General features: G+C 42.9%; 3 protein-coding genes, 1 long non-coding RNA gene and 1 other non-coding gene across 9 annotated transcripts in view; 4 read left to right on the top strand and 1 right to left on the bottom strand.

Annotated features, from left to right (window-relative positions):
• LOC132541395 (uncharacterized) overlaps positions 1-2,770 on the bottom strand; it is a 23,921-nt gene extending 21,151 nt beyond the window's left edge. For both annotated transcript variants that reach the window (XR_009552594.1, XR_009552595.1), the window contains exons 1-2: positions 2,707-2,770; positions 1,518-1,640 (exon numbers count right to left, since the gene is read on the bottom strand). This is a non-coding gene — a long non-coding RNA (uncharacterized LOC132541395). The remainder of the gene's footprint in view (positions 1-1,517; positions 1,641-2,706) is intronic.
• Positions 1-12,028, top strand: part of CSF1 (colony stimulating factor 1) — a 21,845-nt gene extending 9,817 nt beyond the window's left edge. Inside the window, exons 5-9 of one of the 3 annotated variants that reach the window (XM_007529350.3) lie at positions 2,731-2,878; positions 4,030-5,039; positions 5,487-5,539; positions 6,274-6,332; positions 10,037-12,028. In XM_007529350.3, the coding sequence (XP_007529412.1) occupies positions 2,731-2,878; positions 4,030-5,039; positions 5,487-5,539; positions 6,274-6,319 (1,257 nt within the window). In that variant the 3' untranslated portion in view covers positions 6,320-6,332; positions 10,037-12,028. Of the gene's footprint in view, positions 1-2,730; positions 2,879-4,029; positions 5,040-5,486; positions 5,540-6,273; positions 6,333-7,188; positions 8,553-10,036 lie in introns of those variants that run through there. The other 2 variants (XM_007529352.3, XM_060201925.1) reach the window with 2 other exon arrangements.
• A 59,103-nt stretch (positions 12,029-71,131) lies between these two features.
• AHCYL1 (adenosylhomocysteinase like 1) lies at positions 71,132-121,999 on the top strand. Of its 2 annotated transcripts, XM_007529354.3 has the most exons (17): positions 71,137-71,565; positions 104,966-105,077; positions 107,673-107,816; positions 108,770-108,870; positions 109,443-109,545; positions 110,904-110,998; positions 111,565-111,671; positions 112,493-112,609; positions 112,871-112,934; positions 114,126-114,214; positions 114,569-114,639; positions 115,684-115,778; positions 115,867-115,965; positions 116,327-116,395; positions 116,808-116,886; positions 119,385-119,505; positions 120,004-121,999. In XM_007529354.3, the coding sequence occupies exons 1-17, from the start codon at positions 71,446-71,448 to the stop codon at positions 120,008-120,010; spliced, it is 1,593 nt and encodes a 530-aa protein (XP_007529416.1). In that variant the 5' UTR covers positions 71,137-71,445; the 3' UTR covers positions 120,011-121,999. The 2 variants fall into 2 exon arrangements, with proteins under 2 accessions (XP_060057906.1, XP_007529416.1); XM_060201923.1 differs by lacking the exon at positions 107,673-107,816 and having other exon boundaries at positions 71,132-71,565.
• Positions 112,993-113,096, top strand: LOC132541562 (U6 spliceosomal RNA). The gene has a single exon (XR_009552707.1). It is a non-coding gene; the product is annotated as a U6 spliceosomal RNA (small nuclear RNA).
• Positions 122,000-141,053: 19,054 nt separating the features above from the next.
• STRIP1 (striatin interacting protein 1) overlaps positions 141,054-144,179 on the top strand; it is a 27,685-nt gene continuing 24,559 nt past the window's right edge. The window contains exons 1-2 of the mRNA XM_007529355.3: positions 141,054-141,264; positions 144,022-144,091. Coding sequence (XP_007529417.1) covers positions 141,085-141,264; positions 144,022-144,091 — 250 coding nt within the window. The 5' untranslated portion in view covers positions 141,054-141,084. The remainder of the gene's footprint in view (positions 141,265-144,021; positions 144,092-144,179) is intronic.

The following is a 144,179-nucleotide window of genomic DNA, read 5'->3' as shown; positions in this document are numbered from 1 at the left end:
ACTCCCTCTCTATCTCTTCCTCTCTCGTAATATATATAAATCTAGAGGATAGTTGAGGAGCAGAGAAGATAGCCTAATTGTCATGTGGACAAACTTTCATGCCTGAGACTTCAAAGTTCCAGGTGCAGTCCTTTTCATCACTATAAGTCAGAACTGGTCAGTGCTCTGGTACATTTACCATATATATATGGTAACAAGGCAAGGAAATCTTCTGAATAAGGGAATACTCATTTGTGGTCCAAAGATGAGTAGGATGGAGCAATAAGGCTGTGAGAATATTCCAGAACAAGGAATACCGTGCACAAAGCACTAGGTGAAATGGAGCATACGTACATTTCAGGGACCCAAAAACTGGTCCTGTGACCAACACATGCCTGTGAAGAGGAAAGAAGAAAGGGACCAGATCATGGTTGGGGACATAAAAGATGTGGAGGCAATGTCTAGGTGATTGAGAGAAAGCTGTCCTATAGCTACTGCATCAGCAAGCCCTGTTGGTTCTTTTTTCATACCTGTCAGAACACGTTTCCTGCATTACCCTAACTCAAGCCCCCAGTACCTCTGCTCTGCACCAGAGCACCCCCCCCCCAGCCTCACTTCTGCTCTCTGCATCCCACTTTCCACACAGCAGTTAGAACGGACACAGAAAGAAAGAAGTAGAAGAGGGAATGTGAGCTGAAGGGGGGACACAGTGCATTAAATCTGTGATTTTTCCAAGGTTAAAGTTCTTAAAAATCACTTGGGGTACTTGTTTAAGGTGAAGGTCCCCACAAGTATCCCCTTAAAGAGTCAAATTTACTGAGTCTGATTCAGCATGGGTGCAGGGGGAGGAGTGAGGAGCAGACTCAAGCAGAAAGGATCCAGGCCATTTTGAAAGCCTCCTGGGAAGACAACAGGGGAGTTAGCACTTAGAGCTCCAGAGGAGGAAGGCACAGCCACTGTGGAGAGAGGTGCCATCAGGGCCGCCCCATCTCACATCACACTAGGGTAGCCTCCAACTGGGGAGTTTTCCTGTGTTCTCTATGAGGTGAGGGGTGAGACAGACCTGGATTTCTCAAGAAAGGCAATAGCAAGTCAGCTGACCTCTTTTTTGAGGACAGTTCTGGGGCGGGGAGGCTGGCACGGACTGTTGTTTTGACTTTTCCCCAGGACTGGATGAGCCCAGACCCAATGGCTCATGGGGCCCAGCAACACCAAGCAGGGTGGGAGCCCAGCCCAGGTTTGCACATTCACACGTTCATGCTTTCATCTATCTGATCTGCACAGGGCACAGGCAGAGGTCCTGCAGGGATGCCAGAAGGAGTTGATAATCCCATAAAGCCCACAGCTGTGCCCTGTGAGCCCAGTTTGATAAGAACTTGGTTGTTGATAGTCACTGCCCAATGGGCTATAGATAGAGCCACAGTGGTGTGAGAAAGGCCAGGTGGGCCTGGGACTGAGCCCCCCCAAATTCCAGTGTTTTGGAAGTCACTGGAAGGTTAGGGAGATAGCACAGTGGTTTATGTAACAGGATTTCATACCTGTAGTTGTGAAGTCCTTGGTTCTAACCCCAGCAGAAGTGAGCAGTGCTCTGGTTAATGATGATGATGATGATGACAATGACGGTGATGATGGTGTTGGTGATGTCAGTGGGAGGAGGGGAGCTGGGTAAGGAGACAGAAAAGGAACTAATCAAGAGGTGTAGAGAAAAGCAGAGTGTGTAGAACTTTTCTGAACTTTGTTGGGTGTGGGGGCCTGGGTCCTATGAACAGAAGGGAGAACAGCAGCTCAAAAGATAAGACTAATGAGGGGTGGAGGAGGGGAGGAATAGCTTACTAAGTAGGACGTCTGCCTTGCCTTCAGTGTGGCCCAGATTTGAACCCCCAACACCACATAATAAGTGCTTCAGTGGCACTCCCTATATCTCTCCCTATCTGTTTCTCTATATATGTCTGTCTGTGTATGTGAATGTACACACACACACACACACACACACACACACACACACAAAACATACATGGGTAAAAAAAAAAAGTCAGCCCCAGGATGGTGAAATCACACATGCAAGACCTCACTTCCAAGGCTCAGGTGACACCAAAAAAATACAGCCTTGCTTCTTTCAAACACAGCTATGCCTGAGAAGCTTCCATGTTCCTGTTACCTGCTCTAGCCCATGCTCCATGGCACACAGCATGGTGATCTAGAACTCGATTCTTGAGCCGACAAGAGAACTTACTTGTATAATGCACCTGCTTTGCTATGCATATGACCCAGGCTCAAGACTGGCCCCTACCACACTGGAGAAATATTCAGTACTGTTTCTTTTTCTATTTCCACCTGAAAAAGTTGGCCAGAAGCTATAAAACCCTAGCAGCAACTAAAGCAACAACAACCAAAAAAAAAAAAAAAAAAACAGCTAGAGTCTTAGCATTTTATCATCCACCTCCCAACAGCCCTTTAGATTTTCTCTTTGCCGACCTTTCTCAGTTGCATCTCTTGCCTCAATCCTCTTCTGTAGCAGTGCTGAGACTCTAGGCTTTTTAAATCTTTTAACATTTCAGCTTCTGCCCTTACTCAGGACCTTGGTACATCTGTTCCTGCAGCTTGGAGAGTTCTCTCCAACACTGCCACTTCTCCTGATTAACTCTTGTCCCTCTGGTAGTCAGGCTTTTAGGGGGAATTCCCTCAGGACAAACACACTGGGGATCTGGGGTCAGGACTCACACTCACCCAGGGGCCTTGCTCTCTTTCCAGGCCTGCGTCCGAACTTTCAATGAGACACCCCTCCAGCTCCTGGAAAAGATCAAGAATGTTTTTAACCAAACAAAGACTCTCCTTAAAAAGGACTGGAATATTTTCAGCAAGAACTGCAATGACAGCTTTGCTAAGTGCTCCAGCCAAGGTAAGAAACTGAGGTGCCAGCCAGGAGGGGAAGAGGAGGGCAGAGGGGAGGGAGTGGGCATATGTGAAGGAGAACAGGAGTTGAGAGGTGAAAAGTGAGGCTTCAGGCCTCACCCTAGGAGGCAGCCTGGCCACTGCTTGTGCTCCTTGTGTGTAGACGTGCTTTCTTGTACATAGGTGGCTTTGTGTCCCAAGCACATGTCTTTCGGGACATGTGTGTGCATGCACACCTATGTATCTCTGCATGTTAAGACATCAAAAAGGACCATGCTAGTGGCCATGGGATCACAGTTGGAAAGCCCCCCCACCAGAGAGCCCCAGAGTATGGATACATGAAGGTCTCATGGGGGGAGCAGAACAGGGGGGTCCTTGCCCAAAAGCCCAGCTGCGATTCGCCAGACACCCTGACTTCACAAGTCCCCAGGATGCCTGTGTGTCCCCTTCAAGAGATAAAACTGGATTTGAAGTCTGAGCATCATCTGAACACTCTCAGTATCTGTCCAGCTGCTCACGTGTGCGCTCCTTGTGTCCTGGTCTCTTCAGCCTGTGCCACACACACCCTTCTACATTCACCTTTGCCACCAGAGCTGGAGGCTTGGGCTGTGGCCTGCCCATGGCCAAGTGTAGCTATGCTGCCTCAGTCCTGAGGCCTCGAGCCTATACCCACATGTGGTTGTGGTTATGCCCTACTGGCTGTGCATGAGCCCCCCTCACTATTTTATGGCTGATATGGTATTTGAGGGAAGCTAGCAAGGGTGCCTTGTGTTAGTGCTAGAGGCCGCAGCTCTGTCTTCTGGTCTTTCTGTTGCTCATTGCTGGCTTAAACAGTGAGGACCCTGCTATTGGCTGCTCTTTGATCTTCCCTGACCCTAGTCTTTGCATCTTACCCTCCCTCCCACTTTGCTTTCTGCCCATGAGTCGTGTCTGTACCTTTCATGTCTAAATCTGTGTCATAGCATACGTACCTGTCTTGTCCTTTCCTGGCCTTGGGGCTGAACCAGGGGAATAGGGGACCCCCAGATCCATATCCCCCTCTCACTCCTTGCCCCTCCCCCACCCTACTATGGGAAAGCTGTGCTAAAGGCTGGTGACTCTATCTCCTTCCCATCTCTCTCTCTCTCTCTTCTTCCCCTCTCTCTGTGGTTCTTTCAGATGTGGTGACCAAGCCTGATTGCAACTGCCTGTACCCCAAAGCCACCCCTAGCGGTGACCTGGCCTCTGTCTCCCCTCAGCAGACCATTGCCCCTTCCAAGGCCCAAGTGGCTGGCTTGACCTGGTCTGGCTCTGAGGGGGTAGAGGACAGCTCCCTCTTGCCTGACAAGCAGCCCCTTCACAGAGTGGATGCAGGCAGTGCCAAGCAGCGACCCCCCAGAAGCACCTGCCAGAGCTTTGAGACGCTGGAACCCTCAGGGGTCAAAGGCAGCCCCACTGGAGCCGTGCTTCCACCTCAGCTTTCTGCCACCGAGGCCCCCACTCCTGGGATGGAGGACGCTCTTATCTCGGAGCTGACTACTAACTGGGCCCCAGAAGAGGCCTCCGGAGAGGCCAGTGAGGGCTCAGTGCTTGTAGGTGCAGAGCTGTCCTTCTCCAGGATGAGAGAAGGCAGCACCCAGGCAGAGGGCGCCAGCGCTGGGGCCCCTTCAGCATCACCTACACTCCTGGAAGCAGCCATGGGTTCATGGCCAGTGGACAGAACAGGCACCTCCTTGCCCATGGATGGCCCTTCGAGACCCTCTGGCCAGGCCTGGCGTCACATACCCAGGAAGAAAGGCCGCGCCTCTGCTTCACTCGGGGACCCCCAGGATTCTTCCCGGATCCCGGCACTGTACCTCCCAGGCCTCAGCAGTCCCTCCACCCTCTCTGCCCAACCAGGCCTCCCCAAAGGCCATTCTTGGGGCAACATGCTGCCCTTGAGGGAGCTGGAGGGCAAGAGGAGCACCAGGGACAGAAGGAGCTCCCCAGATCTGGAAGGAGGACAAGCAAGTGAGGGGGCAGCCAGGCCTCCCACCCGCTTTAACATGGTTCCTTTGACTGACACAGGCCATAACAGCCAGCGCTCCAACCCCCAGCTCCCTGGATTTGTTTTCCACCTGCTGGTGCCCAGCATCATCTTGGTCCTGCTGGCCGTCGGCGGCCTCCTCTTCTACCGGTGGAAGCAGCGGGTGAGAAAGGCTTCGGGAGGGAAAGGAAGTGACACAGCCTCAGGGACTGTAGGGAGAGTGGGGCTGGGCTGTGGTTCTGCAGGAACCATGAGAGGCTGGTAGAAATGGAGTGGGATGCAGGGAGGGTTTATTCAGAAAGGGGGTGGTGGCAGATCTCTGGCTATCAGGTCAGGAGGAAAGGAAGGAGCAGATGAGAATATTTTTGAACCCACAGCAGGATGAGAACCCATATGGGAGGAGAATCAGGGACTTGGGTGTGGGGATTAGACCCACCCTGTCCAGGAAGGTGGGGGTGGAGAGGCAACTGACTCAGGCATGTCCAGCTCTTTGACTTGGTTGATCCCCATTTCTGAGTAGCTGGGGGAGACTTGTAATTCTCTCTCAGACTCCCTGGGCAACCCCTCAACCCTCCCACTCTCTAGTGATCCTGATTTTTCCTGTCCTCAGAGCCATCGAAAGCCTCAGACAGTGGATTCCCCCATGGAGCAGCCTGAGGGCAGGTGAGAGTTGGGTGATAAGGATGCGGTAGGCAGTGGGGGTCTGTCTGGGGGTCTTTTTCTTCATTGTAATTGAGGCAGAGTTCTACCACTTGACCAGAGAACAGGGAGATCAGAATGGGATGGGAGTGAGGTAGGCAAAGAAGAAGAATGTTTCTTTTTCTTTTCTCCTGCTTGCTTGCTTGTTTGCTTGCTTCCTAATGCCCTGACACTGCTCAGCTCTGGCTTATGGTAGTACAGGGAACTGAACATGCAACCTTGGAGCTTCTAGCACAAAAAGTCTTTCACATGATGACTGTACTATCTCCCTGGCCAGAAGAACATTTCTTTCCTAAGTGCCTAGGATTTTTCCTGATTTCCTCATAGTGTTAGACACTTCAGGCCTATTGCCTGGGAGATGGCACAGTGGTTAGAGTGCTGAATATTTAAATATGAGATCCCAAGTTCAACCCCCAGCATTGAATGTGACAGAATGATGCTCTTATTCTCTCTCCTTCTACCATAGATAAATAAATAGATTGATAAATAAGTCATAAAAAGAAACAAGAGAAAAGAAGGCAGGCAGAAAGAAAAGAAAAGAAGAAAGGAAGGAAATTGAGAAAGGAAGGAATTAAGTTATGGGCCTTCTTAATGAATGGTTTAGAGCACATGTTGTGAGGACTTGGAGAAAGCTTGGAGGCTCCCTTGGTTCCCTACCCCTGCTAAAGTCTTACGCCAACCCTGTGCTTTGCCCACAGCCCACTGACCCAAGATGAAGACAGACAGGTGGAGCTGCCAGTCTAGAGGGCATGCTAAGGTAAGCCTCTGATTTGGATCGCTCTCCACCCTTTCAAGTTAGCTACACCCATTTCCAGTTACCTGGACTTGTTGACAGTACCACCAACCACCCCGAGGCCCATAGACCTGGCTCCCTCCCCTCTCTCCTCACCCTTCCCCATCCCTCACCAGGATCTGCAAGCCCATTCCATTTTGAGTCCCAGGATCTCCTCCCTGCCCTCCTTTCCTTTCACCCCAGGTGGTCATGCATGATTATCCCTGATCTGGGTTGTTATTTTCACACTGGGCTTCTGGTTTTGCTGCCACCACCCAAAACAGAAGATCTCAGATCCTCTTGCATCACTCTGCACCATCCTGGGGAATTTCAGTAACTTGTGTCTCCTGTCACTTCAAATCCAGCACCCTCACTGTGCCCTCCCAGCTGCCTGCATCGCCCATCTCTCACCAGATTCCCCTTTGCTTGCACTACTTGGGTCTTCCCTATGGCCAAGATCATTCCTACCCACTTGCCTACCTCCCAACTCACAGATTCCTGGCACCATAGAACCTTAGTCTTGAAAGGTGGCTTAGAGACCCTTAGCCTAAGCATCCCTTCCCATGGGGGTGTCACACTGCTGATGGGTAGTCAGCTAGCTTCCAGTCACATGCACTTAGCCTAGGCCAAATCCCTGCCCTACCCAATAGCTCTGTGAGGAACCATTCCCCAGGCAGGGCAGAACTGGCTTCCATACCCAGCCCCACGTGCACCTGCCTTCCCACCATTCTAATGGGAGCCCTCGGCTATTTAACATCAGTTATCCACATCCCTGTTAAGAGTTCTCTCAGCTAAGTATGACCACGTCCCTCAAACCTTCCTTATATGATATGGTTTTCAGACCCCTCACCATCCTGGTCGCCCACCTTTGGACACTCGTTTGTCACTGTCCCTCTGAACATGTGGCGCCCAGCCCTGGACACAGTGCTCCAGATGTTGTCTGACCAGCTCAGAGTACAGTGGGACTGTCACCTTCCTTATCTGGACAGTATTCTTCTATTCATTCATAAAGATCACAATGGCATTAGTCTTTTTTAAAAAAAAATCATGCTATTCATCATAAGACTGTCATATGTTGAGCTTGTGGATTTAATTTTTTTTTTAATGAAAATGCAGGAGTTAATGAAGTCACCTTGTTCAAGCCAGCATGGTGGTTTCTGTCCATCACCCAAACCTACTACAATTGTGTTAGGTGTTAATCCTGTCCCTGTGGCCCTGCCGAGGGTCTCCTGCACATCATGAGTGCTTCCTATTGTCCTCATCCCGTGTTATTGATAAAGATGTCACCTTGTTACACCTTACTTGGCTCCTCCATTTTAGGAGGCCTGTGCCTCCATCCCCTACCACAATCTCACAGAAAGCCTTCCAGATTGTTCCTATTGTCCCAATTGCCCCCCTTGAGTTCATACTGTTCTGCTTTTTTTTTTGTATTCAGTTAATACTATATCAATATGCACTTATTTGGATGTTGTTTGTATGCATTTAAATTTTTATTTTGTGTGTATATATACATTCTGTAGCCCCTAAGAAGACTGTAAGCTCCTTGTGAGCAGGGACTGTGTCTTCCACCCTCCCTTCCCCTTATTTCTTTTACTCTCCTGGGCTCTAATACAGAGAGGGCTTCTCCACACTAGCCAAGAACAGTAGATGTTGACTGACTTGCTTCAGGACTGACTGGTCAACTGACCCTGGCCAACTGCCTAAGGGATTTGAGCAGGTTTTTGACTTAACAGTTGGCCATCTAACTAAGGGACTGTCTGGCTGGTTGGCCAGTTGTCCAGGTGACTGACTGAGTAGTCTACAAGCTAGGGTGTTGCCTCCCTGGCTCTGGTTGATTACCTAGGTAGTCAACTGGCTGAGTAACTGGTTGACTGCTTGCCTGATGTGCAGAGCAGCTGGCCTGGTAGCTGGTGCCAGCCTTTCCAGTTTCCAGTCACACCCTGTTGTGCTAGGATAAAGGGCTGATAGGGCCACAGTCTCTGGATGCCAGCCCATTCCCATGCTTCAGTGGGGGAACAAGGGGACCCATAAACTGAGCGGGAGCTATACTTATGCCAAATATAAGCAAGTGTCTTGGGGCCTTTCCATGTGCAGAGTGCCAGGTCCAGGACACTCTTAGACAGATAGGGAACCTGGTAAATGTTCCAAACCAGATCTAGAAAAAGTGAGAAGTCAAGTACCTGAAACCCTGAGGCCAGAGTCTGCCTTATCCCTAAGGTGGGTGGACCCGTGATGTGAGAGTGACCCAGAACTCCCAACCTCCCCAGCACTGGTTAGCAGAAGCTGGACCAAAGAACCTGGAAATTTTGTGTCTCAGTGTTGCATGACCCTCTGAGTGTCACCACCCTCCCCCACTGGTCTTGGCCTTATGCACCATCTCCTCTGACTCCTGCTCCCCTTTCCTGTTTTCCCAACCTCTCAGATACTCCCCCAGCCTCTCAGGTCCTCCCCAGCTCTCTTCTCCCTCCTAGAGGGGGCATCTAGCATGGAGTCCACATTCAGACCCCCACTTGGAAGAGAAAACCTGACCCTAGGTAATCTCTGAGCCTCAAGGTGATTCAGACTGACTCCTGCTCTGATGAGAAGGGACAGGAGGGAAACAGATGGAGAGGCTGAGGGAAGAACCTATAGGGAAAGAAAAAAGAAAAAAACTCAACACCAGCCTCTTCACTCTGGGAACCAAGAAATGGGAACAGTGGGCTGGAGCTGGTCTGCTTGGTTGTGCTTCGCTCCAGGGCCCTCAGAGGACCTGTGGCCCAGTTGGACTGAGCATGGCTTCTGGCCAGCTAAGGGTCCCCTCCCTCTGGGGCCTGAGAATAGGCTGGCAGCCAAAAGCCATGATCCTGTCTTCCCTCCTCGCCCATCATGGCTTTGCCAGTGGGGCCTGTGGATGGCCAGAGAGGGAAGCTCCTCACACAGGGTCCAAAGTCAGCATGCTGGAGGGAGTCCAGGGGATTTCTGCTCTGGGAACAAAGCGTTCCAAGGGTGCTGGGCAGGGGGACAAAGGTGGGGGTGGGGTGGGGAGTGCTCAGAGCCCTGACTCCCATGGATGAGGAAGAAAGAGCAGTCCCCTGGCTCATTTGGAAGGAGCTGAGTGTACCAGAAGGCAGAGTGGAGGCTGTCTTGTCCCGGAACTGCCTCTCAGCTTGCCTTGGTGACTTCAAGTCTCCCTCTTCGGTGGCCTCTGCTTCACTGCCCCTAAGTTCATGTGTGGTGACCCTATGTGGTGTGGAGGTGGGAGTGAAAAAGTCCTCTTTTGTGCTAGAGTCAGCAAGACTCATTTTGGGGGCTCAGCAGATAAGACCAGGAACACATCTGACCAAAGGAGGGGTCTGAAGACACTTAAGTGCCCTCTTTCTGATCCTTTTGCTTGAGCAATCGCCCACCTTCCCCCTGGGCCTGCTCAGATCTCCCTCAAGCTCCATCCTTCCCCAAAAGGAGGTAGTGGGTGAGGCCAGTCTGGCCAGTGGCTTGGGCAACTGCCAGAGAAAGCTGCCTGGACCCTTGTGGTATCTGGGGTGGCAGGGATGGAGAGGGAGTGATGAGGATGGGGGTGGTGGTGGTGATCTGCCTGCAGTACTGCCACCGACAGCCCACAGGAAGGTTTCATGCCCCCACACCTGCCCCCAGCCACCCCACCTACCCTCACTCCCGCAGGCCTGACCCACCTTTCTTTCTCTCTTCTATAGCTGGATGCACAGGACAGTCTCTCTGTGGCAGAAGACATCGTGGGGGTGTCCACCACCACCCTTCCCTGGCTGATCTCCTGGGAATGTGGCCAGCCCACCATCAGGACTCAACAGCACGGCCGGACTGGGATCCCTCTGCCCTCAAGCCTCAAACTCTGGACTTACAGAAGGCTGGAGGAGGCCCCCCCCTTTGCTACTGATGTTTATCGTGAGCCCTGGAGGCTCTCAAGTGCTTGAGGGAGGCTGGCAAGTCAAGCCAAGGACCTTCTGCTCCTTTGCCTCTCTGGAGCTGCGTTCTGTTCCCCTAAACCTTCCAGACCCACCCCAGGACTTGGGACCTGGAGGTCCGTGGACTGTGGGAGAGCAGGAAGGACACCAAGGAACAAAAAAGCCCTTGCACTCAGAGGACCTGCCTGGTGCCAAGGAATCCGAGCACCAACGAGCAGGGACTTGTCTCTGGAGAGAGAAGCAGGGCGGGATGGCGCTGGCTGCTTTTCCCGTAAAGTACAGCCCAGTGAGATGGCCTCTGGGCCTTTTATTCTTAACCTTCAGCCCAGAAGGGTCCCTACTCAGCAGTGCTCTCTGCTGACCACCTGGTGGAGAGGGGAGGCCAGGCCTGGCCTCTGGACTTGCCCGACCTGGCCTGTGATGCCAAGAGGATGCCCATGCTCTAGCCTCAGCCCCCCGCCTTCCCTCCAGCCCTGTCAGAGCTCCTCGTGGAGGCTGTGCGGAGGCTCCCCTCATGAAGGAAGCCAGCCATTGCACTGTGAATACTGAACCTGCCTGCTGAACATTTGGGGAGCCCACATCCTCCCAGCGCCCCCTGCCTCTCCCCAGCTTCCCACACTGAGAGCCCCAGCCAGCCCTGCCTGCAGCCAAGGTCAACTGAGGAAGCCTCTAAGCCTTGACCTTCTGCCAACCTGGCAGTGACTCTAGGGGTGGACAGTGGATGGGAAGACCGGTGGAGTCACCAGCCAGAGCTGGGCTCTCGGCTGCATGGTGTGGTTCAGCCAGATTTCTGCATCTTGCACTTTGACATTCCCAGGAGGTAAGGGACTCGTGGAAGGAAGGATGGGACAGGCAGCAAGGGAGGGTGAAGATGAGCTTCACCAGAAAGTGGGTCTTTCACATCTGTGGTGTGCCCTTGAGGTTGGGGGAGGCACCTGTACCCCTGGTCCCCACCTCCTTCCCATTCAGGGCCTCTGGCCCACACAGAGCTGCAGGGTTGCTGCCAGTGGTACCTGAGCTGTCCCTCTCCAGAGCCCCATGGCAAAGCAGGAGCTCTGTCTTCTCAACCTGCCCCCTACTCCAGGGGGCAGTAGTGCCTCCAGCTGTCATCCAGTTCCCACCCTGGGTGGAAGAGGTACCAGGAGAGGACAAGCATCTGTTCCCAGGCCTGCCTTAAGGGCCTCAACTTCCTGGGCCAGTCCATAACTACCAGGAGGGCAGGGTACCAACCATCCTTGGTCCCTTTGTGCTGCTGTGTCCCTTTTCTCCTGTTGCCCCAGAACCCCCACTAAGAGGTCCTACTCTATTTTCCTGCCCTTGAAAGTGAGCTCCACCAGCCCCTCTGTCTCCTGAGAGCCTGCTGCCAGGCTCCTAGCCAGAGGCTCTCCTGAACTAAGAAATGCGCAGAGACAAGAGGAAGGAAAGGAAAAAAGGCATTACCTCCCCGTACCCACCCCTAAACATATTGTATTTTTAAAGTCAAGAATGCAAACCCTACCCGTTGCAAATGCTCTGTGTGAGCACTGCGTGACATGGGAGTGGCGGGAGCTCCCAGGGTCCAATCTGAGTGCTTCCCCCCAGCTCCCCAAACAGGAATCCCTTCTTTTCTCTGAGAAAGCCGAGAAGGAACATTGACTCACACACTGTGAGATTTTGTTTTTATACTTGGAAGTGATGAATTATTTTATATAAAGTCATTTAAATATCTATTTAAAAATAGGAAGCTGCTTATATATTTAATAATAAAAGAAGTGCACAAGCTGCCATGTGTGAGTCGTGGGAAGAGTTACTTTCAGGGTGTGGGTGGCAAAAATGGAGAGGAGGGCAGCCACCACTGGGTGAGTCTCTGGTCAGAAAGCTTTTTCTGAGATCCACAGGGAAGAAGAGTTCTCTGCAAAGTTCAGTCTTGTTCTCCAAGACTGCTGTATTATTGCTGTCCCAAACACAAAACACATCCGTGGGCATATCTGGTTAATGGGAAAACAGCCAGAGTCGCCAAACCTCAGGCCTGGCCCCCAGCCCTAGGCCTGCTCAGCCTGCTCAGCCTGCCCAGCCTGGGAAAATTGCTGGTTGGGCTCTGTCCAAGCCCCCTCACTCCCCCCCCCCCAAGTCTGCAAGAACCCTTCTCCTTGACCACTGAGCACTCAAGTCCAGAGCAGCAGGAACTGGCCAGTGCCTCCCCCATGTCTCCACAGGACAACAGGCCAGGCTAAGAGACCAGTGAGCCTTCAGGCTCTGCAAAGTCCTGGCCTTCCTGCTGGGTGTGGAGAGGAGACCAAAGTACTCAGCCTTCCACAGGGCCCAGGGGAAGAGAAGAGTAATTGAAGGTCCTAGACAGCGTGCACGCGCACACACACCACACACACACACACACACACACAAACACACACACAAACACACACACACACACACACACACACACACACACACACGGCAAAGTTCTCGGCCCTGGCTCACCTGAGAATTACTTGGGTTGTTTAAAAGAAAAAGAAAAATTGCTGCTGCCCATGCCCTACCCTAGGTCAATAGACTCAGAATCTCAGGGGCCAGGTTCAGTCAGCAGGCATCCAAAATCATAAATCATTTCAGGTGATTTAAATGTAATCCAACATCCTGGGAGGTGGCACATTGACTAGAGCACAAGATTTGCTAGCATGAGATCCAGAGTTAATTCCTGGCACACAAATGCCAGTGACATTTTGGTTCTTTCTTTATCACTAATAAATATGATATATCTTTAAAAAAAAAAAAAAAAGGAAAAAAATGATCCAGAGTGAGAAGCACATAATGCTAGTAGGTGGCCCTGATGTACTGGATATTTAAATTTAGATTAATGTTAATGAGAGAAAAGCAAATGCTCAGCTCTTCCTTTGCACTAGATATATTGCAAATGTTTAACAGCCACATAGGTTAGTTACAATGTCGATGAAACTGAAATAGGACATTTACGTCTTTGCACAGATTATGCTGCATAGGGCTGCCCAAAAGGTGGGTCTCTGGACTTGGGGCCAGGGTGGGTACCAAGCAAACTTGCTCAAGAACCAAGTCCCCCAGTATCTAGGTATCTGTTGCAGTGTGGTTAGCCCCCACTACCACTTCACCCCTCAATATTTCTGTTAAATGAGTTCTTCCTTTTCTAGCAAAAGCTCCTCTGTTGTTTTCGCCGGGTTATGTTGTTTTCGCCGGGCTGGCTTCATGTGCGGGTAACAGACGACCAGGGACTCATGGCTGGGTTGTATGCAGTATCTCTTTATTCATGCAGGACGCAGCACAATCTAAGACGAGCTAAGCTAAACTCAAGGTAAAGTACTCTAAAACTCACAATGCTGTCTTTATATATATTTGCCAAGTAGGGTGGAAACAGGATGTGACATAGAGAGGGTGGAGAGAAAAGTGACTGGTGACAATCAGAGTGTGACAAGGAGAGGATCAGGGTGTGACAAGGAGAGGGGGTGGAGCAAAAACATATCATGAAACAGTGGGGATTGAACCAATGCCCTGAAGGGAGGGTAGGACTTGTTAACAGTGGTTATGTAAATAGAATAGTGTTAAGCAGGGGGGATTTAAACCAAATGAAACAGAAGGGGTCTCATGCATACCAACACTCCTCAGACAATATTGTTTAAGAAATGTATTCATATTCTTTCAAAGCTCAAATTAAAAGTCACTTCCTCTGAATTCTTAAATGGAAAGAGCTTATGATTCAGGCAGGGGTAGATAGCATAATGGTTATGTAAAGAGACTCTCGTTCCTGAGGCTCCAAAGTCTCAGGTTCAATCCCCGCACCACCATAAACCAGAGCTGAACAATGCTCTGGAAAAAAGAAAAAAAAAGACCTTATGATTCAGCAATGCCACTCTTAGAAAGTTATTCAAAGGACATGAAAACACTAATTCAAAGGGAGATATGCACCCTTCTGTGCATAGCTGCATTATTCACAACAGCCAAAGAGTGGAAGTAGCCTAAACACCCATGAACAGATGACTAGCTAAAGATGTTATGGGATATGTTCTCAGTGGAGTTGGCAATTAAAAAAGATAATATTGTGGGAGGCGGGCTGTAGCACAGCAGGTTAAGCACAGGTGGCACAAAGCGATAGGACCAGGTGAGAACCCCAGTTCCAGCCCCCAGCTCCCCACATGCAGGGGAGTCAATTCACAAATGGTGGAGCAGGTCTGCAGGTGTCTAGCTTTCTCTCCCCCTCTCTGTCTTCCCCTCTTATCTCCATTTCTTTCCATCCTATCCAACAACGACGACATCAATAATGACCACAACAATAAAACAGCAAGGACAACAAAAGGGAATAAATAAATTTTTTTTAAAAAAGATAATATTGTGTCCTTCAGGACAAAATGGATGGAATTGAAGGTGGTTATGCTTAGTGAAGCAAGTATGGAAGTGAAAAACAACTACAGGATGGTTTCACCTATATGTGAAATATAGAGAAAGTAGACATATGAACTTGGAAAAAGAAAAATAGCCAGGGGCCGGACAGTAGCTCCCTGGGTTAAGAGCACATGGTGAAGTGCAAAGACCAGTGTAAGGATCCAGGTTCGAGCCCCCAGTTCCCCACCTGCAGTGAGGGTGAAGCAGGTCTACAGGTGTTTATCTTTCTCTCCCCCTCTCTGTCTTCCCCTCCTCTCTCCCTTTCTCTCTGTCCTATCTAACAACAATGACATCAATAACAACAACAACAATAACTACAGCAACAAAAAAAGGGCAACAAAAGGGAAAATAAATAAATATAAAAAATAAAAAACATTAGTAATAATTTTAAAAACTTTTTAAGTCACCTCCTCTGAGAAGCTTGTACACTGAGGTACACCTAAACTTTGTTCTTTCCTTCTCTGGGCCTCCACAGACTAAGAACTTCTTCATTTATCTACTGAGTGTGAACAGTGGTTGAGACTATGCTGTGTCCCTCCTTAAATGCAATTGGGAGTATCTGACTCCCAACAGAGACTCAATACATGTGTTGAAGGATTCATACTGGACTGATAAGACGGTTCACCCAAGAAAGCACCTTAAAAAATTATTATATTTGTTTATTGGATAGAGACAGCCAGAAATCAAGAGCAAATGGGGGAGATAGGGAGGAAGAGAGACAGAGAGACATCTGCAACACTACTTCATCTCACAAAGCTTTCCCGCTGCAGATGGGGACCAGAGGCTCGAACTTGGGCCCTTGTGTGTTGTAACATGTACACTCAACCAGATGTGCCAACACCCTGCCCCAAGAAAGCACCTGTTTTATCATGCATGTGACTGGGGTCTGAACTCCCATGTCTCAGCACATTGTGGGAAGCTCAGTGGTATGACTCTCTTCTTAGCTGGGGGGGGGGGGGGGGGGGGAATCAGTCCAGAGAGGTAAGTCCTAATGCAGACAAAAAAGTGTAAGCAAGGTTGGGGTCAGATGGTGGTGCACTTGATTAAACACACACATTACCATGCATGAGGACCCAGGTTCAAGTTCCCAGTACCCTCACCTGCAGGGGGAAGCCTCATGAGTGGGGATACAGTGTTACCATTTTTCTCTGTCTCTCTTGCTCTCTATCTCCCTCTTGCCTCTCAATTTCCCTCTGTCTTATCAAATATTAGAAAAATAAAATTAAATAAAGCAAAAACGTAAACAAGGTTAATATTTAATGTCTGAACTGAGGCATAGTATTGACCGGACTCAGTGGGTGGCTTTCTTGCTATTAACCAACAGACTGTATATCATTGTGCAGGAGCCAGAACTTCGCATGTACATGATTTCTCTGTCCCTGGTGATTTCTTCATTCAGATAATAGATCACAACACCAGAGATTCTCCTGGTTCCATAGAACTATCATAGAGTGCCAAGGTTCATACCAAGGTTGCATGCTTGGCAAGGTACACATTCTACTCAGTAAGCTATCTCTCTAGCCCTGAAATATCTATCTAATAACTATATTTCTTTTTTAAAATATTTATTCATTTATTTATTCTCTTTTGTTGCCATTAGTGTTTTTTTATTGTTGTAGTCATTGTTAGGACCGAGAGAAATGGAGAGAGGAAGGGAAGACAGAGAGGGGGAGAGAAAGACACCTGCAGACCTGCTTCACCACCTGTGAAGCACCTCCCCTGCAGGTGGAGAGGTGGGGGCTCGAACCAGGATCCTTACGCCAGTCCTTGCGCTTTGCATCACCTGCACTTAACCCACTGCAATACCACCCGTCTCCCCTAATAACTATATTTCATTAGCCAAGCAGAGGAAAGAGATCCATCAGAAGGGGGGCCCTGGCTTCCGGTGGTGATTGAACTAAGTTGACACCTTCGTTGATCTTAAGTAAGCCATGAATGAAATGTCTACAAGAAGCCTTTAAAGCAAGAAACAGCAAACAGCAGACAACAAAACTCCTACCCCTGCTCTGCCTTTCCAGAGACACCCTCCTCCAATGCCCCAGCAGGTATCCAGAAAGGCCAGGGAACCTCACCAGTCTTTGCTGGGCTTCAGGTACTATGAGAGTATCCTACCTGTATAATAGCTTTCATTTCAGATGCTCAGAGAAAGGATGCAGGTCACTAACTTACATGTTTTACTACCAACCTATGTGGACTTTGGGTAGGTTCCTAACCTCTCAGAGCCCCAGACTAGATAACACAGAAGTTGCAAAAGACTAGTATGTAGAAATACAACCTAAGGGGACAGGAAGTGGTGAACTTACTAGACACAAAATTACCATGTACAAGGACCTGCACTCAAGTCCCCTGTCCCACCTACAGGGGAGAAGCTTCACAAGCAAGGAAGCAGGTCTACAGATGTCTCTCTGTCTCTCTCCCCTCTTTTCAACTTCTCTCTTGTTTCTATCAACAAAATAAAGGGAAAACATGCCCCCCTGGGATTAGTAGAACCATTATGCGGGCACTGACCCCCCAGTGATAACCCTAGTAACAATAAATAAATAAATAATTGCAGGTCTACCTTGTTCAAATGAGGGGATGAATCCAAAAGCATTTTGTGGACTCCAAAGGGTCACCTTTCAATGAAGTGTGTCCTGGTACTGGCCCTGCCAATGGGTCCCATGATGACCAGGAAGCACAGCTCCCTTGTAGGCTGGTACTGGGGCCCTGGCAGGTTGTCATGGCAATCCCTGGCTGTTCTCAGTGGAAAGTGACAGAACAGGTGCTGACTACTGGGTTATGGGTGATTCAGATACCTGGAAGCTCTTGCAAAGATTTCTGGCTAGAGCAAGTGGGCAGACAGGACACGGAGCAGATCGAGACAGTGTCAGAGACTCAAGCTTTGAGGATACAAGCAGGAGGGGCTGCCAAACCCCAAACCACTATCCGGCCAGAGACAGGAAAGTGAATCAGAAGCAACCAGTGAGAAGCCTGAGGTTAGCCTCTCATAGACTATAGACTGTGGCTAGGAAGGTTGGTAGGGGTGCTGGAATTTAGTCAGGAGCTGGGTAGACATCAGGAGACCCCTAGAAGAGGCACTAAAATCATTATGGAGTGGGCAGTCCTGGCCCAAAAGAGCTGCTGGGCAGCCATGGGGAGCCAGTCCACATCTTTCTGGGAGCATCTCTGCACACCCCCTCCCACCACCACCTTCCCCAAATAAAAGCCCCTTCAGCCAGAGCACCACTTTAGTCCTCTGACTTCCTACTCCAGTTTCTGGGAATTGGGAATGACCAGGCCTCACTGCCTCAATACTAGGACTGCTGAGAGATCAAGGTGGACCACGCCAGCCTGGAAAGTCCCAGAGTAAAGATTAAACCACAGAGGCTCAGGCCCCAGGCCCTGCAGAGACTGTGGCTGCCTGGTTTGGGACCACAGGACAACACCCAGGTTGACCTTGTATAGAGTCCTTGTTGACCTAGCTCCAGGACTGGGGCCATTCCTGGAAGAGGTCCCAGAAAGGACCCCACACTGCAAGCAGATGCTTCCAACCAGAGGTTCCAGCCCTATTTTGAGTCCTGCCCCCTACCCCAGTGCTCTCCCAGTCAGTCTTTTAGTGCTTATCTGCCGAAGGCTCACCCCCATTCACATATCCTTTCGATGCCTACAGTCAGGCCCTGAGTGCACAATGGCATCTAAGAGCCAGAGCAGGATGCAGGTACAGGGCACAAAGCACAACTAGAGTGGGAAGACAGAGCATGTTGAATGTTGGCACCAGTACAGTGGGAAGACAGATCATGTGAATATTGGCACCAGTATAGCTAGCCAGGATGTAGGACTGTGAAGGCCCTCCCGAGGGTCAAGGCAGAGGTAGCTATAGATGTGTCACAAGCAGTGCCACCATCCAATCCTCTCTCTTATCCAGTGTTGCCAAAGGACTGACCAGCTCTTGGGGGCTGTAGAGAGCTCATCTGGTAGAGAGTTCTCTTACCATACTCAAGACCCTGGAATAGAGCCTGGCAGCATATGGGAGCACCACAGACAATACTAGAGAAAGTTCCATGGATGGTGGAGTGGTGCTATGATGTCTCTCCTGCAATCTATCTGTCTGTATATCTATCTATCTATCTATCTATCTATCTATCTATCTCTCTATCTATCTATCCCCCTATGACTGTCTGTCCCTCTTTTTCTAAAGTTAATAATGAAAAACCCTGATCAGGGAGGTCCCTCAGCTGTGGGATCTCACATGCATGAGACCCTGGTTCAATCTCCTGTGGCCCCTAATACTGCTCCTCCCCACTGGAAAAAAAAAGGAAGGAAGAAAGAGAGAAAGGGAAGGAAGGAAGGAAGGAGGGAGGGAGGAAGAAAAAAATATTTCAAATGACTAGTATTCTGGATGTGTGAGGCAATCTGTTAAAATGTAATTTTATGTCTGGGGAAATAGCTCAACAGAGATATGATGCTTGGATGCCTGGGCTCCTGGTACAACAGGTACCAGAGTTGTGCTCTGACTTCTCTCTCTCTCTATTTCTGCCACATATAAAATAAAATAAAATAAAAACTTTTTTATTATCTTTTTTTACTTGTTAATTTGATAGAGACAGCCAGAAATCAAAAGGGAAGGGGTGAGAGAGAGATAGAGAGAGAGATACCTGCAACAATGCTTCACCACTCACAAAGCTTTGCCCCTGCAGGTGTGGGCTGAGAACTTGGATCTGGGTCCTTGTGCATTATAGCATGTGTACTCAACCAGGTACACCACCACCTCAATAAAAACTTTTAAATGCAATCTCATTCCATCCTACAACTACCCTATGAGGTAGGGGCTAGTATCTTCTTTCATAGATATAGGAAGGAAGAAAGGATCAGTCCCACTGCCTTCTGCCTTCCTCCAAATTCAGCCTTACATCAGTCATGAGGTAGGGTCCTTCCAGCAGCAAGGACCACTGGGGACAAACACAGGAGCAGAGCACTTAGCCCTGTGGTGAATGTGCCTGGAGGTCCTTCCACTGGGAAGCCTGGCCAGACTACAAGGGTGACCTGGTTTGGAGGAAAAAGTGTGAATTCCTCTTCTGATTCCAGTCTTCTCCCTCCTGAGTTAGATTCACCCAGATCAGTTGAGTTAATTGGTTTTTAGATCAGTAGGCACTGGAGTAGAAGAAAAAAGACTAACTCTTGGGCTAACAGAGGCCTTTCTCCAGTTCTAACATTAGAATCTTTCTGGAACCAATTTCCTCCAAAGTTCAGGAGCCACTTGAACTCTGTTAAAGAGAGGGGTTTCTGTTTCTTTATTCATAAGCATGGTGGTGATGTTCTGATATATATACCATTAGACATGAATGCCACTCAAAGAGGCTGTGACACCCACACCACAACCCAACTTTAGTGCACCTTTCCCATATTTGGGAGCTACTCTCTTCCCTGATCCAGATTTCTGGTCCTTTTTCCAGCCATGACATCATCTCCCTAGACAATAACTTGGATCCACCTGCATATCAGATTTCAGGCTCAGGAGAAAAAAAAAAAAAAGGAAAAGAAAAGAAAAAAAAACACACTAGCATAGCCACAGGCCCTTTGGAATATAACTAAAATATTCCTACTAGTTATCTACAAAATGAAGGACACCCCCTCCCAACTCTTCATCTGCACTATTCCAGCCTTTAGGTTTATGATTAGTCAACAATTTGTTTGGCATTATATGTTAACTCTCTTTTCAGCCACCAGGTTCCAGATGCTAGCATGACGCTACCAGACTTCCCTGGACAGACAACCCCACCAATGTGTCCTGGAGCTCTGATTGCCCAGAACCCCACCCCACTAGGGAAAAAGAGAGGCAGATGGGAGTATGGATCTACCTGTCAACACCAATGTTCAGCCAGAAAACAATTACAGAAGCCAGACCTTCCACCTTCTGCATCCCACGATGACCTTGGGTCCATACTCCCAAAGGGTTAAAGAATAGGAAAGCTATCAGGGGAGGGGATGGGATACAGAGTTCTGGTGGTGGGAACTGTGTGGAGTTGTACTCCTCTTATCCTATGGTTTTGTCAGTGTTTCCTTTTTATAAATAAAATTTTAAAAAGAAGGAGAAAAAGAAAAAGAAATAAAGAGGGAGAAAGAGAAGAAAATAAAAATAAAGGAAAAAAAAAGAAAAAAAGGAGTGGTCCAGGAGGTGACACATTAAACTCTTTTTTTAAAAAAAATTATTTATTTATTTATTTATTTATTTACTTACAGTAGACTCTTAAGTATGAGGTCCTAAGTTCAGTCCCCAGCAGCACATGTACCAGAGTGATGTCTGGTTCTTTCTCTCTCTCCTATCTTTCTCATTAATAAGTAAATAAAAATCTTAAAAAAAAGAAAAGAAGGAAGGATGGATGGATGGATGGAAGGGGCCAGGTGGTGATGCACCTAATTGGGTGCACGTTACAATGCACAGGAACTCTGGTTCAAGCCCCTGGTCCCACCTGCAGAGGGAAAGTTTTGCGAGTAGTGAAGCAGTGTTGCAGGTGTCTCTCTGTCTTTCTCCTCTCTATAAACCTCTTCCCCCCTCAATTTCTGGCTATCTCTATTCAATAGATAAATAAAGATAATAAAATTATAAAAGAAAGAACAAAAGAGAGAAAGAAAGGAAGGAAGAAAGGAAGAATGAGTGGGCCACTGGGAGAAGTGGAGTCACTGTACAGGCATCAAGTACCAGTGATAACCCTGGTGGCAACAAAAAAAAGATAAAAATATCGCTTTTGAGATTTCCGGAGGCAGGGCTATGGAGCAGCAGCAGCTGTGTTTCTCTCCTATACCGGGTTAACTAGGAATACCAAAGTCCATCTGAGACTGCAACAAGACAGGACTAGAACTACTTCAGGAACCCACCAAATCACCAGAGAGTGCAAACACATGTGGTTCATGGACAGAGAGAAGCTTAGGGAGAGATTAAGTGGTTGGTAACAGTCCGGCAGTTTGCCAGTTGAGACACCACCTTCAGTCTGTTTCACCAACAAAAAGAAGGCTGAAGGGAAGAGAAGACTCCCCTAAGACTCACCAAATGCAACTGTGAGTCTCCTTTGCTACTGTCCTCAGAATCTGGAACAGCAGCAGTGGGGCGGGGGGGGGGGGGGGGGGGGAGGGAAGACTGTGTTGACACCAGGGGATGGAGAACTACCTAGGAAACTCAGGAGATCTCTACCCTGGTGGCCTAGTGGTGGGGGCTGTGAGAGACTCTTTGCATAACCACTGGATTATCTCTGCCCCACCCTGCTTTAATCTCTTGGTCAAGAGTCAGTGATTAAGCTAAGAAGCCTACTTATAGTTTAAAAGCCCTCAGGCTTCCATAGCCTGCAAGGAAGAAAGAGAACAAAAGAGGCTTTTAAGCCACTGAGCTCCAACTCAGGGATTAAAATAATAATGAAACAACTGTCAATTTCCACAACTGTGAACCCTTTAAAAATATCACTCTTATTTCTTTTTTAAGATAAAGACAAAGAAGGCAGAGAGAGAATGAAAGAGACCACAGCACTGTTTCCTTCAGTGAGATGAGATATGGCTAGAACCGGGGTCATGTTTGTGGCAAAGTAGCATACTGTCCTAGTGAGTGATTTCACCAGCTGAAAGAACACTCTTAATTATGTAGTTTGGTAATAACTCCTGACAATTTTGTTGTACTTTCTTCCAGTATTCTAATAGTATATTTGCATTTTTATATAATTAATATCCTAATGTAAACTAGTTCCTCTCATCCAAGGTTTACTTCCTCTAGTTTTAAGTAACTGGGGTCAGCAGAGGTTCCAAAATACTGTAATACAATATGATATTATAATAGAAACCATATTCACATAACTTTCATTACAGCATATTGTTATCATTGTTTCATTTTGTTATTAACTATTGTTATCAATTCCTTACTATGCCCAGTTAATAAACTAAATTTTATCATCAGTGTACATGCACATATAGTACAGGACTCAGTGCTGTCTATCCATGGTTACAGGCATCCACTAAGGGCCTTGGAATGTTATCTTTTTTTCTTCCTTCTCTTCTTCCTTTCTTTCTTTCTCTCTCTCTTTCTTTTTTTACTTATTTCTTTGTTTTTGCCAGTCTGGGGCCTCACCCATACATTACTTCACTGCTCTAGTCAGCTTTATTTTAATTTAGATAGAGACCTCAGGAGACAGGCAAACAGAGAAGGGGAGACTCACAACACCAGCTCTTCCTCTGGTGCCATAGCACCTCCCACATGGTGTCAGAGCTCAAGTGTGAGCTGTGCACGCAGCAAGCAGGCTCTCTCTGACCCAATGGTACAGTTTTATATCAATTTCTGCTTATTATTGCCATGAACCTTTTCCAATGTCATAACCATTTTTGTGGATATTCAATTATCCTTTTATCTTTTATGTTTTCCTGGCATGACAAATCCACAATTGTTTACTGAACTGGCACTTCCACTGTACCTCCCAGGGACTCAATAGCAGTCAAAGGCATGTGACTGTCATAATGCTTCTATCCATGAGAAGAAGAGGTCAAGGTCAGGGAGGCTAGAGGAGACAGGATGGGTGATCTGACTATGGTGACATTGGACAGTCACTGAATTTCTCTATGGAAAATACCACCATGCAATATTTGTTTGCTTTGGTTCTTTTTTTTTTTTTTTTGCAGGGGATGGGGCATACAATAATATCTGGGAAACTGTTGTTTGTTTGTCAAAATATTTGCACTTGTAGAAATTGCAGGGTGAGATATTTGATATCTGCACTGTTCTCAAAGTGACAGAGTAAAGACTACCCTTGGGATAAGGGACTTGGAGAAGGAAGAGAGATAAAGAAAAAGAAAAGAGAGAGAGAAGAAGAAGAAGAAGAAGAAGAAGAAGAAGAAGAAGAAGAAGAAGAAGAAGAAGAAGAAGAAGAAGAAGAGGAAGAGGAAGAGGAAGAGGAAGAGGAAGAGGAAGAGGAAGAGGAAGAAGAAGAGATCCATGCAGTCTGGGAGGTTGTACATTAGCTAGAGCATTGGATCTACGAGTATGAAGTCTCATGTTCAATCCCTGGCATCAGACGTACCAGAATGATGCTATGGCATATATATTATATATCAAATATACATGATATATATATGATAGAGGGCTGAACAGTGGAGCACTAGGTAGAGCTCACACTCTATCATGTTTAAAGATCCAAGTTTAAACCCTATGTCAAACTTCACAAGCAGTGGAACAGTGCAGGTGTCTCTCTCCCCTTGTTTCTCTATATCTCTATCATAAAAGAAAACAACATGGCCACCAAGACAGCTGAAGTCATGGACACTGAACCTCAGTGATAATCCTGGTGGCAAAAAATAAAAATAAATGAGTAAGAGAGAGAGCGAGAGGTACTAGCTAATGACCATGGAAGAATGCATCAAGGAAAAGATTTGAAATGGACTTCTAATTAATTTTAAATATTACAGTATTCTTTTAAAAATCATAAGCCTTTTCTAGGGGTGTGAATCCACCTGCCTATGCCCATGTTCAGTGGAGAAGCAATTACAGAAGTCAGAACTTGCACTTTCTGCACCCTATAAGGTCCATATTCCCAGAGTAATAAAGAATATGTAAACTTCTAGAGGGGAGGTGATACATAACGCTGATGGTGGAAATTGTATGGAATTGTACCCTTTTTATCCCACAATCTTGTCCACCATTATTAAATCACTAATAAAAAATCATAAGCTTTTGATTCTAATAGCTCAAATCTAGAGGCAGGAGAACCCTGTCTGATATATGCTGTCACTTCATTCAAAAGCACTTCATTCACATGGATGCCCACACAACAGGGCTGACGTAGCAGTCAATTTATTTCTGTGGAGCTGAAAGGAACAATAAGAATACAACTTCTAGATCAATTGCTCCCTTCTTTATTTTTAACCAGGAACAAAACCCCAAGCTGAAACTTGTTCCAGCTCAAGAATTCTCCACCAATTTTGCAGTACTATGTCATCTGATATGGGAGTATCTGCAGAGGTCCAAACAGAACATACTTAAACTGCTCTTGAATTTTTGGCTCACAACACTGACACATCTCTTCCAGAAACTATTCTCCTCATCCTTCACATGGTTTGACAATGAATAAGTTTCTCATTTTAAAAAAATCTTCTTTTTCCTTGAGAAATAGTTTTTAAAGACTAATGAAGACCAGCCTCTATGTCTTAAAAGGGGGGGGAGGCTTGGAGAACAGCATAATGATTATGCAATAGACATTCATGCCTGAGACTGTTGAGGTCCCACGTTCAATTCCCAGCATCACTATAAGCCAGAGTTGAGCAGTTCTTTGATATTTCTCCCCCCCCCTTTCTCTCAAATAAAGTGTTTTTGAAGTATTAATTTTTAAGGGGTCGGGCAGTGGTGCTCTGGGTTAAGCTCACATAGTACAAAGCACAAGAACCAGTGCAAGGATGCCAGTTCAGTTCAAGCCCCCAGCTCCCCACCTGCAGAGGGGTCACTTCATAAGATGCAGGTGTCTATCTTTCTTTTCCCCTCCCTATTTTCCCCTCCCCTCTTAATTTCTCTCTGTTCTATCCAATAAAATGGGGGGTGTCTGCCAGGAGCAGTGGATTTGTGATGCCAGCACCAAGCCCCAGGGATAACCCTGAAGACAAAACATATAGATACGTGTATGTGTCTGTGTGTGTGTGTGTATGTGTGTGTGTGTGTGTGTGTGTGTGTGTGTGTGTGTTTGTGTGTAGACATATATTTTATGAGAGAGACAGAATGTGAGGAGAAATCAGAGGACTGCTTAGCACTAGCTGATAACATGATAACATGCCAGGGATCAAACCTGAGACCTCAGGCATGCAAATCCTTTGCTCTAAAGCTAAGCTATCTCACTGATCTATAGCTGAGTCTATTGTTGAGATGAAACAGATAATAAGATGAACCCTAGTGGCAGTCACATTTGTATATTCTACTCTGGGCACCTTAACAAGTAGGCTGAAGTTTATTTAAAATGAAGGCAATAAAGGAGCTGGGAGGTAGTAGAACACACATGTTACCATGCATGAGGACCTGGGTTCAAGCCTCTGCTCCCCACCAGAGGGGAGCTTCACAAATGGTGAAGCAGTGTTACAGGTATTTTTATTTCTCTCTCTCCCACCCTTTCCTCTAGCTCAGCCTTCCCTCTCAATTTCTACCTGTTTCTATTAAAAAAAAAAAAATGAAGGCAGGAAAACCAAGACAAAGATGTAGATAAAGAAAGGGCTTGGGTCAAGTAGGTATATCAAAGGAGAATACCTGGGACTGCAATAAGACAGGATTAAAACTACTTTGGGAACCAATCAAATCATCAGAGCATCCAGAGACCACAACTCTGTCCAGACCTCCAACGCTATCCAGTTGAGAAACTTCTCTAAAGAACAAGGAATATCAAAGATCATCTGAGACTGCACCAAGACAAGACTGGGACTACTTTGGGAACCCACCAAGTCACTAGTGAGTGAAAACACATGTGGCTTGTGGATGGAGAGGATCCTAAGGAGAGATTCCTGGGGCTAAAGCCTGTATCTACTCCTGAGCAGCTGGTAACAGTCTGGCAGTTTGCCAGTTGAGGATCCACCTCCAGTGTGTTTTACCAACAAAAAGACTGCTGAAAGGAGGAGAGGAGCCCCCTAAGACTAGCCAAATGCAACTGTGAGTCTCCACTTCTACTGCCCTCAGAGGCTGGAGCAGCAGGGGGAGGCCCTGTGCTGACCTTGAAGGGCAGAGAACTGACCAGGAAACTCAGGAGAAGATCTCTACCCCAGTGGTCTAGCGGTGGAACTGTATAGTGGGAGCCTTTCCACATTGTTCTCCTGATGAGAAAATGGTGAATAATTGCCTCAGAGCCTACAGACTATAAATAAGACTTGTTTAGAAACTCACAGGGCCCAACAGTGCTGCCCAGCTTGGCTCTGGCTGCCAGCAGAGAAGCTGAATTTAGCCCAGAGCTTTGGATCCTTGTAGTGTGGGAGTCTCTTTGCATAACCACTATGCTATCTCTCCCCCATCATGCTTTATCTCTTGGTCAGGAGTGAGTGATAAAGCTAAAAAATCTATTTATAGGTAAAAAGCCCTCAGCCCACCATAGCCTACATTACAGGAAAATAACAAGAGACTTTAATAGCCACTGTGCTTCAACTCAGAGATTGAGGTAACATTGAAACAACTATTAATTTCCACAACTGTGAACTCTTTAATTACCTTACTCAGACAGAAGTCAATCCAGGCAAGAGTGATCAGTGGACTGAAAAGTACTGAGAGAAGGACCTCATAACACACTATATACAATGGTTAAACCAAGAAGAAACATTGAAGAAATTAACCAGGACAAAAGTCTAGCTAAAAGCCCCCCAAAGATAGAAGCACATAAGAATGAGATCAACATCCAAATGCTAGTTGAGGAATTAGTCATAGGAGTGAGGAAGGTGTTTGAAAGAATTGTCCTCAGAAATGCAGAAACAACAAATGAGACTCTGAAAGAAAGCACTATCTCTAGATAATTAGAGAATTGAAAGCTAAAATAGCTGAATTAAGAGCACAACTAGCTGAACAAACTAATACAGTATCAGAACAGAGTAACAAAATAGCTGAGCTACAGGAAACAGCAGAGGGGAAAAAGAAAAGAATAAATGAGGCATAAAATAGAATTAGCACGATTGATGATGAATTAGAGAAAACTAAGAAAGAAGTAAGAGATCTCAAAAAGAGATTAAAAGATACTGAAAACAACAACAGAGACATATGGGATGACTTAAAAATAAGTAATGTACACATTATAGACCTACCAGAAGAAGAAAGAAAGGGAAGGAAGAAAGCATTCTATAGGACATAGTAGCTGAGAACTTCCCTAGTATAGATAGCATAAAAGATATAAAGGTTCAAGAAGCCCAGAGGGACCCAAACATAATTAACCCAGACTTCAAGACACATCATCTTTAGAATGAAAAGGAATGTACACCTATGTTCACAGCAGCACAATTCATAATAGCTAAAACCTGAGAGGAACCCAGGTGTCCAACAATAGATGAGTGAATGAGAAAGCTGTGGTATATATACACAGTGGAATACTATGCAGCTATTAAGAACAATGAACCCACCTTATCTGACCCATCTTGGATGGAGCTAGAAGGAATTATGTTAAGTGAGCTAAGTCAGAAAGATAAAGATGAGTATGTGATGATCCCACTCATCAACAGAAGTTGAGAAAGAAGAACAGAAGGGGGAACTAAAAGCAGGACTTGATTAAATCAAGAGTAGGGCACCAAAGTAAAAACCCTGTGGTGAGGGGGAGGGTGGACATTTGGCTTCCCGGGGCAGTGGGGGAGGGAGGCAGGGGTGGGTGGGTGGGATGGGACACAGTCTTCTGGTGGTGTGAATAGTGTTTATGTACACTATTAAACTGTAGTCATATAAACCACTATATATTTAATGTGAGAGGGGAAAAATTGATTGTATGTCTCAAACTTTTTAAAACATAGACTGAGTCTTCTTAATACATAGGCTGAGTCTTTGATATGTTGACTCTATCAAAAGTCTAGACCAGGGAGAACAGAAGCAGCCAGTGGCACAGCTATATACAAGATGCTGGGTATTATACAGCAAACCCTAACAAAGGGACTTTTCAAAGTTAACCCAATTACCAAATAATGTGATGATAACAATAACTATCCATTGTCTTCTTGAATCCTAAGACAGCAGGAACGTCACATTTCCACTGTAGAGCCTATATTTCCCCCAGTCCTGGAACCTTAGAGTGGAGCCCACTTTCCTGCATGCCAATCTCAATTCATATCAAATAATATTGCATCCACTGATTGCAACCTAATCAACACAATAGTGCCACCCCAGCATGCTTCACTTCAGACTGTGTCCAGAGACTTCAGGTGTGGAACGACAACCCTTCAGCTTCATCACTAGGGTGAGACCTTTCCTTTCATAGTATTCTCTAATTCCATTCCAGGTGGTCTACTCCCCAATAAAGTCCCCAAACCTAGATATAAACCAGGTTCCCTGAGGTAGAACATATGTTCACATGTGTCCATAAACCAGGGAAAATATATATACCTTAAAGCAGAAGTACACAAGAGTCTGCAGTGACCTCTACCCCCCGCAACACTTCATCTGCACTATTCCAGCCTTTAGGTCCATGATTGTTCAACAATTTGTTTGGCTTTGTATGTTAACTCTCTTTTCAGCCACCAGGTTCTAGATGCCAGCATGATGCTGACCAGACATCCCTGGACTGATGACCCCACCAATGTGTCCTGCAGCCCTGCTTCCCCAGAGACCCACCCTACTAGGGAAAGAGGGAGGCAGACTGGGAGTATGGATCAACCAGTCAATGTCCATGTTCAGCGGGGAAGCAACTACAGAAGCCAGACCTTCCACCTTCTGCAACCCACAATGACCCTGGGTCCATACTCCCAGAGGGATAGAGAATGGGAAACCTATCAGGGGATATGGAGATGGAGTGGTGGGAATTGTGTGGAGTTGTACCCCTCCTATCCTATGGTTTTGTTAATATCTCCCTCCTTAAATAAGAAAAAAAATTAAAAAGAATGAAAAGGAATAAGGATAAAGAATGGATCCTGAAGGCTGCAAGAGAAAAAAACAAGAGTCACTTACGAAGGAAAACCCATAAGATTAGCAGCAGATTTCTCCACACAAACATTACAGACAAAAAGAGAATGGCAAGATATATTTATCGAGCTTTCAACGAGAAAGGTTTTCAACCAAAACTACTGTATCCTGCTAGACTGTCATTCAGACTAGACGGAGGCATAAAAACCTTCTCAGACAAGCAACAGTTGAAAGAATCAACTATCACCAAGCCTGCCCTGAAAGAAGTTTTGAAAGGTTTATAAACAATCAGATCACCATAAGCATGCCATATACCAGAACACTCTAAAAATCTACAATAATGGCATTAAAATATCTTCAATCTATAATATTATTAAATGTCAATGGCCTGAATTCACCTATTAAAAGGCACAGAGTAGGAAGATGAATCAAAAAACACAACACAACCATATGCTGTCTGCAGGAATCCCACCTAACTCAGCAAGACAAACACAGACTCAAAGTAAAAGGATGGAAAACTACCATACAAGCCAATGGACCACAAAAAAAGGGGGGTCAGGGACAGCTATGCTCATAACTGATATGATAGACCTTAAAATAAATAAACTTTTAAAATATTGGGATGAACATTACTTAGTGATCAGAGGATCAGTCAATCAAGAGGAGTTAATGATTATCAACATCTATGTACCCAAGGAGAGGCCATCTAAATACATCAAACATCTACTGAAAGAACCACAACAATATATTAATAGCAATACAGTAATAGTAGGGGACTTAAATACCCCACTCTCTCAACTTGACAGATCATCCAAGCAGAAAATCAATAAACAAATGAGGGAGCTAAATGAAGAGATAGATAAACTAGAACTATTGGACATTTTCAGAGTAAAAAGGGTGATTTCACTGTTTTCAGCACATCTTGGATGGAGCTTGAAGAAATCATGTTAAGTGAAATAAGTCAAAAACAGAAGAATGAATATGAGATGATCTCATTCACAGGCAGAAGTTAAAAAACAAGATCAGAAGAGAAAACACTAAGCAGAACTTGGACTGGAGTTGGTGTATTGCACCAAAGTAAAAGACTCAGGGGTTGGTAATGGGGGGAGATTTCAGGTCCTGGAATAAGATGGCAGAGGACCTAGTGAAGAATTGTATTGTTGTGTGGAAAAATGATAAATGTTATGCATGTACAAACTATTATATTTATTGTCAACTGTAAAACATTAATCCCCCAATAAAGGAGAAAAAGGGCTTATCTGGAAAGATGAATTCAACCCTATAATGTAACTCAGAGATTACAAAATAATTTGTTATGAAACATGTAATAACTTATGATGAAGCTGATCTTCTTAATTTCACACAGAAAAAAAGTAGACCCAATGAGGTAAAGTAATTGATCCCATATAATGTCAGTTCAGAAATATTAAGCTGAGTTTTCCCCTTCAGGACTATAAACTCTGTGAGGATGAGAACTTCACATTTTGGATCTTCAGATCCCCATCACATTGTATATACAACCTAGCTCAAAGCAATTATCAATAAATGTGAGTTGGATGAATGTCTCTGATCTTGGACAGCTCCTTCACCTCTCTACACCTCAAAACACTAAGGAAGATGGCTTTGGCACTTCTGCCCAGCTTGAGAGAGCAAATGGCAACACTATCTGAATTCCCTTTGACACCTGCCTGCACTGCGTGTCAACAGGGCTTGCATTCTGTTCTGTGCCCCTTGACACTTGTATTTCTTCCCAATTGCTGCCATACCAAATTATCACAAACACAGTTACAACAGGAATGCATTTTGTTATAGTTCTGGGGGTCATTAGCCAGAAACCAGTTTCACAGGGTTAAAGTCAAGTGCAGAGAAGGAATGTTTCTTCCTGGAGGTTCTAGAAAAGAATCTCTTTCCTTATCTTTTCCTTGTCAACTGCATTCTCTCTGTGGTGGGTCTCCTCCCTTAGTTTCTCAGTGCCTCACTGCCAACTCTACTCCTGCAGCATATCACTCTCTACTCTTCTGCAGCCAAATCTCCCTCTTTGTCTCTCTTTTTTTAAAAAAAATTTTTTTAAATTAATTTATTTATTCCCTTTTGTTGCCCTTGTTATTTATTGTTGTTGTTATTGATGTCATCGTTGTTGGATAGGACAGAGAGAAATGGAGAGAGGAGGGGAAGACACAGAGGGGGAGAGAAAGACAGACACCTGCAGACCTGCTTCACTGCCTGTGAAGTGACTCCCCTGCAGGTGGGGAGCCAGGGGCTCGAACCAGGATCCTCCCGCCAGTCCTTGTGCTTTGTGCCACCTGCGCTTAACCCGCTGCGCTACCACCCGACTCCCTCTTTGTCTCTCTTATAAGGACATTTGTGATGTTATTTAGAACCCACCTAGTAACACTCATAGTGATGAAGTACTAAATTTCTTCAGGAATCACTATTCAGTCTACCACAATTATCATTACACTTAAAGTTAACCTTCAATTGTGTATTTTCCCATCACTATAGTACACTGTAAACAATCTGAGAGCAAGAACTGTATGTTATTTATCACTATATTTTCAGCTCCTAGAGCAGTCCCTTAATAAATAAGTTACATGAACAAAAAGCGCAGATCAGAAACTTATACATTCATATAATTATTTATTAGTTAAATAATTAGGCTTATTCAGAGACTAGCTCAGAAGCAATTTAATGAATTGTTTCAGCCCTAAGGTCTAACACAATATAACATTCCAAAGAAATCTAAACTTAACTTCAAAAAAAATCTTAAGTGATGAGTCAGTCTTTAGCAAAATACTCTTGGGGACATAGAGGAGAAGGTCACACAGCACACTGAATGGCAAAGCTTCTTTAAAAGGCTCCAGAAACATTTCTTCCTCTGTCAGAGGCCCCTCACTCAGTCTCTTCACTTGTCTGTCCATCCATCACCCCCACCCCCCAGCAGCCAAAAGCATAATTGTTTCCAGGCCGAGTGGAGAGCATCAGGATTTGATTTTGACACTCCTTCTCAACCAATGAATGGGCAGACTGTCACGGGGCTGGGAGTGGAGAAGCACTTCCTAAATTCTTGGGTGTGTTTATGGATCCAGCTGCCAAACAATGGAGTCTGCAAAGCATCCTTGCTCTAGGTCCCAGTGCTCTCATTTGGACGATGTTTATGACCACCCTCCTTTGCAAGAAGTAATACAAGGGGGGATGCCTTCAGCTGGAACCTGAGGCTTCCTAGGACCACTGGGAGTGGGGGGTCAGGGGGACAGTCCCTCTGACTTTGAGATTCAGGGGCCTCCTAGTCATTCTAACATCTCCAATGGGAACACCTAGAAGTCCATCTCTCTTTCTTCTCACAAAATAATGCCATCAGCACACACACACACACACACACACACACAGAGTCTGGAGAAAATCTCACTTGGTTCTGTATCTCTCTGTTATAAGTTCCTATAGCCTGATTTCATCCAGCCCTTTCTGATTCTCCAAGCTGTGTGCCTAAGAATGTTGCTGTGTGACAAGACACTAGAAACAAGCATTCCATGGTAGGGGTTGTCCTGCTTTGTCACAATTAGACTCTAGCTCGCATGGGGACTCAACAAATCATTCATTCATTCATTCATACATTCACTTACTCATTCATGCCTCCAGTCCTCAGCAGCATATCTAATGGGATACTAACACCTGTCCCCACCAAGTGACCAACAAACTTTTCTGGATTCAACATCTCCCCACACCAATTTCCTCCCGTTGCTGCTGGCTCTGCACCAGGGCTGGGAGCAGGCTCCAGAAATCCAGTCTCCCTCTGGTCCCCCCACTCCCACCCCCACCACCATTAGCTGGCAGGCCCAAGTCTTCTTCCCCACAGCTACTCCCTGTGTTTAAGGGTTCTGTTTTCCTTGCCCCTTCACCTCTCATCCATGTTAGTTTAAGTTAGAACTATAGCAGGACTCCTGTTTCTACCCTAATTGCCCTCCCGCCATTTCTTCCACACTCACTACCAGAGAGAATGATTGTTACCTCACATTTTTTCCCAGAGGGAAACTGAGCCACAGTGAGCTCAGATAGCTAACTTAAGGTCACTCAGCTGCTCAGTTGTGGGGTCAGGAATTAAACCCCAGCTACCCAGCACAATGAGGCAAACATCTCATTTTTCCAATCACCCGGACTGTAAACTAGACAAAGCAATTGCCCTCTCTGTGCCACTCTGTTCTGCCTAGGATGTATAGACCTCCTTTCTCTTACACAGAAGGTTCTCAGTACACACAACATTCCTTGCCCTCAGACCCCTACTCTGGTATTTTCCCATACCGAGATTTGCAGTTCCAGTAATATCTAAGAGCAGCACCTCAGTCTGGCCCAAGTCTGCCAATGAGGTTCTAGTGTCTGGGTGCCTGTGGCATGGTTTATTGCCTCTTGCTGAGTGGATTCTCACCCTCTGGACTCAGAGTTCAGTCCTGTCTGTCAGCCATCATTCTTCACTTACTGCACTGTAGGACAAGTTACTTTCTGAGGCCAGTGTAACAGCACCCAAGAGGTTAAGCTAAATCCTAAATTTCAGCCTCCACCCTAATGGGGGAAGCCCTTAAAGCTTTAAGTCTAACAAGCTGGAAAAATCCTGTGTAAAATTATTCTTTTTCTAGTTGAATCAGTCCTAGATGATGCATTGTTTCAAAAACCAGGATTCTGACCCTAAAGGAGATTATGACTTGGTTACAGAAAGATCACCTTTCAAGTTTACCATCTCTCAGGGTGGCTCTGTGATATTGACATTCACATTCCCTTGTGTCAAAATAACGGGAAAAAAAAGTCCCCACATTGTCACTTTTTAATAGTCTAATGTGTTACTATAATAAAGTTTGCTTGGAAATTCCTCTCTTACTTGGCACTTGGGTTACTTCCAACTTTTTTTTTATTTTGCACAATATAAAACAAATTTATTTTAGTTGGCTTACATTTTGATTTATTTGTTTCCTTGTAGATAAGTTTTATACAGTGGAATAAATAATATCCCAGAAGATATGAATATTTTATAGTTTTTGGCATAGCATATCCTTTGATTATTTGTTTGATTATACAAACTCAGATTGACACAGACAACACAGAAGTATCTATTACTTTTGTTTTAAAATATTTATTTATTCCTTTTTGTTGCCCTTGTTGCTTTTATTGTTGTAGTTACTATTGTTGTCGTCATTGTTGGATAGGACAGAGAGAAATGGAGAGAGGAGGGGAAGACACAGAGAGGGAGAGAAAGACAGACACCTGCAGACCTGCTTCACCGCCTGTGAAGCGACACCCCTGCAGGTGGGGAGCCAGGGGCTCGAACCGGGATCGTTATGCCGGTCCTTGTGCTTTGTGCCACCTGCGCTTAACCCACTGCGCTACCGCCCGACTCCCTACTTTTTTTTTTTTTTTATAACAGCACTGCTGAGCTCTGGTTTATGATAGTTCTAGGACTTAAACCTGGGACATTTGGTTCTTCAGGCATTAAAGGCTTTTTTGCAGGAATCAAGTGTTGGCACACCCAGGAGAGGGCACATATTACTATGTGAAAATACCCAGGTTCAAGTCCCTTGTCTCAACCTACAGGGGGAAGCTTCACAAGTGGAGAAGCAGTGCTACTGGTATCTCTTCTCTCTCCCCACTATCTCCCTTATCCTTGTCTCTATCATAAAAAAGAAAGAAAAAATGTCTCTGGGAGCAGTGGAATTGTTGTGCAGACACTGAATTCCAGTGATAACACTGGTGAGAGAGAAATTTTTTGCATAACCATTATGCTTTTCTATTTTGATTACATTTCTAATAGCTATATTTATATGTATTTTTATTTCTATGATAGTTTATGCATATCTGCTGCAACTTTTAGAAATCTTTATAGTTTCATATTTCTCTATATTGTTCTTAATAATGTTATTTTTTAATTTATACAACAGTTAGGCACTTATGACTACTTGAAACATGAGATAGCTGTGATTTTTCCCTATCTTAAAAAACACTAGTAGGAGGTGGGAAGATAGCATAATAATTTTGTAAACAGACTCTCATACATGAGACTCTCAGGTCCCAAGTACAATCCCCCACACAACCAATAAGCAATAGCTAAGTAATGTTCTGGTAAAACAACAAAACTAATGTAGGTTGCCTATAAATCATCTCAGATTTAGTCAGCATGATGGGGTATACTATTCCATGTATATGAAAGAGAGAGAAATTAGAGGAAAAGGGGAAATAGAGAGGGGAACAGAATGCAGGGGTAGATAGCATAATGGTTATGCAGAGACTCACTTGTCTGAGGCTCTGAAGTCCCAGGTTCAATCCCCAGCACCACCATAAGCCAGAGCTGAGTAGCGCTCTGGTGAAAAAAGAAAAAAGAAAAAAGAAAAAAAAAAAGGAAACAGAAAGGGAAATACCTGTAGCACTGTTTCACCACTTGCAAAGCTTTCCCCCTGCAGGTGGAGATCAGAAGCTTGAACCCAAGTCCTACACATTGTAACAAGTGCTCTCAGCTGGATGTGCCACCACCTGGTCCCAGGGTGTACTGTACTATTCAAAAGTAAGGCACTTCTTTTTTGCTATCCCACCCCAACAACTAATAATGATGAAATCTGTCTTTGTGGTTGCATTTTTGTCTTTGTCATAAATAAAGTAGAAAATAGGGTATCAATGGGGCCAGGTGGTGGCGCACCTGGTTGAGGACATGCATTACAATGGGCAAGGACCCAGGTTCAAGTCCCTGGTCCCCACCTGCAGGGGGAAAGCTTTGCAACTGGTGAAGTAGTGTTGCAGGTGTCTCTTTGCCTTTCTCCCTATCACCCCCTACCCTCTTGATTTCTGACTGTTTCTATCAAATAAAATAAAGATAATTAAACTTTAAAAAAAAAAAAAGAAAGTAGGGCATCTGTGATACAAGAATTTCTGGCTTATTGTATTCATTTAAGAAGTACTTATTGAACACCTCCCCATGCATTCCCTATTGTTTCAGGTGCTAAGGATACAGCTGTGAAAAAAGCAAACACCCCTGCTTTCATGAAGTTCACATTCTGGTGCAGGAGAAGGGGTAGGGAAACAAGTGACAGGTGGATAAACAAGGAAGAAGAGGAAGAGTAAAATTTTTCATGGGGAACTTAAGGATTTCTCACAGGAAAGATGATGTTTGTGCAAATGTGGAAGAAGGGAGGAAACATGCATTCAAATGTCTGGAGGAACGAAGCTTTCAGTAAAAAAAAAAAAAAAAAAAGAGCAGCTGCTATAAAGGAATGTCACATTCCCTTAGGGGGAAGGTTTCTAATATTCTGTTTATTCTGTGAAAAGAGGCTATAGGATAGGCAAACCAGAGTGGGACCAGGTGTTCTAGGCAGAGGCTTTGACAAGGGAAGAGGTAAGAGGCCATGGTGGCTTCTGTCAAGGCTGTAGAGATGAGGATGTAAGAAATAGTCAGTTCTAGATCTATTTTTGACCTCTTACATGTGGGGAATGAGAGAAAGCAGGTCAAGGATGACTCCACACATTGTGGCTAGACTATTAGAAGGGGGTCTTGCCACTTACTAACGCAGAGCAGACTGTAGGAGGAATGAGTTGGAAATGATCCCAATTTAAGCTTAAGATTCTATTCCAAAAGAAAAAGTTCTACAGATTTTTTTTTTGTCCTCTATATGGACTTATAAGTTGGATAAACATATTTTTCATAATATATTTTAAATCCTGTGAGAGAATCCTAGTTTCCCCCCCCATTACTCTCTAAAATCAATATCAATTATTCAGTTTCTATAATTGCTTTGTAAGATCTAAACTAGTATTGCAATAAATTTATCAACTGTGAAAACTTTGTCACTTTTACTAAGTTGTTGTTTTTGTTTTATTTGTTGTTTTTTGTTTGGTTTTGTTTTTGTTTCAGTAAAGATCTGATGTATCTCCCCATTTGTCCACATCCTCCTTTGCTTTTCCTATTATAGCTTAATAATTTTCTTGGAATAAATCTTGCAACTCCAAAAAAATCCCCAAGTAACTTTATTTTTGGTCTGTGGTTCTAAATGGAATCTTTCTTTTTTAGTTTATGCTTGTATTAATATGCAGCTACATTTCCCTCACAGCTAGAAATGGAGCTGTTCTGTGTGGGTTTCTCCTGGCTTCATGAATTCTTTGCTGAATTCATTTTGTATTTTTTAGTCATTTGGGGATTGCTTTTCTTGGAACTTTCAGGTATGTAATCATGTCAGCTACAAAAAGTAATATTTTTAATCCCTGTATTTATACTTCCTTCCCAAATATCTATTATCAGTATTTCCAGTGTCATGCTGAAAATAATCATGCTGGTGAATTTGCTGTCCCAGCTTTCGAGGTGAAAAATGTTCACTTTGCTCCAGGAAGTGTGACCCTGTGTCTTCAGATTAAGTACACAATTGTCTTGTCTAAGAATAAACTCCACATCTCACATAAAAGCTTTAATAACAAATAAAGATTAAACTTTACTAGCTTTTCGACAATTGTGAAAATATGGTTATGTGCCTACAGTTGCTTTTGGTTTCCATTTGTGATTCAATTTTCTCTCTTTCTCAAATGGAAATTAACCAGTTAGTGAGGAATCCAAAGGAAATTCCATTTTGATTTTTCTACCAGATCTTTACATGTCTTTTTTATTACATTAATTAGGGCCTCAAATTTAAGAAACGTTAGGGAGTTTTTTTTAATGTATGTTATTACTCTCCAGTATTTGTGACTAAAATCTACTTTATTTGGCATAATGCTTTTTACATATGCAAGAGAGAACTTAGGTTGTGATCATAACTTTAGACTTTTTAGAAATAAAAGTCTTGGGGCACAAGGACCCAGGTTCAAGACCCTGGTCCCTGTTGGCAGGGGGGAAGGCTTTGCAAGTGGTGAAGCTGTGCTGCAGGTGTCTCTTTGTCTTTCTTCCTCTATGTCCCCCTTCTCTCAATTTCTGACTGTCTCTATCCAATACAGTTAATTTAAAAAATAAAAAATAAATAAAAGTCTTTTGGCTTGTAATTACTTTTATTGGTAATAAATGGTCCTGTCTCTATTTTATTTTATTTTATTTTATTTTTATTTACAAAATGGAACACTGACAAGACCATGGGGTAAGAGGGACATAATTCCACCATCAGAACTCCATATCCCATCCCCACCCTGAAAGCTTTCCTATTCTTTAATCTTCTGGGAGTAAGGACCCAGGATCATTATGGGGTGCAGAAGGCAGAAGATCTGGCTTCTGTAATTGCTTCCCTGCTGAACATGGGTATTGACAAGTCGATCCACACTCCCGGTCCTGTTTTTTCTATGACCCAGACTTTAGACATATTTTCTCGTCATAGAGAAATTGAACTCCTTCCTGTAATGCTACACACTTAAATGATTATTCATCACCCCTCATAGCTGCATTTTATTTTGTTATTTTATTTATTTATTTACCAGAGTACTGTTTATACAGGTACTATACTTATGGTACTATACAGTGTTGAACCTGGGACCTCAGAACATCAGAACCTCAGCATGAGACTCCTTTTGCATAACCATTATGCTATCTCCCCCACTATTTATTTATTTTTCACGTGTGTGTTTTCTTTTCTTTTTTTTTAATTTTTGCTCCCTTCATGGTTGTCTCTGGGGCTTGGTGCCTGTACTATGAATCCACTGCTCTTGGAGGCTGCTTTTTCCCTTTTGTTGCCCTGGTTGTTTATCATCTTTATTATTATTATTGTCGCTATTGCTGTCATTGGCTAGGACAGAGAGAAATTGAGAAAGGAGGGAAGAAAGAGAGGGGGGAGAAAGATAGACACCTGCAGACCTGTTTCACCACCTGTGAAGTAACACCCCTGCAGATGGGGAGCTGAGAGCTTGAACTGGAATCATTACACTGGTTCTTGCATTTTGCCTCACGTACACTGAACCCGCTGCACTACCACCCGGCCCCCTACTTGTGTGTTTTCTTTAATTTGTCTCTATAGAGCAACAGACATCAACACTTGTGGTACTATTTACACTATCTGGAATTCTACTTGAGGTTTTGGGTTTTTAGGTAGGATTTGATAGGTATATGAAAGTAGGCTTCTTGCAATTTCATCTATAAGAGATCTAGGGGGAGTTGGGCGGTAGTGCAGCGGGTTAAGCGCAGGTGGCACTAAGCACAAGGATCCTGGTTCCAGCCCCCGGCTCCCCACCTGCAGGGGAGTCACTTCACAGGCGGTGAAGCAGGTCTGCAGGTGTCTGTCTTTCTCTACCCCTCTCTGTCTTCCCCTCCTCTCTCCATTTCTCTCTGTCCTATCCAACAACAATGACATCAATAATAACAACAAGGGTAACAAAAGGAATAAATAAATAAATAAATTTTTTTAAAATTTAAAAAAAAAATTAAAATAAAAAAAAGAGTTAAGATCAAAAAAAAAAAAAAGAAGAAGAAGAAAAGAAATCTAGGAAGAGGGGGCTGGGCTGCGGCCACCAGGTTAATCGCACATAGTACAAGTGTAAGGACCTGGACAAGAATCCTGATCCGAGGCTCCAACTCCCTACCTGCAGGGGAGTCACTTCACAAGCAGTGAAACAGGTCTGCAGGTGTCTTTCTCTCTCCCTCACTATTTCCTCTTCCCCTCTCAATTTCTCTGTCTTATCCAAAAAAATTGAAAAAATGTCCACAGCAAACAGTGGACTCATAGTGCAGGCACCAAGCTCCAACAGTAACCTTAGAGGCATTGTAAAGAAGAAGGAGGAGGAGGAGAAGGAGAAGAAGAAAGAAGGAAATCCTCATTTTGCAGACTTTGAGGTTCACTGAGTTACACAACTTGTCACTCTTTCACATCTACGATGTGTTAGGATCATCATGTACACTTTATATAATATCATATTACTTACTAGTTGACACTATTTTGATTCATTAGCCTTGCCTTTCAGTAGGTTGAGAATAAGCTGTTCATCATCACCTTTGGCAGTTTAGAGTGGAATCTAGATACAAACCATACATAAATAATTATATGAATATAGTTATATAGATAATCAGTCCTTTCCTATCTTAGAATAAGCTTCTAATAGTATATTTTAAAATATCTCTTTGTCCTATAGGTTTTTAATATGTAATCCCCACAACTTTTAGAAATCCTTATTATGACCAAATTTCTCTCTTTTTTTTTTCAATAGTTAGATATCTCTGATGACCACTTCAAACATGAGATTGCTATTACTTCTCCCTATTTAAAAATACTAGAGGATTACTTTATCATGGGTGGTTTTCTGCTTTGCAGACTTCTTTGCCCCTGGCTGTTTTCCCCTCTGTTGGGTTTTGTTGATAAGTAATACCCAGACTCTCCTTTGGTCTTGGAGAAGCAAAGATAAATGCAGTCCTTCCCACTTGCTCATGACCAAGGAGATTCAGCTCCAGTGTTCCCCTCCCCAAAGCTGAGAAATATCTCCATGGCTATGTTTCTGTGGATGTAGCTTGGGAATCCCTGGCCCCTGACACAGCTGAGAAATTAACTGCTAAAGAAAAACTAAAATGAAAAAGAAATTAACTGCTGACAGAATAGATTCCTGGGACTCACCTCAGACTTACTGAGTGAAACAATCAAGTCCCCAGAATTTTAGTCTAAGTGCTCCACCAATCACCCCAATCTTTGCAAGCTCAAATTTAAGAACTGATACCCAAGTTTGACATGAGCACACATAAGATGGCACCCAATGAGTCATGTCCTTGTGTGACCCTTTCTCCTTGAATGTGGCCAGAAATCTGTGCCCAGCATCTTTTTATTTCCTTATAATTCCTTTTGTTGTTATTGTTGTTGATTGACTTTTTCCACATTTTTATTAGTGATTTAGCAATGGTTTATAAGACTGTAAGATTACAGGATATAGCTCCACCCATCACCAAAGTTCTGTACCCCACCTTCCCACCCCCTTAGTTTGCCCCCATAGTTCAAATAAAGTCTTAGAAACAGCTTGGTTATTCTTTTTTCCCTTTATTTCTTTTTTTTGTAAATTCATACATTTCAATTCTTATATGCCACATATAAGCAAAGCCATCCAGTAGTGGTCTTTTATCTCCTTTCTTCCTTTACTAAGTATAATCACCTTCAGTTCCTTTCATTTTGTCCCGAAGGACACAATAGCTTTTTGTGTGTGTACCTTACATCTGACCATTAGAAAATGACGAAGGTGATCATGCCTATAATGACATTTCATATTATGTTATAAAACACTGTGATTGCAACATGGGAGGAGGTACAATGGGTAAATTGCTCAAATTACAAGCATGAGGAGCTGAGTTTGATCCCCAGCATCACATGTGCCAGAGTGACATTCAGGCCCTCTTTTTTTTTAAATTTTTTTATTTATAAAAGGAAACATTGACAAAGCCATAGGATAAGAGAGGTACAGCTTTGCACAATTCCCACTACCAGAACTCTGTATCCCATCCCATCCCCTGATAGCTTTCCCATTCTCTATTGCTCTGGGAGTATGGACCCAAGGTCATTGAGGGATGCAGAAGGTTGAAGGTCTGGCTTCTGTAATTGCTTCCCTGCTGAACATGGGCATTGACAGGTCAATCCATACTCCCAGCCTGTCTCTCTCTTTCCCTAATGGGGAAGGGCTCTGGGGAGGGGGAGTTCCAGGACACATTGGTGGGGTTGTCAGTCCAGGGAAGTCTGGTCGGCATCATGCTAGCATCTGGAACCTGGTGGTTGACAAGAGAGTTAACATACAAAGCCAAACAAATTGTTGACCAATCATGGACCTAAGGGTTGGAATAGTGCAGAAGTGTTGGGGGGTCCTCCATTTTGTAGATAGCTAATAGGCATGTTTTAGTTAAATTCCAAAGGGCCTGTGGCTATACTAGTTTTGTTTTTTTTGTTTTTTTTTCCTTTTTCTTTTGCTCCTGAGCCTAAAATCTGATATTCCAGTGAATCTGGGGAGATGATATCTCCTCTCTTCTTCCCTTCTCTTCTCTTCCCTTCCTTGCCCTCTCCTTCTCCTTTCCTCTTCTCTCTCTATCTCATTAATAAATAAGTAAGCCCTTATTTAAAAAGACTATGGTTACATTTATGCTGTGAAAGGACTGGAGTCAGCTGATCTTAAAGAAGGAAACTGCCAAGCTGTGAGGGTCTGGGAGAGAGCCACATACCAGGAAACGTGGGTGACCTTTGGATGCTGAGAGATGGCTTGAGATGACAGCCAACAAGGAAAAGGGACCTCAGACCAACAATCACAGGAACTAAATTCTGCCAAAATCTGCACAAGCTGGAAGCAAAATCTGAGCTTCATCAAGAAAGGCCACCCTGTCTGAGAACGTGACTATAATATTTAAGCACGAGAGTAGAAGATCTGGCAAATTCACACCTGGACTCCAGATCCAGAGATATTCAATGTTCTAAGTTGTAAAAAGGTCTGGGAGTCGGGCAGCACAGTGGGTTAAGTGCACATGGAGCAAAGCCTAAGGAGCGGCATAAGGATCCTGGTTCTAGCACCCCGCTCCCCACCTGCAGGGGGGTCTTCACCAGGCAGTGAAGCAGGTCTGCAGGTGTCTTTCTCTCCCCTCTCTGTTTTCTCCTCCTCTCTCCATTTCTCTCTGTCCTATCCAACAATGATGACATCAATAACAACAATAATAATAACTACAACAATAAAAAAACAAGGGCAACAAAAAAAGGGGAATAAATAAATTTTTAAAAAGATAATAGTCTGTTTCACAGCATTCTAAAGCTAATACACCTCCTCCCTTTTCAAAAATTCAAGATAGATTTTGTTTTTGTTTTAACCTGGGACCTTGGAGCCACAGAAATGAGAGTCTGTTTGCATAACCATGATGCTATCTCCCCCACCCTAAGATAGTTTTCTTATGTAGATGTAGGAGGATGGGGGAGACTATAAACAAATATTTTATTTTGTTCTTTCCATTTTATTTGATAAGACAGAGAGAAATTGAGAGTGGAAAGGAGATCGAGAGGAGAGAAAGACCACTACAGACCTGCTTCACAACTTGTGAAGTGTCCTCCCTGCACGCGGGGAGTTGGGGCTTGAACCCAGGTCATTGCACATGGTAATGTGTGTGCATAACCAAGTGTGTCATCACCTGTTCCCTTACTTTTAATCTTAAATGTATCATTTAAAATAGCCACTATACATTATATACTTGCTACACAATTTAAAAGACCAACAAAGTTAAGCTCTGCAAGAATGTAAAGCAATTAAAATTCTTGCACATTGCCTGATAAAAATGGGAAACAGTCCAATTGGTTTAGAAAAAAATGGTATTTCTTTTAAAAAAATTTTTTTTAATTTATTACCATGAGAGAGAAAGATAGTGAGTGAGTGCCAGAGCACCACTCTGGCACATATGATGTGAGGGGTAAAATCCAAAGCTCTAGACACTGAACCATTCCCCAGGCCACAAAACTGCATTTTTTCCTGTTATTGGGAACCAGGGGCTTGAACCCACGTCCTTGCACACTGCAATGTGTGCTTAACCAGTGAACCACCACCTGCCTCACCTAAAAAGCTTCCTTCCTGCTGCTTAAACCCAGGTACAGCATTTCTTTAGAAATTAGTACACCATTTATGTTATCATAACCCCAATATTATTCTAATGACATTGAGTTATTTGTCCTCTAGGTTTCTTGAGGGTACAGGCTACATGGAGACTGCCTGTGCTTAATCCCAGGGCTTAGTCTAAAGCCGGAAACACAATGATTGTTTTAAGTGTGTTTCTAGGGTAACTGTTATAAACAAAGAGCAGAACTATCAAATCAATCAAATTTTTGAATCAATCAAATCATCTCTTTTGAAAGATTTTGTCGACACCATCAGGGCTCCCTCTAGCCCCACTGGGACACTAGAGCCCCTCCCATGTGCCCTTTTATTTAATCTCCGACTTCCCACATTTGTCCATTTAGGTGTCTGTCTCCCCAAGAGAATGCAAGTTTCTCTGTTTTCCTCCTTTCTTTTTTTTTTTCAGATACAGAGACAAAGACATAGACAGAGGGGTGAGACAGCAAAACAATGAAGTTTCCTTCACTGCTACTATAACTCCTATGTGGTGCTGGGGCTCAAACCTGAGTATCTTTTGTGCATGTGCATGTGTAGGTAGGCACCCTACCCAGTGAGCCATCACTCTGACTCCAAGAACATAAATGACTTAAAAACAGGAAATATCTCAATCAATTTTATATCTCTAGTAGTTAGTAGACATTCAATGGATATTTTCAAATGAATAAGTGAATTTATTAATTGCCACTCTAGAGGCAGACTATTAGGGGGGGGGAAAGTCTGAAAGCTGTTAGCCAGTGTCTCTGGTCTGCTTGTCCAGAAAAGAGAAAATTTATTTTCCCTGAGGAGAAAATATGGTTGAGTAGAAAGAGCAACTGTTTCAGGGAGAGACCTGATTCCAGCTCCACCACTTGCTTTGATCAAGCCATTTATCTTCTCTGAACTTCAGCTTCCTGCACTGTAAACTGGGAATAATTAGGATTGGAGTTTTGAAAGTTACACCATAGGGCATGACATATAATAAAATAGGCCTCCCATATTGTTTATTTTGGTGCTGTTATGATGGTGATAATAGTGTGCTACTATTATCATTAAAAGGTATAAGGAAAATACAAGGGAAACTGTCTGAGCTGATTTAAGTGACTTTGGAAGATACAGTTTGGGTATAGAATGAACTGGAGAGGAAACTCCAGTAGTTGCTATAGTGACACAAACCATAAAAATATTGAGCACCTGCTACCGGGCACTCCTCAAGTGCTGGATTAATTTCATCAGCTCCTTACAATACACCTTAGCATCAGTGATAGCACTCCAGCTGTCAAAATGGGGAAACTGGAACCCAAGGAACTTCCCTGAGTTTCAAGTTCACTGTAAGCGGTTGAGCCAAACCCACCTGATTTTAACATTTGTACTTTAGGATTAACTTTAATCCTAGTCTGAATCACCCAAGATCTAAGAATATTCTGGAGTTGGGGGAAAACTTAGGTAAGAGATATATCAAGAACCTAGGTATTGAGTTAAGTTGGACTAAGGTCTCCAACGAAGTTGTAAGGCCACATATGCCACATATGCCCTTCTTATTTTTCATCAGCCCACACTTACTGCTTTCTTGTCATTGAAGATGCACTATCACAAACAAAAGGAAAGAAAGAAAGAAAGAGAGAAAGAAAGAGAGGAAGAAAGAAAGAGAGAAAGAAAGAGAGAGAGAGAGAAAGGAAGGAAGGAAGGAAGGGAGGAAGGAAGGAAGGAAGGAAGGAAGGAAGGAAGGAAGGAAGGAAGGAAGGGGAACAAAAAAAGCAGAGTTTGTGCTAGACCAAATGAACTATACTGGGTGTGAGGAGTTGGTCCTTGGAAAGAAGTTCATCTGTACCCATCCCTTCAACAGCAGACAGTTGCCAGTGCTTTTAGGAATACTGCCTTTTAGGAGGCCATCCTGCACCTGCTTTTCACATGACTAGAGCATTTCATGGGTTTGCACTTCCCTAGATGTTTGCCTTCGGATACCATACATTCTCAAAACACACAGGACACAGAGACTCACCCCAGGCAAGGCAGTGACATAGCTCCATCTGACTACAGCCTCTTTGACCACTTTTCTTCTTCACAGACTCATCCTGGTAAAAGACTTCTTTTTCTGCATCACAACATTTAGAGCCTGGGTCTAAATTCCCAAGTTATGTTTGCCACTGATAGACCAGCCTTTTTTCTCCACCAACTGGGATGATCTTCTGTGTGCACTGACTCCTGCAGTCCCAGCAAGTTGCTGAATGCTTCAGGGTAACTCAGTAACCATGCCCTGAACTGAGAGGTTAATTAAACAAAAAGAGTTTAGTAATAATATATTTTGGCATCAGTATTATGTGGCAACAATATTGGGGAGGCATGGAGGACTGAGGGGGTTTGTGACTTCTTTAAAGTCTCTCAGCTTGTCTCACCCACAGAACATCCTGTGGAAAATAAACATAGCCTGTGCTGCATGTCTCCCCCAGAGGAAGAGTAAATGGCTCAGAGAATTGGCCTTTCTGGGAGTTTCTCCAAAGGACACCAGCTATTTACTTAGCAAATATTTACTGAGCTAAAGGGGAAGAGAGATAGGTATTACAGGGAGGGAGAAAAATCTGAACAAAGCTAAAGCAAAGAGAAAAGCAGGGGAAGGGGTGGAATAGAATAAATAGTGAAACTCAGGTGATGATGTCTTGAGAAGTCTAAGAAAACCAATCAGAAAGTACTTTGAATGATTGACAAAGGAGTTTAGGCTTATTTAGACAGGCAAGAGGGGGGCAACAAAAGATTTTGAGCAAAAAGAAAAGTGAATATAACCAAAATAGTTCATTAGAATAGTTGATTTGAGAGTGTCCGGGTGGCGCAGCAGGTTAAGTGCACATGCCATGAAGCACAAGGACCTGCACAAGGATCCCAGTTCCAGCCCCCAGAACCCCACCTGCGGGGGGTCAATTCACAAGCAGTGAAGCAGGTCTGCAGGTGTCTATCTTTCTCTCTCCATCTCTAGGTCTTCCCCTCCTCTCTCAATTTCTTTCTGTCCTATACAATAACAACAACAAGGACAACGAAAATGGAAAAAATGGCCTCCAGGAACAGTGGATTCATAGTACATGCACTGAGGCCCAGTAATAACCCTGGAGGCAAAAAAAAAAAAAAAAAAGAATAGTTGATCTGAGAACAGTGCTTAAATGGCCTACCATGAAAAAAAAAATCCATATGTAAAACAGCCACCAGTGATTGAGTACTTACTATCTACGCACTGAGTATCATGAGGATAAATTTATTAGTTTTTCTTTCTTTTTCTTTCTTTTTATTTTTTAATTTAATTTTTTTATTTATAAAAAGGAAACATTGACTAAACCATAGGATAAGAGGGGTACAACTCAACACAATTCCCACCAACAGAACTCTGTATCCCATCCCCTCCCCTGATAGCTTTCTTATTCTTTAACCCTCTGGGAATATGGACCCAAAGTCATAGACGGTTGCAGAAGGTTGAAGGTTTGGCTTCTGTAATTGCTTCTCTGCTGAACATGGGCATTGACAGGTCGATCCATACTTCCAGCCTGTATTTCACTTTCCCTAGTGGGGAAGAGCTCTGGGGAAGCGGAGCTCCAGGACACATTAGTGGGGTTGTCTGTCCAGGGAAGTCTGGTCGGCATCATGCTAGCATCTGGAACCTGATGGCTGAAAAGAGAGTTAACATACAAAGCCAAACAAATTGTTGATCAATCATGGACCTAAAGGCTGGAATAGTGCAGATGAAGGGTTGGGGGGGGGAGTGTCTCCATTTTGTAGATAGCTAGTAGGCATACTTTAGTTATATTCCAAAGGGCCTGTGGCTATACTAGTATTTTTGGTTTTGGGGGGTTTTTTTGCTTTTCTTTTTTCCCCTGAGCCTGAAATCTGATATGCAGGTGAATCCTAATTATTGTCTGGGGAGATGATGTCATGGCTGGCAGAAGGACCAGAAAGCTGGATCAGGGAAGAGAGTAGCTCCCAAATATGGGAAAAAAGTATAAATATTGTAAACTCCATCGATTTGATTTGGTCTGGGGCCTATATTCAGCTTAGGAGCCTATATGTCCTCTGCATCCCTTAGATCTGAGCTCACATTCTGTGGTCATAAGAAGGAACATTCGAAGCTGCCCCAATATCAGGACCCATCTTCCTCAGGTGTAGCATAGAGTATGTTGTCCAGCCTCCCTTCGGAGGTTGGAACATTCTCTACTGTTGTTGATCCAAGTTGAGAGCAAGGTCCTATGGGGGCTCACAAAAGGGTCTATTGTTTTGTTCCTGATAGAGATGACTGGTAACAATGGAGAGAGGGATTTATTCGAGGTCTAGGCCCATCATGTCTGTTTGGAGATCTCAGGACTCCCCGAATAGGACCCCAGCTGATGCAGTGGCCTGATAGTGACTAAAGAGTCATCGTTAAAGTATGTCAATCTCTTGCCCTTATTCAACTTTTTGCAGTCCTTGCTTTGATAAGGTTAGCTTTGGAGTGAGTGAGAGAACTGTAATAGGAAGTAGGTGAGGAGGGTATCTAAGTCTAAGTAGACACTATTTCGTTATGAACTTTATACTGACTCACTACAGACTATTGTATATTTTTACTTTCAGGTATATATTTTGCCCTAATTTATGGATACATGTGGACATATGCTCTATCTTACGGGACCTGGTCTATATCTAGGTTTTGGGACTTTGTTAGGAAGTGAACCATCTGGCATGGAATTAGAGAATACCATGAAAGGAAAGGTCTCACCCGAGTAATGAGGGTGAAGGGTTGACATCCCATGCCTGACATCTCTGGACACAGTCTGAAGTGAAGCATGCTGAGATGGTACTCATTGTGTTGATTAGGTTGGGATCAGCGGATGGAATATCATTTAGTATGAATTGAAAGAAGCATGCAGGAAAGTAAGCCCCACCCTAGAGGTTCCAGGACTGGGGGAAATATAGGCTCTAAAGAGGAAGTGGGAGGATTCTGCTGTCTTAGGGTTTAAGAAGACAATAGATAGTTATTACTATAATCACATTATTTGGCAATTGGGTTAACTTTGAAATATCCCTTTTTAGGATTTGCTGTATCATACACAACATCACCATAATATATATCCTTTGACATTATTTGCATATAGCTGTGCCTATATGCCTATAGTTGCTTCTGTTCTCCCTGGTCTAAGCTTTTAAGAGAGTCAACATATCAAAGACTCAGCCTATGTATTAAAAAAGATTCAGTCTGTGCTTTAAAAAGTTTGAGACATTCAATCAAATTTCTCCTCTCATTTTAATTAAATAGTGACTTCTATGACTACAAGTTGATAGGAGTGTACATAAACACCATTCCCACCACCAAAAGACTGTGTCCCATCCCCCCTCCACCCCCCACCGTCCGTGAAGCTGAACATCCACCCTCACCCTCAGCCCAGGGTTTTTACTTTGGTGCCCTACTCCTAGTTTTTGTGTCTTTTCTTTTTTAAAAATACATTTCTCAGCTCTGGCTTATGGTGGTGTGAGAGACTGAATCTAAAACTTTGGGGCCTAAGGCATTAGTCTCTTTGCATAACCATTTACTATCTACCCCCACCATTAAGCTGTCTAGCCCTGCCCTAAGGACACATTTATATACATTATCTCACACAAGAAAACTGATAATGCAATTAGACTCTCTGCTTGGGACATGATGTTCTCCAGTCCTGGTCCTCACCCGGTGAGTTGAATATTAGTGTTATTTCAGTTTTATAGACACTGCCTGGAGTTCAGAGGTATGAAGCTTACCATACCCAAGATCAAATACTCATAAATGACAGAGCCAAAATTGAACTCCGTGACTGACTCTTAAAGGAAAAGCAGGTGTAAAAGTACTGATGAGTGGTGATAAACTGGAGGAGGGAAGGAAAGGAGAAAAAAAGTGTGTCTCTAGGATGAAGGCTTCATGATAGATACGGCATGGCTGACTACGAAACTGATAAACCATTAGAGAGAGAGTGAGATGGGGTGGAGGGAGAGGAAACAGTGACCCCCAAGATGATTTGAAGCATGGGCGATGAATAACACAAGGTGACACTACAATGAAAATCAAAGCCTTACGAGGCAAAGGATATTACAGAGATTCAAAATATACTGAATTTAAATGTTTAAATAGTATAGCCAGTTTAGTTTTCTTCAGATTTTTATTTGTTAGTGTGGAGTGATGACTTGCACATTCTACCAGACATCAAAATCCAACTTTATGTTAATTAAAAATAATTGCAATCCTTTAGAAAAAGTCACCTTATTGTTTACACTTTGTTCTTCACAATTGCTTCTTTTTTAATTACTTCTTAAATTGTAGTGTGATAGGGCCAGGTGGTGGTGTATCCAGCCAAGCCACACAAGTTACCATGTGTAAGGAGTGGGGTTCAAGCCCCTGGACCCCACCTCCGGGACAGGAAGCTTCATAACTGATAAATCTGTGCTGCAGGTATCTCTCTTTTATATATTTTATTTTATTTTATTTTATTTTATTTCTTCCAGGTTTATCGCTGGGGCTCAGTGCCTGCACTACTAATCCACTATTCCTGGAGGCCATTTTTTCCAGTTTGTTGCCCTTGTTGTTATTGTTGCTATGTTATTGTGATTGCTGTTGTTGTTGTTGGATAAAACAGAGAGGAATCAGGTGCGATGTGCAAGGACCGGCTTAAGGATCCCTGTTCTAGACCTCAGCTTCCCACCTGCAGGGGAGTAGCTTCACAGGCTGTGAAGCAGGTCTGCAGGTGTCTTTCTCTCCCCCTCTCTGTCTTCCCCTCCTCTCTCCATTTCTCTCTATCCTATCCAACAACAATGACATCAATAACAACAACAATAAAACAACAAGGGCAACAAAAGGGAATAAATAAATAAAATTAAAAATAATTTGAAATTTTTTTAAAAAAAAACAGAGAGAAATCAAGAGAGGAGAGGGAGAGAGTGAGGGGGAGAGAAAGATAGAAACCTGCAGACCTGCTTAACTGCTTGCGGGTGGGGGGGAACAAAAACAAACCTGCAGGTGGGGAGCCAGGGTCTCAAACCAGGATCCTTACACTGGTCCTTGTACTTCACACCATGTGCACTTAACCTACTGCGCTACCACCCAGCCCCCTATATTTTATTTTTATTTTTATGAAAGAGATACAGAAAAACACGGAGAGAAAGACCAGACAGACCACTGTTCAGCTCTGGCTATGGTGGCGCTGGGATTGAACCTAGAACATTGCAGTCTCAGACATGAGACCTTTTTGGATAACCACTATGCTGTCTCCCCAGCCCAGTGTCTCTCATTTTTGTCTCCTATATCTTCTCTCCTATCTCAGTTTTCCTCTGTCTCTATCCAATAAATAAATTTTTTTTAATTTTAGTGTCATAAAATACCACACCAAATGCTTCCGAGTAACTCAGTAACTATGTCCTGAACTGAAAGATTAAATGAACAAGAAGAGGCATTGTTGATCTCTTAGCCAGTTACTTTAGTTTTTTATTTTTAATTAACATAAAAGTTTCTCTTTGGTAGAATGTGAAAGTCATCACTCCACACTAACAAGTAAAAATATGAAGGAAAAAAATTTAAAAATAAAATAAAAATTAAAACTCAACAACTCTTAGATCCATCAGACAAACTGGAGATAGAAGCAGGCAGACATAGAGTCACAACTGTAAGAGGAGAATCCCATGAGCCAAAACAACTGTGGAGCCAGGACTGGGATAGGAAAAACTTGACTGTAATGGACAAATTACTGGACTGTCAGTGCTGACAGCTCTCAGAGAAAAAAAAAAAAAAAAACTCCAGGAGGATAAGCCTGTGAGGAATTCTTAACTTTTGTGGATTTCAATTCCTGAGATGTTATGATATTCTCTTAGAGAATACCAGAAGAGGGGGAGCAAAATCTCCCTCATGCTTCCATCGGGGAAATGTGGAAAGTGACTATTTAAACATATGACATAGTATTTATTTTATTTTATTTTATTTTATTTTATTTTATTTTACCAGAGTACTGTTCAGCTAGCTCTGACTTGGTGGGGCTGGGAGTGAGGGTGGGAAAGACTGAACTTGAGACCTTGGAGTCTCAAGCATGAAAGTCTTTTGCATAGCCACAATACTTGCTCACTGCTCTATTCTGTTCTTTTTTTTTTTTTTTAAGGTATTTTTTTTATTTGATAGGACTGAGAGAAATTGATAGGGAAGAGGTGATAGGGAGAAAGAGAGGGAAACACCTACACCACTGCTTCACCACTTATGAAGCTTCCTACCCTACCAAGGTGGGGAGGACTGAGGGATTGAACATGGGTCTTTGTGCATGGTAATGTGTGTGCTCAACCAGTTGTACCACCTCCCAGCAGCTATTCTTTTTTAAAATTTATTTATTTATTTATTATTGGATAGAGACAGAGAGAAATTGAGAGGGGAAGGGGAGATCAAGAGGGAGAGAGATAGACACACCTGCAACCCAGCTTCACCACTTGTGAAGCTTTCCTCCTGCAGGTAGGGACCAGAGGCTTGAACCTACATCCTTGTACACTATTAATATGTGTGCTTAAACAGGTGCTCCACCACCTAGCCCCTTTTTCTATTCTTCTTAACAAGATCTGCTCTCCAAATTTGAGTGTGGCCATATTGTTAGAAGAAGTTTCAGTGCTGTAGTGTTTTCCTCTTTCACTCTGTGTCTCTGTCTCTTAACTCTTTTTTCAGCCACCAGGTTGCAGACACTATCATGTGTGATATATAATGCCAACCTGACTTCCCAGAGCAGACAACCCCACCAATGTGTCCTGGAGCCCCCACCTCCCCAGATCCCTACTTCACTAGAGAAAGAGAGAGATGGGCTGGGAGTATAGATCCACCTGCCAACGCCCATGTTCAGCGGGGAAGCAATTACAGAAGCCAAACCTTCCACCTTCTGCACCCAATAATGACCATGGGTCCATGTTCCCAGAGGGTTAAAGAATAAGAAAGCTTTCAAGGGAGGGGATTGGATACGGAGTTCAGGTGGTGGGAATTGTGTAGAGTTGTACCTCTCTTATCCTATGGTCTTCTCAATACTTCCATTTTATAAATAAATTAATAAAAACATATATTTATTTATATAAATATATTTATGAGAAGTGGAGAATATAAGTATATTTATGAGAAGTGGAGAAGATAAAGAACCAAAGTGTCACTCTAGAACAAGTAATGCTGGGAGTCAGGCAGTGGCTCAGTGACGCAGAGGGTTGAGCGCACTTAGCACGGAGCGCAAGGACCAGCGTAAGGATACCGGTTCGAGCCCCATCTCCCCACATGCAGGGGAGTCGCTTCACATACCCCTTTCCCATATTAGGGATCTACTCTCTTCCCTGATCCAGCTTTCTGGTCTTTTTCCAGCCATGACATCATCTCCCCAGACAATAACTTGGACCCACCTGCATATCAGATTTCAAGCTCAGGACAAAAAAAAAAAAGCTACAGGCCCTTTGAAATGTAACTAAATTATGCCTACTAGCTAATTGGAGGACCCCCCCAACACTTCATCTGCACTATTCCAGCCTTTAGGTCCATGATTGTTCAACAATTTGGCCTTGTATGTTAACTCTCTTTTCAGCCACCAGGTTCCAGATGCTAGCATGATGCCGACCAGACTTCCCTGGACAGACAACTCCACCAATGTTTCTTGGAGCTTGCTGGGAAATTGTGCAGATACAGTCACATCTGCCATGTTGTCCCCTCGGGCTATTGCTAGTTCCAGCGAGAGTTGGGACAGACATTCCGCCATGTTGTGCCCTCAGGGCATTGTCCCCCCCCCCCCTCCTACCCTGGACTGCTGTGGTTACTCCTCCCCCTTTCCATTCTTGCTAGACCTACTCCCATAAAAGCCCTTCTTCTTCCGTGCCTCATTCTCTTGCCGGCTTCACTTTGGTGTTTAGATGCAGGAAAGGTTACTGCGTGAGGCGGCCATTTTTGCTACCTCCACGTGGCCCAAGGTGCCAGCCCAAATAAAGATTTGTGTTCCCTCTCTGTTCCGGATCTCCTCTCTCTCTTCTCCGCGGCGAAGCACGACAGGAGCTCTGCTTCCCCAGAGCCCTTCCCCACTAGGGAAAGAGAGAGACAGGCTGGGAATATGGATCGACCTGTCAACACCCATGTTCAGCAGGGAAGCAATTACAGAAGCCAGACCTTCCACCTTCTGTATCCCACAATGATCTTGGGTCCATGCTCCCAGAGGGTTAAAGAATAGGAAAGCTTTCAGTGGAAGGGATGGTATACGGAGGTCTGGTGGTGGGAACTGTTTGAAGCTGTACCCCTTATCCTATGGTTTGTCAATGTTTCCTTTTTATAAATAAAAAATTAGAAGAAAAAAAAAAACAGATCCACTGGAGGAGGAATAAGTAAAGATAAAATAAAAACCTTATTCTTATTCTTAATGAATCTTATTCTTAATGTTTTTATTCTTAATGAATCTCCTAGCAGTGTAATTTATATAGTGTAATTTGAAAATACATATAGATTGGATGCTGTAAGTGTATATTTCACATTTGAGGCCAACTATTAAAAATACAAATATAATTGATATACTAAGAAGGGAATAAAATGAAATAATAAAATACTCGGTTAAGGAGCCAGGCAGTGACACACCCAGTTGAGCACACACATTACTATGCACAAGGACCTGGGTTCAACCACCTGTTCCCTGTCTGTATCTCTCCCTCTCTTTCTCCCCTTTCCGCTTTTAATATCTCTGTGTCTTATAAAATAAATAAATAAAATCTAAAAATAGTAAGCAAAAATTTTAAATTTACATTACAAAACTAAAGATGTCAGCGGTATAGTTTCACATCTACAAATGTGTAACTCATTGCACCTCCCCAGAGTGTCTGTGTACCCCCTTCCGTCTGACAAACCATCATAGTTTTCTTTTTTAATTTTTTAAAATATCTTTATTTATTGAATATACACAGCCAGAAACCAAGAGGGTGATAGAGAGGGAGAGAAACAGAGGGACACCTGCAGCACTGCTTCACTACTGGCAAAGCTTTCCCCCTGCAAGTAGGGACCGGAAGCTCAAACTCAGGTCCTCGCGCATTGTAATACATGCACTCAACCAGGTACGCCACCACCCAGCCCCACCGTCATAGTTTTCTTAAAGTTTAAGAGGCAGTTTGATTACTAGGTTTTTTGTTTATATTTAATTATCTATATCCCACATGTCGATGAGACCACCTGGTGGTTGCCTTTTATCTCTTACTTTACTTAGCATGATCACTTCAGTTCTATTACTCTTGCCCCAAATTATAGAGTATCAACTTATTATTGCAAAGTAGTATTCCATTAGATAGATATATATCCCACAACTTAACCAGCAACAATGATTTTTTTCATGTTTTCTTCTAAAATATTTGTAGTTAAGCTTCACATTTAAATTCACTTAAATCCATTGAGTTAATTTTTATATAAGGTTTGAGGTTTGTTTTCCTGTATATAGATACCCAACCATTACACCATGATTTTGATTTTAGAAGATAAAAACTATGTTTTCTGCAGTTAATTTCCTTTCTCCTTTGTAAAATATCAGTTGACCACATTTGTGTGTCTATTTATAGAGTCTCTATTCTGTTTCACCAGTTTCTGAGGTTCTCCCCTGTTTAATACCATACTATTTTGATTACTATAGCTTTGTAGCAAATCCTAAAATTATACTGTACAATTTCTCCAACTCTGCTCTTTCTCGAGATTGTTTTAGCTAGTCTAATTCCTTTATCTTTCTATATAAATTTTAGGATATTCTCCTAGTCCTTTTGGAAATTTGGCTAGAATTGAGTTTTACAATTTGAAAAGAACTAAATCTATACTCTATGAAGTCTTCTAGTCACAGAATATGGTATATTTCCCTATTAAGTTAGGTCCTTTCTTCCATCAGTGTTTCATAGTTCTCATCACATAGATCCTGTTTGTCTTAGGAAAATTATATCTAAATATTTCTCTATGTTTAGCTCTCATAGATGGTAGTTTTATTTTATTTTGGTTACAAATTTTGATTGCTAATACACGTAAATATAATTGATTTATGTTTGTTCACATTACATTTTGCAAGCTTGCTATAGTCATGTACTGAGTTCTGGGTGATTTTGTATGTGTATGTGCATTCTTTGTACTTATCTGTAAGAACAGTTTTAGTTCTTCCTTTCTAATCTATATGCCCTTTGTTTATTTTTTTAAAATCACTAATGAATATTTAATTTTGTCAAATGCTTTTTATGCATCAACTGTTATAATCATGTTACCTTTTCTTTAAATGGTACATGTGGAAAATACAGGAGTTGATTTTCTTTCTTTCTTTTTTTTAATGTTTATTTATTCCCTTTTGTTGCCCTGTTGTTTTATTGTTGTAGTTATTCTTGTTGTCATCATTGTTGGATAGGACAGAGAGAAATGGAGAGAGGAGGGGAAGACAGAGAAAGGAGAGAAAGGTACACACCTGCAGACCTCCTTCACTGCCTGTGAAGCGACTCCCTGCAGCTGGGGAGCCAGGGGCTTGATCGGGTCCTTATACCAATCCTTGCGCTTTGCGCTGGATGCGCTTAATCTGCTGTGCTGTTGCCCGACTCCCGCTTCCTTTCTTTATTTCTCTCTCTCCCTCTCTTTCTTTCTAGAGAGGAAGAGAGAGAGACAGAGACAGACAGAAAGAACTTTGGCATATGGTAATGTCAGAGATAAAATTTGGAACCCCTTGCTTGAGAATCCTGCACTTTTTCTACTGCGCCACCTCCCGAGTCACTGTGGGTTGATTCTCAAATATTGAATAAGGCTTGCATTCTCTGGATAAGCAGTGCCTCACACAGAGTATGGTGTACGCTTCATTTTTATTATGCTGTAGGGTTTTGTTTTCTAATATTCTACTGAAGATTTTTCATTTCGGAGTTCATGAGAGATAACTTGTAATTTTCTTGTGATGTATTTTTATGGAGTTCTATATAATTATAACCTATTGATGCTTTATTTTTTAAAAGACTGAGCCATAAGAATCGACATGGATTCTGCAGACATCCCACTGAGAATATCTCTTGGATTCTGAGTTAGCACCATTTACTGGGTTGTGAATTAAATGCTATTTCTTTTATGTTTTGCTCCTGATTTCAAAATACAGATGGTAGTCATGTTGGTTGTAACTGCAATTCTGTAATCTCACTCTCTTCTTGTCAATTATTAAAACGGATCTTCTCTGCTGGCACAATAATAATATTTCCCTGCAGTGTGGCACTGTCAACCTGAACTTTTTTTTTCTCCTACTTTGCAGCAACACTGGGAATGGAACAAATCCTACCAACCATGTGAGCCAGGGCTTCTATGCAGCTCAGAACAATGTAGATTAGGAGTGGAGGGGTAGGAAATGATGTTAAGGCATTTATCTTTATCTTTCCTTCTCTTCCAGAAAGGTGTGAATTGTGAGGATAACCCCATACCTCTGGATATGCAAGCATTTGGCTGTATTGATGGTCCCTCTGAGCCTTGTGTCATCTGAGCCCTGTCATGCAGGTAAAGGCCAATTTAGGTGATCAGTGCATCAGAAGATATGGGGGGGCAGGTTGTGGTGCACCTGGTTGAGCGCACATGTGACAATGAACAAGGACCCAAGTTTGAGCCCCCAGTCCCCGCCTGCAGGGGAAAAGCTTTGCAAGTGGTGAAGCAGCGTTGCAGGTGTCTCTCTCTGTCTCTCCCTCTCTATCTCCTCCTTCTCTCTTGATATCTGGCTGTCTATATCTAATAAATAAATAAAGATAAAAAATTAAAAATAAAGAAGACATAGGGGAACTTTGTCCCCAGGCAGTACTTCTCTAAGGGATGGGAGGAAGATCTGAGAAGTCAACTATTTTCTGTGCCCTGTTTCATTTGTAAAAATGGCATTTTTTTCTGAATATTAAATTTATAGAGTCTTATAGTCTTAATGTGATGAGATGTCTATGGAAGAGAATGGGAAATTAAACAATAACCACATTAAAATAACCAATGTGCATGGTGCTTTGGACATTCCTAGCACAGTTTGTATCTTTACATGCATAACTTCTCCCTTGTGACAAAGCTTCCGTAAGGCAGGTTCCATTATTATCTCTCAATTTCCTAGGAAACTGCTTCAGGGTTGCAATATAATATGGATAGTTCTGCTTCTGCAAAAAAAAAAAAAAAAAGGAAAAAAAATAAAATCATATATGGTGGCCTGGTGGTGATGTTCCCATTTGAGTGCACACATTATGGTACTCAAGGACCTGGGCTTGAGCCCCGGGTTTCCCCCTGCAGGCGAGAAGCTTCGTAAGTGGTAAAGAAATATTGCATGCAATGTTCTCTCTTTCTCTCTCTCTCCCCCCTCTAACTCCATCCACTTCCCCTCTCGATTTCTCTCTGTCCCTATCCAAAACAGATAAAATGAATAAATAAAATATTTTGGGGCCTGTGTGGTGGTGTACCCAGTTGAGTGCACATATTGCCATGTGTAAGGACCTGGATTTGAGTCCCTGCTCCCCACCTGCTGGGGAGAAGCTTCATGAGGGATGAAGTAGGTGTGCAGGTTTCTATCTTTTTCTCTCCCTTTCTATCTCCATTACCCTTAATTTCTCTCTGTCCTATAAAATAAAAATAGAAGGAAAAATGGCCTCCTGGAGCAGTGGATTCATAGTGCCAGTACTGAGGCCCAGCAATAACTTATGTCACTATATATATATTTACTGCCTTTTTATTTTATTTATTTATTATTTCATAGAGACAGAGAGCAACTGAGAGAGGAGGGGGAGATAGAGAGGGAAAGAAACAGAAAGTCACCTGCAGCACAGCTTCACCTCTCGTGAAACTTTTCCCTCTACCAGGCAGGTGGGGATCAAAGGCTTGAACTTGGGTCCTTGCACACTGTAGTGTGTGTGCTTAACCAGGTGCACCACTGCCTGGCCCCATATATGTATTTTTAAATAGCACATATAAGAATGCAAAAAGTTTTGTGTGAGGTAGGGTTTCCCACTCCGATAATAGTGTGAAAGTGTATAGGAAAAGAGGGTTTTTCACTTCTGTTACATAGACATGTTTACTTACCATACTGGTTCACACAGCAGTGCTATTCTGAAAGATGCTCCTTCTGGTGAGCACTAGTATCATAACCGTTTTCCCCCACATCATTAACCATTTTCCACCTTGTTGCTCAATACTGCCTGTGCCATATTTGAGGTGCCCCCTGCTGGACTCTTTTTTTCTTTTTTCTATTGAAAGTAGAATGACTGAACACTTACTGGACATTTATTGAACAGTTGAACATTTATTGTGGCAGAATGATCTGAGTGAGAAGCCAGCCATATGTTGTTTCTTAGCTATGGGCTCTTCAGCAAAGAATGTGAAGTATTTTACCCACATCCTGCCAGGAGGGCAGTGGGGCATCCAGTTATGGAGGCCAGAGAGGACAAGGGCTGGGTTTCCCTGGGTAAGTGGGGGTTGGGGGAGCCTTATATGCAGGGCAGTGACTGATAGCACCTGAAAAGAGGTACACAAGTGACAGCAGCTGAGATTCAACTGGAACACAAACACACAGACTTCAGGATAGCAAAACTTGCTATGGGGTGACTGTACGGAGGTGGTGAAAGAAAGAGCACTAAGTGGCCATCTGCTGGCAGAAGCCACCGTGAGTAAGCATCCCGCCAGCCTGCAGTTCTCACAAACAGGAAAGATGAGCATTCAACATGGAGTGTAAGAAGCAGCCCAAACTGTGACCATCTCCACTGTGGAAGGACAAACAGTCCTGGTTCAACGGGGCCCTTGGTTTCCTAGTTAGGGGATTTTTGTTTTGCTTTGGCTTGGGTTTTTGTTGTTGTTTGTTTGTTCATCTTGTTTGTTGATTTGTTTTGTTCCACTTTGCTTTGCAAAATCCAGTGAGCCAAGCGAAGTGTCAGTAATGATATTAAACTTCTCAACTGTGAATGGGGCTTGGGTCCAAATGTAAAATGACTGAAAATAAAGAATACTGGCATTTCTTTGCCAACATAGAGTGTCCCAGTCCTCATATACAACACCATAACGAACATTCCTGTGGCTGGATCTTTGTGTCACCCCTGATCACTAATTGTTCCTTTCAGTTGTCATCGAGGCCCCCTAATGAGTGGCAGAGTGTTGTCAGAGTATTGAAAGAGACTCCTTGGACAAAGGGGATAGGAATCTGGCTTAGCATTAATGTTCTTTAGAACTCAAAGCTAGTGCCTTCATCTCCAGTTGCTTTTGTGAAGCTCTAGGAAACAAGAGAATTTGTTTTCTTTTCCCTTATCCTTTCTTTTACTTTCTCTTTGTTTCTTTTTTTTTTTCTTTTTCTCTTTTCTTCTCTTTTTTTCTACTTGGGAGCCCTTGGCCAACAAGTTGTCTAGACAAACTCATTAGTGAATTAAATGCCATAACCATGAAAATCAGCGCAGTTCAGGATTCTCCTAGGTGCTCCAGTCAAACCAGATCGCAGAACACAGTTCAGAAACACACTCTAAGTTTCACACCACCAGAACTGTGTTCCTGCTGTTCCCTCCTTCTAGAAAAATGTCCCTCACTTTTTTGTTTTGTTTTAATGTACTTAATTTGTTCTTGTCACCAGGGTTATTTCTGGGGCTTAGTCCCTGCAGTATGAATCCACTATTCCCAGTGGCCATTATTTCCCTTTGTGTGTTTGTTTCTTTTCTTTTCTTTTGCCTCAAGGGTTATCACTGTTTCTCAGTGCCTGCACTACAAATCCTCTGCTCCTGGAGGCCATTTTTCCCATTTTGTTGCCATTGTTGTGGTTGTTATTGTTGTTATAGCTATTGTTGTTGTTGGATAGGACAGAGAGAAATCAAGATGGGGGGAGACAGAAAGTAGGAAAGAAAGATAGACACCTGCAGACCTGCTTCACCACTTGTGAAGTGACCCCACTGCAGGTGGGGAGCTGGGGGATCGAACTGGGATCCTTATGACGGTCCTTTTGTTTTTGTGCCACCTGCACTTAACCCGCTGTGCTACCACACAGCCACGTTTGTTTATTTTCTTGCTTGCTTACTTATTCATTTTGATGGAGACAGAGAAATTGAGAGGGAAGGGGGGATAGAGAAGAGAAAGAGAGAAAGACACCTGCAGCATTGCTTCACCATAGTGAAAGTGAGGACCAGAGCGTTGAACCTGGGTCATTGCACATGTGTGTTCTAAGGAGTGTGCCACTGCCTGGTCCCAAGATTAATTTATTAATGAGAGAGAGAGAAAAAGAGAGAGAGAACCAGAGAATCATTCCAATACAAGAGGTGCTAGGGATCAAACTCGGGACCTTATGCATCTAAGTCCAGTGTTTTGCTTACTGTACCACCTCCTGGGCCATCATTTCTCCCTTTCTTTAAGTCTTAACTAAAGTGACCTTCCTCCACAAGGTAGCTCCTAACCTTCCTCAAGCAGTCATCTTTCTTTTGCCCACAAGCTTCTTATGTATTCAGAATGCATTTGGTAAGCTCCCTGAAGGCAGCTGCTGAACTTCTTTTTTCTCTGCACCTCCCTCCCCCACAGGCCTCAGATCAGGATTCTGCAAGTCATGGCACAGTCTAATGTTTTGTAGAACTAAAACTGGGAGCTTGGCTTAGTCTAAGATGGTGTTTCAGGCTATTTCAGGCCTTGACATGGGTGGAGTAAAGAGGGGAATGCTGGGGCTGAGAGATAAAAGCCCTGAGTGGGAATGCCGCTGGGGCTGAACTGACTGGAAGGGCCTCTCTGTACACATCTACCCCCCTAACACCCCACCCCCCAGTAAGAAAGCACTATGTACTTGGGACGGTATTTCATCAGACCCTTGGGCCCTTTAGGACCCTCACTCCACCCTTTCTTCCCTGGGTCCCTAGAAAGAGGGAAACACTCAAGCAGGACTGAAGGAAGTGGTCAGAGGAGCAGTGGGGTAGAGCATGTTGCTCCCACTTGCTCCTGGTCTGAAATGTTGTGCTGACCCCTTGTCTAGGCTCTGTCTGGAGTATGGAAGTGACATGAGCTCATGCGAGAGTTTGAGGAGCTCTTTCCTCAGTGCTGCAGAATGGGACAAATGCAAAACGGGTGGAAACAGCAGAAATTAACCCTTTTCCTGGGGAAGAGACCAGGTTCCTTCATGGTCAGGCGGGACTGTCAACTCCCCTGCCCCACAAATAGTTGCTCAGACAGCAGCCTGCATGACTTGTAGAGGGAGGCCTTAGAGATGAGGACAAACAGACATAAGGGACAGCTGGGGGAGTCACAGGGAGGATCAAGAGGGTGAAACGGTTAATGGTTTGTTGAAAAACAGGGAGAGTCCTCCTCCAGAGGCCCAGCTGGCTGCAAAGTCAGAATCAGAGGCTCCAGGGGTGATGCAATGGGGGCCCGCCCTGTGCACCAGAGAGGGTGAGGAAGGCAGGCTCCCACCCAGTGGCTGCCTCTCTCTCCTCCAGCTCCAGAAAGCCAGCCCCAGGGAAGGGCCCAGGGGGAAGAGAGGGCAAGGACTCCAGAGTCTGGGACAAAGTTCCTGTCTGTCCCACTCCCTCGAAGCCCACTGCCTTTCCAGTTCAGGTAAATGCTCTGTAGACCCTTAGTGGGCCATCTAGTCAACCTGGCCAACCTCAGCTCTTCTAGTTCTAGAGCCACCTCTGATCTCTTGGGCCTGGTGGCAGGCAGAGGGTATAAGGACAGGCAGGCCATGCCTAGTCATGGCAAAGTGGAACCTCCACCTCCACGGCCTGCTCCACATCATCTTGAAAGCTGTTGTCTGCCAGAAGACAGTATTCCAGTAATTTCTGAAAAACTCAGGGCAACTCCAAGTGTGGGTAAATTTATCTGAAAGCTGGAGAAAGAGCACTGTCCTCTTCTCCCATGTGCTCCCTCCTTTGCCCTGGGCTCTGGCATTGTCTCAGGGCAAGAGAGAATGTGCCATTGGCTTCTGAGGACTTTGTTGGATAGAGTACAAGGAGAGAGGGAAAGAAATGGGCCCTTGGGACTCGGGCAGTAGCACAGAGGATTAAGCACAGGTGGCGCAAAGCTCAAGGACCCACTAGAGTTGCTTCACAAGTGGTGAAGCAGGTCTGCAAGTGCCTATCTTTCTCTCCCCCTCTCTGTGTTTCCCTCCTCTCTCCATTTCTCTCTGTCCTATCCAACAACGATGACATCAATAACAACAATAATAACTACAACAATAAAAAACAACAAGGGCAATAAAAGGGAATAAATAAGTAAATATGAAAGAAAGGAAGGAAGGAGGGAAAAAAAGAAAGAAATGGGCCCTCTCTGAGAAAGTATTGGGGGATCTTGATTTTGGGACAAAGTCTGCAACTGACTCTAAGTCCCATCAAGACAGGAATGGCACTGAACATAGTTCCTGACATAGAGTTCAGGCTCAGTAAATAACCAACCAGCAGACCTGCACAGAGGCTGAAGTCCAAAGTCAGTTTCACAGTTCTGCTTTTTTGGTAAACTTCTCAATGTGCAGGCACTCACGCAAACTAACACACTCTCACTCTCTCTCTCTTTCTCTCTTTCTTTCTCTCTCTCTGTCTCTCTCTCTCTCACACACACACACACACACACACACACACAGAGACACACATACACTCTCTCTCTCACACACACACACAGAGACATATTCTCTCTTTCAATATGCACACACACACAAGCAATAAAAAAAAAAAAAAGTACGTGAAGTAGCACAGAGATTCATCTGAGGAGAATCCTCAAACATTGTTTACAATTGCCAGCTGCCTCCCCCTTCACTTTAATGAGCTACAACTTTGAGAGTGGAGGAATGCTGCACCAGGGTCTTTGAGCCAATCCAGAGGGGGGGGGGGAAGCACTTGAGGAAGTTTTGAGGGGCTGCTGGACTACTGGTAGCAAGACCCTGATGCCAGTTGGGACCAGGGAAATGGTAGCAATACTTGGCTGTGGCAATTCCAGACCTCCTTCATAAGGAAGTACAATCCTAGTATAAACAAGTGCTTAATTGTAGTACTGACAACCCTTTCCTGAAGCAAGCAGGTTTCTGCTTATTCCTGTCATTCTGAGAAGAGGGCCACAAAGAGAATTCCAAATCCTTAACAAAAAAAAAAAAATTCTTCCTCCCTCCATATTTGGAGCCTGAGCCCACATTTCAGTGACTTGTATTTGCACAATACTTGCAACTTGTTCAAAGCTCTTTTGTAATTCTAATCACACTGGCTGGGACCTACAGCAGCCCAGATGGAGAATCATCATTCTGCTGTGCAGGAGAAAACAGAGACCTGAGAAGGTCCAGAACACCAGCAGCCAAATTGGTAGCAGGCTCTTGACTTCAGACCACCTTTGTTCCCAGATTCCTGGCTTGATCTACCCCTACAAACACACACACATACACACATACACACACACGCACACACACACACACACACACACACACACACACACACACACACACACACTTCCCATGACCCAGTCATCAGGAGTTCCACACACCAGACCTCACATCCCAGCAGGAAGGTGCCTCCCCACCCTTGCTCACAGACAAGACAATTGTCCCCATTGCTTACACTTTTGCTCCTTCTTTCTGACAGGACATGGTGCTGTGACCCAACCAGGTCTGCTTTGCTTGAAAGCCATTGCCACCCTGATTCCTATACAGACACACATTCTGTGTAATGTGCTAAATGGGAAGCAACTCAAATGTCTGATAACAGAAAAAAAGGGTTAAGCAAATGTGTATGTTAATATGAAGCCCTTGAGAAACACTGGCAAAGACAAGTTTGTAAACCATCTGTGTGTGTGGTGACAAGTTCTTGAAAAGTTGTAATCACAGTTGGAGTGGGCAGTGGTGCACCCAATAGAGTGGCATGTTACAGTATGCAAGGACCCAGGTTCAAGCTCCGGGTGCCCACCTGTAAGGGGAAGCTTCGTAAGTGGTAAGGTAGTGCTGCAGATCTGCCTCTCTCTTTCTCCTATCTCCTTTCTTTCTGTCTCTGTCTCTGTCTCTCTCTCTCTCTCTCACACACACACACACACACCTTCCATCTCAATTTCTCTTTGTCTCTACCCTAAAGAAAATTTTTAAATATTTTTTAAAATTGCAGTCATAGTAGAACACAAAATGCCAGAGGTGAAGAATGACAATGGATTGTAGACAGCTGAAATAACAGTGGAAATAAGGAGCTTCAGGGCCAGGCAGTGGCACACCTAGTTAAGTGAACATATTACAGTGTGCAAGGAACAAGGTTCAAGTCCCTGGTCCCCACCAGCAATGAGAAAGTTTCACAAGTGGTGAAGCATGGCTTCAGGTGTCTCTGTCTCTCTCTCTCTCTTCCTTTTATCTCCCTCTTAATTGCTGTCTCTACCCAATAATAAAAATTAATTAATTAAAACTATTTTTAAAAGAAAGAAGGAGCTTCTGCAAAGAGTAACACCTAAAATGAACTTGAAAAGAGGTAAAGCGGTATTTATCTTCACAGATTTTTCTTGAATATATAGATAATGATCAAAATAATAACAAATAGGACAATAAATAATAAATGTGATTACAATAGGGGGAGGGACCAGAGGAGTCTTTCTCTGCCCTGGAAGACTGTTCATCTTCTTATATGGAGTCTAGTTGCCTATAGAAAGGGGAAAGTGCTTTATGCTACACCTGAGGAAGATGGGTCCTGATATTGGGGCAGCTTGGAATGTTCCTACTCATGACCACAGAATGTGAGCTCAGATCTATAGGGATGCAGAGGTCACATAGGCTCCTAAGTTGAATATGGGCCCCAGATCACATCAAATCGATGGGGTTTATAGTCAACAATATTTATACCCTTTTCCCATATTAGGAAGCTGCTCTCTTCCCTGATCCGGCTTTCTGATCCTTTTCCAGCCATGACATCATCTCCCCAGACAATAACTTGGATATACCTACATATCAGATTTTAGGCTCAGGGGGAAAAAAAAAACTAGTATAGCCACAGGCCCTTTGGAATATAACTAAAATATGCCTACTAGCTATCTGCAAAATGTAGTATCCCCCAACCCTGCATCTGCACTATTCCAGCCTTTAAGTTCATGATTGATCAACAATTTGTTTGGCCTTATATGTTAACTCTCTTTTCAGCCACCAGGCTCCAGATGCCAGAATGATGCCGATCAGACTTTCCTGGACAGACAATCCCACCAATGTATCCTGGAGCTCTGCTTCCCCAGAACCCTTCCCCACTAGGGAAAAAGAGAGACAGGTTGGGAGTATGGATCGACCTGTCAACACCCATGTTCAGCAGGGAAGTAATTACAGAAGCCAGACCTTCCACCTTCTGCATCCCACAATGACCTTGGGTCCATACTCCCAGAGGGTTAAAGAACAGGAAAGCTATCAGGGGAGGGGAGGAGATACAGAGTTCTGTTGGTGGGAACTGTGTGGAGTTGAACCCCTCTTATCCTATGGTTTAGTCAATGTTTCCTTTTTATAAATAAATAAATAAATAGAAAGAAAGAAAGAAAGAAAGAAAGAAAGAAAGAAAGAAAGAAAGAAAGAAAGAAAGAAAGGAAGAAAGAGAAAGAGGAAAGTGATCCATGAGGTGGTATAGTAGCTCAAGACTCTCAGGCACAATATTGTGAGTTCGATTCATGGTATTGCATGTGCCAGAGTGATATTCTTGCTTCTCTCTCTCTCTCTCTCTCTTTCTCTCTTTCTCTCTCTCTCTCCCTTCTCTTTCTTTTTTATTTTGCTACCAGGGTTATTGCTGGGGCTTGGTGCCAGCAGGACAAATGCACATTTTTTTTTAAAGATTACTTTGTTTATATATTTATTAGTGAGAAAGCAAGGGAAAGAGAGGGTGGAAGAAAGAGGAAGAGAAAGACTCTGGTACATGTGGTTAAATTCAGGGACTGAACTCAGGACCTCATGCTTGCACATAGATCACTCTATCTGCTCTGCTACCTTCCAGGCCATGATTAAACTGACTTCTTGTAGTATTAGCCCCTCTACCCCTGCTTCTGCTCCTATGTCCACCATTCCAGTGGATGCCACCACCAGCCACCCACAGCTCCACAGGCTCTGCAGGACCTGGCTTTGGCTTCAGCTCTCATTCCTCTCTGATGTGTACCTGTGCCCTACCCACACTGAAACAGTCACAGTTGCTGTCAACACCAGTTGCCGTCAACACACCAAGATGTTTCATCACCTTGCCTTCCCATGCTAGTCCTTCAGCCTGGAATACAGTCTCTGCTGAGGCTGTTCATCTGCCCAGAGTCCACTCAAAGAGTTCTAAGAAGCCTTTCCTGCTCACCCACCCCCACCCCATCTCTATCTCTCAGCCCTTCATAGCCCCCAGGTGAAGGTCAGTATTTCACTTGTCACTGCAGTTCATACATCTAGCATTACTACTGACACATCTTCAACCTCCAGTACATATTTTATGAATTAAAAGAGTGATGGATGTGGATGATACATTTAGAAGTGGGTGGAAGAGTGGGATTGCTCAACTAGACTAAGCCTGTGTGTGCTATCCACTACATTTCTGGTGGCAGAATCTTCAATTATCATCTATTGTAAAGTTCCTGCTTTCTAGAGCTGGTACCCCCTGGTGTCTAAACCTTTGGGGAGTTCCCTGCCACACCTAAGAGATGCACCTGTCCTTGGTATCCCACTGCCCTCAAACCCTGGCCTGTGAGGGGATGGGAGTAGAGGGGTGGCCAGACCACAAGCCAGGGTTTGAAGGCAACAGGATACCAAGGACAGGTGTAGGGGGTTAGGGGAGAGAATCTTCTCATCTGTTAATTGTGCTGATAAGGAGGCAGAGCCCAGCTCAGAGGCCCTATCAAGCGGGGGAAGGGGAGCTAGATGTAGATCAGTTGAGAGGCATTCCCCTAAGCTAGGCCACCTAGGAGTGGTGGAAACTGTCTGGTTTTCATGGACATCATGTCACCACACCATCTGGCCAGGTGAGCTCCTTGGTCTCCAGTCCTCACACAGCGGGTAGGCAATAGCTACCACGTACTCTGCAGCAGGCTGGATGCCAGAAATGCCTTTGAACACATGTGGAAGAGCTGCATAGTCCTGCTACCTTCCCATCAGGGCAGGGAGGGAACTCTGTTTCTCCTGGTGTCCCAGTAAGCATCCCAACTCCCCAAAGTTAGCCTACTCAGCTGCTCCTTGAACCTGGCAATCAGGCAAGTGGAACTGGGCCTATAGGCCTCCTTCTTGACTCAAGCTGCTAAAGCCACCACTTTCTTTAGGCTGGTTCCAGTCATCACCGTCCTTAGCTGCATTCCCAGTCAATTCTGCTGACCTACTAATGTGGGAATCTGTCATTTTGTTTCAGGTAGAGTAAAAGAAAGATTGGACCTCAGTCTCCAGAAATCTGAATACTAACACTCATAGCAGAATGAAGGACTGAGAGACAAAGCTTTCATTTTAGAGTTCCAATTGATAGTCTATACAATGTTCTAATACAGTGTTACTGCAATTAAAGTTAAAAATCAAAAGGCGGGAGTTGGATGGTAGCGCAGCAGGTTAAGTGCAGGTGGTGCAAAGCACAAGGACTGGCGTAAGGATCCTGGTTCCAGCCCCTGGCTCCCCACCTGCAGAGGAGTCGTTTCACAGGTGGTGAAGCAGGTCTGCAGGTGTCTATCTTTCTCTCCCCCTCTGTCTTTCCCTCCTCTCTCCATTTCTCTCTGTCCTATCCAGAAACAATGACATCAACAACTATAATAACTACAACAATAAAATAACAAGGGTAACAAAATGGAATAAATAAATATTTTTTTAAAAATTTTAAAAATCAAAGGGCAAAAAAAAATCAATAGGTAGTAAAGTGCATACACTACATTGCATAAGGACCAGGGTTCAAGTCCCAATCCCCACCTGCAAGGAGGAAGCTTCATAAGTGGTAAATCAGTGCTGCAGTTCTCTCTCTTTCTCTCTCACTCTCTGTCTCCTTTTTCCTATCAATTTATACCTCTATAAAGAAAAAGGAGGGGGGATCTGGGCAGTAGCACATCAGGTTAAGCGCACATAGTACAAAGTGCAAGGACCAGCTCCCCACCTGCAGGGGCTTTGCTTCACAAGTGGTGAGGCAGGTCTGAAGGTGTTTATCTTTTTCTCCCCCTCTCTATCTTCCCTTCCCCTCTCAACTTCTCTCTTTCCTATCCAAAAAAAAAAAAAAATTGAAAAAATAGCCACAGGAGCAGAGGATTCATAGTGTAAGCACTGAGCCCCAGCCATAACCCTAGAGGCAAAAGAGAGGGAGGGAGAGAGAGAGAGAGAGGCAAAGAGAGAGAAAGGGCTGCCAGAAACAGTAGATTCATCATGCAGGCACCAAACTTCAGCAATAACCCTGGTGGTAATAAAAAAAAAAAAAAAGAATAAATGTTAGGAAAATAAATCAAATTGGAAGACAGACACACCTATGCTTCTGCTCCCACCCCCTTTAAATAAGCTACCCTAAACCCCATGCTGTCTTATTCAAGGAATGTGTTTTTACCTCTGTTCCAGCTGCCTCTGGCTCTGCCCTTTGAGCAAGCTTCTCTGACCCCTGGACTCTGATAACACTTTGGACAAACCCTCAGGAGGAAAACTACTTCAGGCCATAAGTCCAAAGAGAAATAGGTGGGAAGGTGTGGCTCCTAACACTAGCAGAGAGATGTGGTGTAAGTTGCCAACCTGGCACCCGTATGCATAAATCTGCTATTTTGGATCCCCTACTCTCTATCCTTTCTGCTACTGGACCACCCAAGGAGAACAGAGTCAGGGGAACAGGGGTTGAAAGAGTGGGCAGATAAAGAGTTTAAATAGTTAAAGGCCAGCATCTACAGCTTCGTCCAGGCATTTGCCTGACACACTTCAAACACTGGGCCTCATGGGACTACATAGCTGGAACATAGGCTTCTGACCAAGTCTTCTGGGGCCCCGTAGTCAAAGTATGTCACACTCTCCCTGAGCTTGAGCACAAACCAGTGGGAGAAATGCCATTTCCAACAACTCCTTTCTTAAAAGAGTTAACTGTTGGAAACCTGACGAGTTTCTGGCTCCAAAGGGGCAGTTTTGGTGGGGAATTCAGGTAAAGGACACTGGACAGATATGAATTACTCAGCACTACAGTGCTGAGTCTGGCTTCCCAGAGTCCATGCAAGAGGAAAGGGCAAGGCGAGAGAAGGGAAGGAAGTAACAGAAGGAAGCTAGATTAGTTGACAATGCGCTAGGGAGCTTTGTGGAGTGATCTGGCCACTGAGAAACCCTGGGTGATGAGAAAGCCAAAATAACTTGGAGAGAACATTTCAGAAATGTGATTTTAAATTGTTTTCTGGATGATGTCATCTCTCCCCTGTGGCCCAAAAACCTTCATTAAAAGTTCTGCTACATGTTACAGCATTCTTTTTGAGGTTGTTTTGGAATAGGGGTGGGGGTTAAAAGAAGGTGCTGCATTCCATATTTGAATTGACATCAGGAACAACAAGAAAAACAGCTACAAGACCAGAATCATGAATAAAACTTCAAATGAAACAGAAAACTAGCAACCAGAGATAATCATGACAATCTACTCCCCACTCCCCCTACCACTTGAGACCCTAGTAATTCTCTGAAATCCTGAGAGGGGCACTGAACTTTCGAAGGAACAAAGGAGTTCCAGCCAATGTCACTTGAATTTCAAAGGGCAAGCCTTATCAGCTGACACTAGGTTACAAACAGATTTTAACTTTTCCAGCTGCACTAAACTTCACTGACACTAGAATGCTACTAAAAGATACCTTCCTTATCCAGAGTCTTAGTATAGGGGCAGCCAGCAAAAAGCCTGTGAGTGAATGAGTGGTTTATGCCCTGGGAATTGGCAGAGTCCAGAGCTGGGGATTGGGATAGGGGGATAGCAAAAAAAAAAAAAAAAAGTCATTTTTCAGGCCACTCCATCCTGCTCTTTACACTCCTGACTCATTAGCCAGTCCCAAAGGCCAGATAGCACAAAATCTATGGCTTTAGAGTTCTGAAAATAGGCAAAGCCCAGTGGATTTGGTGGAGGCGGAGGTCACGCAGGGTCTTGCTGAAACCACAGTGCTGCGTCTGCTCTGCCCACCCTGCTGGTGCCAGAGCAGCAAACTGCCCCTTGGGAAGAGGGTGGCTTCTCTGGGCCACAGGGCCTGGGGCGGGGACAGCCAGCCAGGGGCTGTCTCGGGCCAGATGTTTCCTAGAATTGGCTGTAGGGCGCCCAAGAATCCCCCCTATGCCTTTCTGGGGCCTCGCTGACCAGAGGCCTGGCTGGACTCTCTTGAACCTCCAGTGACACGAGGCATCTTTTCAGGAAACGGGCACCGCTCACAGGGCTAATAGCGCCACCTGGTGCTGTAAAGGGCCGCTTTTCAGTGCCCTCTGAGTCTCATCCGCGAGTCGACCAGAGGAAGCGGTACGGCGTGGTGACGTCATGACAAAGCGCCCTTTCTCCCCGCCTCTTTCCTTTCGCTCGGAGCTGCCAGTACTTGACGTGGCGTCGCCGCCCTCTACCCTGACTCTGCGTGCGTGTGTGCGTGCGTCGGAGGTGGTGGCGCGGGCCGGTGCGAGCTCCGCTAAACTGGTTCTGCTGTCGTGGTCGCCGCCGTAGCTGGCCGGCTGCCTGTGACTGCTGAGTGGACCAGGAGCCAGCCGAGCACCTCAGCTCCCGGAGTGGCCGGGCGCGGGGCCTGTCGTGGGGCGCGCGATCGCGAGCCGGAGGGCGCCGCGGCGGACGAGCGAGCGGGCCGGCGCCCGTGTGGGCAGGAGGCGGGGGCGGCGGGTGAGCCGCGGGCCGGGCCGGCCGGGGGATGTCGATGCCTGACGCGATGCCGCTGCCCGGTGTCGGGGAGGAGCGGAAGCAGGCCAAGGAGATCGAGGACGGCGAGAAGTACTCCTTCATGGCCACGGTCACCAAGGCTCCTAAGAAGGTGCGGGGGCTCCGGGTGGAGGCGTGGGGGCCCCGGACGGGGTCTCGAGGACGCGGCACGAGCGAGCCCGGGACTGGCGGTCCGAGGTGCCCGGGAGCGATCGGGCGGCGTGCGGGCTGCGTGGGAGCCGCCCCGGGCCGCCAGGGCCGCCCCTGGCCTCACTTTCCTTTGTCCCTCGGTCCTCCGCCTCCGGGTATCTTTTCGAAACCCGGCTGGGCCCGGCCTTAAACCTGCCGGCTGAGTTTTCCTGGAAGAAGGGAGGGGGAGAAACAGATCTGTTGACCCCGTGAGCACCCCAAGAGGAGGGGCGTTGTGTACAGAAAATCCCCCCACGAGGTGAGCGAGTAAATCTGGCAGCGCTTTGGGCAGATCTTGGTGAGCTGTACGTTAATCCCACAACTGCGAGTTGGCTTGGAGGCTGGAGGAAAATGTAGGTGGAAGCAACGAGGGCAGCCTGCGATTGAACAGGAAACTGTTTTCCCTTTTCACGGACGTCCAGTTGCTTCAACCTCTGTAAGAAACTATCATTTAGAATTTGGTGGCGGCAGACACTGCCATGGATACTGGCTGATTGCAGTCCTGCCAACAGATCACTTTAGGTATCTCTTGAGAAAACGAACTGGGGTGGGTTGGAGGGGTGGGTGGCAAGCAGCGATTGCTCATTCTTTGCTGCACTTAGGAGGCAGAACAAGTTTCAGTCTATTGTGCTGTGGGTTGAGCACAAAGGACAGCCTTCTAATTCTCTTGTAGGAGATTAGATGGTAACCTTTAGAAGTTGTCTAACCAGCTCTTGAGTGGTGGAATCGGGGTCCCTAATGGTTTCTGAGCGTTTGCTGCCAACCATTTCTTGACTTTCTACATACTTGGCACCCAGTTCACAGTGAACAATCCCTTCATAGAGGTGACCTTTCTGATACCGGTGAAAATCTGGATAAATACCTCCCTCCCGTTTTAAGAGTCTTTTCCAAGACTGTCCTTACTTGCTGTGTTTGATGGGGTACAGTGTTTGTATAAGCAGAGCAAGGAAATAGTTTCAGTCATTGAGGTTCCTACATCCAAACTTGTTATGGTGTCATAATAGAAAGATGTTGCTGTTTTTTTTTTAATGGAAATTAATCAGCCACTCTAGAAATCTAATGCAGGATTGAAAAAGATAGGTTGCCATTGTGTATTGTTCAACACATTATGTATGTGTTCAAAATAGTGGTTTTCACATCAAATTAAGATCTGGTAAAAAAATTAAAAAAGGTCTTACCAACAGAATGCCTTGGAAGATGTTGGAGAAGCTCCCTATTTTTTTTCTTTTTTTAATATTTTATTTTTGAGAGAGATGGAGAGAAAAAAACACCAGAGCACTGCTCAGTTCTGGCTTATGTTAGTGCGGGGGGATTGAACCTGGGACTTCAGAGCCTCAGACATGGGAGTCTCTTTGCATAACCATTATGCTTTTACCCCCACTAAGATCCCTTTTTATAAAGAGTCTGATTAACTTTGTTTACTGCTCTCAAGTTCAACTGACAGCTTGGCTGGAGCAGTAACCCTTTGTAATATACACTATCTGGCAGCACATCTACAGCCCTTACAAGCAGAATTCCTAAGGGTGGTACCCATGATGAGACAGTGGAAAGAATAGAAATGCCCTGGTGCCTAATGCTTTCAGCGCTTCGTCTTTCCATTAGCCTATCTTTTACCCAGTTGCTTCAGGAATTGCCCTTTTTTTTTTTTTTTTTAAGTGCAACTTTTGGTAAATAAGGCAGTTTTATTGCAGATTGTAAGCTCCATAAAGGCAGGAACTCCTGTTCACTGTTGTGGTCACTGTGCTTAACTTTATTCCTCCCATACAGTACATACTCAAATATTAACTGCCCACTTGCATAACTGGTTGTTGAGATTCGTTATGACTGCCTACAAGGGATAAATAGCTCTTTTCCTCCTTTCTTCCCGGGAGGAATATTGCTAATGTGTATTATTGTCAGGCCAAGTGCTAATGATTTTAGAGACTCATATTCCATTAACTGAAAGAAGCAGTCTCTGCCAGGCATGTGGGAAGACCCTGTTGTAAATTTCCATTTGCAAATGTACCCCCGTGCTTCTTATTGTTAGCATTTACACAACACTTTCTATTAGGTGCCTCATGATGACTAATTATCCTTCCCCCAGTCATGATAAAAGGCATTTATTTAGTTAATGAGCTGGGAGGACTAGTCAAGGTCACACAGCAAGTCCTAAGTGATCCTTTTTTCCTCCAGAATTTAAGCTGAATTGGACATTATGACTTAGGTCACTTTTGTACCTCTGCCATGTGTTATATGTATGGGGAAAGTAAAAGGGGGGGAAGTGTACCTTGGTGTGTACGGAATGTGTGAGAAAAAGGCCTCTCCAGATGGTGTCCTTCACCTTAATAATTCCATCATGGCTCTAAACCAAGTAATCTTAGGCTCGTTCCAAGTCTTGAAGTCCCTCAGGAAATGATGTTTCTGGTGCCAGTCAGAAACTATAGGTTACTTCAGGGTGACCTTGATGGCCCTTAGATCAGATTGCAGGGTAACTGGTGAAATTGTATTTACATTCATTGGACAGAAGTGGATGTCCATCCAGCATAAGCTTAAGATACCTAGATTCTTAAACTGTAAGCATTGCCTTCTCAGTTTCATATGCCCCAGAGTCTACCACAGTGCTGTTGTAAGTAATCAGCCTTGTTGGTTTGATTCAAAGCTTTATCTGGTTATCTAAGACAATTAAACAGGTAACACCTTTGGCAAGTATGCTACTATGTCTATTTCTTCATCTGCCAAATAATAAGTGTTTTTTGTTTGGAAAGGGGTGTGATGGGCACACATCTGGAACTAAGATAGTAAAAGTGATCTTTAAATAGAAGCCTACTCGGCTTTGTAGACTAGTCTTACACTGATAGTACTACTCTTAGCACCACTTCTTTTTTTTTTTTTGCCTCCAGGGTTATCACTGGGGCTCAGTGCCTGCACTACGAATCCACTGCTCCTGAAAGCCATTTTTCCCCATTTGGTTGCACTTTTGTAGTTGTTATTGTTGTCATAGCTATTGTTGTTGGATAGGACAGAGAGGAATCAAGAGAGATGGGGAAGACAGAGAGGAGGAGAGAATGATAGACACCTGCAGACCTGCTTCACCGCTTGTGAAGCAACTCCCCTGCAAGTGGTCAAACTGAGGGCTCAAACCCAGATTTATACCCCAGCCCTTGCGCTTTGTGCCATGTGCTCTTAACCGCTGCGCTACTGCCCAGCTCCCTTAGCACCAGCTGTTTTTAGTGAGCATTTGAGGTGACTTCTGATACAGGACTCATGCACCATAAATGGGAAGTCAAAGTACAGAAAGCGGAAAAAATATATATATTAGTTCTGAGAATGAAGACAGTTGATGAAGTGGATTATCAAATACGGCTTTAAGCTTCATAGTAGCCAGAGGATAAAGAGAACCATTACATTCTCATTAGCAGACAACCTAAATAGTACATACCAGTTCCTCAAGAAGACAAATTTTGCTGACATCAAGTTCCAGAGGAAGTTTTGTGGGACAGCATTGATAGCTTTATTACAATTCATGTGGTAAGGCTGGTTCACAGTTGTTACTAGTGATTTCTGATAGTATTATCAGGAAAGTCTGAGTGAGGAAAGGAGTCCTCCTTGAGTTGTAAGAGTAGTGCTCATTGTGCCACAACTCAAGAGGACCCTTGTTTAGTGTTGGCATTTATCCGGTGAACCAAGTAAATAAGCCAGCTAGTTACCCAAAATCTCTGAGTATTTATCTCTTTTTCTGCTACTTGTGCAGCATAGGTAATAGTTGTCCTTGAGCCTTTAGAAATTGACATTGTGTCAAGTTGACTTGTTTTTCAAAGACTAAATGCCTTTCTGCATTTACAATCTGCAATACAAACTCTCCTTTTGTTAACAACAGTTGTGCTTAAAAAAAGTAAAGGCGGGATCAGGCGGTAGCGCCCATGGTTAAGCACACATGGTGTGAAATGCAAGGACTGAGGTAGGATCCCGGTTCTAGCCCCTGGCTCCTCGCCTGCAGGGGAGTCACTTCACAAGTGGTGAAGCAGGTCTGCAGTTATCTTTCTCTTCCCCCCTTCTGTCTTCCCCTCCTCTCTTGATTTCTCTCTGTCCTATCAAACAACAAGGACAGCCATAACAACAACAGACAATAAAATTGAGGGCAATAAAAGGCTTGGAAGATTCAGCTTGTTCATGAAATCTCCGAGGATAAATGTTTTTCTGGAAGACCTAACAGAACTTTCATGATGCTCTACACTTCGTAACATTTGGTGGGATTCTCCTGCAGAATACGTTAGGCATTTTACCTAGGATCTGTGCAGTCAGACCTTTATAAGCAGCACAGTAGATATGTTCTTATAACATATAAGAACCAATTGCTTATAGGATAATCTTTTTTTTTTTTTGCCTCCAGGATTATTGCTGGGGCTCAGTGCATGTACTACGAATCCACTGCTCCCAGAGGCTATTTTTTCCCTTTTGTTGCCCTTGTTTATCGTTGTTATTATTATTGCTGTCATTGTTGGATAGGACAGAGAGAAATGAAGAGAGGAGGGGAAGAGAGACACCTACAGACCTGCTTCACTGCTTGTGAAGCAACCCCCCTGCAGGTGGGGGGCTGGGGCTCAAACTGGGATCCCTGCTCCGGTCCTTGCCCTTCACACCATGTGCGCTTAACCCACTGTGCTACTGCCCGACCCCGTATACAATATTTTTTACTTGTAAATACGCCATACATAGCACTGGAACTTAGGAAGCATATAAAGTAGAACTGCACTGAGTACTGCTTGGATGATAACCTGATAGGCATTTTCCCCTTATCAGGTTATCTTATAACTAGTTCTTTGAGTCATTTTATAGAATTTACAAGAGTACTTGGATTCACTGAGGAGAGCTTTGTTAGGTTGACTTTCTCTATCTTTGTGTAGACATATAAAGATCCTGTCTTAAAATTTCTCCATAGCAATTTATTGTCTTGGGAGTCGGGTGATTAAGCACATGTGGCGCAAAGTACAAGGACTGGCATAAGGGTCCCCGTTCAAGCCCCGGCTCCCCATCTACAGGGGCGTCGTTTCACAGGCGGTGAAGCAGGTCTGCAGGTGTCTATCTTTCTCTCCCCCTCTCTCTTCCCCTTCTCTCTCCATTTCTCTCTGTCCTGTGTAACAACGACACATCAATAACAACAACAATAACTACAGCAACAATTAAAAAAACTGGCAACTAAAGGGTAAATAAATATAAAAAAATTAATTTATTGTCTTTTTTTCTTATGTGACTTTGTTTAGTTAAACACTAACTGACTTTAACCTATAACAGAGCTTTATGCTTCATTGTTGGAATAGTTATAACCATTTATCTCTTGCTTTATTAAGAGGCTATCATTTGGATTCAAAGTGTGTTCACATAAATATGATGTTCTTGTAAAGTTAGTTGTTTTAATCTGTAAACACTTAAATGGGGGTGATTATTTAGAGAAACTGGCCAGCAAAGGAAAGTCATTTATACTTGTTTCTCAGGTTTTGAATATTGAACATTAAAATTTCATTTAAAAGATCACTTTTTAATCTACGTCAGTTTTTTATTTACTTATTTTATTTTTATTTATTTATTATTGCATAGAAACAAATTGAGAAGGGAGGAAAAGGCAGAGATGGGAAGAGACAAAAGACATCTACAGCCCGGCTTCACCACTTATGAAGCTTACCCCCCTGCAGGTGGGGACCAGAGGCTTGAACCTGGGTCCTTGTGCACTGTAATGTGTATACTTATCCAGGTGTGCCACCTCCTGGCCCCAAAAGATCACTCTTATACTGAAGACATCATATTGAGTTGGGTCGTAAGCATTAAGACCAACACATTGCATTGCATAGGTCAGATTTTTTTTTTCCCACCTGAAATCTGTTAGTTCATACTTAAACATAGATTAGCACAGTTTTTCTGACTCCTACCAACACTCTGTCCGGTATATAATATGGCAAGTAGTCAAAACTTCATATAGAATTATAGTCACCTGTCTTCTGATTCCATGTTTCCTTCCCTTTGACTCATTCCAGTAGTTTGTTTACTTCCCCACTGTTGTTTGGCAGTTACTTAAGACCTCTTACAGAGTCAGAAGTACCTTTGGTCTCTTACTATTTGAATGCTGTGACAACTGAATGAATGATTTAACCTGTCTGAGCCTCCATTTTCTTACTAGTAAAATGGGAAGTGGTGGTAATATTAGAAGATTGTTGAAGGGATTAACATTTAGTAAGTATGAATTTTGTACTTACTCCTTTATAACTATAATGATAATATACCCTGGGTTTTATATGAGATTTCAAGATACTCTTAAATAGCCAAAACAGATGGGGTTATTTTGGGGTTTTTTTGTTTGTTTGCTTGTTTTTTACCAGAGCACTGCTCAGCTCTGGCTTATGTTGGTGTAGGGGATTGAACCTGGGGCTTTGGAGCCTCAGGCATGAGTCTGTTTGCATAACCATTATGCTATCTACCCCTGTCAAAACAGAGATGTTTATACTAGAATATCTTCATCAGGGGAAAAAGTTTCCTTAGCAAAATGTTACTTTCTGTACAGCTCACATCTACTGAATCCTGAAATATTTGTTGATTTTATAGGAGGTGCATGTATCACAGGAGAGCTTAGAGCTCCAACTGGATCCCAACTGATTGTTCAAACTGGAATCCCTGAGTTACAAGAAACTATTCCAGAGACATTTCTGAGTTATGTGTTTATCTTTCTATGTAGTCACCTTCAGATTCCAGCTCTGTGTGCTTCAGCTTCCTCCCCTAGGTACTATTTCTCTTTTGTTCTAAATAGCCTGTTTCTCATTACGTCTAACTTGCTTTTCTCTAGCAGCAGAGTATGGTCTTTGCTCTAGCAATGACAGAATGAGAGTGAAACACCCGTGCTTTTGTTGACACTCAGACTAGTTTCATTTTTGTTCTTATCTCTTCAATTTTTCCAAAGGATTCAGTTTTGTGCCTTAATTTTAGAATGTATATAAGGATTGGTACTTAATCATTACTATCCAAAAATAACACAAGTAAAATAGTTGTTGTGTGTGTGTGTGTGTGTGTGTGTGTGTGTGTGTGTGTGTGTGTGTGTGTGTTACGGTAAAAGTTTAGGATCTGGAATGTTGGGGTAGGTCAGTCAGTCAGCCCAGCCCTGCTTTCTTGCATGAAAGCCCCAGTGCCTCAGCCAACATGCTTTGATGCTTGACCTGTAGAACTTAATGGGCTTGAAACGTGCTCTGGTAGCCCAAACCAGTTTACTTTTTTAAATGGACACCCTGTACTCAGTTGTGTACTTGAAACTAAGCTTAAACTGGAAGGACACAAGACTGTTCCATGCTTTTCTAGAACCTGTCTCAAGCTTAGCTTTTACAACCTAAAGACTGGCCCTGCTAGAGTAAGCCTTGTTGTTTATATAATTTTCTCCTCTTTCAAACATACTCGTGTGTGTGTGTGTGTGTGTGTGTGTGTGTGTGTGTGTGTGTGTGTATACACATACAGTGGAATCATCGGGCTCCCACTGAACCTATGTGCTCACGATATCAAGGAAAATGTCAGTGTGCTGACCAGCAACAGTGCACAGCTCTGTGAGCTTGTTGTTGAATAGGTAAGTGGCAGAATAAAAGGGTTGAGAGCCTAAAGGAAATGAATTTATTCATGTTCCCTTCATTTTGGCCTCCTGAATGAAACAGCTTAAGCTACTATATTTTCAGCAATATCAAGATTTAGAACATTTCTATTTTTGATAAATGGCTCCAACTCTTCTAGTTAACATTAATTGCATTGAGATAATTTTTGGGGATACAGCTTCCAGTTGGCAGTAGAAATAATGTTATCCCTTTTCCCCAGAATTAGATTAACTTCTGGTCAAAGGTTTAGAACTGTGACTAGTTCCATAGTGAAGTGGTCATAAGACTCTGAAATTTTAAAAGAAGCCATCAGAAAAGTTAGACGGGGGAGTCCGGCAGTAGCACAGCAGGTTAAGTGCAGGTGGCACAAAGCACAAGGACCAGCGTAAGGATCCCAGTTCAAGCCCCCAGCTACCCACCTGCAGGGGAGTCGATTCACAGGCAGTAAAGTAGGTCTGTGGGTGTCTTTCTCTCCCCCTCTCTGTCTTCCCCTCCTCTCTCCATTTCTCTCTGTCTTATCCAAAAATGACAACATTAATAACTACAACAATAAAACAACAAGGGTAAATTCAAGGAAACAAGGAAGTTTCTGGGAGCTTAAAATGTATAAACATTTTTAGGAGATGTATGAAATTCATAATGGTTCCTGGACTAATAAGAACCCTTGTTTAGAAGAGTAGTCGTTTAAGCCAGACTGGGACTTAAGTATTTTTTCTTTTACAGATCAAAAACTGCTGAGATGAAATTTTCAGTTTGTAGATTGTCCTTCGAATAGAGCTGAGGTTACTGGTGTGCTTTGCCACTCCCCTCTTTGGGATGCTCCCCAAAGTCCCAAGAGACTCGTCATCAACACCTTGAGGGTTCAACTCAGGAACAAAGTACACTGAAACCAGCATTTCAGCAACTTTGGGCTAAATAAGTTTGATTTCAGTATGTCTCAGACTATTTTTTAGGACTGATTTGATACCTTCTTCATTTGATAGATTCTTTGGACCAGACATACTTAGGGCAAGAATCATAGCTAACGTGTACATGTTATGTATTATCTACCAACTGTCAATAATTGTTTATTGAGTAAAATATGAGATGATCTTGATCTTTTGTAAGAGAAAGTGAGTTGGACTCACTTTATGGCTTTGTCTTACTTTACGCTTTAATTGACCAGGTTGTTTTTTAACTTAGATCCTTACTATCAGGATGATAATGAAATGCTGAGAACTGCAGGTAAGAAATTGATGGGGGGGGATGGGGCAGTAGCACAGCAAGTTAAGTACACATGGTACAAAACGCAAGGACCGGTGTTAAGGATCCCGGTTTGAGCCCCTGCTCCCCACCTACAGGGGAGTCACTTCACAAGTGGTGTAGCAGGTCTGCAGGTGTCTGTCTCTCCCCCTCTGTCTTCCTCTCCTTTCTCCATTTCTGTCTGTCCTATCCAACAACAACAATAGCAATAGCAATAACAACAATAAACAAGTGCAACAAAAGGGAAAAAATAGCCTCCAAGAATAGTGGATTTGTCCAGCAATTAACCCTGGAGGCAAAAAAAAAAATGATGGGAACTTTTAGAAGCTTAGTAAATCCCCTTATAATGCCAGGCCAGGAATAGATAATGGAGAAGACTGTTAACCCACTAGCATGAAACCATAGGAGGTAGACTAGAATATCCTCATACTTATCTAATGTAGAAGGTAACTTAAATTCCCCATTTCATTTTTTTTAACTTTCTTTTTTTAAATTTTTACTTATTTTCCCTTTTGTTGCCCTTGTTTTTGTTGTTGTGGTGGTGGTGGTGGTGGTTATTATTGTCACTGTTGTTACATAGGACAGAGAGAAATGGAGAGAGGAGGGGAAGACGGGAGAAAAAGATAGACATCTGCAGACTTGCTTCACCGCCAGTGAAGCGACTCCCCTGCAGGTGGGGAGCTGGGGGCTGGAACCAGGATCCTTACACTGGGCCTTGTGCTTTGCGTCACGTGCACTTAGCCCGCTGAGCTACCACCCAACTCCCAAATTCCCCATTTTATAAGCCCTTAGAACACTGCCTACAGTTGAAGCTGGTATTCTGGTTCACACATATTCTTGAGTTAAGGAACAGAGGCTTACTCTTTTTTTTTTTAATTGGTATTAATGATTTATAGTAAATACCACTTTTGATAGATCTGTAAAATTTCTCAGTTTTCTGCAAAATAGTCTCAACCCGAGCTTAGGTCTTCCTCCACCATTATGCACCAGGACCTGAACTCCCCACCCCCACTCCCACTAGTGTCCTTTACTTTGGTGCAATACACCAAACTCATCCAGGTTCTACCTTGTGTTTCCCCTTTCTGTTCTTATTTCTTATGTTCATGATCCCATATTCATCCCATATTCATCCTTCCCTTTCTGGTTTATCTCACTTAGCATGTTTCCTTCAAGTTCCATCTAAGATGAGGTAAAGAAAGTGATCTCCCGATCAGGTGATGGCGCTGTTGGTTAGATGGACATGTTAAAATGTGCAAGGGCCTGGGTTCAAGCCCCTGGTCCCCACCTACAGGGTGGGAGCTTCACAAGTGGTGAAGCAGTGTTGAAGGTGTCTCTCTGTCTCCCTATCTACCCTTCCCCTCTCAGTTTCTCTCTGTCACTAACAATAAATACAATTAAAAAAATTTTTAAGTGATCTCAACATTCTTTTTTTTTTGCTTATTTTTTCTTCCCTTTTTTGTTGCCCTTGTTTATCATTGTTGTTGCTTTTATTATTGTTGTTATTGTTGTTGGATAGGACAGAGAGAAATCGAGAGAGGAGGGGGGGATAAAGATAAGACACCTGCAGACCTGCTGCATTGCTTGTGAAGCGACACCCTGCAGGTGGGGAGCCGGGGGCTCGAACCAGGATCCTTGCACCAGTTCTGGCACTTTGCACCACGTGTGCTTAACCTGGTGTGCTACCACCTGGCCCCCCTCTTTTTTTTTTTGCCTCCAAGGTTATTGTTGGTGGTTGAAAAGAGTTAACCTACAAAACCAAACAAATTGTTAACCAATCATGGACCTAAAGGCTGGAATAGTGCAGGTGGAGAGTTGGGGGGGGGGGGCGTCCTCCATTTTGTAGATAGCTAGTAAGCATGTTTTAGTTATATTCCAAAGGGCCTGTGGCTATACTAGTTTTTTTTTTTTCTTTTTCATTTTTCCCCTGAGCCTGAAATCTGATATGCAGGTGGATCCAAGTTATTGTCTGGGGATATAATGTCATGGCTGGAAAAAAGGACCAGAAAGCTGGATCAGGGAAGAGAATCCACTGCTCCTGGAGGCTATTTTTCCCATTTTGTTGCTCTTGTTTTCATTCTTATTATTGTTGTCATTGCTGTTGTTGTTGGATAGGACAGAGAGAAATCAAGAGAGATGGGGAGACATAGAAGGGGAAAGACAGACACCTTTGTAGACCTGCTTCACCGCCTGTGAAGCAGCCTCCCTGCAGGTGGGGAGCCGGGGACCTGAACCAGGATCCTTAAGCCAATCGATTATGGTGCTTCGTGCCATGTGCGCTTAACCTGCTGCACTACCACCCGACCCCGTCTCTATCTCAACATTCTTTTTTTTTTTAACTTTTTTTATATTTATTTATTTATTTTCCCTTTTGTTGCCCTTGTTGCTTTTATTGTTGTTGTTATTGATGTCATCGTTGTTAGATAATACAGAGAAATGGAGAGAGGAGGGGAAGACAGGGGGGAGAGAAAGACACCTAAAAACCTGCTTTACCGCCTGTGAAGCGACTCCCCTGCAGGTGGGGAGCCAGGGGCTCAAACCAGGATCCTTAGGCCAGTCCTTGCGCTTCACACCAAGTGTGCTTAACCCACTCCGCTACCGCCAGACTCCCTCCATCTCAACTTTCTTAATAGCTGAGTATACTTTTGTGTATTCATATGCCACAATTTTCTTTTTTTTTTTCATTTCTTTATTGGAGGATTAATGGTTTACAGTCAACAGTAAAATACAATAGTTTATACATGTGTAACATTCCTCAGTTTTCCACATAACAATTCAGTCCCCACTAGGTCCTCTTCCATCATCATGTTCCAGGACCTAAACCCTTCCCCCCACCCCAAAGTTTTTCAGTTTGGTGCAATTCACCAAACCCAGTCCAAGTTCTGCTTTGTGTTTTCCTGTGTCTTCATATTTTTCAACTTCTGTCTAGGAGTGATATCATTCCATATTCTTTCTTCTCTTTCTGGCTGACCTCACTTAACATGATTTGTTCAAGCTCCATCCAAGATGAGGTGAAGCAGAATTCACTTTTTTTTTTTTGCCAAAGTATTTTTTTTTTAATAATTTATTTCTTTATTGGGGAATTAATGTTTTACATTCAACAGTAAATACAATAGTTTGTACATGCATAACATTCCCCAGATTCCCATTTAACAGTACAACCCCTACTATGTCATTCATCATCTTTCATGGACCTGTATTCTCCCCACCCACCCACCCCACAGTCTTTTACTTTGGTGCAATACGCCAATTCCATTTCAGGTTCTACTTGTGTTTTCTTTTCTAATCTTGTTTTTCAACTTCGGGCTGAGAGTGAGATCATCCCATATTCATCCTTCAGTTTCTGACTTATTTCACTCAACATGAATTTTTCAAGGTCCATCCAAGATCGGCTGAAAACAGTGAAGTCACCATTTTTTACAGCTGAGTAGTATTCCACTGTGTATATATACCACAACTTGTTCAGCCACTCATCTGTTGTTGGACACCTGGGTTGCTTCCAGGTTTTGGCTATTACAAATTGTGCTGCCAAGAACATATGTGTATACAGATCTTTTTGGATGGATGTGTTGGGTTCCTTAGGATATATCCCCAGGAGAAGAATTGCAGGGTCATAGGGTAGGTCCATTTATAGCCTTCTGAGAGTTCTCCAGACTGTTCTCCACAGAGGTTGGACCAATTGACATTCCCACCAACAGTGCAGGAGGGTTCCTTTGACCCCACACCCTCTCCAGCATTTGCTGCTGTTAACCTTTTCTGATATATGACATTCTCACAGGAGTGAAGTGATATCTCATTGTTGTCTTGATTTGCATTTCTCTGACAATCAGAGACTTGGAGTATTTCTTCATGTGTTTCTCGGCCTTTTGGATCTCTTCTGTGGTGAATATTCTGTCCATGTCCTCCCCCCATTTTTGGATGGGGTTATTTGTTGTCTTGTTGTTGAGTCTGGCAAGCTCTTTATATATGTTGGTTATTAAACTCTTATCTGATGTATGGCATGTAGAGATCTTCTCCCATTCTGTGAGGGGTCTCTTGCTTTGGGTAGTGGTTTCTTTTGCTGTGAAGAAGCTTTTTAATTTGATGTAGTCCCATAGGTTTATACTTGCCTTAGTCTTCTTTGTAATTGGATTCGTTTCATTGAAAATGTCTAAAATTTATGCGGAAAAGAGTTCTGCCAATATTTTCTTCTAAGTATTTGATAGTTTGTGATCTAACATCCAAGTCCTTGATCCACTTGGAATTTACTTTTGTATTCAGTGAAATAAAGTAATTCAGTTTCATTCTTCTGCATGTTTCAACCCATTGTTTCCAACACCATTTGTTGAAGAGACTCTGCTTTCCCCATGTAATAGTGTGGGCCCCTTTGTCAAAGATTAGATGTCCATAGGTGTGGGGCCTCATTTCTGGGCTCTCAGTTCTATTCCACTGGTCAGTGTGTCTGTTCATGTTCTAGTACCAAGCAGTTTTGATGACAATGGCACTATAATACAGTTTGAGATCTGGGAGTGTGATGCCTCCAGCTTTGTTCTTTTTTTCTCAAGATTGTTTTGGCAATTCTAGGTCTTTTCTGGTTCCAGATAAACGTTTGTAGCATTTTTTCTATTCTCCTAAAAAATGTGCTTGGGATCTTGATGAGGATAGCATTAAATTTGTAGATGGCTCTGGGTAATATATTCATTTTGATGATGTTAATTCTTCCAACCCATGAACATGGAATATCTTTCCACTTCTTTGTGTCTTTTTCAATTTTTTTGAGTAGTGACTCATAATTTTCAGTACACAAGTCTTTCACTTCTTTGGCTAGGTTTACTCCTAGATATTTTATTGTTTTTGTTGCTATAGTAAAAGGAACTGATTTCTGGATTTCGGTTTCTTCTAACTTAGTGTTTGCATAGAGGAATGCCACTGACTTTTGAATGTTAATTTTATAGCCTGACACCTTACTGTATTGCCTGATGATTTCCAAAAGCTTCTTGCTGGATTCCTTAGGTTTTTCCATATATACTATCATGTCATCTGCAAATAAGGAGAGTTTGACTTCTTCTCTTCCTTTAATTCCTTTAATTAATGCCTTTAATTCCTTGCTCCTGCCTGATTGCTATGGCAAGAGCTTCCAACACTATGTTGAATAGTAATGGTGATAGTGGGCAGCCCTGTCTAGTACCTGATCTGAGTGGAAATGCTTCCAGTTTTTCACCATTGAGTATGATGTTGGCTGTAAGTTTGCTATATATAGACTCCACTATCTTGAGGAATTTTCCATCTATTCCCATTTTTTGTAGTGTTTTGATCATAAAGGGATGTTGTATTTTGTCAAAGGCTTTCTCTGCATCTGTTGATATGACCATGTGGTTTTTGGTCTTGCTTTTGTTGATTTGGTGGATCACATTGATTGATTTATGTATATTAAACCAACCTTGCATGCCTGGGATAAACCCCACTTGGTCATGATGAACAATTTTTTTGATATACTGCTGTATCCGGTTGGCTAGAATTTTGTTCAATATTTTCGCATCTATGTTCATCAGAGATATTGGTCTGTAGTTTTCTTTTTTGGTTGTGTCCCTGTCTGCTTTTGGTATCAGGGTGATGTTGGCTTCATAGAAGCTGGCAGGGAGTATTCCAGTGTCTTCAATCTTCTGGAAGATTTTTAAAAGTAGAGGTATTAGTTCTTCTTTGAAGGTTTTGTAGAATTCATTTGTAAAACCATCTGGTCCAGGACTTTTATTTTTGAGGAGATTTTTGATAACTGTTTCAATTTCATTAGCTGTGATGGGCCTGTTCATGTTATCCACTTCCTCTTTACTTAGTTTTGGAAGTTGGTAGGTATCTAGGAAATCATCCATTTCTTCCAGGTTCTCTAGCTTGGTGGCATATAGTTGTTCATAGAAGCCTCGCATGATATGTTGAATTTCTGCGGTGTCTGTTGTGATATCTCCTCTTTCATTTACTATCCGATTTATTTGGGTCTTCTCTCTTTTTTCTTTTGTGAGTCTGGCTAAAGGTTTGTCAATTTTGTTTACTCTTTCGAAGAACCAACATTTACTTTCATTGATCTTTTGTATGGTTTTCCTATTCTCAATGTTATTTATTTCTGCCCTAACTTTAGTGATTTCTGTCCTTCTGGTTGCTTTAGGATTCCTTTGTTGTTGTTCTTCTAGGTCTTTAAGATGTGCAGTCAGGCTGTTTATTTGTGCTTTTTCTTGTTTCCTAATGTGTGCTTGTATAGCTATGATCTTCCCTCTTAGGACATTCTTGTCCTGTCTTGTTTTGGTCCGGGTGGTCTCCTTTGGTATTCCTAGTTGATCCGGGAGAGGAGAGGAGGGGAGGGGAGGGGAGGGGAGAGAAAGCGATCTGCTGCTCATAGCTCCGCCTCCGGAATCGTCGAATCGAATTCACCATTTTTAATGGCTGAGTAGTAGTCCATTGTGTGTGTGTGTGTGCGTGTGTGCGTGTGTGTGTGTGTGTGTGTGTGTGTGTTTGTATACCACAACTTAGCCAGTTATCTTTTGCACAACTTTCTTAGTCACTCATCTGTTGCTGGACACCTAGGTTGCTTCCAGGTTTTGGTTATTACAAATTGTGCTGCTATGAACATAGATATACACAGATCTCTTTAGATGAGTATGTTTGTTTCCTAAGGATATATCCCCAGGAAATGAATTGCCAGGGTAGGTGCATTTCTAGCCTTCTGAGAGTTCTACAGACAGCTTTCCACAGGGGGTGGACCAATTTACATTCCCACCAGCATTCAGGAGGGTTCCTTTACCTCCTCAGCAGAGGCTTACTCTTAATGGTGCTTGAGTTTTGGGGGCCAGTAATAAATTGAACTGTTTCGTTTTGGAATGTGTGTCGGAGGCCTGAAAATAATAAAAATAGTCTTGAGCAAACTTCTGTTTGAAACATCCCATACTGCAGCCCTAACCACCATTCTGAACCAAAAACAGCTTGATGCTCAGAAATTATCTATGTCCTTGTCTTTACCGTTAAGAGTTTGAGTTTTCTGGGAATTGGGCCAGTGCTTGTTCTAACCAGGAACTTGGGCCAGATTAGGGGAAAGGAAATCTTCAGAATTTTGCAACGCTAGAGGCAGGTACAGGTTCTTTGTAGAGATGACAGATGAGTTCTAATACTCTGGTAACTAATTTAGTTTCCTGTTGGTGGCCAGGTGCTAATCGAGTTTTTTTTTTTAATTTTTTTTATTTTTTATTTTTTTTAATCTTTTTTTTAATATATATTTTATTTATTTATTTATTCCCTTTTGTTGCCCTTGTTGTTTTATTGTTGTAGTTATTATTGTTGTTGTCGTTGCTAGATAGGACAGAGAGAAATGGAGAGAGGAGGGGAAGACAGAGAGGAGGAGAGAAAGATAGACACCTGCAGACCTGCTTCACCGCCTGTGAAGCGACTCCCCTGCAGGTGGGGAGCCGGGGTTCGAACCAGGATCCTTATGCCGGTCCTTGTGCTTTGCGCCACCTGCGCTTAACCCGCTGTGCTACAGCCCGACTCCCGCTAATCGAGTTTTAATGCCCAGTTTTAGAGCGCCAGATCTCTTAATAAGCAAGACGTTAAGATTCATAATGTTCCTCTCAGGGTAGCTGCCCAGCTGGCTTTTATACTAGACTAGATAAATTGTGAATGTTAATTACACTGATCAATACAGTGGCCTTGGTAACAGACTTGTAACTGCTGTAGAATCTGTTTACTTCAGGTCTGGAGCAGAAAGAGCAGGCTAGTTGGGAACATGGTGTCCTAATGGTAATAAAATGTATTCTAAGTCCCAGGAAGCCTGTGTACTGGAGGAACTTGACCATTTTGCCAGGGTTTCTCAGAGGGAAACATTAATTGCTATAAGAATGGATTCTTATTTGCCAGTTGAGTAGACTTAGGTTGGCAAAGACTTGGTTTTTAGTGAAGTGGGAATAAAGAATGTTTATAAATTATAAATGTTAGAAGGAAGGGACCCATATATTGGGCTTTTCATTTCTCTATTTCATTTGTAGTAGGGAGTGGAGAGTTGATGAGATTGCTTCTATCTTAGACTCAGGAGGAACCCCTCCTGTTGGGGGAGTAGAGGTTTCAGAACTCCTCTGTACCTTCTTTTTTTACTCCACAGGGAGGGTATTAGCTGAGCACTGGGTATGTTTGGAATGAGATCACCTTGCCAATTTTTATAGAATTTGGACCAAGCAATTGTGGAAAGATAGTCTCTTTCCTTGACTGGCTATTATCATGTTTTTTTTTTTGAGCCATTATGGATCCATCTGATAGACTAATTGGCAGGTGGAGTTGATATCAAAGACCTGTCTTCTGTCTCCTTTGCCTTGTTTTATTTCTGAACAAGACATCTATCTGCTTGTCCCCTGTGTTCCTTAAGCCACTTTTTCAAGAGTCTGGTAAATTCAGTGTACTTGTGTTTGCTTTTTCACTTTCTGCTTAGAATGTCTCATATCATTATCTGGCATCGATGTGACTTACCTAGGGAGTTTTTTTTCCAAATATTCATTACCTGGGCCCTAACCTAGACCGACTTAATCAGAGTGAGGCAGAACTAAAGATACTATGTTACTATATGCACTTTGAAACTGGTTCCCTCATTAAACTTGATGTACAATTTAGAACCACTCTTGGAGATTATCTAGTAAGCCTGGCCAAAATTGTTGTGTAGTCTAATACTGTTAATATTGGGGTGGTAGAGTAGGTATCACCTATCTTGGATGACTGGTCATGAGGGGGGAAAAAATGTCAGTAGAAACAGCCCATACATCCACTTCTTAGGTAAACCATGAGCAGACATCCTGCAGCCTTATCAGCTCAGTGTTGAACACCTACCCTGTGTTCAACAAAACCTGTGCTGGACACTAAAGCTAAATCAATCAACCAAAGATCCTTGTCCTATAGAGCTTATGTTCTTGTGATAGTATTACTTGAGTCATGCAAGTTGAGTATTGTGGTTCTTAACCATTTAAAGTCTGATATTCAGTTTCCGGGAAAATGTACTTAGATATTACAATTTGCATATTAACGGGAGTTAACCTGAAGTCCTGCTATGTACCCTAGACTAAAATCCAATAATGTATGCCTAGAGTTGAAAATGTGAATAGGATGAGGCCAGCCTGTGAACAGTTTCAAACAAATAACTGTTTTATCTGGCTGGGGAGACAGCATAGTGGTTATGCAAAGGACTTTCATGCCTGAGGGTCTGAAGTCCCAGTTTCAACCCTGTACCATCATCATAAGCCAGAGCTGAATAGTGATGTGCGTGCATGCGTGTGTGTTTAAAATAAATAAAACTTGGGAGTTGGGCAGTAGCACTGCGGGTTAAGCGCACATGGCATGAAGCACAAGAACCTGCAGAAGGATCCCGATTCAAGCCCCCGGCTCCCCACTTACAGGGGAGTCCCTTCACAGGCCATGAAGCAGGTCTGCAGGTGTCTTTTTTTTTTTTCCCTCCCCCTCTCTTGTCTTCCCCTCCACTCTCCATTTCTCTCTGTCCTATCCAACAACAACGACATCGGTAACAACAACAATAATAAAATAACATGGGCAACAAAAAGGGAAAATAAATAATTAAATATTTTTAAATTTACTTTAAAAAATAAATAAAACTTAAAAAGAAAGCTTTTTATCTTAGCCACAGTATTTTGTAGTTTCTTCATTTGTACAACCAAGGCAATTTACAAATAACTCAGGGTGTCCCTAGGCATTTTCCTGTAGCATTTCTGACAGTGTGTAATTGCTTTTGGAATGCTTTAAATGATTTGACTTTCCCCATTCCCACATCTAGTTTCTGGTTGGCTAAACTTGGACTCAGTAGATTAAAAATTGGGTAAAACTGTGAGGGTTTCTTTAACATGATCATTATATTGTATATTCTTGAATTAATAGTAAAATTATAATGAGACGACAACGTGGTGAAATTCTGGCTTCAAAATACAATGATAAAAGAAAGCATTTTTGAGGGTGCTGTGGAAATAACCAGAAAGTAAAGATTAGAAAAATGGTGGGGAGCAAAAGATCAGAGTTCATAAAGAGTTGACTATGCTGGTACGCAGGTAGCCAGGAGAACCACTTCCTCTTTAATTGAAAGTGTACAGATCTGAAAACCAGAGCCATCCTCAAACAGTCTGTCACTATTGCTTTACTATCAAATAAAACTCGAGGAAAGGGGGGGGAGCTGATAAGACTTTATTTGTACCAGTAGTAACATGTTTCTGTCCTGGAAAAATTGGCATTTGGTTTAACCTTGCCTTGGGTTTAATAGTGTGTGGCATGTCATATAGAACCATGAAAGACGTTTCATTTGAGGCACTGGGAGAAAGGAAAGGCACTGGCCAAGTTGGCCAGATTGAGAAGTCAAAACGGCAAGCACACAAAGTCCTGTGCCTTGTTTTGTTTTTATTTTGCTTTCTTTCCATAGGCCAAGACTCTTATGGAGTAGCCTTAATAGGAATATTCTTGTTTTTCTGCCTGAGGTCTAAGGGAGGATTTCCCATACTCACTTTGAGAAAATGCTGAACAAGTGCTAGCTAGTTCAAGTTCAAGGTCTAACAGGCTTAATCAGTATATTCTCACAGCCCACTATAGAATGGAGCCACAGGCCCCCCCAGAGGAGCTGAGAGCTCTAGGTGGTTCCAGCTGTGACTAGCTTAAGAAAAAAAATGTGCTGCTGTGAAACTTTCCAACCTGCTGTTAATAAAAGGACTCCTTATTGTTTGCTCAATGATGCATTAGAGCCAGAACAGACTGTATTCTGGGGGAATATAGTCACATCACCAGTTATCTTTATTTTTTATTTTTAAAGAAGCCCTTTAAAATGATCAAAGGAATTTCAGGCCTCTTGAGACTACTGAATCAAAAATCTTCAGTTTTGGGGACTGGGTAGTAGCAAAGAGGGTTAAGTGCATATGGCGCGAAGCACAAGGGCTGGCATAAGGGTCCTGGTTCGAGCCCCTGGCTCCCCACCTGCAGGGGGGTGGGGGGACCGCTTCACAGGTGGTGAAGCAGGTCTGTAGGTGTCTATCTTCCTCTCCCCCTTTTTTGTCTCCACTCCTCTCTCCATTTCTATCTGTCCTATCTAGCAATAACAACAGCAGTAACAACAATAAAAATGACAACAACAAGGGCGAGAGCAAAGGCAACAGAATGGAAAAATGGCCTCCAGGAGCAGTGGATTTGTAGTGCAGGCACTGAGCTCCAGCAATAACCCTGGAGGCAAAAAAATAAAATAAAATAATAAAAATCTTCAGTTTTTGGAAAGAGAGAAAGGAGTACAGAAGGTATGGGAGATAGTGCAGTGGTTATGCAGATACTCTCATGCCTGAGGTTCTGAAATCCCAGGTTCAGTATCACCCACCACCACAACCATAAATAACCCAGAGCTGAATAGTGCTCTGGGGAAGGGATGGTGGTGGTGGAGAAATAGAACACAAGAGTTATTATTCCAGCACAAGTGGTGTGGGGAATAAAACATGAAACCAAAATATTAAAAAAAAAAAAAAAATCCAGTGCTCTGTCTACTTCCTAGACCACTCAGTTACATGTTTTAACTTAAGATCATTTCTTATAAAAATAGTCAGAAAGCCCTTAGTCAGTTTTAACTATATGAAATTGAAAGCCTTCATGCATAAGTAAAGGTGGAATTTCTAAATTGCTTTCAATATCGATAGGAAATTCTAGAGTCATCTTTTTTCATCTTTGAAAAGTGGTCTAGATTAGATTAACCCCATTATACTGAAGATCCCTTTGTAAAAGGTCACTCTCCTCTTTCCCACTCTATTCCCCAAAGACAGTGGAAGCATATACCAGAATGGAAGATTTTGCATTCATAGTGTTTGAGCTCTGCTGTTCTCTCCTTATCCTTTCAAAGATTCAAGAAACAGTTTCCAGCCATTCATTGTCAACTTAAAAAATTACTTTTTTTTTTGCATTATTTCACTTTTCCAAAAATCAGTCTAGATCTTGGAACCAAAAGAATTACTTTGTTCGCCCAAATTCGTAAGTACTCTTTTTTTTTTTTTTTAACCAGAACACTGTTCAGTTCTGGTTTATGGTGGTGCAAGGGATTGAACTTGGGGCTTTGGAGCCTCAGGCATGAGAGTCACTTTGCATAATCATTATGCTATCTACCCTCTGCCCATAAATAATCTTTTTTTTTTTTAATCATTTTTATTTAGACTCAGTATGCATTAACAGTTCTATGAGTTGACCCCTTAACAAATAAAGGGCAGGGTTTGGGCGGTAGCACAGAGAATTAAGTGCACATGTCACAAAGCACAAGGACCAGCATAAGGATCCCAGTTCGAGCCCTGGCTCCCCACCTGCAGCGAGAGGTCACTTCACAATCAGTGAAGCGGTCTGCAGATGTCTGTCTTTCCTCCTCTCTCTCTCCCCCCTCCTCTCTTGATTTCTCTCTGTCCTATCCAACAACATCATCATTGACAACAAGGGCAACAAAATGGGGAAAAAATGGCCTCCAGTAGCAGTAGATTCATAGTGGATTCACTGAGCCCCAGCAATAACCCTGGAGGCAAAAAAATAAATTAACTAAATAAAGGGAAAGAAAGCTGCTTTCCCCACCCCTAGCGTGCTCCAAAGAAGGGTGATAATATGGACTCATGAAGTTGTTTTTTAATTTTTTCTTTTCTTTGAAAGGGCGGATAGCATACTGGTTATGCAGACAGACTCTCATGCCTGAGGCTCCAAAGTCCCAGGTTCAATTCTCTGCACCACCTTATGGTGGTTATGCTGAGCAGTGCTCTGGTAAAAAAAAATTTTAAAGTCTCCGTGTTAGTAGCATATTAACTGTTGTGTCACTTAATCCTCATTCAGTTCTGTTTTCTTTTTTTTAAGATTTATTTATTCCCTTTTGTTGCCCTTGTTTTGTTGTTGTTGTTGTTATTGATGTCATTGTTGTTGGATAGGACAGAGAGAAATGGAGAGAGGAGGGGGAGAGAAAGATAGACACCTGCAGACCTGCTTCACCGCCTATGAAGTGACTCCCTTGCAGGTGGGGAGTCAGGGACTCAAACCGGAATCCTTCTGCCGGTCCTTGCGCTTTGTGCCATGTGGGCTTACTCGCTGCACTACCGCTGGTCTCCCAGTTCTGTTATCTTATCTGTGAAGGGTAGAAGAAATATTTAATTCAACAGTGTTTGAGAAGTACAAATCCTTTATACAATACATATATGTATGGCTCTATACCACTAATGTCAAGTTATAGAATACTTTAACTAGAAGGTCATAGCAATCTAGGCCATTAGTATGTTCTTACTGTTACTGTTGGTTTGTCAAAAAGGTCATGACGTGTGTGTGTGTGTAAATGAAAAATGTGTCATGAGGGTGGGGGTAGACAGCATAATGGTTTTGCCAAGAGGTCTCATGTCTGATGCTCTAAAGTCCCAGCTTCAGTCCCCCATACCACCAGCCAGAACTGAGCAGTGCTCTGGTTTAAAAAAAAATGTGTCATGACTTTTCAGACAACCCAATAGTAAATGTGGCTTCAAACTTGTAATCATTGTCTAGTAAAAGTGACACTTGGTACATTCAGATGGTCTTTATCAGTGAAGCTTGTTCTTAGCCAAAACTTAAACAAAAATGGTATGAAAAAATATTTAGATCAGTAATGTTCTAACAGTTAATGGTAAAATTTATCAAATGGCTTTTCCTACACAAAACTTGATTTTGACTTTTGGTTTGCCATACAGCCTAAATAAAGCAAATGTTCTTTTTATCACTATTTCTGTCCACTTTGCTCATCAGAAAATGATTATTCATGGGAGTCAGGCGGTAGAGCAGCAGGTTAAGCACACGTGGCACAAAGCACAAGGACCAGCATAAGGATCCTGGTTTGAGCCCCCCAGCTTCCCACCTGCAGGGGAGTCACTTCACAAGCGGTGAAGCAGGTAAAAAGAAAAAAAGGAAACAATTATTCATAAAGTTATAGGTCAGGAAGCCAAAGTTTGTATTTTGGTCTGGCCTGGGAGACAGAGAAAGAAGGGGGTAGGGAGCTAGCTGTTAATTGTACTGTATTTATTCCAGAGAAATAGGTAGCTCTTATGTTTTGCAACCCTAGAGAAGTTTTTAGCCAATGATTCCTTTCAACCAACATTTCTTACAGGCTAAAGTAATGATTTCATACTGAGACTTTTATCTAAAAAATGTGTTAATTTAGAAAGGGTGGCAAAATGTTTTCTAGAATGAAACACATTATGTTTATTGTCTTTAATATTTATTTAATTTGATAAGATAGAAATCAGGAGGGTTTAGGGAGACACCACTCATGAAGCTTCCACCCAGCACATGGGGAGTGGGGACATAATAACTCTACTCAGTGTGCCGCCACCCAACCACAATATGATTGACTTTTAAAAAATCACTGGGCTAGGTGGTGGTGCACCTGGTTAAGCACAAACACTAAAAAATCACTATAGCTAGACTTCTAGATCAAGGAAGATTTTTTTCATACATGTCTTGTTCCTTCTTGTTAGGCCAAGAAATTATACAGAAGACATTTATTCACTCTCATGGCCACTTTCTCTACCAAGTGTACCACCACCCAGCCCCCAAATTATGTTTTTGATATGAGTAATTATCTTTGATAGATTCTTGTTTGTAAATTATGTCTGTAGTCTTTTCTAGAAATTTAATATTTATTAGTTTTTTTTAAATATTCCCTTTTGTTGCCCTTGTTTTATTGTTGTAGTTATTATTGTTGTTATTGATGTCATCGTTGTTGGATAGGACAGAGAGAAATGGAGAGAGGAGGGGAAGACAAGAGAGGGGGAAAGAAAAAAGATAGACTCCTGCAGACCTGCTTCACAGCCTGTGAAGCGACTCCCCTGCAAGTGGGGAGCGGGGGGCTTGAACCGGGATCCTTACGCCGGTCCTTGTGCTTTGCACCACCTGCGCTTAACCCACTGCATTACCACCCGACTCCCTATTTATTAGTTTTTAAGAGGTGCGGAAACTAAAGTTAGCTAAAACAACAAAGTTTCACCTTGTCCTTTGAACTTGAAATTTTCCAGTCTAACTACAAAATAGATTTGGAAAGGTCTTACTGACCTAATCACATGTAGAAGCAATATCTGTTACTGCATAGTACTATTTAACATTAGATCATGAAAGTCAAATTATTTTATTTAATATTTGAGTTTTGATGACTTTCTCACCTGATCCTGTACTTTATGGGAAGTAGGGGATGATGACTAAAAAAATCTTAATATAGTTCCTGTGTAATTCTCCTTTGTTGTATGTTAACCCAAGGTCCAGAAAACTGACCTGCATCCACTTGGCTATCACTTACTGAGAACTATTACAGTTCTTTTAATATGTGCAGCTTGGCAAGTACTTAAATCTTTTCATCTCTGAGATGACTCGCATTTAGGGTTCAAGCAAATAATTGAAAGGGGCCTGAATTTGTAAGATATGTTTGACTTTTTTTTTTCTCACCAGGGTTATTACTGGGGCTCAGGGCCGACGTGACAAATTCATTGCTCCTGGCAGCAAGTTTCCCCCTATCTTTCTTTTGCTGATAGAAATTGAGACAGAAGGGGTTGACAGAAAGGGAGAAAGATACCTGCAATACTGCTTCTCCACTCATGAGGCTTCTCCACTGCAGGTAGATGCTGGGAGGCTTGAACCCAGATCCTTGCCCCTAGTACTCTACCAGTATACTACAATCTGACCCCAATATGATTGACTTTTAAAATCACTTTAGACTTCTAGATCAAGAAAGAATATTCATACATGTCTTATTCATTCTTATTAGGCCAAAGAATTATACAGAAGACATTTATTCACTCTTGTAGTCACCTTTCAAGATGCTAGACTCTACCAATTGCTTGCTTTTCTTGTTCACTTTCTTCCATAGAAACTCATTTAAGGGGGCTTAGTTAAGGTGGTTCAGTGCACATAGTGCAGTGCACAAGGACTCCAGTTCAAGCCCCCTTCTTCCAGCCCCCACCTGTAGTGGTGAAGCTTCATGAGTAGTTAAGCAGTGCTACAGGTGTCTCTTTGTCTCTCACTCTCTATTCCCTCCTTCCTTCTCAGTTTCTCTGACTCTATCCAAAATAAATAAAAAGAAAATTCATTTAAGGAATACAGACTTAGCTGTTTGTAAGCAGTTTCAAGTTTTGATCTTGAGCATGCCAGTATTTCTTTTTTTTTTTTTATTAAAGAAAGGATTAACAAAACCATAGGGTAGGAGGGGTACAACTCCACACAATTCCCACCGCCCAATCTCCATATCCCACCCCCTCCCCAGTAGCTTTCCCATTCTCTATCCCTCTGGGAGCATGGACCCAGGGTCATTGAGGGTTGCAGAAGGTAGAAGGTCTGGCTTCTGTAATTGCTTCCCCGCTGAACATGGGCGTTGACTGGTCGGTCCATACTCCCAGTCTGCCTCTCTCTTTCCCTAGTAGGATGGGTCTCTGGGGAAGCTGAGCTCCAGGGCACATTGGTGGTGTCTTCAATCCAGGGAAGTCAATGCCAGTATTTCTTGCAGTAAGTTTTTCCATTTTAACTTGTGAACTTCTTCGAAAGCCAAGATAGACTTTAGGGGCAACTGTGGGTGGATGTTGATGCCTTTGCATCACAGTCATGTAAGGTGAACATAGTAACCTGGCTCAGTCTTTTTAAAAGTAAAGATTTTGTTGGGGGCCAGGCGGTAGCTCAACGGGTTAAGCACACATAGTGCGAAGCGCAAGGACTGGCGTAAGGATCCCAGTTTGAGCCCCTAGCTCCCCACCTGCAAAGGTTGTCACTTCACAGGCGGTGAAGCGCAAGGACCATGTAAGGATCTGGGTTCGTGCCCCAGCTCCCCACCTGCAGGGGTGTTGCTTCACAGGCAGTGAAGCAGGTCTGCAGGTGTCTGTCTTTCTTTCCCCCTCTCTTTCTTCCCCTCCTCTCTCCATTTCTCTCTGTCCTATCCCACAACAATGACATCAATAATAACTACAACAATAAAACAACAAGGGCAACAAAAGGGAATAAATAAATAAAATTTAAAAAAATAATAATAAATAGTCTAATGGGGGCCAAGTGGTGGCGCACCTGGCCGAGCATACATGTCAAAAATAGTCTAATGTCGCATGCTTCTTGATACAATGCAGAGTGAAGTACACAGCATTATCTGTGAAGTTACCTTGCCAGCATTTTAACCTCTTTCCAGTCAAACCTTAAAGGTTTGAGTTTACAGAAACATTCTGAAATTTCAGAATTTAAGTGATTTCATTAGAGTCCATCAGTATCACAAGGGGAGGAAAAATAGGACAACTGTTCTAGATTAGCAGAGACATAAAGAACCCAACCTCTGCATACATTTAGTGAACCTTGATGCCATTGAGAGTTGGAAGACTTGAGGCTGTTGGATCTACCACTATAAAAGATATTCTTGGTAGCCAGGCAATGATGCAGTGGGTTAAGCACAGGTAGCACAAAGCGCAAGAACCATCGTAAGAATTCCAGTTCAAGCCCCCTAGTAGGCCAGGGCTCTGGGAAGCGGGGCTCCAGGACACATTGGTGAGGTCATCTGTCCAAGGATGTCCTGTTGGCGTCATGTTAGCATCTGGAACCTGGTGGCTGAAAAAAGAGTTAACATATAGAGACAAACAAATTGTTGACTAATCATGAACATAAAGGCTGGAATAGTTCATATGAAGAGTTGAGGGGGGTCTCCGTTTTATATATAGTTAGTCCTATTTTAATTATATTCCAATGGGCCCATGACTTTTTTTTTTCCTGAGCCTGACATTTGATATGGCGGTGGATCCAGGTTATTATCTGGGGAGATGATGTCATGGCTGGATCAAATGGGAATCTTTACGTAAGATGAGGTGTGTGCTCAACCAAGTGCACCACTGCCCAGATCCTATTCATAAGTTTTCATGTCTGCAACCTTTTTTTTCCTGAGAATCTTGAAAGTGCATGTGTATTATGCAGAGAAGGAAACCAAAAGTAGTTCATTCTAGGCCAAGAATATACAGGTGTTCATCATACTTTTGTCTTAAAGTACTTAAATGTTCAAAATTATGATAAAGTAAGAAGAACAAATGCAGCAGTAGAAATAGAGGGGAATTTTGATGTTATCATTGAAGTCATGGGTATTTTTCAGGAACCTGAGTTACTTTCATTTCACTTGTACCAAAAAAAAGTTGTGACTTATAGTTGAAGATAATTTAATTTAATCTAATGTCAGAATAAAAGGATGAATGGCATATTTTCATACAATAATTGTAGCAGATTGAGGATGAGCCATGCAACTGGACAGTAGACTGCTAAGGAGGCATTAAAGCATAGTCTGGATATGTGTTGCATCCTTAGTTTTAAATCTAGGTGTCAATTGGAGGACCCGTTGCTCATTTTTTACTAGAATAATTTAGGAGGTCAGTGAAGTGTAATGTTTCATATGAAGAAAAGTAGAGCAACTAACTGATAAAGCTAAGACCTCTTTTGCAGTTTTTTAAGCTTTGTTTTCCTTCTCCACCAGTTAAGTGACTTAGCAGTGTGGGCCCTGATGCTCCCAGACCCCTTCCTCCCACCAACACTGACGAAGATTAAGTTGATACCATTTTGAACAGAGTGCTGTTTCTACTGTGAAAGTGAATTCTAGCATTGTGTGTTTACTGTATTCTGTTTAGACACAAACTGATGGAGATGTGTATTGTGATTGGCCAGTTTCCCCCTCCCTGCCCCTCCAAAAACCCCTGGAACCATCTAGGGAAACTACAGACTTCACATTAGAGACAGGGAAGGGGAAAAGGGACCAGCAAAAACCCACTGCGTCTCTAAAGAGACAGTTTCTGCACTGGGGCATAGAGGAAGTGACTGAGGTAGCTCTGGATTTAACTCTGATGTTGACTCCCTTGAGGTAAATTGTTTTCTAGAGTTGTACCATTTGTTGGGAAGGGGAAAAGGATGTTGTCTTCTTTGGGAAATTTCTTTCACCTAGTTAAAAGTCCAAAAGAATTTCATACTTTTAAGTCATTCTTATACACATATTGGTATCCATTGATAAACTGTTTCTTTGTATTCATCTGAATGATAACACTGATCACTGATAGGTGTCAAAAAAAAGGTTTTTCACCTGTTAAAACTGACAGCCATACCCTCTTTCTTACCTCTGAAAAAAAAAGAATGGGTATGGCAAGAAGATGGCTCAACTGGTAGAGCAAAGAATTCTCATGTCTGAGGCACCTGGTTTGAGACTTAGTGCTGCATGTACTGGAGTGGTGTCCTAGTTTCCCTCCTCTTCCCTCCCCTCCCTTCTCTCCCTCCCTCCCTCCTGGGTTATCACTGGGGCTTGGTGCCTGCATTTGGAATCAACTGCTCCTGGTGGCCATTTTTCCATTTTATTGGATAAGAACAGAGAAATTGAGAGAGGAGGGGTAGAGAGAAAGGTAGACACCTGCAAAACTGTTCCGCTGTTCCTGAAACTTTCCCCTGCAGGTAGGGAGCAGGGACTCAAACCCAAATCCTTGCTTGGGTCCTTGTGCTTCGTACTATGTGCACTTAACCGGGTGTACTACCCCTCTCCCACCCCATGTAAAACTCTGCTATCTAATATGAAATAAATAAATAAAAAGTCTTAAAAATGGGTAAAAGTTTGGAATCTGTAAGAAAAAGAATAAATTAACCAGAATATGTGTGTGAGAGAGATCAGAAAAGATGAGGGAATCTTGAAAGGTATTCTAGCATATTGCTTAGTAGTTAGTCTTACTAAAATCTTAGCTTACAGTCATCACCTTCTTGCTCAGTTAACTGTTAGCACCTTGATAGTGTTAAGTAAGAAATATGCTATTATTTCTAAACAGAAAAATCAACATGCATAGTTTGCTAGAGGAAACAGTGGAGCAGATCATGTAAATTTGGGGAATTCTTAATAGTGTGCCAGATGAAGGATGTTGACCCTTCAGATAACCCTCTGCAATAATGTTGCAAAAGGATGCCTTGCTCACTTCTAACCTATGCTTTCTTTTTTTAATTTTTTTATTTATTTCTTTATTATTGGATAGAGACAGAGAGAAATTGAGAGGAGAGGGAGAGGGACAGAGAGACACCCGCAGCTTTGCTTCACCACTCATGAAGCTTTCCCCCTGCAGGTGGGGACCAGGGGTTTGAACCTGGGTCCTTGTGCACTGTAATGTGTGCGCTTAACCAGGTGTGCCACCTCCTGGCCCCTAACCTATGCTTTCTTAATGATTTATTTTCCTAATAATTGCTGTTTACCTTTGAATCTGGTTCTTCACCCACAGAAGGGAGCTGTTACGAGGAAATTAAAAGCTGTTAGATAGGCATGTGAAGTAAGTTTAATAAGATGACTTACATAATCTCTCATTTATGTAGACCTAAGTTAAATAAAGATAAAGCTGTTAAGAATTCAGTATCTAACACATTCCCTGAAGAGCAGTAAAATTCGATGCCAGAGACTTACACTGTAATCAGAACACATCTGCAAATTTTAAAGGCCTTGTCCCTTAAAAAGCTCTTTCCTGGGAGTCGGGTGGTAGCGGCTTAAGCGCATGTGGCGCAAGGTACAGGGACTGGCGTAAGGATCCTGGTTCAAGCTCCCAGCTCCCCATCTGTAGGGAGGTCGTTTTATAGGCGGTGAGTCAGGTCTGTAGATGTCTATCTTTCTCTCCACATCTCTGTCTTCACCTCCTCTCTCCATTTCTCTCTGTCCTATCCAACAACGATGACATCAGTAACAACAGCAATAATGACTACAGCAATAAAACAAGGGCAACAAAAGGTTTAATAAATAAATATTAAAAAATAAAAGCTCAATCCTGGAATAGCACTGGTTTCTTAGTGCCTCCCAAATGTGTTGGCTAAAAGAATATAATACTCTATGACTATTATCTTGATCACCATCCATTGGCCACAGTGTCGTATTATAGTTCTGATGTTTTTAATTTTTTTCTGATTCAATAGCCAGCAGGCAGAATGGTGAGACCTAAGAGGGTAGGGTAGTGAAGCTTGTGTATGTGGAAGTAAACTTTGAAGCTTCTAATGAGAAACACACAACAGTTTTTCTTCTCTGGAAGCCTATAAATATTTTGATCACCTGTGATCCCTTTTTCTTGCTAAGTTCTGTACAGCAGTTCTTTCCACTGTCACTAGACTTATCATTAAGTTGTAGAAGTACTGTGCCCCAAGTAATTTCTTTAGTGGAGCTTGACTTTAACATTCTCTGTATCACCATTGGATTTATAGTCAACCATTGGATAAATTCAGTAAATATATGAACATCGAAAAACCTATGTTAAAAAATTATTTTGCCTTTGGATATTCACTACCCTATATATCTTTACCCCAAACACACCATCCTAAATCATACCTAGGTGTAGCATTCCCTACGGATTTAGATTTGGAGAAACAGTAAGAGCAACCCATTAAGACTACTGATTAGAAGAAATGATGATAGAAACATAAACAACTTTGCCACCATTTTGGATATTATTTTTAACTAAATGATTATATGTGCCTTAAATGCAGTGAATTTAGCCCAGTTAGAAGACTGTTAATTGAGATCTTGTTTCAATGAGAGATAACGTGTCATAGTCTGGAAGGCGGATAAGGCGTTGGACTCTAAAGCGTGACATCCTGAGTTCAGTCCCCGGCAGCATGTGTACCAGAATGATATCTTGTTCTTTCTCCTATATTTCTCATGAATAAATCAAAATCGTTTTTAAAGTGGGGAGAGAGATATAACATTTGATATCCAAAAATTGCTTTTGGCAGTATTATTTTTATTTAAGACGTCAAGATCAACAGCACTCCAGCAGCTATACTTCACTGTGGGGAAGACTGCTAGCTCTAGTGAAGGCAGTCAGTGGAACTGTTAGGTCTGGAGGAAACTGACCTGACAGCTTCTCCTCAACTTGTAGTTTGGGATGGGAGAAAAGAAAATTTCCATGCATCTTAGAAATAAGAACAACCTTATTTCTAAGGAGTAGGGATACCAAAGAGCTGTCTGTTATAGACAGCTATTCATCCACCTATGACATGACTTGAGTTAGCATTCTGCCTACTTTTATATCTGGACCACATTCATTACTTGAGAGATGGGGCAGGAACATTTCACTGAATGTAAGCTGCTTGCAACACAGTCCAATATTTTTAGGTAGGAAAAGATTTGCTAAGCTTTAAGCTTAATTAATGATGAGCTATATTAGTGTGTGGTGGGATTATGACTATTCCTTCACAGGTTGCTGAAAAACACATTTCTGTCTTGCCATAGTACCTTTCTTTTTTAAGTTTTTTAAAATACTTATTTATTCCCTTTTTGTTGCCCTTGTTTTTGTTGCTGTAGTTATTGTTGTTGCCTGTCTTTGTTGTTGGATAGAAGAGAAATGGAAAAGAGACAGGGGAGAAACAGGGAAATGTGGAGGGAGACAGGGGGGAAACATAGATACTTGCAGACCTGCTTCACCACCTGTGAAGCAACACCCTTGCAGGTGGGGAGCCGGGGGCTTGAACCAGGATCCTTACACCAGTCCTTGTACTTCGCGCCACGTGCGCTTAACCCACTGTGCTACCATCCGACTCCCGCCTATTTTTTTATCTGAACTGCTAGTGTTACTGTAGTTCTACCCTCACCACCAGGTAGGTGATATCTGGGAGTATATCCAGAACCCCTTAAAAGAAAAGAAAAGAAAAAAAGAACAGGGGAAGAAATAAATAATCACAAGAGAAGCATAGCTTTTAAATCATCTGCCCATGGCAGGGAGCAGGACAGCTATTGGAGGAAGGCTGCCTCTGGAGAGCACTGATGGCAGTGGTGGTCTCTCCACTGTACCTTTACTGCCATCAGAATTACTGCATGTTGGGTCAAAGTCAGTATCGGAGTTCTGGATTAATCTTCAAAAAATGTGCATAGAACTAGATGTAGTCAGATTATGAAACTCTCAGTTCAGGTTCTCAAACCGTTCTATTTTTCACAAGACTGTAGTTTATTTCATAAGGACTTACCAGGGGCCAGGTGGTGGTACATCTAGTTGAGTGCACACATTACAGTGCACAAGGAACTGGGCTCAAGCCCCTGGTGCCCGTCTGCAGGAGCAAAGCTTCATGGATGGTGAAGCAAAGGGATTTATCGAAGTTTAAATAAGAAATCAGGAAGAGTAACAGAAGAAAATGTTTCATACACTTTTAAAATATCCATTAATTTGTCTATAAATACTGCTTATGTTAACCTTTTCAGTTTACCAAGTCATTTTTCTCCTTCAAATTACTCCCAATTAGTTAGAATTTAACTATAGTGTGTATGTGCTTTTTTTTTTTTTTTTTTTTTGGTTTTCATCAGGCACAAGAACCCAGGTCCAAGCAGGTCTGAAAGTGTCTGTCTTTCTTTAGCACCCTCTCTGTCTCCCTCCTCCCTCTCAATTTCTCTCTATCCTATCTAAGAGAAATAGGAGGGGAAATGGTTGCTGGGAGCAGTGGATTCATAGTGCCGGCACCAAGCCCTAGCAGTAACCCTAGTGGCAATTAATTAATTGATATTTTTATCAATATATTATATTTTGCTGGATATAGAAGCTTCCAAGTATATACTACATTGGCTTTCTGGCATATAGTTGTGTAATTGGTTCTTGGCATCTTAGCCCCCACTACTAGGCATCTCTTAGTAATTTTTGCTTAAAATAAGGCCATCATTCCTAACTTCCAGATAAGGAAGCATTGCAAGAGAATATTCTGAAAAGAAAGAAACTAACAGAAACATTATGAGATTGTGCTTATTTTTTGAGAGCTAAGAAGAATGGTTAACAATTTAATATTGGGTAAGGTTAGATAGTTTAATTGTTATGCAAAGAGACTCAAATACCTGAGACTCCAAAGCCCCAGGTTCAATCCCCACATGACCATAAGCCAGAGCTGAGCAGTGATATGGCTAAAAAAGTTTAAGATCTTATGATCTGGGAAGGTAGTGCAGTGGATAAAGCACTGGACTCTCAAGCATGAGGTCCTAAGTTCAATCCCTGCCAGCAGATGTACCAGAGTGATGTCTGGTTCTTTCTCATAATAATAAATAAAATTATTTTAAAGATTTATTTATTTATTAATGGGAAACATAGGAGGAGAAAGAGCCAGACATCATTCAGGTATATGTGCTGCCAGGGATTGAACTCAGGATCTCATGCTTGAGAATCTGATGCTTTATCCACAGTACCACCTCTCAGACCACAAATAATAATTTTTAAAAAGAAAAAAGTTTAATGTCTCAAGATAATGAGAAGGAAATTTCATGGCATATGGGAGTAAAAGTTTGAGAAGTTGAGTCTTAACACACACACACACACACACACACAAATTCTAATGAAACAGTTGGGAAGTCAAAAGAGTAGCCTGTGCCTTGCCTCATTTCTAGTGACAGAGTAGGAGCCACATGATAACATAACCTTTAGGGAAGACAATGCATGTATGACCTTTAAAAGGAGAACATTTCATCGAGTCCTTATAAATTAACCTTTAATTGTCTTATAGCAAATCCAGTTTGCTGATGACATGCAAGAGTTCACCAAATTCCCCACCAAAACTGGCCGAAGATCATTGTCTCGTTCCATCTCTCAGTCCTCCACTGACAGCTACAGTTCAGGTTGGTATGAACTTTTTTTGTGTTGTGTGTGTGTTAATTTTTTTTATTATCTTTATTTATTGGATAGAGACGGACAGAAATCAAGAGGGAAGGGGGTGACAGAGAGGGAGAAACAGAGAAACACCTGAAGCCCTACTTCACCACTTGTGAAGCTTTCCCCCTGCAGGTGGGGACTGGGGGCTTGAACCCAGGTCCTTGCACATTGTAATCTGTGCGCTCAACCAGGTGCACCACCACCCGGCCCCTGGTATGAACTTTTAAGGCCTCTTGGATCTCCCTTCCTTGTTGCATAATCTTAAGTAATTCTCTATGCAAAACTCATCTAGAATCTGGAAACACCTCATGTTGATCTCCCCATCTTTGTGCTGAAGGTTGATGATGCCTGGTTAGTGGTAATACTCCTGGCCAGGCTTGTAACTGGGGAAGCTTTTGACATCTTAAGACTCTTTTTCCCCCCGACAGTCTCTGTGTGTAGTCTATGGTGTGTGTATGTGTGTGTGTGTGTGTGTAATTTCTCATTTCCTTTTATAAGATAAACTGTCACATATCTTTTCCCTCTTATCTCTAAACTTTTAATTATAACAATAAAGATTCATATTTTGGCTCCTTTTATTTAGTAGGTTTCCCTCTGTTGAAATGTCCTCCCCTAGTAACTTTGGGAATGAGAAAGATTGAACCTTCCACCTCCCAAAGATAACCACCATAGTTCTCTGTCTTAGAAGCAGTTTACTTGCTTCTAGATTTTGTTTTGTTTTGGTTTGATTCAAGTTCATAACACAGCACTTTAGAGTATTTTTTAAATCTTAGTGTTATGGTTAAATTGTCCAAGTGGGAGAGATAACCTTTAGTAGTATTTGTATTATCCAGTCAGAGGGAGGCCCTTGTACTGAACTCTGAGAAAGGCCTGATATATCAACAGATACAGTATTCAGAAAAACATTAAATTTGGAGGGAAAAATAGTGACTTGAGAGGTAACGAATGATTATTAAATATCTTCTTACCCTTCTATTTAAAAGGATATATTCAAATTTTTTATGTGAAGCTGTTTTTTTTTTTTTCTTAAGATTTTATTTATTAATGAGAGATAAGAGGGAGAGAGAAAGAACCAGACATCACTCTGGTACATGTGCTGCTGGGAATTGAACTTGGGACTTCATGCTTGAGAATCCAATGCCTTATCCACTGCACCATCTCTTAAGTTGATTTTTATTATTTTTTTATATTTATTTATTTTCCCTGTTGTTGCCCTTGTTGTTTTTTTTTTGTTGTTGTTGTTGTTGTTATTGATGTCGTTGTTAGGACAGAGAGAAATGGAAAGAGAAGGGGAAGACAGAGGGGGAGAGAAAGATAGACACCTGCAGACCTGCTTCACTGCCTGTGAAGCGACTCCCCTGCAGGTGGGGAGCCAGGCACTTGAACCGGGATCCCTACGCCAGTCCTTGCACTTTGCGCCATGTGCACTTAACCTGTTGCTCTACCACTCAACTCCCTAAAGTTGATTTTTAAGCTTGAACATTGTGGGACCAGTAGATGGCTCACTCACCTGCTAGAGCACACACTCCACCATGCGCTAGTACCCAGTTTTGAGGTCCAGCCACCATAAGGGAGCTCAAGCATGGGGGAAGCTTTATAAGCAAGCAGTGGGATGGTGCCACAGTGTCTCTTACCAAAAAAAAGTTCACTGGGAGAGTTCACTGGAAGTAGCAGAATCATGCAGGTAGGGAGCCCCAGAAATAACCCCAGTGACAAAAAATAAAGTCAGACATCTCAAGTGCTCTCAGGACTGGAAATAGAAGCAGAGCTGTTCATTTTTTGTGTCTTATCTTTCCATCTCAGTATTCCTCAAGTATAACCTAATGTAAAATCCATTAAGTTGTCTTATCACTTTCATCCATATTAGTAGTTCTTAAAGTGTAGTCCTCTGATCAATAGGATCATTTAAGATCTTACTAGAAATGCTAATCTTTTGTTCCCTGGAGACCTGCTAAATGGAAATTTCTGATGGTGGAACCTAGCCATCTGTGTTTTAACAAACAATCCATGTGATTCTAACAAGATGCTTTTAAAAAGAGATTGATTTTCATGAGAGACCAAAAAACACTGCTTTAATTCTGGTTTATGGTGGCATCAGGGATTGAACCCAAGACCTCTGGGTCTTTAGGCATGCATATCTAGATTGCTGTCACTGTGCAGTCTCCCTCCAACCCTCTAACAGATCCTTTTGTTGCTGCCATAGAAGTAGCATTCTTGAACTGCTCTAAATATTGTTCTATGTTTGTGGTGTCTGGTTCCAGTCTTGATCAGAACCAAGTACACTGTTAAGTTGAGATTCACTAGAACAGTGCAGGATTAGGATCAGTAGCTCCTTAGCACAAACACTAATGCCATAAAGATGGGGGGGGGGGGGTATAGCACCGTAAGATCAATGAGTTTTATTCATGCCATCTATTGGACCTTGGAGAAGTAGATAACTAAGAGTGATGTAAGTTGCCTTCAATTAGGCATGCTCACTCAACTTAAAGCCCCCTGGGGACTACACTCTGTTGGGGCCACAGAGGTTTTTCTGTTCTCATTTCTTTCTTTCCTGTCTCTAGCTGCATCCTATACAGATAGCTCTGATGATGAGGTTTCCCCTCGAGAGAAACAGCAAACTAACTCCAAGGGCAGCAGCAATTTTTGTGTGAAGAACATCAAGCAAGCAGAATTTGGCCGCCGAGAGATTGAGATTGCTGAGCAAGGTAAAGAAAAGTAATGGATAGGAGACCAAAAGCAATCTAGTTAGTTCCTGGTCATCAGGATTCATAATCAACTTCCACCTTGACAGCTAATTTGAAATGCTTGGGGGAAATCCAGTATCCTGAACCTAAACAGATTTCTCTGTATGGAGCTTGAGCCACATGAATCTTGGTCTTATTCTCCCTGCTTCCTGTTCTCAGCATGTGGTAATTACACGGTGTAGTTTCTTCCCTCATGACACCATAGTCAAAGATCTGCTTGCAGAGTCAGCAAGTCCTAGGTCACATGGAAGTGAGTTCTGCAGGATACTACCATAGCTACCAGCCTCAGAGACTCAGATTTCCCAGAAATGTAAGAATGTTCTCAACTAAAAGATGTGGCCTTTATTGCTCAGCACCCTCTGCTAGAGCACATGTAAAAGAGAACTGATGGCTCGATCTTGATTTCTCTACCCACCCTACTGCTAATAAAACCTCTTCCTCTGTTATTGCTTTCATATTGAAGACATGTTCTATACTGGAATGGAATAGAGAAATCAAACAAACTGACCAAATAAATTGGTAAGACAACATAGAACAACAGAAACAAGAGGCTTTGACTGAGAGTGAAGTCTTCCTGGTCTGATGATTATATATGGGATCCCATAAACCAGTGCTGTGACTACTTGCCTCACTTTTCCTGATGAATAATGTTGAGCAGTTTTGAGAATTAACGTCATCCTCTTGTTTAGTCCTCTATATGTAAGGCTGAAAGAGTAATGGAAGAAATTGCAAGTGATTAAATGACAACTCACCACTGATGCTCTGTTGTTGAAGCTGCCAGTAATCATGAAAATATGCTGGAGTTTTTTTTCTACCTCATCTCAACAGATCCAGACCAGCCCTAGATGTTGCTGGAGCAGGAAGTGATGATGTCACTAGTGCAGACCTAGCTCAAATCCTCTGTTCTTTCACAGACATGTCTGCTCTGATTTCACTCAGGAAACGTGCTCAGGGGGAGAAGCCTTTAGCTGGTGCTAAAATAGTGGGCTGTACACACATCACAGCCCAGACAGCGGTGAGTTTGTTGGGAGAAAAGGACTTTTGGTAAGGGGAAGAAAAAACTTCTTAAACTTGGTTCCTTTCCCTGTCTTACCTAACCTCCAAGTGCTAACTCTTAGATGAAACCTTCTTGTTGCACAATAAGGGCCTCTACTTTGTATAGGTAATACCTACTTTTGACCAACCTCGTATAGGAAAATCTAGATTTGCAAACTATGTTAAGTATTATTCAAGGGCCAGGAAGATAGCTCATTTGGATAGTGTGTTCGCTCACTTTGTCATAGGCATGACCATAGTTCAAACCCAGCCCTACCACACTAAAGGAAGCTTCAGTGCTACAGTGTCTTTCTATCTCTTTCTACCTGAAAAAGTCTTAAAGCAGTGAATTTTCAGTGACAGTAGTGGGGGGGGGGTGTTATTAGCTAAAATTGATAGCATATTGTACCTTGATGGGATGGGGTACACCATTCTGTAACTTCCTAGTGTAGCACCTGTTGCTAAAGATTTCTTGTCATTGTTCTTTTCTTTGCAACTTTTTCTGACACTCCTCTTTCTCACCCTGTTTCCTATGTATGTATATCCACATAGGTGTTGATTGAGACTCTGTGTGCCCTGGGAGCTCAGTGCCGCTGGTCTGCTTGCAACATATACTCCACGCAGAATGAAGTGGCTGCAGCACTGGCTGAGGCTGGTAAGCGCATCTTTTTCAGCAACTTTCCCTCAAAATAATTATTTTAACATAATCCTTAAGTAGAAAAATTGTCATCACAATGTCATGTATGTCTAGGGCCTGTTAAACTTGGAGGATAATAAAAATATCAACAAAAAGAAAATGAATAATAATAATAAAGTTCAAATCCATATCCAGATGGAAGATTACATACAAATTAAAAATAACTTGAAAGGAGTCTAAATATATGATGAAATGCCCAATTCTAATGTTAAATGAATGAAGAAGAATGTTAAACTTGATGAGCTTTGTAAATATCAAGTTAGTTGGTCTACTTTTACAAAATCTCATCACTTTTTAAAGAATAAATATAAGTATAAAATACTGTATCTTATTAGACATACAGTGTTGTGCTGAAAATATGAAGGCTACCGATGAGCTTAATTAAAATGATTTTTTGTTAAAATGTTCAGAGTGATATCATCATGAAGGTTCCTGAAGGATCCTCCCATCCTCCTAAGATCTTCAAAAGGCAACTTTGAATGCTTTTGTTTTCCTTGTTCTTTTCTGAGAGTTTATTGTAGAAAATTTAGGTCCCCCCCAAAAAAAAATTTATAATCCAGTATATACAGAGATAGGGGGCCGGGTGGTGGCACAACTGGTTGAGCACACATGTTAACTATGCAAGGACCCGGGTTCAAGACCCTGGTCCCCACCTGCGGAGGGAAAGCTTCATGAGTGGTGAAGCAGGACTGGAGCTGTCTCTCTGTCTCTCCCGATCTCCCCATTCCTCTCAATTTCTGACTATCCAATAAAAATAAAGATAAAAAATTAAATAAAATCAGAGATAGTACTTGACATTGTTGTATCCCACTTTCACAGAGAATATACCTTATAATGTATACAGTTTTACAATTTAAATACATGACATTTTCAGAAGCCATTTTTCATATCACTGAAAATTTTGGCAATATATATCATTTGTAATATTCAGCCATATAATCCCATGATTATTTTACTTTAATGTTTTGTCAATGTTGAACATTTAGATTCTTCCAAGATATTTTCCAATATAAATAATGTTCCGGTGCACAATTTTGTTTTGGTTCCTACTTCATTTTATCTCTTTGGGATTGAGTTCCAAGTTTAAAATTAGTACAATAGATAGATAGCATTTTAAAGTTCCAAAATAACTTTTTAAAGTAAGAATTTAAGCAACTTCTCAGTGAAAAGTGATATTTTGGCTTTTGGCCTTTCAGAGTTGTTTCATTGCCAATAGTTTCCGTAGCCATTTTCTCTACACAGGGATCTCTGAGAGTAGTACTGGTATAAAAGTCTATGCAAAGGAACAATCAGTTGACTTATTTCTATACCTACAGGAGTTGCAGTGTTTGCTTGGAAAGGCGAGTCAGAAGATGATTTCTGGTGGTGTATTGATCGTTGTGTGAACATGGATGGGTGGCAAGCAAACATGGTAATAATTAACATTCTTTCTAATCTTCTGACTAGATTTTGTTGTTGTTTTCTTACTTCAAAGCATGGTTCCCCAAATATGTTTTGAATATTTGGTCTTACACATTACCTTTGTTGCTAAAGTGTTTAGTGTGGTTGGTCTATTCATAGTTGGTCTGAGTACTGAATGGAAAGGCGGGGGAAGAGTAAGACTAGTTGAACACTCAAACATAGCAGGATGAAATCAAAGGAAGTAATACAGTATCTCTTTTGAGAAGGATTTTGCTATCTTTTCTTCCTGCCTCAGCTCCCTTTTTGCTTTCAAAGTAAGACTCTCTACAAAAATTGAGTCTATGATTAGCCTAATATTCGTCACTATAGTCTAGACAGACTTAGGAATCTTTTAACTCTTTTACACCAACAAAATTGACTGTTTTCACTGACTAAACCTGCTCTGAGGAGCTAACTCTAAGGAGTGCTCTTCCAAATCATACAGGGCTCTCCTATACTAGTACAGAAAGTGAGTTCAAAGTTCCCCCCAGCCCTAGCAGCCTGAATGCCCATAGAAGTCTTCTGGCTGTTCTGTAGATCCTGGATGATGGGGGAGACTTAACCCACTGGGTTTATAAGAAGTATCCAAACGTGTTTAAGAAGATCCGAGGCATTGTGGAAGAGAGCGTGACTGGTGTTCACAGGTAACAGATTCTGGAGTAGCTCCCCCTTGTGTCCTTGCCTCAGCAAATTCTCCTGGTCTCTAGTAGGTTTTAGGGCTATAACTAAATGGGAGTGTCTTCATTAGATAAAATATTTTAAGTTTTTACTTTTGAGAAAAGCAAGGAAGCCCTACCAGGAAGTTATTTCAATATTTAGTTCACACATTTTTCTCTCCCATTTATTTCACTGAGTGATTTTCAACCAGTGTTGAGAGGTAGGGAATGAGTATATTTTGAAAATATTATTTGATATTTGTATTAAAATTTTATACTTGAATTAAAATTTCATATTTGAAATATGAAAAAAATCCTATTGTAAAAGTATTATACATACTACAAAAAGTAAAACTTGGTAAAGTATCCTTGACTTGTCAGAATACCTACAGTATCTGAAAGTGTTTCTCCGTTGGGGGCACATTGTGCATGTTCACACATAGGAAACCATGTCAGAATCATTGATAATCTTTATCAGAAGTAGACATGGGTGCTTAAAGATCAAGAAAATGCTGGTCTAAGAAAATATATGTTCTTTATGGAAGAGAAGTAAAAATTGTTAAATTGAAAGTTCCTATTTTCTTTTCCAGAATAAAGGGGGCTTAGAGGGTAAGGAAAAGGCAAAGAAAATGGAAAGAAGTGAGGACAGATGCCAAATAGTTTTGTTTCCTGATAGTCTTGGGCAATAAATAAAACTGGGGAGGGCATCAAGGAATTTGAAGAGAATTAGGCAGACTTTGCTGCCACATACTGTGTTTTATGAGCTAACTTTGGTTTTGTTTGTTTTTTGTGGCTTTTTCCCCCTTTAGGCTATATCAGCTCTCCAAAGCTGGGAAGCTTTGTGTTCCAGCCATGAACGTCAATGATTCTGTTACCAAACAGAAGTTTGATAACTTGTACTGCTGCCGAGAATCCATTTTAGATGGGTAGGTTGATAAGTATAGATACTCAAACTTATAGGGGGTTAGATCTGAGTTGGGTTGAAAAGTTTGGTATCATTCCAGTCTTGTCTCTTGATATTCTTTTGGTTTTGAAAGTTTTTAATAAGAGTTTCTATATTCAGCCTGGTCAGTTGCAGTTGAAGTTCTTGTAGGGCATTGGCCCACCCTTTATTTATTTATTAATTTATTTTGCAAAGGAATTATGAGCTGATAATGTTTGAGTTGAGCCTTTTTCTCTCTCCACAGCTTGAAGAGGACCACAGATGTCATGTTTGGTGGGAAACAAGTAGTGGTGTGTGGCTATGGTGAGGTAAATAGCTGGAGCTCAGTATCTGACTTTCCAAAGACTGATTAGAAATGTTGAATGAGTGCTCACTTTGGCAGCACATATACTAAAATTGGAACAATACAGAGGTTGGCATGGCCCCTGCATAAGGATGACACACAAATTCGTGAAGCGTTGCATATTTTGTCCCATTTCCCAGTATCCAAACATTATTGTCGTCCCACACACACACACACACACACACTATGTGGGATTCAATCCAGAACTTTAGTATACAAATTTCTGAAATAAGAAAGCTTCGACTTAAATCTACTACACAGACCTTAACATTTCTAAAAAGAAAGAAAGAGTTGAATGAAGTAAACTTGTGCTGTTAGTGCAAGATTTAAAATATGCTTTTAGATATGAGGACTTTCCATATTTCACTACTTTGTCCTATGGAATGGAATGTTGGTATAATTTCCCTCCACTTATACCAAAAATCTTTTATGAAACTGAATTGAAGTAAATAGGTAGCATTTTTGCCCTACATGTGACTTGACAGTAGTGCTAAGACTGGGATCTAAAGTTGAGCCTATGGTTGATTAGAATAGGTGACAAGGGTTTTTTTGTCATCAACAATGACTCACAGAAGTTCCTGAGCTGGGAGCCTGTCCTTGAATTAGAAACATCTCTAGTGAAAGTTGTCCGGTTTTGTTTTGTTTTTGTTTTTTGTTATGTTTTAGAAAAGAAACTAAAGGTTAATATGTCTTGGCTAACCTCTTTTTCTTGTTACTGTCTCATGGGGATTTACTGCTCCGGGTTAACTTAGATAAAACCAGAGATAGTGAGGCAGAGAAAGAAAGATAAGACCACAGCACTACTGAAGCATTCCTCCATTACCATGGGGGCCAGGCTCGACCCTGTGTCACCCATGGCAATATAGCACTCTATCCAAGTGAGCTATTTTGCCAGACAAACACTTACTTTCTTGATCTCTTTAGTTCAAAATCCAGCCTTTGCTAAAAATATATATGAAATGTGCCAAATCAACTAAAGGTCACAGAATAATCTAGATCTCCCTTCACTCTGCCTGAATTAGAATATCCCTGAAAGAGTTCGCTAAATGATTGTTGATTTCAGTAAAGTTAATCTCTGTCTCCCAAAAAGTCTATGTGCCCCAGTACACCTGGCTAAATGGATCTGACAGCCTGACTTCTCTCTTATGCTATGTAGGTGGGAAAGGGCTGCTGTGCTGCTCTTAAGGCTCTTGGGGCAATTGTCTACATCACAGAAATCGACCCCATCTGTGCTCTGCAAGCCTGGTAAGAACAGAGCGACAAAACTATTAGATTCACTCCAGGTACTATATGCGTCTAAGAATTCATGCTTGACTGCACTTTCTGGAGAGAATGGTTAATACAAAAGAAGAAAGCAAGGATTGCATTGTTCCCTTCATTGTACCCCTGAAGTACTTATGAAACCTCTTGGCATTATCCCTTCCTGGGTCTAATCTTGGGTCTGAAGAGGCCAATGTATATAGTTTAGCACAGCTTGTCTTGATGTCACTGTCAGGTAATACTGGATCTCACTATAGAAAGGGATTTAGTTGTCTTATTTTGTGACCATTCTTTCCTGCAACTCTGCTTTGCTCATAGTGTTTCTTCCTTTTCTTCTAGCATGGATGGGTTCAGGGTGGTAAAGCTAAATGAAGTCATCAGGCAAGTTGATGTCGTAATAACTTGCACAGGTATGTATCAGTGCTGTAGTGTACATGGCGGAACGCTACCTCTGAGGCCACATCAGTCATTTATTAACTTGGAAGAGAGAAGGGGCAGGGTGGTGGCACACCTAGTTGAGTGCACATGTTACAGTGCACAAGGACCCGGGTTTGAGCTTCAGGTGTCTCTCTCTATCTCTCCCTCTCTATCAACTCCTTCCCTCTAGATTTCTGGCTGTCCAACAAATAAAGATAATTAAAAGCTTTGAAAAATATAAAAATTAAAAGAAAAAGCGTTTTGAAAGAGAATAGAAGAAAAAGAACACCAGAGCATCACTCTAGCACTTGTGATGCAAGAGACCAAATTCAGGACCTCATGCTTGAAAATCCAATTACTGTATCCACTGTACCACTTCTCAGTCACCCTTCATACATTTTCTAGAACAAAACTCTTTCCCTAACAGCTGCTTTTACTTCTTGATCCTAAACTTAGCCTAAACAACTGCACTGCAGGATGAGGGTAGATAGCATAATGGTTATGTAAAGAGACTCTCATGCCTGAGGCTCCAGAGTTCCAGGTTCAGTCCCCCACACCACTATAAATCAGAGCTGAACAGTGCTCTGGTTAAAAATAAAATAATAATAATAATAAAAAGGAAGTCAGGTGGTAGCGCAGCGGGTTAAGTTTACGTGGCACAAGGACTGGCATAAGGATCGCAGTTCAAGCCCCCGGCTCCCCACCTGCAGGGGAGTCACTTCACAAGCGGTGAAGCAGGTCTGCAGGTGTCTATCTCTCCCCCTCTCTGTCTTCCCCTCCTCTCTCCATTTCTGTCCTATCTAACAACAACATAAATAACAATAATAACTACAACAATAAAAAAACAAGGGCAACAAAAGGGAAAATAAATATAAAAAAAAGAAAATTGAAGAGAAAAGAACTATACTGTACACTTCTTTTCTCACCATGTGTGTTTGCTTTTTAATGCCTGCTAACCACCTCTCTCCCATGCTTTACCTGAAAGCCAGTCTATGCCTTTGCTTCCCATTATCTCAACATGTCTCCTTTGCTTTCAGGAAATAAGAATGTGGTGACCCGGGAGCACTTGGACCGAATGAAGAACAGTTGTATTGTTTGCAATATGGGCCACTCCAACACGGAAATTGATGTGGTAAGACTTCTCTCATCAGCTGTTGCTATGCTTGTTTGTCCTCCTCTTCTTATTTTAGCCAAGGTTAACTATTCTCTCTGCTTTTCAGACCAGCCTCCGCACTCCAGAGTTGACATGGGAGCGAGTACGTTCTCAGGTGGACCATGTCATCTGGCCAGATGGCAAACGTGTAGTCCTCCTGGCAGAGGTACACAGAGAAGGGGTCTGGCAGGATAGTATTGACAAAGTAGTTAGATCCCTATGTGGGGGAAAGGAGACAAGGAAAATATATCAGGCCTACGTTTACGTGAACTCTGCATTCACATAGAAGTATAATTCTGAAAAAAGGTGGTTCCTAAAAATGGAATCACTCAAAAAGTACTTATTTACTGACTACAGTTTAATTCTTCAGATTGTCAAACTCAGCTGAATTTTGTGGAAGTTAAGATCTATAGTTCAGATCGTGAACTGTATAAAATCCTTTCCTGCATTTGCTTTACTTAAATGACATAAGGATCTAAGGCTAATCAGCAGTACAGTTCATTGCAGTATTCTCTTTCACTTTTCAGGGGCGTTTGCTTAATCTGAGCTGCTCCACAGTTCCCACCTTTGTTCTCTCCATCACAGCTACAACACAGGTATGTTGACAAAATTCCCACGTACCCTGCACTAAGACTAGTGGAACTGGACCTAGATCAGAATCCCAATGAGAGTCAGTCCTGCCATATTCCTTGTCATCCTGTTCTTTTCCAAGGTCACAAGTTACCAAGATTTAGGCTTCCTCAAATAGTCAGGCAGTCAGTGTCCCTCCAAGCAGGCTGTTTTATTTGAGAATATAGTGTCCCATCCGTGTACTATTCAGCTTGTTCTTTTGTCAGGAATTGAACAAAAACACCAACAGATCTTTTTATGATATGTGCTTGGTGTTTATTACAGGCCAAGTCCTGATTGCTGTCAACTATAGGTTACCCCAGCACCCTACTAAATACAGTTGTTTTTATGTCCCTGTTTTAATTAAAGTTTTTGTCTGTTGCTCTTTTCCTACTTTAGGCTTTAGCACTGATAGAACTCTACAATGCACCTGAGGGACGATACAAACAAGATGTGTACTTACTTCCTAAGAAAATGGGTGAGTAAAAAACGATGGAATATATTCATCCCCAGACTTCTCCATGGCTTATTAAAATGAACTTCATGAAAAGTACTGGATTTAGAGTTCTAATCCCTATAGCATCTTAGTAGTTGATAGACCTCAGGACAAGTTCTTTTTATTATTATTATTATTTAATATTTTAATTATTTTGTTGTCTCCAGGGTTATTGCTGGAGCTCGGTGCCTGCACTCCGAATCCACTGCTCCTGAGGCCATTGTTGCCCTTGTTATTGTTGGCTAAGACAAAGAGAAATGAGAGAGGAGGGGAAGACAGAGAGGGGGAGAGAACACCTGCAGACCTCTTTTTTTTTTTTAATTTTTTTATTGGGGAATTAATGTTTTACATTCAACAGTAAATACAATAGTTTGTACATGCATAACATTCCCCAGTTTCCCATTTAACAGTACAATGCCCACTATGTCATTTATCATCCTTCATGGACCTGTATTCTCCCCACCCACCCACCCCAGAGTCTTTTACTTTGGTGCGATATGCTGCAGACCTCTTTCACCACCTGTGAAGCGACCCCTCTGCAGTTGGGGAACTGGAGTCTCAAACTGGGGTCCTTACTCCAGTCCTTTGCGCTTCACACCACATGCACTTAACCCACTGCACTATTGCCTGGCCCCCTCAGGACAAATTCTTACCTCTTAGAGCCTCAGTTTCTCGGTCAGAAAGAAAACAGCTGTACATGTTGCAAAATTTGTAATATTCATTGGTGTAAGTTAAAGTACTTAGCACAGTGGTTTAGGGTAGATGTTGTTGCTTTTTTTTTTAATTGTTGTAGTTGTTGTTATTGCTGTCATCATTGTTAGATAGGACAGAGAGAAATGGAGAGAGGAGGAGAAGACAGAGGCGGGAGAGAAAGAGGGACACCTGCAGACCTGCTTCACCACCTGTGAAGCAGCTCTTCTGCAGGTGGGGAGCCGGGGGCTTGAACCAGGATCCTGACGCCGGTCCTTGCACTTTGTGCTACCTGCGCTTAACCCGCTGCACTACCACCCGAGTCTCTAGATGTTCTTTTCTAAGTAGGCTTATGAAGGTCAATAAAATAAACTTCCTAGTATAACAAGAGTACAGCATAAAACTGAAGTGATAGAAACATCTAAAGGTTTTTGGGGTTTTTTTAAGATTTTATTTATTTATTAATGAGAAAGGAGGAGAGAGAAAGAACCAGACATCACTCTGGCACATGTGCAGCTGGGGATTGAACTCAGGACCTCATGCTTGAGTCCAAAGCTTTATCACTGCGCGACCTCCCGGACTACAAAGGTTTTTTTGTTTGCCCTTCGGTAGGTATCTTCAATCTCCTATCTTTTCAAGAGGCAACCATGCTATATCTGTGTTTGTGCAAAAATAACATAGTATCTATAGTTCTTTACCCTCCTGAGCAGTAGTGCCTGCCTTCTGGCTCTCACTGGTCAGCCCAAATCCCTGTCTTCGTAAAGCCCTAAAACTTACTCTTGTCCTTTCCTCAATAGCTTATATCAGGTTCTTTTTTTTTTTTTTTTTTTTGGGGGGGGGCGGTGGTAGGTTTTTTCTTTTCAGTCCACATCAATAAAGGTAAAAGATTTGAAGCCTAAGTGGATCTAAATAAGTTAATTATATAAGACTATTTCGAAATTGTTGGTATCTACTTTGATTCATAGTTTGAGTATAATTCAGTTAAAGTGTTCAGGTGGTGACACACCTGGTGGAGAGCACGTTACAGTCCGCAAATGCCAGGGTTCAGGCTCCCAGCCCCAGCCTTCAGGGAAAAAGTTTCATGAACAATGAAGCAGTGCTGTATGTGTCTTTCTTTCTCTCTCCCTCTCTATGCTTCCTCCCCTCTCGGCTTCTATCTGCTCCTAAGTAGTACATGCCATGTTGGCTACTGAGGTGAAGCCAGAGCTTTAAGTGGATGTCCACTTCCTTTTGTCACCATGGTAAATAACTTTCTCTGTGCATTTTAAACTTACTGGGGGAAGTATACTGCCAAAAAAAGGCCACTTTGAGGGTGTGTTTGTTTGTTTAGTTGGTTGGTTTGGTGTGTATATATTTCCAATTGTGGTTTTTTTGGTTTTTTTTTTTTAATATTTATTATTTTTATTTATTTATTCCCTTTTGTTGCCCTTGTTGTTTTATTGTTGTAGTTATTATTGTTGTTGTCGTTTTTGGATAAGACAGAGAGAAATGGAGAGAGGAGGGGAAGACAGAGAGGGGGAGAGAAAGACACCTGCAGACCTGCTTCACCGCCTGTGAAGCGACTCCCCTGCAGGTGGGGAGCCGGGGTTTGAACCGGGATCCTTATGCCGGTCCTTGTGCTTTGCGCCACCTGCGCTTAACCCGCTGCGCTACAGCCCGACTCCCCAATTGTGGTTTTTTGACTACCCGTTTCCTCTTTCTCAAAATGTTTCACATGAAAATAGGGGCAGTTTATACTTTGAAAAGCACATTTAAAATGAAGTCTGCTCCCTGCCATTTTTGCCTTATAGATGAGTATGTTGCCAGCTTGCACCTGCCATCATTTGATGCCCACCTGACAGAGCTGACAGATGACCAAGCAAAATATCTGGGACTCAACAAAAATGGGCCATTCAAACCCAATTATTACAGGTACCTTGGGGGCAAGCAAGTGAAAAGTTCTTTAATAGTGTTTTCAAATATTTTAAGTCAGGTATTTTTAATATACTGGATTTGGAAGAGTCTGAGAACTCTACTCAAAATTAGCAGGGTAGACAGGCAGACTATGGACCTAACTGATGTGAAGTGTTTTCTGAACTTCTGGATTTGAGGCCTCATCCCCAGAGATTCAGGTGCAGGTTGGTCTGGGATGGGGTTATTTTGTAAATAGCTCTCCAGGTTGTTCTAATGTGTAGTCAAGATTGAAAAGTCCTGACTTAGATTTTCAGGAAGGAGATAAAATAAGTAGTAGTATTGTCAGAAGCCCTGTGGAATTACAGGGAAGAATTGCTCTCTTCCGATTAACTGCAGGCATTCACAGCCTGAGGCAAAGAAGAACCTTGGGGGTATGCTCTGTTTCTGATTCTTTTCTTGGAACTAACTCTCATGTCAAATTTGGAAGTACTAACCAGACAATCTCTTTTTTTACAGATATTAATGGACCATATTTCCAAGGACCAGTTCACATGAACCACACAACTCTAAATGAAATATTTTTTAAGATAACTTTTTATTTTCTTCTTATTCCTTTCCTCTTGATTCATTTCCCTATGATTTTTCTTGTGTTTTTGTTTTGTTTTGCTTTGCTTTCTTAGTCTCGTTGTTCAAGTTCTGTAGACTACACAGGAACTTGCTTCATGGCTCTTTAGATAAAACTGAGATCCAAGGTTCCTCACTCTAATCACTAAAGAAGGATTTTATTCTCCCAGCCCAGAAAGGTGTTGCTTTCCTTACCACTTCTGGGAACTTTAGTCTTAACTGGGTGCCTCATTAGCACAAAATGCTAAGGCACCTTATGTGAAACAATCTGCAGTGTCTAAATTGCCTTAAAAGAGCCCATTTCTTAGCTGCTGAAATCAGTGCTCTTTTACTTCTGCAGAGGAGCAGGGATGGTACCTACCAGCCAGGTAGGTTAGATGTAGGTGGTGCATGTTAATTTTCCCCCAGGTGTTTTCCTGTGTAAAGGTGGTATGTCTGGTTCTGAGATGTATATTAGTGAGTGTTGCTTGTTAGGTCTAGTAGGCCCTCTTGGATTTAGTATAGCCCTTCTCCCATTCCCACCAGATCTTCTCATTTTTTCAGGTTTTTTAACCAGATTACACTCTATTCAGTTGAGTCTCATCCCCTGGCATTTATTATATTTCTGTTGTACAAAAAAAAAAAATTTTTGATTTGAAAAATCTTAGTGTTAACACTAAGGAACTGCTTGTGCAGTTAATTGTTAACAGTTTCTCTCAAACTCTGATAAGACCCTCTCTCTAACCCATAGTTTATAGCATCAGTGAACTGGGTCTATAACAGCAAATTATATCAGCTTTGCCCCATACAGCTTGTGCTGAAGGCAAATTTCTTGAGCAATTACTCAGTATAAAACACTGAGCACTATCTTTAGGATTTATCCTTTAAGAGAAAATTTCTGGTCAGCTGTGCTTCTGCAACCTAAAATATTTTTTAAAGGGAGGTAGATATGGGTGGGATGAGAATAAATTGGGCCAGGGTGAGGGAAATCTAGTTCCATATAGTTTGTCTGAGGCTTTAGACCCTGTATAACATGAGTTTTGTATAAGTGGTACCATTTTTGATTGGCACAAATCACAAAAAGTTTAAGAACTAAGATCTTAAAAGCTAACTCACACATAGAGAGTCTTCAGTTTGTCCTGGCTCACACTGAAAGAACCCCCAGAAAGGCACTCTCCAAAATTAGATGTATTCCCATGCCGTGTACTCCACATACCAACACTTCTGCATGGCCTGTGAGCTCTGTGCTCATGAGCATTAAGTATATAATTATACAGGATTCTACATCCTCAACTTGTTCTAGCTAGTGATCCTTCAAAGTTGAGTCAGGCATTGATAGTAGGTATTAGATGCTTTCATTTCTTTGTTGCCACTGATCAGATAAACAGGCGTTAAAAACAGGAATACAAGAAAGGAAAGCTTTCACCCTGCACCTTCCTTGCAGGGTCAACAGTCTTGCCAAAACTTTTCCCCTTTCCACTCTTGTATCTCCCTACATGGCCCTTTCCCAACCCTTGCCAGGCTTTCTTCTCTGTAAATGCTAACAGGTCCCCTTTCCCCCAGTACATTTAACCAGCCAATCAGAACCACATCATTTTAGGTGAGGTAACCTGGCCAACAGTGGTATCTATCCTGGTAGCTCTATCTTTGCTGGAGAGAAGAGGCCCAGGTCCTACTGCCCTCTGGCTACCCCCATATCTACTACTATACCCATAGGTACAGGCTGTATCTCTGCCAAGCCATGTAAACAAAGGACACTGTGGGGAAATGTCTGGCATCAGAGGGAGCGTGTAGAGAACAACGTGGAAAGAACAAGTTTATTTTGTATTGAATGATTTTTAATGAATGCAATATTAATCCTTGCAGATGAGCAATAATCATTAAAGTCAATTAAAATGATAAGACCTTATTGGAGTCGTGTGTCATTGTTGGTTGAACAGCAGAACTTCATTAGAACCTGTTTTCTCAGGTGGAGCAGTTTATGAATCATTAACAATATTTAATAGGACTCTGTTGACTTAGTAGATAGAACAGGCTGGATACAGAGTTCCTTGGTATTATCTATATTATTAAAACAAAACAAAGAGCCTCCAAAGTAAGCCTCATCCCTCTCCAGAAACCTGTATCCTCTGTGAGTTCAATGTTAAGTTTTGTTCTCCCCCCGCCCTTTTTAGTCGATAGGACAGAAATTGAGAGTGAAGGGGAAGATAGAAGGGGGAGAGAAAGACACTTGCAGACCTGCTTCACTGCTTGTGAAGTGACCCCACTGCAGGTGGGGAGTAGGGGGCTTGAACCAGGATCCTTGTGCGGGTCCTTGCACTTCATACTATTTGTGCTTAACTCAGTGCACCTGCGCGGCCCTTTAAATATTTATTAATGAGGAGGAGAAAGAACTATATCTTTACTCTGGTACATACAACTTTGGAATCAGACTCAGGACTTCATGCTTGAGAATCCAATGGCTATTTGTATACATTGCCATCTCCCAGACAATGGGAGCAGTGTATTTATTAATATTTATAGAAAGTCCTTCTGTAAACACGTAAGAATCAGGAAATGGGTCTTCATAAGACACCATTCTTCTGGGAATAAATTTCTCTTGTCTGTAATTACCTATGGTATTTCTTCTAGAACAGAATGGACTCTGAGAGTAAAATATATATTTAAGTAGAAAGTAATAGCTCTCACTTTTTACTAAGCTAATCCCAAACAATGTTATTATCTTTATTTATTGCATGGAGACAACTAGAAATCAAGAGGAGGGGGGAGAGAGGGCGGGGATAGATAGCATAGTGGTTATGCAAAGAGACTCTCATGCCTAAGGCACCAGAGTCCGAGGTTCAATCCCCTGCATCACCATAAACCAGAGCTGAGCAGTGCTCTGGTTAAAAAAAAAAGGTTGGGGGGGGGAGACACACCTGCAGTACTGTTTCACCACTAATGGAGGTTTCCTCTGCAGGGACTTGAACCAGGACCATTGCACATTGTAACATGTGCATTCAACCAGGTGCACATTTATTAGCTGGATAGACACAGCCAGAAATGAAGAGGGTAGGGGGAGATAGAGAAGGAGAGGGGCGCCTGCAACAGTTTCATCACTCGAAAAGCTTTTTCCTTGCAGGTGGAAGAAGACCAGGGGCTCAAACCTGCATCCTTGAGCATTGTAACATGCACTCAAACAGGTGCACCACCACCCAGCCCCTTAAGATGTTTTTTTTGTTTTGTTTTGTTTTGTTTTTAACCAGAACACTGTTCAACTCTGGCTTACGTGGTGGTGTGGGGGATTGAACTTGAGACTCAGGAGCCTCAGGCATGAGAGTCTCTTTGCATAACCATTATTCTCTACCCTTAGGATGTTTTAATCCTTATATGTAAAGTGAAATCTAAGATGACCTTTATATTGCCTAATTAGATTTAAACATGGTTGTTAGGGCCAGGCAGTGGCATACCTGGTTAAGCGCAGACATTACAGTGTACATTTTTTTTTCAGATGTCTTATCAATTTATCTGTAAGATGGTGTCTGTTATGGTAGCAAAATATCTTGAAGTTAAATATTTGAATACAGGGGGTCAGGAAATAGTGCGGCAGGTTAAGCGTAGGTGGCGCAAAGCACAAGAACCGGCATAAGAATCCTGGTTGGAGCCTCCAACTCCCTACCTGCAGGGGAGTCTCTTCACAAGCAGTGAAGCAGGTCTACAGGTGTCTATCTTTCTCTCCCCCCTCTGTCTTCCCCTCCTTTCTCCATTTCTGTCCTATCCAACAACAACAACATCAATAACAACAACTGCAACAATAAAACAAGGGAAACAAAAAGGGTAAAACATATATATTTGAATACAAAGAATTTAAGTGAATTGTTGACACTACAGTTTCTCAAAATCAGTAATTCAAAGTGTATTTTATTGCCTACCACTTCTGATAATCAGAAGGCACTGAGCCCTGGCAGTAACCCTAGTGGCAAAAAAAAAAAGCTCAAGAACTGGGCAGTGGTTCACCTGGTAGGGCACACATTACCAAGTACAAGGAGCTGGGCTCAAACCCCCAACCCCCACTTGTAGTTGGGAAGTATAAAAATTAAGGGGCAAAGGTGCTGAGAGGATAGTACAGTGGTTCTGTAAAAGTGCCTTTCAGGCCTGAGGCATTAAAGGTTTCAGGTTAATCCTGGCACCTAATCTGGTAAAAAAAATAATAATAAGTAAAATTAAGAGGAAAAGAAAGGGGGATTCCCGGAAGTAGCAGACACCAAACTTGAATGATAGCCCTGGTAGCAATAAAAAAAGAATTCTGGGAGCTGGGCAGCGCAGCGGGTTAAGTGCACATGGCACAAAGCACAAGGGCCAGCATAAGGATCTCAGTTCGAGCCCCTGACTTCCCACCTGCAGGAGGTTGCTTCGCAAGCGTGGAAGCAGGTCTGCAGGTGTCTGTCTTTCTCTCCTCCTTTCTCTTCCCCTCCTCCATTTCTCTCTGCCCTATCCAACAACAACAAGGACAACAAAATGGGGGGGGGGGGGAAATAGCCTCCAGGCGCAGTGGATTTGTAGTGTAGGCACCAAGCCCCGGCAATAACCCAAAAAAAAAAAAAAAAAAGAATTTTAAGTGTTTAAAACATTAAAATGGAGATACCACACAATACATTGACTATGGAGTGGGAAATTTTAGGTAAAAGTGTCTAATAGGAGTGAATGCACAAAATATACTTTGGGGAATAACTTCACTAGATCACAGATCTACTTCATTTGAACTCTACTTGATATCTCTGATTACACATACATGTGTAATGAAGAAGGCTGGAACCATTAAAAATGTCTACCCAATTGAACCATAAGAGTCTAGCCCTTGGGGGTCAAGCGGTAACACAGCAGGTTAAGTGCACATGGTGCAAAGCATAGGACTATCATAAGGACCCCAGTTCGAGCCCTCAACTCCCTGCCTGTCCCTGCCTGTGGTCGCTTCACGGGCAGTAAAACAGGTCTGCAGGTGTCTGTCTCTCCCCTCTCTCAATTTCTCTCTGTTCTATCCAACAACAATAACAAGGGCAACAAATGGGAAAAATGGCCTCCAGGAGCAGTGGATTCATAGTGCATGCCCCAGCGATAACCCTGGAGGCAAAAAAAAAAAAAAAGACGGAGCCTAGCCCTCAGTTCACTGCACTTATGACTAAAAATTCATCGAAAGTAAACTTCAGCATGATCACAAATACATGAGAGTCTTCTTTTTAGCAAATGATCAGAGTAGTGAAATGCAGTTTGTACCACTTCATTTTGGCCAGAGGATGTCCTCACCAATGCATACCAAAGTCTCACCTCTCCAGACCCCAACCCCACTAGGAAAAGATAGGAACAGGTTTAGAAGTATGGGTCAACCTGCCAACATCCATGTCTAGTGGAGAAGCAATTATAGAAACCAGACCTTCCACCTTCTGCACCCCAAAAAAAGTATTTTTGCTCATATTCCCAGAGGGATGAAAAATAGGGAAGCTTCCAATGGAAAGAATGGGATACGGAGATCTGGTGGTGAGAACTGTGTGGAATTGTACCCCTGTTGCCTTACAATCTTGTTAGTCATTAAACCACTAATAAATAAAAATTAAAAGAATGGCCAAAGAACTGAAGAGACTAATAACACCACTAAATGAACTGAACTTGATAGCTTTGTTGTAAGGATCAGTACTAGGAAAAACTTGAAAGGAACCTGAGGACTAGATGATAGTAACAGCATTGATTTCCTGGTGCCAGTAGCTGAACTGTGGTGATATAGAATCTCCTGGGAAATGCACTAAAGTATTTGTGAGTGATGGGTTATCATAACAGCTCACTCTTAGATGGGTTGAGAAAATAGTCTGTGTTATCCTTTTTGTGTTTTCTTAATTTTTTTTTTTGTAAATTTGGTTAAAAAAAAATGAGAATGCCAAAGCCTCAACAACATAATCAGACTTCGGTTTAATTAACTGAGAAAACACTAAATATGTTCTATTTAGAGTATCTTCACTAGCTAATAATAATAAAGGTAAAGCATTTTAGATTGGAGAAAATAAACCAAAAAGTATTATTTTATACTCCTACACAAAATTAAACACGTCACTGACAGTTCCAATGAAAGTAGCAAACTAGGACAGTTCAGCAGGAAAGTGGAGGTGCCACCAGTCTAGAATAATTTCTGAATGTGGGAAATGCCAGAGAAAAAGGTGAATTTTGAAAGAATGTAAAAATAAGAATTGACATAGTACTTACCTGTAAGCTAAGTCAGAATAAGGTCAGAAAACTACAACCCTCCCTGGATCTGGTTAGCCGAACCTGGTCCGTACCCTGTATTTGCAGCTTAAGAGTTAAGAATACTTTTTTTTATTATTATTTTATTTTGCCTTCAAAGTTATCACTGGGGCTCGGTGCCTGAACTATGAATCCACTGCTCCTGGAGGTTATTTCTTTCCTTTTTTGTTGTCCTTGTTTATCATCACTGTTGTTATTATTGTTATTGCTGTCATTGTTGTTGGATAGGACAAAGAGAAATCGAGAGGGGAGGGGGAGAGAAAGATAAGACACCTGTAGACCTGCTTCACCACCAGTGAATCGACTCCCATGCAGGTGGGGAGCCCGGGGCTGGAACCAGGATCCTTACGCCGGTCCTTGTGATTCGAGCCAGCCATGTGTGCTTAATGCACTGTGCTACCATTCAGCCCCTGGAGTTCAATTTCTGACTTCACATATGCCAGAGTGATGACCTGATTTTCTCAACTCCCTGCCCTCCATTAGAAAATAAACAAGGGGGAGTCGGGTGGTAGCACAGTGGGTTAAGCACACGTAGTGCAAAGTGCAAGGACCGGCGTGAGGATCCCAGTTTCACAGGCGGTGAAGCAGGTCTGCAGGTGTTTGTATTCCTCTCCCCCCTCTCTGTCCTCCCCTCCTCTCTCCAATTCTCTCTGTCCTATCCAACAACGATGACATCAACAACAATAATAACTACAACAGCAATAAAAACAAGGGGAACAAAAGGGGAAAATAAATATTTAAAAAAGATAATTTAAAAGAAATGAAATTTTTAAAAAAAGAAAAGAAACAAGGGGAGCCAGGCAGTGACGCCCCTCATTAGTGCGCACACTACCATGCATGAGGGTCCAGGTATGAACTCCCATTGCCACCCCCCAAAAAAAATGAACTCCTCTTCCCCACCTGTAAGGGGACACTTCACAAATAGCGAAGCAGGTCTACAGGTGTCTCTCTTCTATTTTTTTTTAAGATTTTATTTATTAATGAGAAAGACAGGAGGAGAAAGAGAGAAAGAAACAGACATCACTCTGGCACATGTGCTGCCGGGGATCAAACTCAAGACCTCATGCTTGAGAGTCCAAAGCTTTATCAATGCACCACCTCCCGGTCCATAGGTGACTCTCCTCTATCTTCTCACCTGCTCTCGATTTCTTTTTTTTTTTTTTTTTTGAGTTCTTTATTGGAAGATTAATGTCTTACAGTCAACAGTAAATACAATAGTTTATACATGCATAACTTTTCTGTCTTCCACACAACAATACAATCCCCACTAGGTCCTCTGTCATCCTTTTCCAGGACCTGTACTCTCCCCCACCCACCCCAGAGTCTTTTACCTTGGTGCAGTACATCAATGCTCTCAATTTCTTTTTTTATATTTTTATTTTTATTTATTCCCTTTTGTTGCCCTTGTTTTATTGTTGTAGTTATTGTTGTTGTTGGATAGGACAGAGAGAAATGGAGAGAGGAGGGGAAAACAGAGAGGGGAGAGAAAGACTGACACCTACAGACCTGCTTCACCGCTTATGGAGCAACTCCCCTGCAGGTGGGGAACTGGGGGCTTGAACCAGGATCTTTAATCCAGTCCTTGCACTTTGTGCCACCTGCGCTTTACCCGCTACGCCCAATGCTACTCCTGATGCCCAATGCTCTTAATTTCTATCTGTCCTATCAAAGAAAGAAGAAAAGGAAAAATGGCTGCCAGGAAGGATGGATTTGTCATGCAGACACTGAGCCTCAGTGATAAGTCTGGTGACAATAACACACAAGTTAGTATTTTAAGAGTGGGTTATTTTTTATTATCTTTATTTTATTTATTGGATAGAGACAGCCAGAAATTGAGAGGGAAGGGGGTGATAGGGAGAGGCAGGTGGTCTGGGAGGTGGCACAGTGGATAAAGTGTTGGACTCTCAAGTATGAGGTCCTGAGTTCAATCCCTGGCAGCACATTTACTGGAGTGATGTCTGGGTTTTCTCTCTGTCCTCCTATCCCTCTCATTAATAAATTAAAATATATATATTTTTAAAAAGAGAGGGGCGGAGAGACAGACACCTGCAACACTGCTTCACCACTTGCAAAGCATTCTCCCTGCAGGTGGGTGGGGGAGGGGGTGCTGGGAGCTTGAACCCAGATCCTTGTGCATTGTAACGTGCATTCAACCAAAGTACACCACCACCTGGCCTCTTTACGAGTGGTTTATACTTGAACATGGAAGATAGCATAGTGGCTATTCAAAAGACTTTCCTGGGCAGGGGTAGATAGCTTAATGGTTATGCAAAGAGACTCGCATGCCTCAGGCTCCAAAATCCCAGGTTCAACCCCTCATACCACCATCAGCCAGAGCTGAGTAGTGCTCTGGTAAACAAAAGTTAAAAAAAAAAAAAAAAAAAAAAAGACTCATGCTTTGAAATAAGTCAGAAACGGATGAATATGCGATGATCTCACTCTCAGGCAGAAGTTGAAAAACAAGATCAGAAAAGAAAACAAAAGTAGAACCTGAAATGGAATTGGTGTATTGCACCAAAGTAAAAGACTCTGGGGTGGTTGGGTGGGGAGAATACAAGTCCAGGAAGGATTCAGAGGACTTAGTGGGGGTTGTATTGTTATATGGGAAACTGGGGAATGTTATGCATGTACAAACTATTGTACTTACTGTTGAATGTAACATTAATTCCCCAATTAAAAAATAATAATAAAAATAAAACAATTAAAAAAAATAAAATGAAGTTTGGAAAATTAAAAAAATAATAATAAAAAGACTCATGCTTGAAGCTCCAAAGGTCCCAGGTTTAATCTCCCCACCGCCATAAGCCAGACCTGAGCAATGCTAAAAAAGGATCAAGACTAGGGGCCCGATGGTAGCTCAGCAGGCTAAGGGCACATGGCGCAAGGATCCAGGATGGAGGTTCCGGCTCCCCACCTGCAGGGGGTCGCTTCACAAGTGGTGAAGCAGGTCTGTAAGTGTCTATCTTTCTCTCTTCTCTGTCTTCTCTCTCAATTTCTCTCTGTCCTATCCAATAACAACAACAATGATAAACAACAAGGGCAACAAAAGGAAAAAATGGAGAGTCGGACGGTAGCACAGCGGGTTAAGTGCACGTGGCACAAAGCTCAAGGACCGGCCTAAGGATGCTGGTTCAAGTCCCTGGCTCTCCACCTGCAAGGGAGTCGCTTCACAGGCGGTGAAGCAGATCTGCAGGTATCTGCCTTTCTCTCCCCCTTTCTGTCTTCCCCTCCTCTCTCTATTTCTCTCTGTCCTATCCAACAACGACAACATCAATAACAATAATAACTACAACAATAGAAAAACAAGGGCAGCAAAAGGAATAAAATAAATATTTAAAAAAAAAAAAAAAGCTACAGGATCCTGAGTAAATCCCAGGGAACCTTTAAAAAAATGGCCTCCAGGAGCAGTGAATTCATAGTGCAGGCACTGAGTTCCAATGATAACCCTGAATGAAAAAAAAAAAAAGGATCAAGACTAATATTTTTGTAAAGGTTATATGTATTCATATGTTCTTTTTTTTTGAAATTTTTAAAATTATCTTTATTTATTTATTGGATGGAGACAACCAGAAATCTAGAGGGTAGGGGGAGATAAAGAGGAAGAGGCAGGGCACAAGGACCCAGGTTCAAGCCCCCAGTCCCCACCTGCAGGGGGAATGCTTTGCAAGTGGTGAAGCAGTGTTGCAGGTGTCTCTCTGTCTTTCCCTCTGTATCACCCCTTTCTCTCTTGATTTCTGGCTGTCTCTATACAGTAAATAAAATAAAGATAATTAATAAAATTCAAAAGGTATTAAAAAAAAAAGTATGTGAAAGGCAGAGGGTAGATAGCATAATGGTTGTACAAAACAGACTCTCATGCCTGAGGCTCCAAAGTTCCAGGTTCAATCCTCCGCACCACCATAAGCCAGAGCTGAACAGTGCTCTGGTTAAAATTAATTAATTAATCAATTAAAGTATGTAAAATTCAAATTACATTGTCCATAAACAAAATTACATGGACATTTGTGTATGTAGTTGCTATGGCTACTTTTCACAGTACAGTTGAGAAGTTGTGATCAAATGAGATCAAATGACTCAGAAAGCACAATGTTTGCTATCCAATTTTTTTTTAACATTTATTAATCTTCATTTACTTATTGGATAGAGATAGAGAGAAATAGGGAGAGAGAGAGACCTGCAGCCCTTGCTTTACCGCCTGTGAAGCTTTCCTTCTGCAGGTGGGGACCAGGGACTTGAACCTAGGTCCTTGTGCACTGTAATGTGTGCACTTAGCCAGGTATGCCACCACCTGGCCCCGCTATCCAATTCTTTACAGAAAATGATTGCTGACTCCAGGCATACAGTTTGTGTCAAATACAAAAAGAAAGATGTTTCAGGTGATCCAGAAGGTGGCACAGTGGGTAAAGCATTGGACTCTCAAACATGAGATCCTGAGTTCAATCCCTGGCAGCACATGTACCAGAGTGATGTCTGGTTCTTTCTCTCCTCCTTTGTCATTAATAAATAAATAAAAGCTTTAAAAAAAGAAAGATGTGTCAGAAGGCATTTAGTTTGTATCCTATTAGGTATGAAAAGGTTGTCTCTGTGATAGTAGGAACTGAGAGAATGGTGGCAGCATTAGAAAGGAAAGGATAGCAGGACCAGGTGGGAGCACACACTTTCATATCTTCTCAAGAATTGACCATGTGTTGGGACACAAAAAACAGCCTAGATAGATAGATAGATAGATAGATAGATAGATAGAGATAGATAATGTATTATAAATAGATGGTAGATATAGATTGCATACTCTGAGTTGGAGTTCCAAATACTTCTCAGTTTATCAGTTTTCTGAGATGTCCTAATTAATCTGAGAGAGAATCTTGGCCAGGATGGGTGGACTTAGTTTAATATATTATTTGTTCAATATCCTTTCTCTTGTCTTTTTTTTTTGTTGTTAGAGACAGAGGGAAGGAGGCAGAGCTCTCCTTTCAATACAGTGGGGGCCAGGCTCAAGCCTGGGTGATGCTCATGGCAAAACAGCACACTACCCAAATGAGCTACTTTCCCTTGCCCTATTATTATATATATATATATATATATATATATATATATATGATTTGTTTTATGAGAAAGCCTCACTCCAGAACACTGCTTAGCTCTGGCTTATGGGGGAAGGGTGAATTGAACCTGGACTTTGAAGCCTCAGACATGAGAGTCTTTTCTCTCTACCCTTATTTTATTTGAAGTAACAGAGAGACATACAAGGGGAGGGGAAGAGAGCATCTTTCTGGCCAACTTGAACCTTTCTTCCCTACCCCCGTCCACGCCAAAGAAGAATAAACGTTCTCTTCAAGTGTACATGAAACATCAACAGGTACTAGAGTGATGTTCTTATTCTCTTGTTCTCTTCCAAATAAACCTTTTTTTAGGGTGATTAACATTTACTAGATATATAAATCCATCCATATGATGTATAAGTTAAATTTCAGTTTTGTTACTTTAATAAACTAGATATACCTCCATCAGCTGGGGCTCTAGTCGGGGAGATTCCCAAACAGACATGATGGGCCTAGACTTCGAATAAATCCCTCTTTCCATTGCTACCAGTCATTTTTATCAGGAACAACAAAATAGACCCCTTTGTGGGCCCCCATAGGACCTTGCCCTCAACCTGGATCAACAATGGTAGAGAATGTTCCATTCTCTGAAGAGAGGATGGACAACATACTCTATGCTACACCTGAGGAAGATGGGTCAATTTTGGGGCAGCTTGGAATGTTCCTACTCATGACCACAGATTGTGAGCTCATATTGTTGGGAAACTGTGAGGATGTGGTTGAGCTTGGCAGGGCTTGACTTGAGGGGACATCCATCCTGTCAATCTCTCTTTCTCTCTCTCTCTCTCTCTCTCTCTACTGAGAGGTCAAGCAAGGAGGGACAAAACCCCCCAAGGTTTGCCTCGTCTTATCAGACTCCCTGCCTCACAAAACACCCTGCATTCCTGATACTATTGCCTGCTCCCTTATTATCTACATAATCATTTTTTTTGCCTGAAATATCCCCACCCATTCCATTCCTTTGATCTATCTTCTTTCGACCCTCAAGACCCTCCCTGCCTGCAGGGTATTATTAATCCTACCAGTTAAAACCCTCACAACAGTTACTAAGGAAGTTCCTACCTTTCCCAGCCCTTATTGCCTTTCTCCGCCCCTTTCCAAATCATGTCAAGCCATTTCTGTTTCCAATTTGCCACTTCCAGGTCCAACTCTTAAAAAGCCTTGGCTCTCTGATCAGTAAAGAAATTGAATCACTTTGCCACCACAAGCTCTGTTCCTGGGTCATCTCTCTTGCATTGCTGGGTGAGTAGCAGCCCAGGCTGGCTCTGGTCACATCTGCCCCCAAGACGAGGCACCCCCACACTAGCCCGACATCAGATCTAGAGGAATGCAGTGGTCATATAGGCGCCTAAGCTAATTATGGGCCCCAGATCACATCAAATCGATGGGGTTCACAGTCAACAATATTTATACCCCTTTTCCATATTAGGGAGCTACTCTGTTCCCTGATCCAGATTTCTGTTCCTTTTCCAGCCATGACATCATCTCCCCAGACAATAACTTGGATCCACTGGCATATCAGATTTCAGGCTTAGGGGAAAAAAGAAAATGGAAAAAAATAAATAAATAAATAAACTAGTATAGCCACAGGCGCTTTGGAATTTAACTAAAATATGCCTACTAGCTATCTACAAAATGGAGGGCCCCCAACTCTTCATCTGCACTATTCCAGCCCTTGGGTCCATGACTGGTCAACAATTCGTTTGACTTTGTATGTTATTTCTTGTCAACCACCAGGTTCCAGATACTAGCATGATGCCAACCAGACTTCCCTGGACAGACAACCCCACCAATGTGTCCTGGAGCTCCACTTCCCCAGAGCCCTTCCCCACTAGGGAAAGAGAGAGACAGGCTGGGAGTATGGATCGACCTGTCAACACCCATGTTCAGTGGGGAAGCAATTACAGAAGCCAGACCTTCCACCTTCTGCATCCCACAGTGACCTTGGGTCCATACTCCCAGAGGGTTAAAGAATAGGCATGGAAATCTTTTTGCAAAACCATTATGCTATCTGCCCAGCCCTAGACTTGCAGAATTGTTCTGCAAAGTGTGTGTGTGTGTTTGGATGTTTCTGCTCCTTGGACGCCTCTCAACCATTCTCTACACTTCTCTGCTATGACCACCAGATGGCATGTTTTCTCGCATTAGCTAGTCACACAAGACTCCAGCTAACAGAATAATAAAACATAGGTTCAGGGTCTGAAGCCCCTTTGTCTTGAAGTTGAGACTACTTCAGATTTTTCTTAAGGAAATACATGACTGTACCACATATTATGTAGGTGGAGTAGCATTCTGTAATCAAACTGTTAAAGTATCATCTACTGAATATAAATAATCACACAGCCCCCATTAGTTTAGATCTGTTTTTTTCTCCCCATTAATGCACTGATTATTTAAAATTAAAAATGTTTTTAGAGAGTTGGGAGGTAGCACAGTGGGTTAAGCACATGTGGTGCAAAGCGCAGGGACCAGCATAGGGGTCCCGGTTTGAGCCCACAGCTCCCCACCTGCAGGGGAGTCGCTTCACAGGCGGTGAAGCAGGTCTGCAGGTGTCTGTCTTTCTCTCCCCCTCTCTGCCTCCCCTCCTCTCTCTACTTCTCTCTGTCCTATCTAACAACGACATCAATAACAACAGCAATAATAACTACAACAACAATAAAAACAACAAGGACAACAAAAGGGAAAATAAATAAATAAAATTTTTAAAAACCCTATTGGGAGTCAGGCGGTAGCACAGCGGGTTAAACACACGTGGCACAAAGCTACAAGGACTGACATAAAGATCCTGGTTCAAGCCCTGGCTCCCCACCTGCAGGGGAGTCGCTTCACAGGCGGTGAGGCGGGTCTGCAGGTGTCTATCTTTCTCTCCCCCTCTCTGTATTCCCCTCCTCTCTCCATTTCTCTCTGTCCTATATAACAACAATAACTACAAAAACAATAAAACAAGGGCAACAGAAGGAAATAAATATTAAAAAATAGTAAAAAAAATTTTAAATCCTATTTTTAGATTTTCTTGAATTTTCAGAATCATGCTTCTGGTTCTGGCATAATGAGGCACATTTCCATAAGTGTCTGTTGTGTAACAGGTTTCATGTTAAATACTTTACACAACACACTAGTGGGCTGTGTACAGTGGATAAGGCACTGGACTTTCAAGCATGAGGTTTGAGTTTGACCCCCAGCAGCACATGTGCCAGAGTTCTCTGGTTGTCTCTATCCTCCTCTCTTTAATAAATAAATCTCTCTACACACACACACACACACACACACACACACACACACACACACACTGCACTTAACCCTGTGAGATAGATATTGCTATGATCTGATAGACAATGAGGCTGATGAAGCTGAAATTAACCCAGACAATCTGACTTCAGGGTCCATACATGACAATAGGCAATATATAAACAATACCGTTTATTTATTTTACCAGAGTACTATTCAGCTCTGGCTCATGGTGGTGCTGGGGATTGAACCTGGGACATTAGAGCCTCAGTCACAAATGTCTTTTTGCACAACCATTATGCTATATCTATAGCCAGACTAGTAAGCATCATCTCTGAGATCTCCAATGGGCATCATAAACTAGACATGTCCAAAACAGAAACATTCTGGTTTAGACTGATTCCTAGAATCAGTATTGCTGGATGCCAGGCACTGTCATATCCAGTTGAGTACTCACATATTATCATGCACAAGGACCTGTGTTCCAGCCCCCACTCTGTTGTTAAAGTTCGGAGCTCTAGTAGGCCGGGCTAGCTTCGTGGCAGTAGAGAGAGACTCGTGGACACATGGCTGGGCTGAGAAGCTGCAGTTTAATCTTTATTCACAAACAGGCAAATCACCACACCATGTGCTTCCCTATCATTCTTCCTCTGCCGCTGCTGCTGGGACTCTGGACGTCCTTAGCATACGGGACGGGGAGAAAGAGGGGCGCAAAACTAGCAAGGGCCGAACCATTTCTCTCAGAGGTCAGGGGAAGGGGACCAAATCAACACGAAGAATACCAATACCACTCTGTAGAATGAAAGCTTCACTAGTGGTTTATCAAGTCTCCAGGTGTCTCTCTTTCTCTCTGCTTCTCAATGTTCCCCTGAAAACAAAGGGAAAAACAAAGGTAGAAAGAGAGACACTGTAGCACCAAAGTTCCTGATAGTTCCTGGGGAATGGGGGCATGAACCTGGATTGTGTGCATGGCAACTTGGGCGCCTTCCCAGGTGACCTATCTGGCTAGCCCAACCTTGGTGAGATACTTGACTTCCTTACAGTCTTGAGAGTTTGTCTGAGTATCTGAATCAGGATCCAAGGATCTTTCTTTACCTTTCCCCAAGACACACCACGTTTTAGCTGTGGCTATAGGTAGCACGAGGCATAGATCCTGGAGTTCTCAAATGCAAGGCCTGTGCACTACTGCTGTGCTACTTTCCTGACACTAAAGAGGCTGTACTTTTTTCCTTTAAGACTGATGGAATTTATTTATCTAAAACAATTTTTAATTATTTTTATTTATTGTTGTGTAGAGATAGAGAGAAATTGAGAAGGGAGAGATAGGGAGGGAGATACACTGTTTCACCACTCATGAAGTTTTCCCCTGCAGGTAGGGACCAGGGGCTTGAACCTGAATCCTTGCACAGTGTATGTGCTTAACCTCCTAGCCCCTAAAACAATTATTTTAAATCTTTATTTATTGGACAGAGACAGCTAGAAATTGTGAGTGAAGGGGAAATATGGAGAGAGGTAGAGAAACTTGCAGACCTGCTTCTCAACTTGCAAAGCTTTCTCCCTGAAGGTTGGGTCTGGGGGCTTGAACCTGGGTCCTTGTGCATTATAATATGTGTGCTAAACCACCCGGCTCCTTAAAATTAATTTTTTATATTTCACTTGAGATAGAGAGTTCCACATGAAAGAGACAAGCCAGAGCATCACTCTGATATGCAGGCGATCAAACCAGAAGTTTCAAACATTTAAGTACCACGCTCTCGCAATTAATTTATTTCTCTGGCCATAGAAGATTGTACTTTTAACCAGTCTCACATGTACCTCTGACCCCAACATTCTGTTTCTTAGAATCAGTATTGCTGGGGGCCAGGCAATGGCACATCTAGTTGAGCACTCATGTTATCATGCACAAGTGGATAAAGTTCAACACTTTATCCACTGTGCTCAAACCCCTACTCTAGAGGAAAACCTTGATCTTCCACCAAACCTTTTTTGCTTTTTCTAAGATTTCTTTATTTTAATCAGCAATACAACCACCTAGTCAGTTGCTCAAGCCAAAAATCTAGGATTCGTTCTTTGTTCTTCTCTCTTAGTTATAGGATTCAGGCTTTTAGCAGTATAATATCTGTTATATAATGTAAAAATACCATAGTAACAACACTCCACTCTGGTGCAAGTTGTCATCAATTGCTTCTTTGAAAAAAAAAAAAAGTTTGTTAGAGAAAGAGATCCAGAGCATCACTCTAGCACATATGATGCCATTATCTCTGGACCTCATGCGTCAGAGAACAATGCTAATACTTTATCCATTATGTCACCTCCCAGGCTCAAACATCAGTTCCATCTACTGACAAAATTATCTCTTTCTGCATTCATACAATCCTTCAATCCCTCTTTCAAAGGCAGCCAGATTGTTTCAAAAGGCAGATAACTTCAAAAGCATCCATTATACCACCCCCCCTTCGATACCCTGTATGGAGGTCCATTTCATATAGAATACAAATGAAGGGTTGGGCAGTAGCGCAGCATAAAGTGCAAGGACTTACATAAGGATCCCAGTTCAAGCCCCTGGCTCCCCACCTGCAAGGGAGTTGCTTCACAGGTGGTGAAGCAGGTCTGCAGGTGTCTATCTTTCTCTCCCCCTCTCTGTCTTCCCTTCCTCTCTCCATTTCTCTGTCCTATCTAACAACAACAACATTAATAACAACAATAAAAATAACTACAACAACAATAAAAAAACAAAAAAAGGGAAAATAAATATATACATATATTTTTAAAAGAATACAAATGAAACATTTTTCTTTTTTTAAAATGTATTTATTCCCTTTTGTGCCCTTCTTTTATTGCTGTAGTTATTATTGTTGTTGTTATTGATGTGGTCATTGTTGGATAGGACAGAGAGAAATGGGAGAGAGGAGGGGAAGACAGAGAGGGGGAGAGAAAAACACCTGCAGACCTGCTTCACTGCTTGTGAAGCGACCCCCCTACAGGTGGGGAGCTGAGGCTCCAACCTGGATTCTTATGCCGGTCTTTGCACTTTGCGCCACCTGAGCTTAACCCACTGTGCTTCCCACAAATGAAACTTTTTCAAATGCTCTTTATGTCCAGGTATAATCTAGATCTCTTATCCTACCATTCCCCCCGTGGGTTTACTAAGTTTCTTCCACTATAACTTTTTAAAATATTTATTTATTTATTTATTTATTCCCTTTTGTTCCCTTGTTTTATTGTTGTAGTTATTGATGTCGTCATTGTTGGATAGGACAGAGAGAAATGGAGAGAGGAGGGGAAGACAGAGAGGGGGAGAGAAAGAGAGACACCTGCAGACCTGCTTCACCACCTGTGAAGGGACTAACCTCCAGGTGGGGAACTAGGATCCGCCCAACTCCCTCTTCCACTATAACTTAAGGGCCTCTTGTTACTTGATCCCTCTCTGGTGGTGTTCCCATGGATCTCTGCACGACTCTTAGAACTCATTCAAAACCACTACATACTCAGTTCTGCCTTCTCTAGGTAGCCTTCCTAACACAACACTGTACCCAACCCCCAACCCGTAAACTTCGCCCCCTCCTCCACAGCTGCCACTATCCAGCTCATTGTTGTTTGTTTTCACCAGTGCACTAAAGCAGTATGATGAGTCGGGCGACCCAGATGTGGCTGACCATCTCATTGCCTCCCTGGATGCAGCACACCAAGCCCGCTGGCAACAACTCACGGAAAGTCTGAACTTCACCCACTCAAGTAGGAAGGCCTGGAAGCTTCTTCACAGACTGGGTGCCGGTAGCCAACCCCCTCCCGTCTCCCATCCTCCCGTATCTCCAAACTCAGTGGCCAGTCACCTAACTCAAGTTGGACGTGCTAAGATCGACCCAGTCTGGAAAAGACAAATTTCCCATGAGTGGTCATCCCACTTCCGGTTATCTTGTCCATCTCCAAAACTCTCTCCCTTTACACTGTCTGAACTGGAAGACACTTTGAAGAGGGTTAAACCGGGAACAGCTGCTGGCTATGATAACATCACCCCAGAACTCATTCTTACCCTGGGTCCCGCAGCAAAGAAGTGGCTCGCTTCATTCCTGTCCCACATCTTGGAATCTGAGTCTATGCCCAAAGTTTGGCGTTGTGCGAAGATAATAGCGGTTTTGAAACCAAAGAAAGACCCAACACTGGCCGCCAGCTATAGACCAATTTCTCTCCTCTCCGTGTGTTACAAACTCCTTGAGAGGCTGCTTCTGTCACGTATTTCTCATCTTACAGAGAAACTCCTATCACCCGCCCAAGCTGGTTTCCGCCCAGGAAGATCTACCTGCGAACAAGCCCTGGCCCTCTCAACTTACATTGAAAATGGATTCCAGAAGAATTTAAAGACGGGTGCTGTCTTTGTTGATCTCACAGCAGCCTATGACACGGTTTGGCACCATGGTCTCCTAGTCAAGATCTCAAGATGCCTGCCTCCATGGGTGGCCAACACTATATCATTTCTTCTCCAAAACAGAAGATTCCGGGTGCATCTGGGTGACAAGTCTAGCAGATGGAGACTTGTCTCAAGTGGCCTCCCCCAGGGCTCTGTTCTGGCTCCTACACTATTTAATATTTACATCAATGACCTCCCAGAAACTTCTTCAAGGAAGTTCATCTACGCCGATGATATCTGCTGTGCAACTCAGGCATCAAAGTTCGACATCCTCGAGGAAACACTCACGAAAGACATGTCTCTGATATCTGATTACTGTAAAAAATGGCTACTAATCCCTAGCACTGCAAAAACGGTATCATCTGTTTTCCATCTACACCATGCCTCAGCCTCGCGTGAGCTTAATGTGCAGCTTGGCGATACGAGAATCCGGCATGAAGCCCAGCCAGTCTATCTTGGCGTTACTCTCGATCGCACTCTGTCATTTCACGAACATCTCATAAAAACTGCAGCAAAGGTGGGCGCGAGGAATAACATCATTGCAAGACTGGCCAGCTCCTCATGGGGCGCCAGCGCTTCCACACTACGATCATCATCTCTGGCATTATGCTATTCCACTGCAGAATACTGTGCCCCAGTATGGTTCCGTAGCCCCCATGTCCACTTGGTCGATTCCAAATTATATTCCTCCATGAGGATAATTTCTGGAACCATCCGTTCCACCCCAGTTCCATGGCTGCCAGTTCTTAGCAACATCGCCCCGCCAGATATTCGTCGGGATGCAGCATCATCTAAGTTCATTTCCCACGTCTACGCTCGACCGGACCTGCCAATATACACGGATATCTTCGCCCACCCTGTCCAACACTTGACGTCTCGTCACCCAATCTGGTCCCCTACACCTACACTGAACTTCTCTGTTCCAGACTCTTGGAAACAGAGTTGGCAGTCAGCTGAGGTAAAGAACAAACACCTCATCACAGACCCCTGCAAGCGTCAACCCGGCTTTGACCTAGCACGTTATGATTGGGTCCTCCTCAATCGCTATCGAACAGGCCATGGCTGGTGCGCCAGAGACGACCCGAACTGCCCCTGCGGCTACAGACAGACTATGACCCACATAGTCAACGACTGCCACCTCTCCAGATTCAAAGGAGGTCTCAAAACTTTACATCAGGCTCAACCTGACGCTGTTGACTGGCTACGGAAGAAGGGCAAACGCTAGAAGAAGAAGAAGAACCAGTGCACCACTCAGCTCTGGCCTAGGTGGTGCTGGGGATTGAAACTAGGACTTTAGAGCCTCAGACGTGAAAGTCCTTTGGCATATCCTTTATACAATCTCCCCCTGCCCCCTACCCCACCATCCAATTCCTTGCACTTCTTTTAGTCTTTTCTCGGCATTTACTTCTCTAATCCTATATGTGTGTGCTTACTGTCACTCCCACAAGATGTTATGTACCATGAGTTCTCCGTCCTATTGCGCTGCTTGGATCCTAGGAAACATTGATTTAAATGTTCATGGAATGAATGGTGAATATTTTTCACAACTATAATTGTTTTATTGATTTATTCACTCGGCTAGTATATTTCTCCCTTGTGAATGTAAATTGAGTGAAGACTGGGATTGTGCCTATTTCATTCAGTACCTGAGGGTACCGCCCAGAAAAATGGGAGTGTTGACAGGTGTGGCTTAGAAAGGTGCAGAGACAAGTACAAAACGATGTTGGTGAGTGGGGGAAGGCTGTTTGTTAAAGAGAGCTTACAGAGAAAATATCTTAAACTACGACTAAAAACGAAAGGAAACTGAAAGGAGCCAAAAGGGTAACAGTCCAAGTAGAGGGCATCTCTGGAGGGTTGAGCAACCAAGATGGCATCAGCAGCCGCCGCCACACTCAACATGGCGAACAGGGAGGGGCTCATACAGGAAAAATCGCGAGAGTTGAGACAAGCATAGTGTCCGCGAATTGCCGGGGGTGTGGAGCAGTCAAGATGGAGCCGGCAGCCGGCGCCCCGAGCCCGCTGATCATGAACAACAAGCAACCCCAGCCGCCGCCTCCTCCACCACCTGCAACACCGCAGCCTGCGTCTGGGGCACCGCGTGTCGGCGGGGGCCTCCTGCCTGGGGGCAAGGCTCGAGAGTTCAACCGCAACCAGCGTAAAGACTCGGAGGTCAGGAGCCCCCGGGGGCCGAGGCTGGCGCGGGGCGGGAGGCGGCGGGGAGCCCGGGCCTCGGTTCTGTCAGAGCCGGGCGCCCCCCGGGGCCCGCGGGCAGCTGTCACTTCACTGCGGAGGAGCCGGAAGCGAGGCTGACACCTCCAGGGCCGGCGTCTCGAAGCCTGGATCCCTTCTCCGAGCTCCGCCGCCCCGGCGCACCCCTGGCAGCCGGCGACGACTCTGGGCTCCGCTGTGACCGGAGCTGTAGGCGAGGCCGCTGCAGCTCGGGTGCAGAGTTTGGTCCGAGGGTGTTCCCGGGGACGGGGCGATGGCACCTCCAGCCCTTATTCGTTATCTGTTGCCCAGCGGGCTCCGCGGCGCGGCGGCGTGTGTGGGCAGCGGGAGGGACTGGCTAGTGTTTGGGAAGCGCTCCCAGCCGGAGAGGCTGATTAGCCCCAAGACAACCCTGCGTGCTGGGAGGTTGCGAGGGCTCAGCGGGGGACACCCTGTTCCCTTTGACCTTCGCTACACAGGGTTTGGCAGTGTCTGACAGCGTCCAGTGGTTGGTGTGCCCAGCGCGCCTCGTCAGAGCTCAGCAGCATATCTTGCAAACTTGCGTTAGGGTTCAGTATTCTTCTCTCTTTATTGCTGAATCAGCTGGCTGTTCATCCCAGAGACACTGTAGTTTGCGGCTGACTAGTCACCTCCCCCTGAGTTAAAGGATTCCTCCCACTCCCTCCCATTGTAGAATTCATGAATGAAGACACACAAGATTCTTAATCAGCGTGTTCTCCCAGCGCGCTTTCTGTGAAAGGAAGTCTCCTCACCTGAAACAACTAGTGTTGATCAGCTGTCAGGAGCTCATGGGAGAGAAATCCTCATTACTCAGGCGTGACCTACCGGGTCATGCAAGAGTGATGATTCTATAGTTGGATGTGAAAAAAAAAAAAAAAAAACACAACTTTGGTTCTTTTGTTTGTTGGTTTTTGAGGGTTTTGTTGGCAAACACAAACCTCTGATATAAAACGTGAAAAATTGGAAACTCCAAAGGGGATATAATTTGAGCTTGAAGCAAACTACTTGAAAAGGTAGTCAAACTGATCTTTCAGGAGCCCTCGCATGCCAGATTGATGGGACATCGATGACTACTTAGTAATTTTTTTTTAGGAGTGGAGGATTATGAGAGTAAGGGTGGACTTACCTTCCTCATAAGAGCAGTTATAGTTTAAAAATCATTTTACATGTTTCTAAGTGGGCAAATACCCTTTGCATTTAAATTTCTTTTTCTTTTTTTATATTTATTTTTTGGATAGAGACAGCCAGAAATCGAGAGGAAAGGAGGGTGGTAGAGAAGGGAGAGAGACACCTGCCACATTGTTTTACCACTCAACAAAGCTTTCCCCCTACACGTGGGGGTTGGGGGCTCCAATCTGGGTCCTTGCACATTGCAACATATGCACTCAACCAGGTGCACCACCTCCCGGCCCCTAAATTTCTCTTTCTACTTTGATTTGTTCATAGACTCTACATGTGATATGTCTCTAAGTGCATGCAGAAGATCTAAGCTGGTTTTCTTAGAGATCTGATACTTTCAGCTCTTTCCTGTTAATCAGGGCTGAAACCAGTAGACAGCATTAGCAGATCCTTGAGGAAAGAGAAGTTGACATTTAGGTTCATCTTAAAAGAATCCAAGGTAGATTCCATAAGTGAAGAAGCTTTTGACAGTGTTGCTTGTGAATGAGATATAGAGTTTTTCACTTGTGTGTAGGTGACATTTCATTTTGTAGGTAGTCCTTATATTCTATTGTAATTAGGATTAAGGACTTAACCTGTTTTTTTTAGGTTTTTATTTATTCTTTTTGTTGTTTTTTAAAAAAATTTTATTAGTGATTTAATATTGATTTACAAAGTTGCATGTCAACAGTGGTATAAATCCACTCTATTCCCACCACCAGGGTTCTGAATCTTCAGTCACCCCACTGTAAGCCACCACATGGGCTAGCCATCATCACTACAGCTGTCTACATTTATACATAAATTTTTTCTTCCTGATCCAATCCTCTCTTCCCTTCTAAGCCACTAATGACAACATTACTACCTCCATATGTCCCCCCCCCCGTCTCTGGGTGCTGCTGAAGCTGGAGTTCAAAGCCCTCTTATTTTCTTCCTCCTATCACTTCTCCTCTGCTGGGAGTATGGATCAGGGTTGTTTTGGGGGTGCAGAAGTAGGAGTTCTGGCTTCTGTAATTGCTTCTCTGCTTGATGTGGGCATTGGCAGGTCGATCCATACCCCCAGCCTGTTTCTGTCCTTCTCCAGAGGACCAGAGCTCTAGAGAGGTGAGGTTCCAGGACTGAACCAATTTTCTTGGCAGGGGGAGAGCTAGAACAACCCAATGTAAAGCATACAACAAATAAACCCATTCACTCATCTTCATGCCAAATAGTGCCCTGAGCGTCTTGAAATTAATTTGGTGAGCATGACAGAGGTCACACTTTTAAAGGACTTGAGGCCCTGTGGAGAGACAGACACTAAACAAATACACAAGTAAGCCTATAACTAAGTTATGATACATGCTCTGGAAGAAAAATGTCAGGTGTTCTAAGAGGGCTTAGTGGGGAGACCTGACAACTCTGGAAACAAAATGTGATAAAACAAGAAAAGCAAAGGTAGTGTTGCCTGTTACACAGCAGTGTCTCTGAAAACATGTGTCTCTTCCTTTGGAAAACACAATAACCCTTTGCATCACTCACTGTCTCTCCATCTCTCAACAGGGCTATTCTGAGTCACCAGACCTTGAGTTTGAATATGCCGACACAGACAAATGGGATGCAGAGCTTTCTGGTAAACTACTTGTCAGTAATAAAATTAAGAGTCATAGGGGGTTGGGCTGTAGTGCAGCTGGTTAAGCACACATGGTGCGAAACTTGAG

Source organism: Erinaceus europaeus, chromosome 11 (genome assembly GCF_950295315.1).
Source record: "Erinaceus europaeus chromosome 11, mEriEur2.1, whole genome shotgun sequence".
In the NCBI taxonomy this organism is placed as follows: domain Eukaryota; kingdom Metazoa; phylum Chordata; class Mammalia; order Eulipotyphla; family Erinaceidae; genus Erinaceus; species Erinaceus europaeus.
The sequence above is the reverse complement of the archived record's forward strand: the minus strand, read 5'-3'. Positions and strand labels throughout refer to the sequence as shown.

Excerpts from the sequence above, each read along its gene's own strand:
- AHCYL1 (XM_007529354.3), top strand. The coding sequence starts at position 71,446 with ATGTCGATGCCTGACGCGATGCCGCTGCCCGGTGTCGGGGAGGAGCGG. Across the intron at positions 105,078-107,672 it reads CACTGACAGCTACAGTTCAG|CTGCATCCTATACAGATAGC; the intron begins GTTGGTATGAAC and ends TCCTGTCTCTAG. Across the intron at positions 110,999-111,564 it reads ATGGGTGGCAAGCAAACATG|ATCCTGGATGATGGGGGAGA; the intron begins GTAATAATTAAC and ends GCTGTTCTGTAG.